The sequence below is a fragment of the Rutidosis leptorrhynchoides genome, chromosome 3 (genome assembly GCF_046630445.1).
Source record: "Rutidosis leptorrhynchoides isolate AG116_Rl617_1_P2 chromosome 3, CSIRO_AGI_Rlap_v1, whole genome shotgun sequence".
NCBI lineage: Eukaryota > Viridiplantae > Streptophyta > Magnoliopsida > Asterales > Asteraceae > Rutidosis > Rutidosis leptorrhynchoides.
In genome coordinates this window covers 358,206,706-358,350,884 of record NC_092335.1, presented here as the reverse complement: position 1 = coordinate 358,350,884, position 144,179 = coordinate 358,206,706, and positions in this window count along the sequence as shown.

Here is a 144,179-nt window from a genome sequence, read left to right as displayed (position 1 = left end):
CGATTGAGTGTATATGGTAATTTATAGGGACGTCCAATTGTAAATCTTTATATTAACATTAACAAACTATCATTTAGTTAAACAAATATAAAGCCCATTAATAGCCCATAGTCTAATTTCCACAAGTGTCGTTCTTTTGTCCAAACCCCAATTATGGTACAAAGCCCAATTACCCAATTTTAGTAATTAGCCCAACATCATGATTACTTCGGATTAAATAAGCATAATAATAACTTAGCTACGAGACATTAAATTAAAAAGGTTGAACATAACTTACAATGATTAAAAATAGCGTAGCGTTACACGGACAGAATTTCGACTTACACCCTTACAATATTCGCTAACATACCCTTATTATTAGGATTAAAATTAAAATTAAAATTAAAATATAAATATAAATATTTACGTATAGATATAGAGAGCATGGATATATATCTTTTTGCGTTCACCAAACTGCGAATTTATAGGAGATGTGGCCTGACTTTTCATGCCATGCGATCACATGGACTTTCTTCTTCCTAGCCATGCGATCGCATGGCCAGCTGGGAGAGCTCACATGTTGCTTGTTTCCTTGTGCCGACGTTTTATAAATATAATATAATATATATATATTAATTTTAAGAATTAATTATATATTATATTATATTCATATGCATAGTTGACTTGTAATTTTTAGTCCGTTGCATCGAGCGTTGAGAGTTGACTCTGGTCCCGGTTTCGGATTTTCGAACGTCCTTGCGTATAATTTAATATCTTGTACTTTGCGTTTTGAATCTTGTACTCTTGTAATTTTGAGACGTTTCTTATCAATAATTGGAACCTCTTTGATTGTTTTTTTTACTTTTGAGCTTTTTGGTCGTTTGCGTCTTCAATTCGTCGAATCTGTCTTTTGTCTTCACCTTTTATTATTTAAAGGAATATCACTTTTAAATAGAACAATTGCAACTAAAAGCTTGTCTTTCTTGAGGAATAATGCTATGAAATATATGTTCGTTTTTAGCATTATCAAATATTCCCACACTTGAGCGTTGCTTGTCCTCAAGCAATATCGTCTTGAAATACTAGAATCACTTCTTTATTCTTCACACTTTGTACATCAGTGATTTCTATACGGCGGTATAAACAATGGTAGTAACGATATGGTTTACAGTCCCACATGACTATAAAAATTTAGATCCATTAAGGAAATTGGATCTTTATGAAAACATTTGATCTTTTGAAAATTAAATCTAGTTTTTACCCTAGATAAGTTTTCCAGAATAACCCTTCACCGGTGTTTGCAAAATATTTTTGTGGGCTTGGTGGGTTTCAGATTTGAAAATTTTAGCTCAAAACTTGCGGTTTTGTGTCACCCACTTGCTAACCTTGTATTAGGAAAGCAACACGTCCAGTTTACTTGTCCCGTATATTACCTTTCGGTAAACTACCGTTCGGTTGTAAAGGAAAGCGTTGAACAAGAAACTGTTAAGGCAATGTCCCCTGACATGCTTTTAATTATGGTCTATAACATATCGGACGCAATTACTATCCTTTGTAGGAGCAATAGTAAAGCTCACCCTTATAATTTGTAGGTTTGGCACAAGGTCCTGTCTTTGACCACTATGCAAGCACCGTTCTTACGGTTGACACCCGATTTGGTTCAGGTGACCTAATGAATTCCAGGTGAATTCCTAGGATTTTACGTTCAATGAAAATGAACGCATTGAAAATGGGTTTTTAGAAAACAAATCGGTTTGTAATTTTATCAAAATATTTTCTCGTTCAAGCTCGAGTTTAGATATCATTGAATTCCATGAGTTTGAATTCTCAATCTTTAAGGTCAATCTCTAGGATTGAGTAATATCAGGCTTAAAAGCTGATTTTTAATCTTTAAGGAGATTATCCTTTCTGGGGATCTGATTCATTAGTCTTAACCAGCTAATTTGCATGGTGCCCCCCCATTGTACGAGATAAATCCTTCTCATGGTTAGGATAAATCTGACCACTTGGCGACCCTGTTTAATGCTGAGATCAGTGGATTTCCTGCTGATTTTAGTGATGACTTTTCTAGATTTTTCGTCAACCTACAGCTGGTCTGGACGACAACTTCTTGACCTAAATCAAGAAGCGCGTGTCTTTTTTGGAAGACTTTACTTCCTTTTAATGATGAAATTGATTCATCGTGTAGATCCATCTCTTCTTTTCTTTCATCGGGTAAAATAGTTTAGTTTAGTCCAAAGCAAAAGTATTTTCAGTTATTTGTTACAGAAATATGTGACATATGTTTAAGATAACTTGGTAATTTTTCCCACACTTGGCTTTTATTTTCCTTTTTATTGTCCTCTATTCCATTTTAAATGAATTTTAACATTTTGGTTTGTTTCTCAATTTATGTCCTTTCTGAGGTAACAATAATTTCGGTGTTAAAACCTAGTTTTATCGTTCATAAAGTTGTATAAACATGATTTTGAGTTCATTTAATTGAAAATTTTGAAATTTTTTTACTAGAATTGGCTAGTCAGTATATAAGACTAGGGATGTTCTTTATTATCAGGGAGCACTAGATTCTAATACAACTACTGCTTTACTAGTATATTTAATGGTAACCAAGTGTTTATGATAAAAATTTAAAAAATATGAAAGAATTTAACCCCTTCCCACACTTAAGATCTTGCAATGCCCTCATTTGCAAGAAATCAGTAACAATTTAAATTATTGAGGGTGATTTGTGTGAAAATGATTAAATTTTTACCAAAGTTTTCAAATATATTGGTGTTTGTTTGTGTGACGATCGCTCCAAATCCATATGGACGAACACGTCATACATTGATTTCATTGCGAGGTATTTGACCTCTATGTGATACGTTTTGTAACATTGCATTCGTTTGAAAAGGTATTTCATAAATGAATATATAAATTCCAGGTTTTTTTACATCTGATGATTCCTACGTATAGACAATCACCATTTAAATGGTTTACAATAATACATCTGTTGACAATACAGTCAAAATAAGATACATGGTAATGGTTTGATGAATGCAAGTTTCTTGTATATAGCATGTATGACTCCAAGCACATAACTTGTATCACGTATGAGCAAACAGCGGAAGACTTCTAGAAACCTGAGAATAAACATGCTTCAAGTGTCAACACAAAGGTTGGTGAGTTCATAGTTTTAATATTACACATAATCCGTATATCAATGTGGATTACAAAAGTTCAGTTGTTTTATTCAAAACGTTTATCATTATGTTTTAAATAAAAGGTGGATCACAAGATTTCAGTTGTTTCATCCGAAACGTTTATCAATCGGTTCTACAAAGTTGAGAACCCTGGTAACTAAACTTTAACGTTTATAATAAGTACCCCTCGTTTAACATGCAACCAACATGTACAATACACGCAATCCAACGTGTACTAACTTCAAATAGCATACGTCTGTTTTATAGTTCAGGCTAGAGTTTCTTTCTATACCTGGAACAGACGGGGATGTCAAGCCCTATGGATCCATATACTACTACTCGCGCCCACCAGTTCTTATAACTGGCAGTTACTAGTTACCAAAGCTAAGGGATTTTCGGTTCAAACTCAGTGTAGAATTTAGTATGTACTTGTATCCATTGTGTTTAAAATAAAGTGCATGTATTCTCAGCCCAAAAATATATATTGCAAAAGCAATTAAAAAGGGAGCAAATGAAACTCACGCATATAAATATTGTATATCGGTTAATAAAGCATTTGCATGTATTCTCAGCCCAAAAATGTAGAGAGTAAAAGGGATCTTATGAAACTCACGCATATAAATCTAGTATTTTCAGTATTTATAAACAGTCGCATGTATTCTCAGCCCAAAAATATATTGAGTAAAAGGGATCATATGAAACTCACGCATATAAATCTAGTATTTTCAGTATTTATAAACAGTCGCATGTATTCTCAGCCCAAAAATATATTGAGTAAAAGGGATCATATGAAACTCACTGTTTAATATTGATATACAATATTGCAGGAAAGCACGTAGACGCATCGGAGATGATAAACACGAGGTTTGATTCACAAAAAATACCCCCGAACATTACCCATAACCTCCTTGGCAATAACCCATAATTTTCTTAGCTCTAGCTTGCTCGAAAACTCATTTTGAAAATTACTTAGACAGCACTCCGTCGTAATATTTGATGTACATTATTATTTTTGTATCGCAAAAATAATAACACTAATAATAAAAAAAAATAATAAGATTAATAATAATCTTAATAATAATAATAATAATAATAATAATAATAATAATATAAATAATAAATAAAATAAATACGGAGTAATATGTATGTGTGTGTTTTTTTTTCTTTCTTTACTCGGCAGAAAATGTTGCAATTTATAGAACCTGGCCTGAAATCTGGAGTCATGCGACTCGCATGGAAATGGCCTTCTGGCCATGCGACTCGCATGAGGACCAGGGACAGCTCACATTGTTTTGGCTCCTAGCTTGTCGACATAATATAAAATAAATATAAATATATAAATAATTAATATAATTATTTATATATTATATTTTATTCTTGTGCATAGTAGACTAGATATTTTTGGTCCGTTGCGTCGGGCGTTTCTTCTTGACTCGGGTCCCGGTTCCGGATTTTCAGACGTCCTTGCGTACTATTTTATATCGTGTACTTTGCGTTCCGCAACTTGTACTCTTGTCATTTTTAGACGTTCTTCATCAATAATTTGAACCTTTTTAATTGTATCTTGTACATTTGAGCATTTTGGACCTTTCCGTCTTCAATTCTTCGTTTTCGCCTTTTGTCTTCGCACTTATTAAATATAAACGAATATTACTTGAATATGGAACAATTACAACTAAAATCCTGTCTTTCTTGGGGGATAATGCTATGAAATATATGTTCCTTTTTAGCCTTATCAATAGCCTTAAATTATCCCTTAATTATATCACTCAAAGTGTATCTTAAACTTTCGAGTGTTTTGGTCATTTACTTCTATAAATCATCGTCTCGCTATTTGTTAAAATACATTTTTATAATAGCGTTTTACTGTAGCAAAGTTACTGGCAAAGTCAAATTTTACTGTAGCAAAGTCAATTTCACTGTAGCAAATAGTGATTTTCGAAAACACTGTAGCATTTTGAGTAATGTGGCAATTTGAAAACACTGTAACAAATTAGTGTGTAACTGGTTCATCTTAAACGCTTTAGTTAACTTATCTAAATATCAATTGAATCAATAAACGAATATTACTATCGTTTATTATATATATGTATATATCTTTTTAATATACATAAATCAGTTTTTAAATAAACATTGGAAGTTATTTATAAATAAATTTTAATAATAAATATTTCAACTTATCATATACATTCAAATAGATATTTAAACCAATAAGTTTAATGTACGGTATCAAACAATTAATACATTGTTACCTTTTCATGTTATAGTATATATGTATCTATTTACATATAATTGTTCGCGAATCGTCAAAAACAACCGAAGGGTATTTAAATATATAAAAGTAATTCAAAAATTTTGAGATTCAGTTTTACAGACTTTGCTTATCGTGTCGGAAATGTTAATCATACAAAGATTAAGTTTAAATTTAGTCGAAATTTCTGGGTCATCACAGTACCTACCCGTTAAAGAAATTTCGTCCCGAAATTTGAGTGAGGTCGTCATGGCTAACAATAAAAATGTTTTCATGACGAATATGAGTTGATAAATAGAATTTTATTACCGTTGAGTAATATGGATAAAACAATCCAATTACTCAGAGCTTATAAGAGAAGTTATCGTAATTGAGTGAAATGGAGAATAGAGATGCGTCTTATCTCTTGATGTAGTAACGATTGATTTCCGGAATTTAAGGAATAGAAAATCTTCATTATCTAAATAAGATTTGATTCTTCGGGAATTAAGGAAATTATGATTTCCTTTGATTAAATGCGTAATCTACCTCGATTGCTATGTCTGATATTTCGCTATAAATTGACCTCTTCCGTTTCATTTATTTTCACCACTCCTACTTTCTTTCCCAATTAATACATTCAAAAGATTGTGAAAATGTTTAATCCAGTTCTGGTTCTTGACCTAATATTGACGTTTGCCACACTCATCCTTCTTTTCCAGCTCCCACCAGAAGAATCTGTTTATTTCTATTATGCTCTAGGGATAGTTGTATTTATCATTCTCCCGTGTCTTTATATTGCTATACGCATTGATATACACGGTTTGTAAATTTATGTGTTTTTATCTGGCTTTTATTTTCCATTATATTTCGGAGCTTCATGCTTTCGTTTTCTCTTCCCGACCTTAAGTCAAGCGGATACTGGTCCAGAATTCGTAGCTATACATTTCAGAATGAACATAGTTAATGTTCTAAGAAGGTAATCGTAATGGCACGATCTTGATTTGTCAAATTACCAGAATATCCGGAAAAGACCGAATCATCAAGAAAATATTTTCTTGATATGTTTAGAGGTTAAATAGAATAAAAGAGTTATGTAACATGGTTCATTATGAGGGTGGGATCTGTGAACCTTTATCACGTTCCATTAGAAACTCAGCATGACTTACTGTAATATAATCACGTTGATCAAGTGTCATTATATTATACTAACTCATGCTTCAGTTCCCAACACTACTTCAAAAACATCCATTTTTCAAAATTTTCAGAAATTAGAAACTAAAATAGTTTCTTTTATGATGTAACACATATAGCGTGAAGAGATAAATAATTTCGGATGATAATAGTTATGAAGATATCTTCAGAAATATCGAAGATATTTATAATGAAAGATATGATAATATCTTAGAATTTCTAATATCGAAGGATGATGAAGAATATTGTCCGTAGGGGTTTAGTATCAGGAGCAAGGTATTCGTTAATGACTTCAGCAGATACTGAATCATTTGTATTCTTTGAAGGCAGGTTTAGTCTTTGTGATTTATCCACAACCCTCCTTCATACTTTGCTCAATCCGTTTTCCAGTTTCAAACCTTCTCTTTTTCTCAGCTTTACCACCATATTATTCTTTATCATCAAACTTTTGACTGTTAAGGTCGTTTACAGTTTTTGCTGCTTCATCAGCATTGTTCCAATTTCAGAGAACTAGTTTCATAGTTTGGGGTGTTTTTCAAAAACTTCACATTCGAAGTATGTAATTCGAGGAGGTAGACGTTATATGTACACATATAACTGTTGGCGTAGACGTGCTGCAAGATTTCAAAATACTGATTGCAAATTCCCGATAGTTGGAATGGCAACTATTGTTACAAGATGTGGATGAGTACATGATAGGGTTTCAATGTATATATAGTGATTTCCGGAGAGTTTCAAATAGCAGAGTGACGGAGTCGCTGGTACATTTACTGCTAATATGGTGGAACATAAAAGGTTCCCCAGTAACAAAAACGTATATGCCAAAGTTATAAGTCTGAAAGGTCGTCGTTGACTAGTTGAATGGGTGATAATACTGGATACTTTTAAAAAGGAATTGCAAGGTTACTTTCAGTAATAATAATGCCGAAGGATTTATCACATATACGTGTTAAAGTTTTACTTAGGTTTCGAGAGCTTTCCAGATATATGATTATAAGTACAAATCTTTCTTCTCGTAGATATCGTGTAGTTGGTTTGTCTTCTCGTTTGTTCATTAGTTGAAGTGTTTCCAAGAATTTCGATGGGTTTGAACGCAAAATATAATCATATGATGTTCTAGTACTGTTCTGAATTCAAAGCATGGGTTTCGAAGCATGGTTTTGAAAGATGTAGGAATCTAAGAGTGATGTTTTTCGTTTAATCTTGACTTGGATTCTGATCTATCGAAATTAGAATATGAAATTGAATGAAAATGGTTATTCTGCGATGAACAGATACGTATATCTATAGGTTTGAGCAGTATAGTTAATGATTGCTGAATCAGAATTGAAGAATGTATAGTGTAACATATTAATGTGGAATTTATATATTTCTAGGGTATTACCTACCCATTAAAATATTCTCATCATTAACAGTTTGTACAAAAGGATTTTCAATTACAATCTTTATGAAAATATATGTATGTATATTTCCTTCAGATGTAATATAGATTTAATGAGTAATTAAACTCATTTGATTTTCGGTTGGAACTAGAAACGAATAATCTCTTCTATATTAAAGATTACATAATCGTCGCAGGATATTTCTCCAATGAAGTTATGAATTAATACTTCATCGTTTATGGTTATTAGTATTCTTCGGTGCCTACGGTGCGTATGAGGTTGATACTCGTGGGACAGATTGTGAGGTTAAGGTTTACGGTGCGGATGTTGTTGTTGGTGGTGCTGGTACTGTTATTGGTTATGCTGCTGGTTCTGGTGGTGCTACCGGTGCTGCCTGTGATGCCTGCAAATTGTGCATCATATTCTCCAAAGCCACAACTCGAGCGCGAAGCTCGTTAACTTCTTCTATTATTCCGGGATGATTGGCGGTTGGTACGAGAGGATGAATAAAGTTTAAAATTCTAGTTATCATATAATCGTTGTGAAATATCCTGGAAATTAGGGTAAAGATAGTGTTTCGAACGGGTTCGCCGGTAAGTGCCTCAGGTTCCTCACCAAGAGGTGAATTCGGTTGGTGGAAAGGATCGCCTTCCTCTTATCTCCATTTATTAAGTTGATTACGAACCCATCCCCAATTCATCCAGAATTGGTGATGACTGATTGGTTGATTCATTCCGGTTACACTGCTTTCGGAACTCAGGTGGAAATTCATATCGGAATCCGAAGAACTCGAATTACTTGTAGAATTCATCTTACACGGTTAGATAAATAATTTTCGATGTGAAATGATTTTCGGATATCGGATGATATTTTAATTACATAGAATACCTTTATATAGTACAAAGGATCCGTAAATTATGGAGAAACTTTCGGAAACTGTCAAGTAAAGGTAACAGTAACAGATACGCTAAGATATTCATTTTGTCTATACACTAGTCATGCAATCCATGCAATAAGGTGTGTCTAGACTACAAATGATAAGCAGGTAATTTTCCACACAAGGAATGATAAGCAGGTAATTTCTAACAAAAAAATTATAAGCAACAACTTTTATCATGCAGACATGGTCGAAGTCCAGACTCACTAATGTATCCTAACAATAACCGGTTAGACACACTAATGCAAATTCTGGTTCGCTAAGACCAACGCTCTGATACCAACTGTGACGATCGCTCCAAATCCATATGGACGAACACGTCATACATTGATTTCATTGCGAGGTATTTGACCTCTATGTGATATGTTTTGTAACATTGCATTCGTTTGAAAAGGTATTTCATAAATGAATATATAAATTCCAGGTTTTTTTACATCTGATGATTCCTACGTATAGACAATCACCATTTAAATGGTTTACAATAATACATCTGTTGACAATACAGTCAAAATAAGATACATGGTAATGGTTTGATGAATGCAAGTTTCTTGTATATAGCATGTATGACTCCAAGCACATAACTTGTATCACGTATGAGCAAACAGCGGAAGACTTCTAGAAACCTGAGAATAAACATGCTTCAAGTGTCAACACAAAGGTTGGTGAGTTCATAGTTTTAATATTACACATAATCCGTATATCAATGTGGATTACAAAAGTTCAGTTGTTTTATTCAAAACGTTTATCATTATGTTTTAAATAAAAGGTGGATCACAAGATTTCAGTTGTTTCATCCGAAACGTTTATCAATCGGTTCTACAAAGTTGAGAACCCTGGTAACTAAACTTTAACGTTTATAATAAGTACCCCTCGTTTAACATGCAACCAACATGTACAATACACGCAATCCAACGTGTACTAACTTCAAATAGCATACGTCTGTTTTATAGTTCAGGCTAGAGTTTCTTTCTATACCTGGAACAGACGGGGATGTCAAGCCCTATGGATCCATATACTACTACTCGCGTCCACCAGTTCTTATAACTGGCAGTTACTAGTTACCAAAGCTAAGGGATTTTCGGTTCAAACTCAGTGTAGAATTTAGTATGTACTTGTATCCATTGTGTTTAAAATAAAGTGCATGTATTCTCAGCCCAAAAATATAGATTTCAAAAGCAATTAAAAAGGGAGCAAATGAAACTCACGCATATAAATATTGTATATCGGTTAATAAAGCATTTGCATGTATTCTCAGCCCAAAAATGTAGAGAGTAAAAGGGATCTTATGAAACTCACGCATATAAATCTAGTATTTTCAGTATTTATAAACAGTCGCATGTATTCTCAGCCCAAAAATATATTGAGTAAAAGGGATCATATGAAACTCACGCATATAAATCTAGTATTTTCAGTATTTATAAACAGTCGCATGTATTCTCAGCCCAAAAATATATTGAGTAAAAGGGATCATATGAAACTCACTGTTTAATATTGATATACAATATTGCAGGAAAGCACGTAGACGCATCGGAGATGATAAACACGAGGTTTGATTCACAAAAAATACCCCCGAACATTACCCATAACCTCCTTGGCAATAACCCATAATTTCCTTAGCTCTAGCTTGCTCGAAAACTCATTTTGAAAATTATTTGGACAGCACTCCGTCGTAATATTTGATGTACATTATTATTTTTGTATCGCAAAAATAATAACACTAATAATAAAAAAAATAATAAGATTAATAATAATCTTAATAATAATAATAATAATAATAATAATAATAATAATAATAATAATATAAATAATAAATAAAATAAATACGGAGTAATATGTATGTGTGTGTTTTTTTTTTCTTTCTTTACTCGGCAGAAAATGTTGCAATTTATAGAACCTGGCCTGAAATCTGGAGTCATGCGACTCGCATGGAAATGGCCTTCTGGCCATGCGACTCGCATGAGGACCAGGGACAGCTCACATTGTTTTGGCTCCTAGCTTGTCGACATAATATAAAATAAATATAAATATATAAATAATTAATATAATTATTTATATATTATATTTTATTCTTGTGCATAGTAGACTAGATATTTTTGGTCCGTTGCATCGGGCGTTTCTTCTTGACTCGGGTCCCGGTTCTGGATTTTCAGACGTCGTTCGTGTACTTTGCGTTCCGCAACTTGTACTCTTGTCATTTTTAGACGTTCTTCATCAATAATTTGAACCTTTTTAATTGTATCTTGTACATTTGAGCATTTTGGGCCTTTCCGTCTTCAATTCTTCGTTTTCGCCTTTTGTCTTCGCACTTATTAAATATAAACGAATATTACTTGAATATGGAACAATTACAACTAAAATCCTGTCTTTCTTGGGGGATAATGCTATGAAATATATGTTCCTTTTTAGCCTTATCAATAGCCTTAAATTATCCCTTAATTATATCACTCAAAGTGTATCTTAAACTTTCGAGTGTTTTGGTCATTTACTTCTATAAATCATCGTCTCGCTATTTGTTAAAATACATTTTTATAATAGCGTTTTACTGTAGCAAAGTTACTGGCAAAGTCAAATTTTACTGTAGCAATTCACTGTAGCAAAGTCAATTTCACTGTAGCAAATAGTGATTTTCGAAAACACTGTAGCATTTTGAGTAATGTGGCAATTTGAAAACACTGTAACAAATTAGTGTTTAACTGGTTCATCTTAAACGCTTTAGTTAACTTATCTAAATATCAATTGAATCAATAAACGAATGTTACTATCGTTTATTATATATATGTATATATCTTTTTAATATACATAAATCAGTTTTTAAATACACATTGGAAGTTATTTATAAATAAATTTTAATAATAAATATTTCAACTTATCATATACATTCAAATAGATATTTAAACCAATAAGTTTAATGTACGGTATCAAACAATTAATACATTGTTACCTTTTCATGTTATAGTATATATGTATCTATTTACATATAATTGTTCGCGAATCGTCGAAAACAACCGAAGGGTATTTAAATATATAAAAGTAATTCAAAAATTTTGAGATTCAGTTTTACAGACTTTGCTTATCGTGTCGGAAATGTTAATCATACAAAGATTAAGTTTAAATTTAGTCGAAATTTCTGGGTCATCACAGTTTGCTGAATGATAAATGGTGCACATCATTTGTTCATTCCGTCTTGTTGTTATTTCACATATATTTTGCATCTTGTCGTCAAAATTAGTAGCTTTTGCTGAACTTAATGCCAGTCTTTGAAAATGCGCTGTTTTACCCTGTTTTGTACAATCGACAATATACATACATACAAATATAGTCATGCATGGCAATTTGAAATGGGACTCAATATCCCACTTTCAAATTCTAAATATGAAATATTAGTACACAATAATAATAAAAATAATAAAAATTACACAAATAAATCCAATAACATAAGTTTAAACATGAAAAAGTCAAAAGATAAAAACATAAAAATCATAAAAATAACCAAATGGAACTAAATCAGTCTGGATATGGGTTCCAGTTCATATCGTCAGGTGGGTTCCATTGTTGGTTATAGGTGTTTTGATAGGCTTGGTTATAGTCATACCGGTTAAAGGGTGGTCGGATATCGGGGCTATGTGGCGGAAAATGAGCAGGTCTAGTAGGTACATAGTTATTTGGTACCTGATATGATAGCTGGCTCATGATTTGGTGCTGATGAACTAACCAGCTATCGTGTTGGCGTCGCCTATAATCCTTGTATACTCGCTCGGAGTTCCACTGCTCATACATACTAAGTCTGGCCGCGTTCGTCATTGCTTCCTCATCTATACGAACGTGGACGTCAAGAATAGCATCTCGAAAGACATCCCTAATGTCTTCCGCCTCCTCCATTTCCTCGTCTGAGCCTCTCTCTACCTGAGGATGAGATCCCTCATAGGGTACTGCCTGGTTACGTCTACTTTTCAATACCTTAGCACCCACATAAACTTTCAAACCTAAGGGCTCAACCTGTTCTCTACAAAGCTGTAATGGACCCCCTTGGTTCCTATCAACACCTAAATACTCTCCAATGAGAGTCACAAAAATACCTCCTCCTATTATACTCCCGTCCTGCATTCCCTCTACCATTTTAGATAAATAAAAAGCAACACAGTAAGGGATATTGACAAAGCTTCTAGGATCCCGAATACACTTTAGGTAGAATAAATCATGTAAGGTAATTTTTTCTTTATTATGACCTCTCTGTGTAATCGAGTTAGCCAAAAATCTATGAATAATACGAAGCTCGGCTATGTCAATATGTGTATAGGAGTGTCCTCCTGCTCGTGTAAAAACATCAAAATGTGACATACGCCTCCAAATGGCGTCAGCATCAAAGTTACTATCTACCCTTTCACCATAATGAATCAAATTTGTACAATCGGGTAATAGCAACTCACCAGGAGTATATATCTGTAAGGCCCTGGCCATGTCCAACATGGACATTCTGTACATCCTACCGCCAAGGATAAACCTAAGAAATCTTCTATCATCTATTCTAACTATATTTGCATCAAGTGATACAGTACTCATCAACTCAACACACCATTCCTTATATACATGTCTACGAATGGTGAAAAGACGTTCCCAATCTGTAAAAGAAGAACTGCCATACCTTTGAACTAAAAGCTGTCTAACACGGTCAGCTAGATGGACCGTTTCCAAAGGGGCCCAATCGATTACCCTTGGCACCTCTACATTTTTTTGTTACCAATTTGAATTTGTTCCTTTGATATGTCTTGTAATCTCTCCATCTCCTATCAAATCTCAGATTAGGATGCAGAGTGCGCTCAGGAATCGTTGGGAATTCTACTGGCGGCCTCATTGGGAATACTATGAATTCATCAACAAACTGTACCGGATCATAATAAGGTATGTGCTGATCAGGCTGTTGTTGTTCCTGTTGTGGTTCTTGTTCGTGTTGCATTTCTGGTTCTGGTGCTGGTACTGGTGCTGGTCGTCTAGATGATGATGCTCCTGAACCTCCAGTATCGGCTTTCTGCAAAACACATTAAACACAAAATTTGTGCATCCAAATATGCATTAGTGTTAGAAAAATAACAACTTAAAACAATCACTATAACATGTTAAATCAAAATTAAACTTATACACATTTTCACAATTTTTCTCAATTCTACATTTTTCAAATAAGCACATATGAAAATGTATACAAAGTTCATAAGCTTTTAACTCAAATAACATGTCAAAATATTCATTACTAATAATTAAACAAGTCTCAAATGGCAATTACATCAAATTAATCAAGTTCATGAATTTTGAACTTAAAAAGTCCACTTTAATCTCCAAAAATCATGTTTAGGATCATTGTTTGGATCATTTAACTATCTAAACATGTTACACTACTCAATTTAGCAATAATTCATGACAAAAATTGGCCATAACCTGTTTATATCAAAAAGCCCCAAATTGCTCAAGAACACAAACCCTAGATTTCTAAAATTTTTGAATTTTTTGGCTTCAAATTATGTTAAATAGCATCAATCTAGGTTATACATGCATAAAATACTAACAATTTAACACTAATTACACTAGAAATTAACAAAATTGCATTAGGTAAAAAATTGGTAATTATCACAAAAACTAGGAATTTATAGAGTTTAGGGGTGTAATTTTTACCAATTTGCTGAAGAATGAGAATCTAGGCATGATTAGAGCAAGAAAAATGACGAATTACGGTGAATTTTGGTGAAATTTGGAGAGAATTTGAGTGTGTTTTCGGGTGTGTGTGTGTTTTTGTGGAGAAAGACAGACCAGTCGACTGTCTTGTATCAGGTCTGATTTTTGCCTCCATGCGATCGCATGGAGGTATAGTGAAAATCCCATGCGATCGCATGGGGGTCCGGGTACAGTGTTTTGAGCTTTTTTTTTTTTTTTTTTTTTAACTTTAACTTATAAAACAATTAAGTGATTAATTTTAAAATTTTGTTTCCCTTTTTCTTAGGACGAGGTCGTTTCGGATCGATGTCCTAGTCCGTCCTTCGACAAAATTTTAAAATTTGTCTTTTTCAAGCGATTGTTTTAAAAGCTTAGATTTTTGGGTTTTTTTTAATTTTTTTTGGCATACCTTACTTCAATAAGATTAAAAATAGTGATAATAAAAGTTCTCGTCCCTCCCTTGGGTAAAGTAATTTCGGTTTAAAGACCTAGTCTTCAACTTACGACGAATTTTAAAAATCGTATTTTTAACTTAATGAGATAAAGTATATTTTTGTTTTTAAATTCACACAACTTAAATATAAAATTCAAAATTAATATTAAAAATTCTCACCAAACTTAAAATTTGAAATGCATAAAATTAAAAATTCATATTTTAAAAATTAAAAATTCACACCAAACTTATATTAATTTTTACAATTTTAAATATATTGTTTTTACAAAGTTTCCAATATTAATTTAAGATTTATATATTAATTTTAAAAACATAGTAAAAATAAAATTAAAAATCTTTTTGGCTTTTTATCCCACTTTAATCAATCAAATATTATCAAAAATATGCGCCCCTCTTTTTGGTAAAGTAATTTCGGTTCCATGACCTAATTTAACTCATGACGAATTTTTGAAATATTTTGGGTTGATTGATTAAAGATATTTATACCTTAAGAATAAACGTTAAATTTCGCAGTGATGTAATAAATTTTTGAATGATATCAATAATTTCGGTCGCCAAACCTAATTTTATTCAATACCAATTTAATACTTTATAGCGAACAAATTAGCGTTTATTATCAAAAGGTTAAAAATAAAAATAATAAAAACTGTACAAACATACCTGTGAAATAGATTTCTTAGTTATATGATCTATCCCATTCATAAGATAGTCGGTTTAATTGGTTTTCCATGGCTACATAGGCGTAACCTCGAGCATTCAGTGTCTTTTCTTCTAAACATATGAACGGTCCGTCTCTGCATAAAGTAACAAATTCGGTATTTGAATAGGTTTGATTATTTGAACATTTACCTCCATGTGACCATTTTCCGCATTTGTGACATCGTTCTAGGTGTCGTGCTCTTCTTTTCGCTGCGGATTTTGATTTTCCTTTACCAAATTGTAACTTATTATCTTCGCATCTGGATTCTTTTCTAACTCCGTCCAATCTTTCTCTGATTACTGATACTATTTCACTCGAAAGTGTGTCATTATTACGTTTAGTGATCAAAGCGTGTAGCATTAGACCATGGTTTAGTTCACAGGCAGTCTTCATTTCCTAAAAAAATAAAAATTCAGAATGGGGGGAGAAGACTAGTTCTTTAGGGTCTGCTAGGGAAAGACCATTCGGGTTCCATTTTCAAGAACTACATGAAAACAGACAATCTAACTCTAACAGAAATACATATTATCCTTTAAAGACTTGATTCTCCCCACACTTAGTTAGCTGTGGTGTCAAATTTGTGATTAACTTCATCATCGAATTCCATTGGACTATCTATGTAGTGTTTAACTCTGTGATCATTAACTTTAAATTCAATCCCATTTGAATTTATTAATTCTATCGTTCCGTATGGGAAAACTCTTTTGACTATGAATGGTCCAGACCATCTTGATTTCAATTTTCCAGGAAATAGCTTGAATCGTGAATTGAAAAGAAGAACTCTGTCTCCTTCTTTAAATTCTTTTAAACTTCTGATTCTTTTATCATGCCATTTCTTCGTTCTTTCCTTATAGATTAACGAATTTTCGTATGCTTCATGTCTTAATTCTTCTAATTTGTTTAGTTGACTTAATCGTAGACGTCCAGCTTCATGTAAATCAAGATTACATGTCTTCAAAGCCCAAAATGCTTTGTGTTCAATTTCTACTGGAAGATGACATGCTTTTCCATAAACAAGTCTAAAAGGTGTGGTTCCAATTGGAGTTTTGTAGGCTGTTCTAAAAGCCCAGAGTGCATCCTCCAATTTAATGGACCATTCCTTCGGATTTGATCCTACGGTTTTCTCTAGAATACATTTTAAAGCTCGGTTGGTATTTTCAACTTGTCCACTTGTTTGTGGATGATATGCGGTGGAGATTTTATGAGTTACTCCATATATTTTAAGAACTTTCTCAAGTTGATTATTACAGAAATGAGTACCCCGATCACTTATTAAAGCTTTCGGTGTTCCAAACCTTGCAAAAAGACATTTTAAAAAGTTGACTACAACTCGTGCATCGTTAGTTGGGAGAGCTTGTGCTTCCGCCCATTTAGATACATAATCAATGGCTATGAGAATATAGAGATTATTATGAGATTTTGGAAATGGACCCATAAAGTCAATACTCCAAATGTCAAATACTTCACATACTTGGATAACATTTTGTGGCATTTCATCACGTTGACTTATTTTTTCGGCCCTTTGACAAGCATCACAGGATTTACAAAGAAGGTGTGCGTCTTTGTAAATTGTAGGCCAATAGAATCCAGCATCATAAACTTTTCTTGCTGTTAGTTGAGGCCCATAATGCCCTCCTGTTGGTCCTGTGTGACAATGGTTTAATATTTTACTAGCTTCATCTCCAAATACACATCGGCGTATTATTCCATCGGGACAACTTTTAAACAAATGTGGATCTTCCCAAAAATAGTGTTTTATATCACTGAAGAATTTCTATCGTTTTTGGTACGATAATCCTTTTTCAAGGAATCCACAAACTAAGTAGTTTGCATAGTCTGCAAACCATGAAATTTCTTTATAATCTATCTTCAATAGATATTCATCAGGAAAGTTGTCTTGTATGGCCGATTCATTTAGAACTTCTAACTCAGGATTTTCAAGACGAGAAAGATGATCAGCGGCGAGATTTTCTGCTCCTCTTTTATCTCGGATTTCAATATCAAACTCTTGTAAGAGTAAGATCCAACGGATTAATCTTGGTTTAGCATCTTGTTTTGAAAATAGGTATCTAAGAGCAGAATGGTCGGTATAGACCACCGTTTTTGCTAGAACGAGATATGATCGAAATTTGTCAAAAGTAAAGACAACAGCAAGGAGTTCTTTTTCAGTAGTTGTATAGTTCATTTGTGCTCCTTGTAACACCTTACTAGCATAATATATAGGTTGAAATCATTTTTCAATCCTTTGTCCTAAAACGGCTCCCATTGCAAAATCACTTGCATCGCACATTAGTTCAAATGGTAGATTGCAATTTGGTGTTATGATGATCGGCGCATTAGTGAGTTTCTCTTTAAGAATATTAAAAGATTTGATACACTCATCTGAAAAGATGAATGGAGCATCCTTTTCTAGGAGTTTATTCATAGGAGTGGCAATTTTAGAAAAATCTTTTATGAAACGTCGGTAAAAACCGGCATGCCCTAGAAAACTCCTAACTCCTCTAACATTGGTGGGATGTGGAAGTTTAGCAATTACATCTACTTTAGCTCTATCCACTTCAATTCCTTCTTTTGAAATTTTATGACCAAGAACAATGCTTTCTTTAACCATGAAATGGCATTTCTCCCAATTAAGAACTAGATTTGATTGTTCGCATCTAATGAGCATTCGTTCCAGATTAGCTAGACATGTTTCAAATGTATCACCGAAGACTGAAAAGTCATCCATGAAAACTTCCATGCATTCTTCTATCATGTCGTGAAAAATCGCCATCATACACCTTTGAAAGGTTGCAGGGGCGTTACAAAGTCCAAATGGCATGCGTTTGTAAGCAAAAGTACCATAAGGGCACGTGAATGTGGTTTTCTCTTGATCTTCGGGTGCTATTGGAATTTGAAAATATCCGGAAAATCCATCTAGGAAACAATAGTAACTATTTCCGGCTAATCTTTCCAACATTTGATCTATGAAAGGTGAGGGAAAGTGATCTTTTCTGGTGGCGTCATTTAATTTTCTATAATCAATACCTACACGCCATCCTGTTACAGTCCTAGTAGGAATAAGCTCATTTTTCTCATTTGTAATGACAGTCATGCCACCCTTCTTAGGCACGCATTGAACTGGGCTTACCCATGGACTATCAGAGATTGGATATATCAAACCTGCATCTAGTAGTTTAATAATCTCTTTCTTAACTACATCTTGCATATTAGGATTTAGTATTCGTTGGTGTTGCACATACGTTTTATGACCTTCTTCCATAAGGATTTTATGTGTGCAATACGAAGGACTTATTCCTTTAATATCATGAATCTTCCATGCAATGGCTGGTTTATGAGCTTTCAACACGGAAATGAGTTGTGATTTCTCATTTTCAGTAAGAGAAGACGATATTATTACAGGTAATTCAGATTCACCATGTAAATAAGCGTATTCCAAATGGTTTGGAAGTGGCTTTAACTCTAATTTCGGTGGTTCTTCTATCGATGATTTGTATCGATATCTGTCTTCTTCTTTTAGCATTTGAATTTCTTCTGTTGTTGGTTCATATCCATTAGATATAAGTGTAGCTAACATTTCAGCTTCATCAATTGGTTCATTACCTTCTCCTAAAGAACATTCTCCTGTTCCTTGTAATTCTAGAAATTCTTCTAATAATTCTGCATGTGCATCTATAGTTTGAATATAATAACATGTATCATCTGCAGATTGCGGTTGTTGCATTGCTCTATCAACTGAAAAGGTAACACTCTTGTCCTCTATACTTAGGGTCAGTTTCTTACCGAACACGTCTATCATTGCTTTAGCCGTGTTTAAGAATGGTCTTCCTAATATGAGAGGAACTTGAGAATCTTCTTTCATGTCCAGAACAACAAAATCTACTGGAAATACTAAAGTACCAACTTTAACTAGCATATTTTCCATTATCCCTCTAGGATATTTTATTGATCGATCAGCTAGTTGTATGCTTATTCTGGTTGGTTTCAATTCTCCAAGGTCTGGTTTAGCGTATAGTGAATATGGCATTAGATTTATACTAGCACCTAAATCTGCCAATGCTTCTATTGAACTAAGACTACCCAGAAAACATGGAATTGTGAAAATTCCTGGATCAGATAGTTTTTCTGGTATCTTATTCAACAGCACTGCTGAACAATTAGCATTCATAGTAACAGCCGAGAGTTCTTCCATTTTCTTTCTATTCGTGATCAGATCTTTCAAGAATTTAGCGTATCTAGGCATTCCTGAAATCACATCAATGAAAGGAAGATTTACATTTATCTGTTTAAACATATCCAAGAATTTGGATTGCTCGGCTTCAAGTTTCTCTTTCTTCATTTTACTCGGGTAAGGAAGTGGTGGTTGGTATGGTTTAACATAAGGTTTAGCCTTAACTGTGTTATCTTCATTAACCTTTTCAACTACCGGTTCTTTTTCCTTATCTTGATCAGGTTGTGGTTCTTGTGGAGTAGGAATAGCTTCATCAGAAGTTACAGGTATTTCAGGTGGTTTAAGTGTTGTACCACTTCTTGTGGTAATAGCTTTAGCTGTTTCATTTCGGGGGTTAGCATTTGTATCACTAGGTAAACTTCCCGGTTTTCTTTCACCTATTAACCTTGCTAGGTTACTTACTTCTTGTTCCAGATTTTGAATAGAAGCTTGTTGATTTCTAAATGCTTGAGCATTTTGTTCATTAGTTTGTTTCTGAGATGTGAAAAACTGCGTTTGAGTTTCAACTAGCTTCGTCATCATATCTTCTAAATTCGGCTTTTTATCATCGGTTTGTTGTGGTGGTTTGTTTTGAAAATTAGGTCTTTGCTGATTGTAAGTATTATTGGATACTTGTTGATTGCTAGGACCTTGTTGGTTGTTGTATGGAATATTTCTGTTATAATTCTGGTTTTGATTGTAAATCGGTCTTGGCGGTTGATAATTATTCTGATAATTATTTCCAGGCCTTTGGTTTATGTATGAAATATTCTCTCTTTGTCCCATTGTTAATTCAATACTGAGACAATATTTTGTCAAATGTGGTCCTTCACACTGCTCACAACTAATTCGTATTGAGTGAATATCTTTAGTCATCTTTTCCATTCGTCTCTCGACAGCATCTATCTTTGCGGAAATGGAATCTAAGTCATGGCTAGAATCGGCTCTAGCTGCTTTAGATGATCTAACGATATCTTTTTCTTGGTGCCACTCATGTGAGTGGGAAGCAGTGTTATCAATAATTTTGTAAGCATCAGTTTCGGTTTTCTTCATAATAGAACCACCAGCTGCTATATCTATGTCTTTCCTTGTAGTGATGTCGCATCCTTGGTAGAATATTTGTACTATTTGACAGGTGTCTAAACCATGTTGCGGACATCCTCTTAACAACTTTCCAAATTTAGTCCACGCCTCATATAGAGTTTCATTTGGCTTCTGTGTAAACGTAACAATTTCTGCTTGAAGTCTTACGGCTTTAGATGCCGGAAAGAATTGTTTAAGAAATTTTTCAACTAAAACGTCCCATGTATCAATCGCCCCTTCAGGTAACGATTCCAACCAATCTTTGGCTTCTCCCTTTAAAGTCCAGGGAAATAACATGAGATATATCTGTTCATCCTCCACTTCTCGGATTTTAAAGGTACGTAGATGACTAAAGGTACGTAGATGTTCATTTGGATCTTCCTTCGGCGCACCACTAAATTGGCATTGATTAGTCACCATGTGTAGAATTTGTCCTTTGATTTCATAATCTGGCGCATTAATGTCTGGATGAGTAATTGCGTGACCTTGGCCAGTGCGTTTAGCTCTCATTCGGTCTTCCATACTTAAAGGTTCCAGATTCTCCATAATTGAATTTGTTGAATCGGAATCACTAGAGGATTCTGATTTAATGGTTCATTCCTCAACAATCTCTGTTTGAATGATTGGTGGTTCCGGAGGAAAGTTTAGTGGTTCAGGATCTACGAATCGTCCCTGAATATTCTCCGGATTCTCAATTGTGAGGTCGGGTTCAAAAAATGGATTATCGAAAATTTGAACTAGAGTACTTGGTCGACTGGATGATGATTCTAAAGAAAAATCAACGGCAGTAATATTTGCTAAATGTCTTGATCTAGTTACAGGTGGTGAACGTACAAAAGGTGGTGAACGTCTTGCTCGGTGCATTCACTGAATATCCTATTAGTTTTTAAAAGGAAAGAAAAATTATAATAAGTTATCCAATCAATAGACTTTTCTGATTTTGCCCACGTTTCGAATAGCCAAAAGATGCAGCAGAGGGGCAGGATTCGTTTGGTCTCAATATAATTGAGGACTGTTTGGCTCCAATAACCCGGTCCACGTACAAATCCAACTATTACTACGAACCAGAAAATTTTGATGTCTATTAATTTAACCACTTAAAATAAATTTTCGTAATTTTAAGAAATTTAGATAAGAAGTAGATTAAAAATCTATGTCCTAAAAACTAGAATGGCGAGAAATAAGAAAGAAAAAGAGTTCGTCGGAAAAAGATCGAAAAAGAAAAATAAGAAAGAAAAATAAAAAGTGACGGAAAAATAAAAGAAACTTATAAAACTTAAAAAACACTTGACTAACCTAACCTTATTACTACAACTAACTTAAAATTATAATCGCAAATTGAAATTACTAATTGGAATGATAATTGATACATAGGTAAAAGGCGTCTAAAAATATTAAAGCTTACAAGTAAAACTATATCCCAAATGGCAATATCTTATAAGGGTACTAAAACTTAAAAAGGCGTCGCAAAATTCTAAAGCATCTAAATCTTAGTCTAAAGAAAAAGCACTTAAGGGATTTTACGGCAAAGCCTAAAAATCTAGAAGTAAAAATAACTATGGCAAAAACTATGAGTTAAAAATAAATACGAGCGAAAAATACAAAAATTACGCTAAAACTATTAAAAAGGGACAAAATATAAAAATATACAAAAAGTTGTAAAAAGTACAATTTTTATAAAAATATTATTTTTATATTATTTATTTATTAAAACTATTAATTTTATAAACTAATTAACTAAATAATACAAATTAAATAAATAAAACTAAAATAATTATTTAAAATACTAACCCTAATTAGGGTTTTAATTAAATAATAATAATAATAATAATTATTACACCGTAATTAATGCAGTTGACAGACTAATCAGACGTGTCAGGTGAGCTCATGCGATCGCATGAGTTCTATGTTACCCGGCCATGCGATCGCATGGGCTAGGGTTTCGGGCCAGTTACTGGGCTGCTACAGTACTGGACTCGAGTATTTATTTTTTCTGATTTGTGTTTTATTTTTCAGTTTTATATATTTATATAATATATTTATATAAATTAAATAAAACTTATATTTTTATAAAATAAAGATAAAGAAACTTTTATAGAACTTAAATATTTAACAAACTCTTAAAAATATTTATATTTTTATTTTTCTTTTTTTATATTTTAGAATATTTAAAACGTATTTTTACAAAAGCGTATTTTTTTTATAAAAGTAAACTTAAAAATAAATTTTTTTTTATATATATAGCGTTGCACTTTCGACTTTTAAGCAAGAAATTGAGTTCCCCGACAGCGGCGCCAAAAATACTTGATGTTTGAGCAGAGTGGTATAAAATACTATTAATTTTAGCAGGAAAATACTATTAAATACGATATAATTTTACACAAGATATTTATTTATTTAGAGAATGGATATACTTAAACTTTGCTACAACACTTATAGACAGTGTACCTAATCGTACAGTAGTGTAGTTTTTAGTAAGTCCGGTTCGTTCCACAGGGAAAATCTTTAAACAAAGCTTAACGCTATATTAGTTTACTTTTATAAAAATACAAATATATATATAAGTAATATTATTATTATAAAGGGGGGTTTTTACCGTTTAATGACCGGTTTGTCGATTTTAAAACTTTAGTCGCAGTTAAAACCAAATGTAAAATAATAAATAAATACAAGACTTAATTTAAAGCGTAAAGTAAATAAAGATAATGAAATTGCGAATAATAAAAGTGCGATAAAATAAACTTGCGATAATTAAAAAGTACGATAATTAAAAGTGCAATTAAATATAATAACAATAAATAAACGTGCTATAATTAGAAGTGCAATTAAATATAAAATAAAGGAAATTAAATATGAAATAAAAGAATTATGCGTATTTAAACTTCCATAATCATGATGTTTGACGTGTTGATTTTAGTTTTATGCCCATGGGTTAATTGTCCTTTGTCCTGGATTATTTAATATGTCCGTCTGGTTTTTGTCCATAACAGTCCATCAGTCATAAATAAAAAGTGCGAGTATCCTCGTCAAATTATCCTTATACCCGAAGTTAAATATTCCAACTAATTGGGGACTTAAACTATAACAAGATTTTAATACTTTGTTTAATAATTACACCAGGATGTCGACTGAGTGTAACCCAAGGTTTTAATATTTTGTTATCAATTATGCCAAGTGTCCTTTTACATAATTTCACCCCTGTTTTAATTATTCTAGTGGCTATTAATCCATTCCCGTGTCCGGTTAAATGAACGATTATTCGTACATATAAATACCCCGCCCATCGTGTCCGATTGAGTGTATATGGTAATTTATAGGGACGCCCAATTGTAAATCTTTATATTAACATTAACAAACTATCATTTAGTTAAACAAATATAAAGCCCATTAATAGCCCATAGTCTAATTTCCACAAGTGTCGTTCTTTTGTCCAAACCCCAATTATGGTACAAAGCCCAATTACCCAATTTTAGTAATTAGCCCAACATCATGATTACTTCGGATTAAATAAGCATAATAATAACTTAGTTACGAGACATTAAATTAAAAAGGTTGAACATAACTTGCAATGATTAAAAATAGCGTAGCTTTATACGGACAGAATTTCGACTTACACCCTTACAATATTCGCTAACATACCCTTATTATTAGGATTAAAATTAAAATTAAAATTAAAATTAAAATATAAATATAAATATTTACGTATAGATATAGAGAGGATGGATATATATCTTTTTGCGTTCACCAAACTGCGAATTTATAGGAGATGTGGCCTGACTTTTCATGCCATGCGATCGCATGGACTTTCTTCTTCCTGGCCATGCGATCGCATGCCCAGCTGGGAGAGCTCACATGTTGCTTGTTTCCTTGTGCCGACGTTTTATAAATATAATATAATATATATATTAATTTTAAGAATTAATTATATATTATATTATATTCATATGCATAGTTGACTTGTAATTTTTAGTCCGTTGCGTCGAGTGTTGAGAGTTGACTCTGGTCCCGGTTCCGGATTTTCGAACGTCCTTGCGTATAATTTAATATCTTGTACTTTGCGTTTTGAATCTTGTACTCTTGTAATTTTGAGACGTTTCTTATCAATAATTGGAACCTCTTTGATTGTTTTTTTTTTACTTTTGAGCTTTTTGGTCGTTTGCGTCTTCAATTCGTCGAATCTGTCTTTTGTCTTCACCTTTTATTATTTAAACGAATATCACTTTTAAATAGAACAATTGCAACTAAAAGCTTGTCTTTCTTGAGGAATAATGCTATGAAATATATGTTCGTTTTTAGCATTATCAAGTTCCATCTTCAAGTTCTAAGTGTTCTTCATAAATTCCATAAGTATAGTTTCATAAAAATCAAGAATACTTCCAAGTTTGCAAGTCTACTTCCAAGCTTTCTAATCCATTCCAAGTAATCATCTAAGATCAAGGAACCTTTGTTATTTATAGTAGGTTATCTTTCTAATTCAAGGTAATATTCATATTCAAACTTTGATTCAATTTCTACAACTATAACAATCTTATTTCGAGTGAAAATCTTACTTGAACTTGTTTTCGTGTCATGATTCTGCTTCAAGAACTTTCAAGCCATCCAAGGATCCTTTGAAGCTAGATCCTGTTTTCTCATTTCCAGTAGCTTTATCCAGAAAACTTGAGGTAGTAATGATGTTCATAACATCATTCGATTCATACATATAAAGCTATCTTATTCGAAGGTTTAAACTTGTAATCACTAGAACATAGTTTAGTTAATTCTAAACTTGTTCGCAAACAAAAGTTAATCCTTCTAACTTGACTTTTAAAATCAACTAAACACATGTTCTATATCTATATGATATGCTAACTTAATGATTTAAAACCGAAAAACACGAAAAACACCGTAAAACCGGATATACGCCGTTGTAGTAACACCGCGGGCTGTTTTGGGTTAGTTAATTAAAAACTATGATAAAATTTGATTTAAAAATTTTTCTTCTGGGAAAATGATTTTTCTTATGAACATGAAACTATATCCAAAAATCATGGTTAAACTCAAAGTGGAAGTATGTTTTTCAAAATGGTCATCTAGACGTCGTTCTTTCGACTAAAATGACTACCTTTACAAAAACGACTTGTAACCTGTAATTCCGACTATAAACTTATACCTTTTCCTGTATAGATTCATAAACTTAAGTTCAATATGAAACCATAGCAATTGGATTCTCTCAAAACGGATTTAAAATAAAGAATTTATGGGTAAAACAAGATTGGATATTTTTTTGATTATTTTAGCTACCGGAAATGTTTAACAAATCTATACAAATCATATCCTAGCTAACTTATATTGTATTATACATGTATTCTAATATATTATGTAATCTTGGGATACCATAGACACGTATGCAAATGTTTTGACATATCATATCGACCCATGTATATATATTATTTGGAACAACCATAGACACTCTATATGCAGTAATGTTGGAGTTAGCTATACAGGGTTGAGGTTGATTCCAAAAATATATATACTTTGAGTTGTGATCTAGCCTGAGACGTGTATACACTGGGTCGTGGATTGATTCAAGATAATATATATCGATTTATTTCTGTACATCTAACTGTGGACAACTAGTTGTAGGTTACTAATGAGGACAGCTGACTTAATACACTCAAATCTTTAAAACATAATAAAAATGGTTGTAATTATATTTTGATCATACTTTGATATATATGTACATATTTGTATAGGTTCGTGAATCGATCCGTGGCCAAGTCTTATTTCCGAGGAAGGAAATATCTGTGAAAGTGAGTTATAGTCTCACTTTTAAAATCTAATATTTTTGGGATGAGAATACATGCAGGTTTTATAAATGATTTACAAAATAGACACAAGTACATGAAACTACATTCTATGGTTGAATTATCAAAATCGAATATGCCCCTTTTTATTAAGTCTGGTAATCTAAGAATTAGGGAACAGACACCCTAATTGACGCGAATCCTAAAATAGATCTATTGGGCCTAACAAACCCCATCAAAGTACCGGATGCTTTAGTACTTCGAAATTTATATCATATCCGAAGGGTGTCCCGGAATGATGGGGATATTCTTATATATGCATCTTGTTAATGTCAGTTACCAGGTATTCACCAAATGAATGATTTTTATCTCTATGTATGGGATGTGTATTAAAATATGAAATCTTGTGGTCTATTGTTACGATTTGATATATATAGGTTAAACCTATAACTCACTAATATTTTTGTTGACGTTTAAAGCATGTTTATACTCAGGTGAATACTAAGAGCTTCCGCTATTGCATACTGAAATAAGGACAAGAATTGGAGTCCATGTTTGTATGATATTGTTTAAAAACTGTATTCAAGAAACATATGTCGATGTAATATATTTCTATTGTAAACCATTATGTAATGGTCGTGTGTAAACAGTATATTTTAGATTATCATTATTTGATAATCTACGTAATGTTTTTTTAAACCTTTATTGATAAAATAAAGGTTATGGTTATTTTAAAAATGAATGCAGTCTTTGAAAAACGTCTCATATAGAGGTCAAAACCTCGCAACGAAATCAATTAATATGGAACGTTTATAATCAATATGAACGGGACATTTCACTTTATGGTAGAAAGTGCAGGTCTCTGATTTGTTGGAGTGAAGTGAGGGATAGACAGATTACGGGTCCGGAGATAATACAAGAAACTACCAAGAAGATTATCCAAATTCAACAACGGTTGAAAACCGCCTAAAGTCGACAAAAGAGCTAAGTTGACATTAAAAGAAAAGATATAGAATTCGAAATTGGAGAGATGGTCATGCTTAAAGTTGCACCTTGTAAAGCCGTTGTTCGATTTGGTAAACGAGGGAAATTAAATCCAAGGTATATTGGACCATTCAAGATTATTGATCGTGTCGGACCAGTAGCTTACCGACTTGAGTTATCTAAACAACTAGCGGTTGTACATAACACTTTCCATGTCTCAAATTTGAAGAAATGTTTTACTAAAGAAGAACTCACTATTCCGTTAGATGAAATCCAAATCAACGAAAAACTTCAATTCATCGAAGAACCCATCGAAATAATGGATCGTGAGGTTAAAAGACTTAAGAAAAACAAGATACCAATTGTTAAGGTTCGATGGAATGCTCGTAGAGGACCCGAGTTCACCTGGGAATGAAAAGATCAGATGAAGAAGAAGTACCCGCACTTATTTCCAGAAAATACGTCAACACCTCCAACTGCTTAAAATTTCGGGACGAAATTTATTTAACGGGTAGGTACTGTAGTGACTCGAACTTTTCCATGTTTATATATATTAAATGAAATTGATATTTAAATGATTAAGTGTTTCCAACATGTTAAGCAATCAAACTTGTTAAGACTTGATTGATTGAAATAGGTTTTATATAGACAATTGACCACCCAAGTTGACCGGTGATTCACGAACGTTAAAACTTGTAAAAACTATATGATGTCATATATATGGATATATATATATATACTTAACATGATATTATGATAAGTAAACATATCATTAAGTATATTAACAATGAACTACATATGTAAAAACAAGACTACTAACTTAAGGATTTCGAAACGAGGCATATATGTAACGATTATCATTGTAACGACATTTAAATGTATATATATCATATTAAGATATATTAATACATCATAATAACATGATAATATAATAATTTAACATCTCATTAGATATAATAAACAATGGGTTAACAACATTTAACAAGATCGTTAACCTAAAGGTTTCAAAACAACACTTACATGTAACGACTAACGATGACTTAACGACTCAGTTAAAATGTATATACATGTAGTGTTTTAATATGTATTCATACTGAAAGGACCCGTTCATATACATTATAAACGATTCACAATAGTTGATTACTTCGCGAGGTATTTGACCTCTATATGATACATTTTACAAACATTGCATTCGTTTTTAAAAGACAAACTTTCTTTACAATGAAAGTTGACGACATGCACACCATTTCATAATACATCCAACTATAATTGGCTTAATAATAATCTTGATGAACTCAATGACTCGAATGCAACGTCTTTCAAAATATGCCATGAATGACTCCAAGTAATATCCTTAAAATGAGCTAATGCACAGCGGAAGATTTCTTTAATACCTGAGAATAAACATGCTTTAAAGTGTCAACCAAAAGGTTGGTGAGTTCATAGGTTTATCATAACAATCATTTTAATATATTAATAGACCACAAGATTTCCATTTATAAATATATGTACACTCGCAAGTGTATAAAAGTATTCTATAAGTTGTAGGCACCCGGTAACAAGCCTTAACATTCATGTTTTACCCTCTGAAGTACACCAGATCAGGTGTGTTTAAAATAACCTCGAAGTACTAAAGCATCCCATAGTCAGGATGGGGTTTGTCAGACCCAATAGATCTATCTTTAGGATTCGCGCCTACCGTACATAGACAATTAGTTTAATGTTACCAAGCTAAGGGTATATTTCTGGTTTAAACCCACATAGAATTAGTTTCAGTACTTGTGCCTATTTCGTAAAACATTTATAAAACAGCGCATGTATTCTCAGCCCAAAAATATATATTGCAAAAGCAATTAAAAAGGGAGCAAATGAAACTCACCATACTGTATTTCGTAGTAAAAATACATATAACGTCATTTAACAAGTGCAAGGTTGGCCTCGGATTCACGAACGTATCAATATTGAGATTCAATATTGCAGGAAAGTACGTAGACGCAACGGAGATGATAAACACTAGATTGACCTCACGAGCATACCCATGAACCATACCCATCACCTCCATAGCTATAACCCATAATTTCCTTAGCTTCGACTTATTCAAAAAACTATTTTGAAATCACTCGGACATCACTCCGTCGTAATATTTTATGTATACTAATAATATCTTGAAATAATATAGAGCAAATATATATATATATATATATATATATATATATATGTAAATCGATTGAGAGAGTTTAGAGAAATATATTTTCAAGTTTCTATGAAATAATGAAACCTATTGAATTCTATTTATAATAAATTTTTGAATTATTAAAGTGAATTATTAAAGTATGAATTATTAAAGTGAATTATTAAAGTATGAATTATTAAAGTGAATTATTAAAGTATGAATTATTAAAGTGAATTATTAAAGTATGAATTATTAAAGTGAATTATTAAAGTATGAATTATTAAAGTGAATTATTAAAGTATGAATTATTAAAGTGAATTATTAAAGTATGAATTATTAAAGTGAATTATTAAAGTATGAATTATTAAAGTAAATTATTAAAGTTAAAGTAAAGTAAAAGTAAAGTAAAGGTAAAGTTAAAGTATAGTAAAAATATAAAAACTATGTATGTATAATACGTGTATAAATATATATAATATTAATTTAAATCGTTATATATATATTTAATGAAATAAAATATAAATATCGTTATATTTATTATACTAGTTAAGTAATGAGTTTTCAAAAGTGATTCTAGATATTTATAAAAGTTATATACGTTTTAATAATAAAGTTCTTTTTAAACTGAAAACGTTTTTGTACGTTTGAAAATAGATTAATAGAATATTATGGAAACCAATTCTCCAATAGCTTTTGTCTAACTTTCGTAAATGACACTTTTTATTTTTATTTATAAATAGCTTTACAAATTATTTCGAATATCGTTAAGCGGAATAGATTTCTCAAATCATAGTGGACCTCTCAACAGAGACTTGTAATCATAATTCAATGTTTCTGATAATTCAATCATTTAATATATATATATATATATTTTTTTTAATTTCGTCGATAATCATATTGAAACAAATACATTCATATAAAGCATTATACTTTTAAATACTTTGTTGACATTTTCAATTTATAACATATACACATATACATACATATTCATATATGTTCATTTAATGGTTCGTGAATCATTGGAATTTGGTCGAGGTTTAAATGAATGTATAAACATATTTTAAAATCCTTGAGATTTAACTTAACAAACATTGCTTATCGTGTCAGAATAATATAAAGATAAAGTTTAAATTTAGTCGGAAATTTCCGGGTCGTCACAGTACCTACCCGTTAAAGAAATTTCGTCCCCGAAATTTGATAGAGGTCGTTTTGGCTAACAATGAGAATGTTATTATGACGATTATGAAGTTTTATCATGTCTAAGAAGTATGGATAAAATAATTCGATTACTCAAAGCGTATGAGGGAAGTTATCGTAAATGAAGGAAATAAGATTATAGTGATTCGTCATATCTTTTGACGTCATCACAATTGATCTCCGAATTTAAAGAAAATCTTTATAATCTATGTTGGATTTGATGCTTCGGTGATTAAGGAGATTATGATTCTCTTCGAATTAATACGATAATCCATCTTGATTTCTCTGTCGGGTGTTTCACTATAAATCCACCTCCTTCGTTTCCTTACAACTCACACCTTCTATTCTTTCTCCCTCAACTCATATTTTAAAGTATTTGTCAATATGCTTCATCCAGTACTGATTCTCGATATACTCCTCACTTTCATATCTGTCGTTCTTCTTTTTCATCTGCCTCCGGAAGAATCTATTTATTACTACTATACTCTCGGTTTTATAGTGTTTTTAGTTCTTCCGTGTCTTTATATTACTATATGCATCGATATATACGGTTTATAATTTTTGGGTGGTTGTTGGGTTTTTTTATCTTCCCTTATATTTCAAAGCCCCTGCTTTTGTCTTCTATAATCATTGACATCCAAGTTAATGCTCCCTTCTATTTGCTGCGATTTATACTCCAATTTCTATTTTGGAGTTTTGTCCTTTCGTTTCTTCTTCTTGCGATTAAGCAACGTTTGTAATGGTCCAGTATTCGCAGATATGAATTTCAGAATGAACATAGTTAATGTTCTAAGAAGGAAATGGTAATGGCACGATCTTGATTTGTTAATTTACCAGAATACCCTGAAAAGACCGAATCATCAAGAAAATATATTCTTGATATTTTTAGAGATTAAATAGAATACAAGACTCGTGTAACATGGAACATGATGACGGCATGGTCTGTGAATCGTCATGTCCCATTAGAAACTCAGCATGACTTACTGTAATATAATCACGTTGATCAAGTGTCATTATATTATGCTAACTCATGCTTCAGTTCCCAACACTACTTCAAAACATTCATAATTTAAACTCGAAAGTTTATAGAATATAGAAACTAATAGTTTCTTATATGATGTAACACTGATAGCGCAAAGAGATAAATGACTTCAGATAAGATTAGTTGTGAAAATATCTTCAGAAATATCGCTGATATTTATAATGAAAGATATGATAATATCTTAGAATTTCTAATATTGATGGATGATGATGAAGATTTGTCTGTAAAGGTTTAGAATAAAGAGTAAGGTATTCGTTAATGACTTTAGCAGGCACTGAATCATTTGGATTCTTTGAAGGCAGATTTAGTCTTTGTGATTTGTCCACAGCCTCCTTCATAGTCTGTTCAATCCGTTTTCCAGTTCCAAACCTTCTCTTTTTCTCAGCTTTACCACCTTACTATTCTTTGTCATCAAACTTTTTACTGTTAAGATCGTTTACAGTTTTTGATGCTTCGTCAGCATTTCAAGAACTAGTTTGCAGTTCAGAATATTTTTCAGAACTTCACATTCAAAGTATGTAAGTCCAGGAGATAGACGTTTTACGTACACATATAACTGTTGGCGTAGACATGCTGCGAGATTTCAAAATACTGGTTACTGTTTTTCGATGATTCGTATGACAATTCTCGTTACAAGATGCGAATGAGTAAATGATGTGATTTCAATAAATATAATGATTTTTCAAAAAGTCAAAGATAATTGAAGTTGTTGGTAAGTTTATTACTAAGGTGGCGAGATATGAAAGGTCCCCAGTAATGATGATGAAAGGGCAACGTATCTATCGAGATTATAATAAGACTAGTCCGACTGAAAAGTCGAAGTTGACTTGCTGGAGCTGTGACAAAACTGTCTACTTTGAAAAGGAATTGAAAAGTCATTTTAGCTAATAAATGCCAAAGGGTCTGACACGGATACGCGTCGAACTATGACTTTGGCTTCGAGAGCTTTTTAGGTACATAAATGTGGGTAATATGTGGTTGGATCATCATCTCGATTGTTCATTGTTTGAAGTGTCTTCGAAAACTTCGGAGAGTTTGAACACAGTTTGTAATCGTTAATATACATATGATGTTCTAACACGGTTTTGAAGTCAAAGTATAGCTTTGAAAGATGTAGGAATCTAAGAGTGATGTCTTCTGTTAAATCATGACTTGGATTTTGATTTGTCAAAATCAGAATGCGTAATCAAATTTGGGTGAGAATGGTTGTTTTGATTTCTATACAAGAATGTATATTGTTGTGAGATTTTGGGAGTATAGTTGATGATTTGCTTAATCAGATTCGAAAAGTGTAATATATTAATTGTGAATTTATATATCTCTCGGGTATTACCTACCCGTTAAAAAAAATTTCACAATTAATATTTTGTACAACAGAATTTTATTACAGTCTTTATGAAAATATATATGTGCATATTTTCTTCAGATGTAATATAGATTTAATGAGTTAATATTAAATTAAACTCATTTGATTTACGGTTGAAACTAGAACTGAATAATCCCTAAAGACTTTAGAAATTACATAACTTTTACGGAGTATTTATTCAATAAAATTGAAATTATGAATTAATACTTCGTTATTTGTTGGTGTTTGTAACCCTTGCACCATATTCTCTAAAGCCACTACTCGAGCGCGAAGCTCGTTGACTTCTTCTATTACATCGGGGTGATTGTCGGTTCGGACGAGCGGATAAATAAAATCTAGAATTTGATGTAGTATATAATCGTGACGAGATACTCTGAAAATGAGAGATAAAATGGTGTTTCGGACCGGTTCGCCGGTAAGTGCTTCAGGTTCATCGCCAAGAGGGCAATGTGGTGGATGGAAGGGATCACCTTCTTCTTGTCTCAAATTATTGAGGAGGCTACGAACCTATCCCCAATTCATTCATAATAGATGATGGCTAATTGGTTGATCCATTCCGGTCACACTGCTTTCGGAGCTTGAGTAGGATTCCATATCGGAATTCGAGGGACTTGAACTAATGACGAATTCCATTTCGTTCGATTGAATAAAGAATTTTTTTGATATGAAATGATTTTTCGGCTATCGGGTGGTATTCTAATTACATAGAATATCTATATATATAGCACAAAAGATTTCGTAATTTAAATTACGGGATATGTCAGGCAAAGTTTACAGTAACAGATACGCTAAGATATGGATTAGCAGATATGCTAAGATATGAATTTTGTCTATACACTATTCATGCAATCAATGCAGTAAGACGTGTCTAGACTAAGAATGATAAGCAGGCAATTTCCGACAAAAATGATGAGCAAAACTTTTGAAATGCAGACACGGTCTAAGTCCAGACTCACTAATGCATCCTAACGACTATCAGTTAGACACACTAATGCAGACCTGAATCGCTAAGACCACCGCTCTGATACCAACTGAAAGGACCCGTTCATATACATTATAAACGATTCACAATAGTTGATTACTTCGCGAGGTATTTGACCTCTATATGATACATTTTACAAACATTGCATTCGTTTTTAAAAGACAAACTTTCTTTACAACGAAAGTTGACGGCATGCACACCATTTCATAATACATCCAACTATAATTGGCTTAATAATAATCTTGATGAACTCAATGACTCGAATGCAACGTCTTTCAAAATATGCCATGAATGACTCCAAGTAATATCCTTAAAATGAGCTAATGCACAGCGGAAGATTTCTTTAATACCTGAGAATAAACATGCTTTAAAGTGTCAACCAAAAGGTTGGTGAGTTCATAGGTTTATCATAACAATCATTTTAATATATTAATAGACCACAAGATTTCCATTTATAAATATATGTACACTCGCAAGTGTATAAAAGTATTCTATAAGTTGTAGGCACCCGGTAACAAGCCTTAACATTCATGTTTTACCCTCTGAAGTACACCAGATCAGGTGTGTTTAAAATAACCTCGAAGTACTAAAGCATCCCATAGTCAGGATGGGGTTTGTCAGACCCAATAGATCTATCTTTAGGATTCGCGCCTACCGTACATAGACAAGTAGTTTAATGTTACCAAGCTAAGGGTATATTTCTGGTTTAAACCCACATAGAATTAGTTTCAGTACTTGTGCCTATTTCGTAAAACATTTATAAAACAGCGCATGTATTCTCAGCCCAAAAATATATATTGCAAAAGCAATTAAAAAGGGAGCAAATGAAACTCACCATACTGTATTTCGTAGTAAAAATACATATAACGTCATTTAACAAGTGCAAGGTTGGCCTCGGATTCACGAACGTATCAATATTGAGATTCAATATTGCAGGAAAGTACGTAGACGCAACGGAGATGATAAACACTAGATTGACCTCACGAGCATACCCATGAACCATACCCATCACCTCCATAGCTATAACCCATAATTTCCTTAGCTTCGACTTATTCAAAAAACTATTTTGAAATCACTCGGACATCACTCCGTCGTAATATTTTATGTATACTAATAATATCTTGAAATAATATAGAGCAAATATATATATATATATATATATATATATATATATATATATATATATATATATATATATATATATATATGTAAATCGATTGAGAGAGTTTAGAGAAATATATTTTCAAGTTTCTATGAAATAATGAAACCTATTGAATTCTATTTATAATAAATTTTTGAATTATTAAAGTGAATTATTAAAGTATGAATTATTAAAGTGAATTATTAAAGTATGAATTATTAAAGTGAATTATTAAAGTATGAATTATTAAAGTGAATTATTAAAGTATGAATTATTAAAGTGAATTATTAAAGTATGAATTATTAAAGTGAATTATTAAAGTATGAATTATTAAAGTAAATTATTAAAGTATGAATTATTAAAGTAAATTATTAAAGTTAAAGTAAAGTAAAAGTAAAGTAAAGGTAAAGTTAAAGTATAGTAAAAATATAAAAACTATGTATGTATAATACGTGTATAAATATATATAATATTAATTTAAATCGTTATATATATATTTAATGAAATAAAATATAAATATCGTTATATTTATTATACTAGTTAAGTAATGAGTTTTCAAAAGTGATTCTAGATATTTATAAAAGTTATATACGTTTTAATAATAAAGTTCTTTTTAAACTGAAAACGTTTTTGTACGTTTGAAAATAGATTAATAGAATATTATGGAAACCAATTCTCCAATAGCTTTTGTCTAACTTTCGTAAATGACACTTTTTATTTTTATTTATAAATAGCTTTACAAATTATTTCGAATATCGTTAAGCGGAATAGATTTCTCAAATCATAGTGGACCTCTCAACAGAGACTTGTAATCATAATTCAATGTTTCTGATAATTCAATCATTTAATATATATATATATATATTTTTTTTAATTTCGTCGATAATCATATTGAAACAAATACATTCATATAAAGCATTATACTTTTAAATACTTTGTTGACATTTTCAATTTATAACATATACACATATACATACATATTCATATATGTTCATTTAATGGTTCGTGAATCATTGGAATTTGGTCGAGGTTTAAATGAATGTATAAACATATTTTAAAATCCTTGAGATTTAACTTAACAAACATTGCTTATCGTGTCAGAATAATATAAAGATAAAGTTTAAATTTAGTCGGAAATTTCCGGGTCGTCACACATACACTTTTGAAAGACTTAAAGACACTTATCAAAGTACTTCTACTTAACAAAAATGCTTACAATTACATCCTCATTCATTTTCATCAACAATTCTACTCGTATGCACTCGTATTTGTACTCGTACAATACACAGCTTCTAAATGTATTTACTATTGGTATATACACTCCAATGATCAGCTCTTAGCAGCCCATGTGAGTCACCTAACCATGTGGGAATCATCATTTAACATCTAGCATGAAATATCTCACAAAGTAACAAACTAATGGAGCCTATATGATGTACCATAATTCGCGTGAGAATGGGTGTACACAAACACTTTCATTTTGCAACTTACATGCATCAAACTACTCTCTCTCAAGTGTTCTTCCTTTGTTCTAAGTGTTCTTCATCATCTTCAACAAAATCTGGCTCAATCTAGTTCATAAATCCATACATAAACCAAGTTATAAAACAACTACTCAAGAATACACCAACAACACTTTCAAGTTTGCTAGCTTACTTCCAATCTTGCAAATCCACTTTGAGTGATCATACAACCTCAAGAAATCTTTCTTATTTACAGTAAGATACCTTTCTAATATAATGTAATACTCATATTCAAACTTTGATTCAATTTCTATAACTTTTACAATCTTATTTCGAGTGGAAATCTTACTTGAACTTGTTTTCATGTCATGATTTTGCTTCAAGAACTTTCAAGCCATCCAAGGATCCTCTGAAGCTAGATCTATTTTTCTCATTTCTAATAGGTTTATCCACAAAACTTGAGGTAGTAATGATGTTCATAACATCATTCGATTCATATATATAAAACTACCTTATTCGAAGGTTTAAACTTGAAATCACTACAACATAGTTTAGTTAATTCTAAAATTGTTCGCAAACAAAAGTTAATCCTTCTAACTTGACTTATAAAATCAACTAAACACATGTTATATATCTATATGAGATGCTAACTTAATGATTTAAAACCTGAAAAACATGAAAAACACCGTAAAACTGGACATACGCCGTCGTAGTAACACCGCAGGCTGTTTTGGGTTAGTTAATTAAAAACTATGATAAACTTTGATTTAAAAGTTGTGCTTCTGAGAAAATGATTTTTCTTATAAACATGAAACTATATCCAAAAATCATGGTCAAACTCAAAGTGAAAGTTTGTTTTCCAAAATGGTCATCTAGACGTCGTTCTTTCGACTGAAATGACTACCTTTACAAAAATGACTTGTAACCTGTATTTATGACTATAAACTTATATTTTTTCTGTTTAGATTCATAAATTTAAGTTCAATATGAAACCATAGCAACTTGAATCACTCAAAACGGATTTAAAACGAAGAAGTTATGGGTAAAACAAGATTGGATAATTTTGCTTGTTGTAGCTACGTGAAAATTGGTAATAAATCTATATTAATCATATCCTAGCTAACTTATATTGTATTATTCATGTATTCTAATATATTATGTAATCTTGAGATACCATAGACACGTATGCAAATGTTTTGACATATCATATCGATCCATGTATATATATTATTTGGAACAACCATAGACACTCTATATGCAGTAATGTTGGAGTTAGCTATACAGGGTTGAGATTGATTCCAAAAATATATATACTTTGAGTTGTGATCTAGCCTGAGACATGTATACACTGGGTCGTGGATTGATTCAAGATATATATATCAATTTATTTCTGTACATCTAACTGTGGACAACTAGTTGTAGGTTACTAACGAGGACAACTTACTTAATAAACTTAAAACATTAAAACGTATTAAAAATGATGTAAATATATTTTGAACATACTTTGATATATATGTACATATTTGTTATAGGTTCGTGAATCAACCAGTGGCCAAGTCTTACTTCCCGACGAAGTAAAAATCTGTGAAAGTGAGTTATAGTCCCAGTTTTAAAATCTAATATTTTGGGATGAGAATACATGCAATTTTATAAATGTTTTATGAAATAGACACAAGTAAATGAAACTACATTATATGGGTGAATGATCGAAGCCGAATATGCCCCTTTTTAGCTTGGTAGCCTAAGAATTTGGGAACAGACCCCCAAATTGACGTGAATCCTAAAGATAGATCTATCGGGCCCAACAAGCCCCATTCTGGAATTTGGAATGCTTTAGTACTTCGAAATTATCATGTCCGATGGGTGTCCCGGAATGATGGGGATATTCTATATGCATCTTGTTAATGTCGGTTACCAGGTGTTCACCATATGAATGATTTTTATCTCTATGTATGGGATGTATATTGAAATATGAAATCTTGTGGTCTATTATTACGATTTGATAAATATATAGGTTAAACCTATAACTCACCAACATTTTTGTTGACGTTTAAAGCATGTTTATTCTCAGGTGATTATTAAGAGCTTCCGCTGTTGCATGCTAATATATGGACAAGATTTGGTGTCAGCTTGCTTGTATAATATTGTTTAAAACTGCATTCGAGATTTACTTTATTGTAACATATTAATATTGTAAACCAATATGTATTGGTAGTGTGTAAGTGTGATATTTTTAGATTATCATTTTTGGATAATCTAGGTGGTGTCTTTTTAACCTTGTCGATAAAATAAAGGTTATGGTTTGTTTTAAAAACGAATGCAGTCTTTGAAAAACGTCTCATATAGAGGTCAAAACCTCGCAACGAAATCAATTAATATGGAACGTTTATAATCAATATGAACGGAACATTTCAACTTGCATATACCATTTAACTACCATTAACATCTTTAACATTAAACATACTTTCAACATATATTATACATTAACACTTCTATAAGGAATTTTCACACACTTAATCAACATCTTTAACAGACACTATGTCAAATTATACATTTGACAATAATCAAAAGCTGAAATGTTCGTGAATTTGTTAAAAGGCCAAGTCTTATCACCATCTATTCGGAAATCATCACAAATGAGTTATAGTCCCATTTTTACTATTTAAATTATTTTAGAATGAGAATACATGCAAAATTTATAAATGTTTTACAAAATAAGCACAAGTTCATGGAACTACATTCTACGATTAAATTGTTATACCGGATATCTGTACTTATTATTATTATGCTTGGTAACCAAAGAATTAGTGAAAAACACTAATTGACGCGAATCCTAAAGGTAGATCTACGGGCACCAACCACCCCCATTTTCGAATATTGGAAATGCTTTAGTACTTCTAAGGGTTCTTGTCATACATTTGAATAGTGGAAAGTATGATGCCAAATATCTTAAGCGCTCTATGTTAAGGTCAGTTACCATTCGACTCATTGTATGAATAATTTTTGCAGTTGTAATGATCCTGCGCATTTAATTAAATAAAATCGTGTGGCTTATTAAATGTTATGATTATTATATAGAAATTAAACCTATGACTCACCAACATTTTTGTTGATGTTTTAAGCATGTTTATTCTCAGGTGAATATTAAAAACGCTTCCGCTGTCGTATGCCAACCCAAGGTCAAGATTTGGAGTCGTCATAATTGTTTATATTATTTAAACTTGCATTCGGAGCATTTGTTGTAATATATTTGATAATATTGTAATGGGTTGTGCAAAAACTTATTTATTTGAGGAGATTGTCTTTGATAGACAATCTAAATTATGTCATTAAGACCTTTATTCAATAATAAAGGTTATGGTTGTTTTTAAAAACGAATGCAAGATTTGAAAAATGTCTCATATAGAGGTCAAAACCTCGCAAAGAAACCAATTAATATGAAACGTTTATAATTAATATGAACGGGGCATTTCAGGTGGGGTCCGAGCGTTGGTCTTAGAGAATCAGAAAATTTTTCATTAGTATGTCTAACTAATTTTTGATGCATTAGTGAGTCTGGACTTCGACCGTAATTATTTTAAAAATGATTGCTTAATATAATTGTTGGAAACATAAGATTATTAACATATAAATATTATAAGATATATCATTCTCTTAACGTGCCTGCTATTATGTGATAGATGATTTCATCCGATCATATAAGCATCTCTAGTGATTCAGATTTCATTTACTTATCAAGTTATTTGGAGGCTGAGTCAAAGCTTACGACTTATGAACCAACAGAAAAGTTAACTTTTGGTGCTACCATTAAAGTGGAAAATTGTTGGGAAAATTGGGAAGATTCACAATTGCCAGTAGAGGTTCCAGAAGAGGATCCAGAAGAAGATCTCGAAGAGGAACCCGAAGAAGAGGATCCTGAAAAAGTTGTGGAAATTACCGAACCACAACGTGATTTGGGAAAATCTTTGGCTGTTATACCCGATCCCAAACCCGATGAACCTATTATGACCCAAAATGTTTGTGATCATCCACCTGAACCACCTAAGAGACCAGTTTATAAAATGACTGCTCGTATAATGACTGTTGGTTTTGCTCCCAAACAATTAGCCGAAAGAACCAATTGGGAGGAATTGGAAAAAGAACTATCCAAACGAAAATCCAAACATTTGGCCGAGAAAGAAACTACGTCAACATCTAAGAAATCTCACCGTTCTTGAACTATCGGCAGCTATCCTGTATTCCATGCATTGTATAATTTGTATTATATTGTGTGTTTAAGTTTGTAAGAAAATCCGCAATGTAATTTTCCTTATGATTGTATAATAATAAGAATAAGCATGGAAGGTTTATTATTATTATTACAACTTATTATTACGTAGTAACGTAATAACTTACCATAGTTTTTCATATTAGAATTTTAGTAGTTAATTTGTTTGTTAGCTGCTAAGTATGAACATTATTATAGTTATAAAATGCTAATATGAAAAAAGGCTTTTATAATAATAAGTTCATATTAAGCTACAAAATACTTTTTGGCTACTTCTAAAATTCTATATGATTAACTCAGTCGGCTATTTTTGAAGAAAATGGCTCCTCCAGCTACTAGACAACAACAATTGAACACAGAAGAACTTCAAGCTTTCGCTGCAAATATGGCTGCAGTGGTGAATGCAATGAACAGCAATAACTAATCGGGTTCCAGCAGTGGAGGAAACAATGGCAACCGGGTAGGATGTTCCTACAAAGCTTTTATGGCCTGCAAACCCAATGAGTTTGAAGGAACTGAAGGACCCGTTGGACTAAAGCGGTAGACAGAGAAGGTTGAAGCCGTGTTCGCAATCAGCAACTGCGCAGAAGAGGATAAAGTTAAGTATGCCACACATGGTGGAATACCTGCATGGATTACGTAGGACAGAATACCGCCTATGCACTTCCATGGTCCACTTTCAAGCACATGATGACGGAAGAGTACCGTCCTAGAACCGAAATCAACAAGCTCAAGGCAGAGCTTAAAGCACTGACAACCCAAGGGTTAGATGTCACTACCTACGAGCGACGTTTCAATGAACTGGCTTTAATGTGTCCTGGAGCATTTGAGGACGAAGAAGCAAAAATTGAAGCATTCATAAAAGGGTTGCCGGAATGAATCCAAGAGCATGTAGGTGCTAACGACCCTGCAACAATGCAGAAAGCGAGCCGTATAGCCCATAAATTGATAGGCCAAATTACAGGAAGGATAAAGAAAGAAGCGGCCGAGGAGGCCATAATGAAACAGGGAAAAAGAAAGTGGGAGGAAAGCAGTGATCAGGGTCACCAGTAAAACAACAACAATCAAAACAACAACTACAACAACAATCGCAACCACCCCAACAACAACAATAATCGCAACAACAACCGCAACAATAACCGCAACAACCATCCCAATAATAATAACAACAACAACAATCCCAATTACAACAATAACAACAACAAACGACTCAACAATAATAACCCCAACAACAACAACAACAACAACAACAACAACAACAACAACAACAACAACAACAACAACAACAACAACAACAACAACAACAACAACAACAACAACAACAACAATAACAACAACAACAACGACAACAAAAGGCAAAGAACTATATGCCCCAGGTGTGATACGTTTCATCCGAAATGGTTTTATAGAGAATTATGTACCAAGTGTAATAGGAATGGCCATATTGTGGCAAAGTGTGAAGTCTACGGACCAAACAGAAACAAAGGAGTAAATAATGTCGGAACAAATAATAACGGCGTTGTTTGCTATGGATGTGGAAAACCAGGCCATACCATAAACCAGTACAGGAATGGAAATAGGCAAGGCCATGGGAGAGCCTTCAACATTAATGGGGAGAAAGCACAGGAAGACCCGGAGCTTGTTACGGGTACGTTTCTTATCAACAATACACCTGCTTATGTTTTATTTGATTCGGGTGCCGATAGAAGTTATATGAGTAGAGAATTTTGTGCCAAATTAAATTGCCCGTTAACGCCTTTGGATAAAAAGTGTATAGTTGAAGTAGCAAACGGTAAACTAATTAAGGTTGATAAAATTTGCCCAAATCAAAAAATTAGGTTAGTTAGCGAAACGTTTGCAATTGATTTAATACCGGTGGAATTGGGAAGCGTCGACGTAATTATTGGAATGGACTGGATGTCCAAGGTGAAAGCCGAAGTTGTTTGTCATGAGAAGGTGATTCGCATTTCGAGAGAAAACGGGTTACCCTTAATGGTGTACGGAGAAAATGGCAATGCCAAATTAAATCTTATTAGTAGTTTGAAGACACGCAAACTAATAAGAAAAGGTTGCTATGCCGTACTAGCACACGTCGAGAAGGTTGAAAAAGAAGAAAAGAAAATCGATGACGTTCCCGTTGCAAGAGAATTTCCTGAGGTGTTTTCGGACGAATTATCGGGACTACCTCCACACCGATCTGTTGAATTCCAAATAGATCTTGTACCAGAAGCCGCACCAATAGCTCGTGCTCCATATAGACTTGCGCCCACTGAAATGAAAGAATTACAAAGTCAGCTATAAGAATTATTAGAACGTGGTTTTATCCGACCGAGTACGTCACCATGGGGAGCTCCAATTTTGTTCATTAAAAAGAAAGATGGGTCTTTTTGCATGTGTATCGATTACCGTGAGCTGAAAAAAGTAACCTTCAAAAACCGATACCCTTTACCCCGAATCGACGATCTATTTGATCAACTCCAAGGTTCGAGCGTATACTACAAAATCGACTTAAGGTCGGGTTATCATTAACTGAGGATTAAAGAAGCCGATATACTGAAAACAGCCTTCAGAACTCGTTATGGCCACTACGAATTCATGGTTATGCCATTCGGTTTAACCAATGCACCCACAGTTTTTATGGACCTCATGCACCGAGTATTTAGTCCATATTTAGATAAGTTTGTTATTGTCTTTATTGATGACATCCTTATCTATTCGAAGAATAACCAAGAACACGAACAACACTTGAGACTTGTGTTAGAGCTGTTAAGAAAAGAACAACTTTATGCTAAGTTCTCTAAATGTGCTTTTTGGTTAAATGAAGTACAATTTCTTGGCCACGTAGTCAGTAGTAATGGAATCAAAGTTGATCCCGCCAAGATTGAAGCCATCAAAAATTGGGAGACCCCGAAAACTCCAACGCAAATACGTCAATTTTTGGGTTTAGCTGGTTATTATAGGAGATTTATTCAAGATTTCTCCTGAGTAGCCAAACCTTTAACCGCATTGACACATAAGGGGAAGAAGTATGAATGGACTTCCGAACAAGAGGGTGCCTTCCAATTGTTGAAAAAGAAGTTGACTACGACACCTATTTTATCGTTACCTGACGGAATGGAAGATTTTGTTATCTACTGTGACGCATCAAGAATGGGTTTTGGGTGTGTTCTTATGCAACGGAAGAAGGTGATTGCATATGCTTCTCGACAATTCAAAATTCATGAACAAAACTACACCACACACGATCTGGAATTGGGTGTCGTTGTTTTTGCATTAAAGATGTGGAGACATTATCTATATGGGGTCAAGTTCATCATATACACTGACCACAAAAGTCTCCAACATATTTTAAATCAAAAGCAACTAAATATGAGGCAGCGTAGGTGGGTTGAGCTGCTAAATGATTATGATTGTGAAATCCGTTACCACCCGGGGAAAGCAAATATGGTAGCCGATGCCTTGAGTCGAAAGGAAAGAGAACCTATTCGAGTAAAAGCTGTGAACATGATTATTCATACTAATCTTACTACTCGAATAAAAGAGGCACAACAGGAGGTTTTGAAGGAAGGAATTTTTGGAAAGGAAATACCCAAAGGATTAGAAAAATAGCTTAATATTTGGGAAAACGGAACCAGGTATTTAGCTGAAAGAATTTGGGTACCAAGGAATGGGGATTTGTGGAAAGTGGTACTAGATGAAGCATATAAAACCAGATATTCAATACATCTCGGAGCGGGGAAAATGTACCAAGACCTGAAGAGAAACTTTTGGTGGCCATGAATGAAGGCCGATATAGCCATATATGTAGGAGCATGTTTGACTTGTTCTAAAGTCAAAGCTGAGCATCAAAAACCATCGGGTCTACTCCAACAACCTGAAATCCCAGAATGGAAATGGGAAAACATTACCATGGATTTCATTGCTAAGTTACCGAGAACCGCAGGTGGTTATGATATGATTTGGGTAATAGTCGATCATCTTACTAAGTCAGCACACTTTCTGCCAATAAAAGAAGAGGATGGTATAGAGAAATTAGCACGATTATATCTGAAAGAAGTTGTTTCTAGACATGGTATACCAATCTCTATTATCTCTGATAGTGATAGCAGATTTACTTCTAGATTCTGGCAGGCATTACATGAAGCGTTGGGAACTCGTCTAGATTTAAGTACTGCCTATCATCTACAAACTGATGGGCAGAGTGAAAGGACGATTCAGACACTTGAAGACATGCTACGAGCATGTGTTATTGATTTTGGAAGCATTTGGGATCGACATCTACCATTAGCTGAGTTTTCCTACAACAACAGCTATCATTCTAGTATTGAGGCGGCACCATTCGAGGCACTTTATGGGAGGAAGTGCAGGTCTCCAATTTGTTGGAGTGATGTGGGGGAAAAACAGATTACAGGTCCGGAAATTATCCAAGAAACTACCGACAAGGTCATTCAGATTCAGCAATGATTGAAAACAGCCCAGAGTCGACAAAAGAGCTACGCGGATGTTAGAAGGAAACCTTTAGAGTTTGAGGAGGGTGATATGGTTATGCTTAAGGTATCACCTTGGAAAGGTGTTATTCGTTTTGGAAAGCGAGGGAAATTGAGCCCAAGATACATTGGGCCATTCAAGATCGAAAAACGCATTGGGCCGGTGGCCTATCGACTTGAACTACCTCCACAATTAGAAAAGATTCACAACACCTTTCATGTTTCGAACCTGAAGAAAAGTGTAACATCCCGCGTTTTTTCTTTAAATTTATTTTTAACACTATCTTTTTTTTTAAAAAAAAAAATAATATCTTTCGTTATTTAAATTCGTAGTTTCTGTTGACTAACGTTCATAATATTCCCGTTATTTAATATAACATCACTCGTTTACTCGAGCGTTTTTAAAATATTCGTTTGGTTAATTCCCGCACCCGCTTTGAAACTTGAGGGACCGAACTTGCCAAGGGATCAAACTAGTCGACTAGGTCAACTAGTCAATCCCACCACCACCACTCATTATCCACCACTTTCTTTTTCCATTTTCTTAACACTTTCACCATTTTCTCTCAAATCCTCTCAACAAATATCATCATCCAAATCCGAATCAAGAAGCAAACATCAAAACAAATTACATATTCGTGATCCTCTCTTCATCCTCTACGTTTTGGTACCAATTTCATCTCGTTTGGGTAACATTTCTAAAACTCTAGATTTCTCTAAATTCGTGTTTTTGACTTGAAATGGTGTTAGTTAGTGTCTATGGCTCGTGTATAACATGAATATATTTTTTGTTTGCTCGATTCGTTGTTTTGAGTAACTAGTTTGAACATTTGAAATGGGTGTGCTTAATCTTTGATGTTGGATGAGTTAATGTTGTTAAATTGTTAAAGTTCATGTTTTAATTGTGTTACTAGTATCACTAGCTTCGTTTTGATGCGTAGGTTGAGTAAGAAAACTTCAAGAACATGATTAATGAGTTTGTGAAGTTTGGTTAGGGGTTGATAGCTTTAAAACGAAATTTTGATGCATTGAATGCTTGTTAATGTTATTGATAAGTGTTTAGTTGTAATGTATATTTCATTACCTTCAAAACGGCATATCATATGTGTGAATTGGATTCCCGAATCTTAAAATGCATTTTGTGAACTTGAAACTTTAAAAATAAACCTTTAATGATCACTTGACGAGATTTAGGTTATTGCAATTGATGTTTTTCTTGATGAAAAGTGGTTAGTCGTATTCCTTGTCAAAAGAGCTTTCCAACGATATAATATACATATTCTAAGTGTTTACGGTTTGTGTTTTGTGCTAAATTGAATTTTGGATCAAGACTTGAACAATTAAAACAGCCCAGGTACCAGGCCACGCCTAATGTCGCGGCGCAGCCCTCCTCTGTCGCGGCGCGGAATTTGCCGTGTTTGGGTTCTGACCTACATGGTCAAAATTTAGAAAATGTTTGCTATGCTACGCACCTCCGATTCACATGTAACTTGTTCTAACATGCTTATATATGATTAAAAACCTTAGAAAAATAGTTCGGGACTCGACCCGAACGTGTTGACTTTTTCATTGACTTTGACTTGACCGAGTTTGACTTTTAGTCAAACTTAACCAAACACTTATGCAATCATTCAAATCTTATTTTATACTTGATTCTTGCATGAAACTTGACAACGTGATTCACATGCTATATTTAATCGAGTCGTAACGAGCCATAGGACTAATCGAACACATTTCGCCCGACCTTGTGTCGTAACCGGTTAATTGATACAACTTACTTGTTTAGGTCAAGACTAAGCAACTTTCATGCACACATTTACCTTGTGAAGTACATTTATACTCGTGCACTCGAGGTGAGATCATAGTCCTATCTTTCAACAACTTTTATACTTTTAAATTATGGGATGAGAAATATACACAGTTTTATACTACATACTTTTATACTTTGAACACAAGTACAAGGAAACAAACATTCCACAGCGAGTTAGAACAAAAATTCTCAATTCGATTATCATTAGGTACACTTGCAGGGTGTAAGCGAGAACTTATATTGTGTGGCCATACGGGTTTGACAAACCCTCATTACGGACGGTTCGCTACCGTCTACGGATGAAATATATTTTCGAGAAACAGTGTATGTTCTAACACTATTGTGATGGGGTTCTATGGAAGGAAACTTTAAGTCTTGATAATTAGGTGCTCGCGAACAAACTTTTGGAATGCAAACGATTTAGATAATCAACGTTATGGAAATACAAAATCTTGTGGTTCAAAAACAACGTTTATAAACACCTATGATTTCACCAACGTTTTTCATTGACAGTTTTCTATATGTTTCTTAGGTTCACACTTGGCTATTTGATACATGCTTCCGCGTACACTCATACTTGCTTGGGGTCAAGCATACATACATGCATACGCTAGTGATAGCACCTTTAGATTCAAACATGTTGTTTACATACTTACGCTATTTATAGCAACTGTGATTTTAAACTAATTATGTCGCAAGTTATTTCATTTATACTTTACTACTTTTGTAAACTTAAACTTTTTGTCGATCCGTTTGGTAAACTAAACTTTGTAAGTCTTGTACGTTTCAAATGAAGGCGACATAATTTTGGTCAAACGTGTCTCATTTAGGGACTACGACCACGTAACGGGACCTAAGTTAACGGCGCCATCAATGACGATTTTGTCGGGTCGTTACAGATGGTATCAGAGCGTTGGTTGTAGGGAACTAGGACATGCATTAGTGTGTCTGACAGAGTCATTAGAACGCATTAGTGAATCTAGACTACAACCGGATAGTTAATCATTGCATTCTGACTTGCATTTGCTATAGATAGCATTTACTTGACTACTTGTGCATTATACTTGAATCATTCTTAGGCAAACTTCTTACTGGTACCAAACTTTCGTCATACGAATCCGTATTCTGCCACTTTCTGGTAACACACGTAAATTCAAGATTCATACGCGTAAGGATGACGACGACTTCATTAGTCATACTTGCTTGGGAACTCTGTCTCCCAGATTGTTATTCGCCACCGTTTCAACTTACTATCGGTGTCACACCGGTGTTCCTTACTATCTACCATATCGTGTCACTACCATCACTACTCCAGGTGAGTATCGTCATCAATACTTAACACTACGGTTGTGTACTATTCGTAATTCGTTACACTTCTCGCACTGAAATACATTATCGTTTGACTTAAACCGCATTGACGTGAACCATCATTTATACACTTCCCTCGGGAAACGCACCTTCAGAGTTGCACTAATTCTTTCGATTAAATACGAGTCACATTGGTGATGTCGCTAAGCTTTGTTCATTTTAAAACTTCACGATTACACGAACCTGAATCTATGGAGGGATGTGGGGATGGAGGTATGAGTTAGCGTAATATAACGACACTCGATCAACGTGGTTATATTATTGTAAGTCATACCAAAGTTCTAATGACACGTGATGGTGGTTGGACTCGATCAACCTAATCACCACCATGTGCCATGTACATGACTTCATTTTTCTTGTTGGATATCCAAAAACTCCGAGAATATTGATAACAACCATACCCGGGACACATCGTCGATTATTGTCGAACCATATTTATGCTTCCGAATGAATGAAAAATTCTTTCAACTTCAAACGTATGTTACACGTGTATACTGTAGTGACCCGAACTTTTCCATGTTTATATATATATTAAATGAAATTATTATTTACATGATTAAGTGTTTTCAACATGTTAAGCAATCAAACTTGTTAAGACTTGATTAATTGAAATATGTTACATATAGACAATTGACCACCCAAGTTGACCGGTGATTCACGAACGTTAAAACTTGTAAAAACTATATGATGACATATATATGGATATATATATAGTTAACATGATACTATGATAAGTAAACATATCATTAAGTATATTAACAATGAACTACATATGTAAAAACAAGACTACTAACTTAATGATTTTTAAACGAGACATATATGTAACGATTATCGTTGTAAAGACATTTAATGTATATATATATATCATATTAAGAGATATTCATACATGATAATATCATGATAATATAATAATTTAAAATCTCATTTTATATTATAAACATTGGGTTAACAACATTTAACAAGATCGTTAACCTAAAGGTTTCAAAACAACACTTACATGTAACGACTAACGATGAGTTAACGACTCAGTTAAAATGTATATACATGTAGTGTTTTAATATGTATTTATACACTTTTGAAAGACTTCAATACACTTATCAAAATACTTCTACTTAACAAAAATGCTTACAATTACATCCTCGTTCAGTTTCATCAACAATTCTACTCGTATGTACTATTGGTATATACACTCCAATGATCAGCTCTTAGCAGCCCATGTGAGTCACCTAACACATGTGGGAACCATCATTTGGCAACTAGCATGAAATATCTCATAAAATTACAAAAATATGAGTAATCATTCATGACTTATTTACATGAAAACAAAATTACATATCCTTTATATCTAATCCATACCCCAACGACCAAAAACACCTACAAACACTTTCATTCTTCAATTTTATTCATCTAATTGATCTCTCTCAAGTTCTATCTTCAAGTTCTAAGTGTCCTTCATAAATTCTACAAGTTCTAGTTACATAAAATCAAGAATACTTTCAAGTTTGCTAGATCACTTCCAATCTTGTAAGGTGATCATCCAACCTCAAGAAATCATTGTTTCTTACAGTAGTTTATCATTCTAATACAAGGTAATAATCATATTCAAACTTTGGTTCAATTTCTATAACTATAACAATCTTATTTCAAGTGATGATCTTACTTGAACTTGTTTTCGTGTCATGATTCTGCTTCAAGAACTTCGAGCCATCCAAGGATCCGTTGAAGCTAGATCCATTTTTCTATTTTCTAGTAGGTTTATCCAAGGAACTTAAGGTAGTAATGATGTTCATAACATCATTCGATTCATACATATAAAGCTATCTTATTCGAAGGTTTAAACTTGTAATCACTAGAACATAGTTTAGTTAATTCTAAACTTGTTCGCAAACAAAAGTTAATCCTTCTAACTTGACTTTTAAAATCAACTAAACACATGTTCTATATCTATATGATATGCTAACTTAATGATTTAAAACCTGAAAACACGAAAAACACCGTAAAACCGGATTTACGCCGTCGTAGTAACACCGCGGGCTGTTTTGGGTTAGTTAATTAAAAACTATGATAAACTTTGATTTAAAAGTTGTTATTCTGAGAAAATGATTTTTATTATGAACATGAAACTATATCCAAAAATTATGGTTAAACTCAAAGTGGAAGTATGTTTTCTAAAATGGTCATCTAGACGTCGTTCTTTCGACTAAAATGACTACCTTTACAAAAATGACTTGTAACTTATTTTTCCGACTATAAACCTATACTTTTTATGTTTAGATTCATAAAATAGAGTTCAATATGAAACCATAGCAATTTGATTCACTCAAAACGGATTTAAAATGAAGAAGTTATGGGTAAAACAAGATTGGATAATTTTTCTCATTTTAGCTACGTGAAAATTGGTAACAAATCTATTCCAACCATAACTTAATCAACTTGTATTGTATATTATGTAATCTTGAGATACCATAGACATGTATACAATGTTTCGACCTATCATGTCGACACATCTATATATATTTCGGAACAACCATAGACTCTCTATATGTGAATGTTGGAGTTAGCTATACAGGGTTGAGGTTGATTCCAAAATATTTATAGTTTGAGTTGTGATCAATACTGAGATACGTATACACTGGGTCGTGGATTGATTCAAGATAATATTTATCTATTTATTTCTGTACATCTAACTGTGGACAACTAGTTGTAGGTTACTAACGAGGACAGCTGACTTAATGAACTTAAAACATCAAAATATATTAAAAGTGTTGTAAATATATTTTGAACATACTTTGATATATATGTACATATTTGTTATAGGTTCGTGAATCGACCAGTGGCCAAGTCTTACTTCCCGACGAAGTAAAAATATGTGAAAGTGAGTTATAGTCCCACTTTTAAAATCTAATATTTTTGGGATGAGAATACATGCAGGTTTTATAAATGATTTACAAAATAGACACAAGTACGTGAAACTACATTCTATGGTTGAATTATCGAAATCGAATATGCCCCTTTTTATTAAGTCTGGTAATCTAAGAATTAGGGAACAGACACCCTAATTGACGCGAATCCTAAAGATAGATCTATTGGGCCTAACAAACCCCATCCAAAGTATCAGATGCTTTAGTACTTCGAAATTTATATCATATCCGAAGGGTGTCCCGGAATGATGGGGATATTCTTATATATGCATCTTGTTAATGTCGGTTACCAGGTGTTCACCATATGAATGATTTTTATCTCTATGTATAGGTTGTGTATTGAAATATGAAATCTTGTGGTCTATTGTTACGATTTGATATATATAGGTTAAACCTATAACTCACCAACATTTTTGTTGACGTTTTAAGCATGTTTATTCTCAGGTGATTATTAAGAGCTTCCGCTGTCGCATACTTAAATAAGGACGAGATTTGGAGTCCATGCTTGTATGATATTGTGTAAAAACTGCATTCAAAAAAACTTATTTTGTTGTAACATATTTGTATTGTAAACCATTATGTAATGGTCGTGTGTAAACAGGATATTTTAGATTATCAGTATTTGATAATCTACGTAAAGTTTTTTTTTAAAAACCTTTATCTGAAATAAAGGTTATGGTTTGTTTTAAAAATGAATGCAGTCTTTGAAAAACGTCTCATATAGAGGTCAAAACCTCGCAACGAAATCAATTAATATGGAACGTTTTTAATCAATAAGAACGGGACATTTCAGTTGGTATCCGAGCGTTGGTCTTAGAGAACCAAAATTTTGCATTAGTGTGTCTTATCGAGTTTGTTAGGATGCATTAGTGAGTCTGGACTTCGACCGTGTTTTCTTTAAAAATGATTGCTTAACATTTTTGTTGGAAACTATATATTTTTAACATATGAATATTATGTGATATATTAATCTCTTAACGTGTTTGATATTATGTGATAGATGTGTACCTCTAGAACAAGTCCCATTGACTCACCTAATAATAATGAAGAGTCAAATGTAAATTGGAATGATTCGTGGACTGATTCACAAGTTCCCGAAGAGGAACCGGAAGAGGAGTCGGAACCGGAAGAAGAATCGGAACCGGAAGAAGAAATAGAACCGGTGGGGGAAATAATAAAATGGTTAAGTAAAAGAGAATCCTCAACCAACCGACCAAGGTTAATTATGGTCAATGGTGTTTCCGCCAAGGAAGCAAAATATTGGGAGGATTACCAATTCTCCGATGAATCGGATTCCGACGAGAATTTCGATGATGTTATAGAAATTACCCCAACTGAATTTAAAAAGGCAAAAGAAAATAATAAGGGAAAGGGCATAAAAATAGAGAAATCTAATTTCAACCCCGATGAACTTTATATGTATCGTCAACCCCCGAAGTCCTTAAGTTGTAACAATGACCCGGGAACCTCTAAACCACCAGGTTTTTCTAAACCAATGTGGACAACGACGGCTCGTATTAGGGGAACATCATATATCCCTAGAAACTTGGCAAAACGAACCAAAACCGAACAAGAAGAAACGAGCGAGTCGGAATAAGATAGTTGTATTCGTGTGGTGTAATATATGTAATATAGTGTGCTTATACTTTATGATATATGTAAAAAAATTGCTTGTATTAATAAGTATTTTTTTTATGAATCTAACTCTTGTCTATTTTACAGTATAAAAACACAAAATGGATAGACAACCCAATATTTTAAGAGACCTACCCGGAGACATGATTGATGAAATCTTGTCTAGAGTCGGTCAGAATTCTTCGGCACAACTATTTAAGGCGAGATCAGTTTGTAAGACATTCGAAGAACGTTCCAAGAATGCCTTGGTTTATAAAAGGCTTTCGTTCGAAAGATGGGGGATATCACATTGGGAAATCCATAAGTTACGATGTGTTTACTTTGACGCATATATTGCGGGGAACCCAAATGCTATTTTACGCAATGGGTTAAGAAATTATTTTGACTCAATATATCCGAATATTGGACTTCGTGATTTAGAAAAAGCGGCTAACATGCAACATAAAGAAGCATGTTATGCTTACGGATTAGTAATGTTCGCTTCTCACCAAAGTGAGAACAAGAACATCGGGCTACAACTATTAAACAAAACGTTCCCACAAGTGACGGAGTCAGTAATTGGGGTAAGAAATGAGGTTTTTAGATTGTTACGGGACTGTTGGACATTACGTAACCCTCGTCCCTTTGACGACGTTACAACACGCTGTCTTATCAACGGCCATAACGGTTATTTTCCACAAGACCAAGGATGGGAAGTAGTCCTAGTAAAACCAGAATGCATGACTTGTTTCTGGACGTATGAATTACGTGTCTTTATTGCCTTTGCTGAACGACTTGTGTACTAACTAGAATTATCTTCACAACTATCTTGTATCAAGGTTATTGTGTGCTATATTTCATGCTTTATGTAAAATAAGCGGTATTGTAAGTTTGTAAAATATTGTGTAAAAGTTTGAACGCGAAATATTATTATAATCAGTTTTTCATATAGAATTGTAGTAGTTGAATTGTATATTAGCTACTAAGTATGAACTTAACGGGTAGGTACTACCCGAATTTAAACTTATAAAATGCTAATATGAAGAAAAAGCTTTTATAAATGAGTTCATATTATGCTACGAAATACTATTAACTACTCTTAATATTCTGTATGATTAACTTGTTCCATTTGACTATTTTGAAGGAAATGGCACCGACTACTCGACACACCGTGAATATGAATGAAGAGGAATTCCGTACTTTTCTAGCTTCAAACATAGCCGCAGTACAGGCTGCGCTACATACCAACAATAACCTTGGATCTAGCAGTACAGGAAATCGTGTAGGATGCACCTACAAAGAATTCACTGCCTGCAAACCTTTGGAATTTGATGGAACCGAAGGACCGATCGGATTGAAACGGTGGACCGAGAAGGTCGAATCGGTGTTTGCCATAAGTAAGTGTACTGAAGAGGACAAAGTGAAGTACGCTACGCATACCTTCACAGGTTCTGCGTTAACATGGTGGAATACCTATCTAGAACAAGTGGGACAAGACGATGCGTACGCACTACCGTGGTCAGCATTCAAGCACTTGATGAACGAGAAGTACCGTCCCAGAACCGAGGTCAATAAGCTCAAGACAGAACTTAGAGGGTTACGAACCCAAGGATTTGATATTACCACGTACGAAAGACGATTCACAGAATTGTGCCTATTGTGTCCGGGAGCATTCGAAGATGAGGAAGAGAAGATCGACGCGTTTGTGAAAGGATTACCAGAAAGAATCCAAGAAGATATAAGTTCACACGAGCCCGCCTCCATACAACAGGCATGTAGAATGGCTCACAAACTAGTGAACCAGATTGAAGAAAGAATTAAAGAACAGACTGCTGAAGAGGCCAATGTGAAGCAAGTCAAAAGAAAGTGGGAGGAAAACGGTGACAAGAATCACCAATACAACAACAACAGCAATTACAACAATAATCGCCACAATTATCCCAACAATCGCAACATCAATCGCAGCTACAACAAACGACCCAACAACAACAACAACAACAGCAACTACAACAGCAACTACAACAGCAACTACAACAATCATCCCAACAACAATAATAACCGCAACAACAACAACAATCAGAAGCAGCTATGCCAAAGGTGTGAAAAGTATCACTCGGGGTTCTGCACCAAATTTTGCAACAAGTGTAAAAGAAATGGTCATAGCGCGGCGAAGTGTGAGGTCTACGGACCAGGGATTAATAGAACGAAAGGAACAAATGGTGTCGGAATGAGTAATGGCGGAGCAAGTAGTGTCGGAGCAAGTTATGCCAATGTAGTTTGTTATAAATGTGGAAAACCGGGCCACATTATTAGAAATTGCCCGAACCAGGAGAACACGAATGGACAAGGCTGCGGAAGAGTTTTCAATATTAATGCGGCAGAGGCACAGGAAGACCCGGAGCTTGTTACGGGTACGTTTCTTATTGACAATAAATCTGCTTACGTTTTATTTGATTCGGGTGCGGATAGAAGCTATATGAGTAGAGATTTTTGTGCTAAATTAAGTTGTCCATTGACGCCTTTGGATAGTAAATTTTTACTCGAATTAGCAAATGGTAAATTAATTTCAGCAGATAATATATGTCGGAATCGAGAAATTAAACTGGTTAGCGAAACATTTAAGATTGATTTGATACCAGTAGAGTTAGGGAGTTTTGATGTGATAATCGGTATGGACTGGTTGAAAGAAGTGAAAGCAGAGATCGTTTGTTACAAAAATGCAATTCGCATTATACGAGAAAAAGGAAAACCCTTAATGGTGTACGGAGAAAAGGGCAACACGAAGCTACATCTTATTAGTAATTTGAAGGCACAAAAACTAATAAGAAAAGGTTGCTATGCTGTTCTAGCACACGTCGAGAAAGTACAAACTGAAGAAAAGAGCATCAATGATGTTCCCATTGCAAAAGAATTTCCCGATGTATTTTCGAAAGAATTACCGGGATTACCCCCACATCGATCCGTTGAATTTCAAATAGATCTTGTACCAGGAGCTGCACCAATAGCTCGTGCTCCTTACAGACTCGCACCCAGCGAGATGAAAGAACTGCAAAGCCAATTACAAGAACTTTTAGAGCGTGGTTTCATTCGACCAAGCACATCACCGTGGGGAGCTCCTGTTTTGTTTGTCAAGAAGAAAGATGGTACATTCAGGTTGTGTATCGACTACCGAGAGTTGAACAAACTTACCATCAAGAACCGCTACCCACTACCGAGAATCGACGACTTATTTGATCAACTACAAGGCTCGTCTGTTTATTCAAAGATTGACTTACGTTCCGGGTATCATCAAATGCGGGTGAAAGAAGATGATATTCCAAAGACTGCTTTCAGAACACGTTACGGTCATTACGAGTTTATGGTCATGCCGTTTGGTTTAACTAATGCACCAGCTGTGTTCATGGACCTTATGAACCGAGTGTGTGGACCATACCTTGACAAGTTTGTCATTGTTTTCATTGATGACATACTTATTTACTCAAAGAATGACCAAGAACACGGTGAACATTTGAGAAAGGTGTTAGAAGTATTGAGGAAGGAAGAATTGTACGCTAAGTTTTCAAAGTGTGCATTTCGGTTGGAAGAAGTTCAATTCCTCGGTCACATAGTGAAAAAAGAAGGTATTAAGGTGGATCCGGCAAAGATAGAAACTGTTGAAAAGTGGGAAACCCCGAAAACTCCGAAACACATACGCCAGTTTTTAGGGCTAGCTGGTTACTACAGAAGGTTCATCCAAGACTTTTCTAGAATAGCAAAACCCTTGACTGCATTAACGCATAAAGGGAAGAAATTTGAATGGAATGATGAACAAGAGAAAGCGTTTCAGTTATTGAAGAAAAAGCTAACTACGGCACCTATATTGTCATTGCCTGAAGGGAATGATGATTTTGTGATTTATTGTGACGCATCAAAGCAAGGTCTCGGTTGTGTATTAATGCAACGAACGAAGGTGATTGCTTATGCGTCTAGACAATTGAAGATTCACGAACAAAATTATACGACGCATGATTTGAAATTAGGCGCGGTTGTTTTTGCATTAAAGACTTGGAGGCACTACTTATATGGGGTCAAAATTATTATATATACCGACCACAAAAGTCTTCAACACATATTTAATCAGAAACAACTGAAAATGAGGCAGCGTAGGTGGATTGAATTATTGAATGATTACGACTTTGAGATTCGTTACCACCCGGGGAAGGCAAATGTGGTAGCCGATGCCTTGAGTAGGAAGGACAGAGAACCCATTCGAGTAAAATCTATGAATATAATGATTCATAATAACCTTACTACTCAAATAAAGGAGGCGCAACAAGGAGTTTTAAAATAGGGAAATTTAAAGGATGAAATACCCAAAGGATCGGAGAAGCATCTTAATATTCGGGAAGACGGAACCCGGTATAGGGCTGAAAGGATTTGGGTACCAAAATTTGGAGATATGAGAGAAATGGTACTTAGAGAAGCTCATAAAACCAGATACTCAATACATCCTGGAACGGGGAAGATGTACAAGGATCTCAAGAAACATTTTTGGTGGCCGGGTATGAAAGCCGATGTTGCTAAATACGTAGGAGAATGTTTGACGTGTTCTAAGGTCAAAGCTGAGCATCAGAAACCATCAGGTCTACTTCAACAACCCGAAATCCCGGAATGGAAATGGGAAAACATTACCATGGATTTCATCACTAAATTGCCAAGGACTGCAAGTGGTTTTGATACTATTTGGGTAATAGTTGATCGTCTCACCAAATCAGCACACTTCCTGCCAATAAGAGAAGATGACAAGATGGAGAAGTTAGCACCACTGTATTTGAAGGAAGTCGTCTCCAGACATGGAATACCAATCTCTGTTATCTCTGATAGGGATGGCAGATTTATTTCAAGATTCTGGCAGACATTACAGCAAGCATTAGGAACTCGTCTAGACATGAGTACTGCCTATCATCCACAAACTGATGGGCAGAGCGAAAGGACGATACAAACGCTTGAAGACATGCTACGAGCATGTGTTATTGATTTCGGAAACAGTTGGGATCGACATCTACCGTTAGCAGAATTTTCCTACAACAACAGCTACCATTCAAGCATTGAGATGGCGCCGTTTGAAGCACTTTATGGTAGAAAGTTCAGGTCTCCGATTTGTTGGAGTGAAGTGGGGGATAGACAGATTACGGGTCCGGAGATTATACAAGAAACTACGGAGAAGATCATCCAAATTCAACAACGGTTGAAAACCGCCCAAAGTCGACAAAAGAGCTACGCTGACATTAAAAGAAAAGATATAGAATTTGAAATTGGAGAGATGGTCATGCTTAAAGTTGCACCTTGGAAAGGCGTTGTTCGATTTGGTAAACGAGGGAAATTAAATCCAAGGTATATTGGACCATTCAAGATTATTGATCGTGTCGGACCAGTAGCTTACCGACTTGAGTTACCTCAACAACTCGCGGCTGTACATAACACTTTCCACGTCTCGAATTTGAAGAAACGTTTTGCTAAAGAAGATCTCACTATTCCGTTATATGAAATCCAAATCAACGAAAAACTTCAATTTATCGAAGAACCCATCGAAATAATGGATCGTGAGGTTAAAAGACTTAAGCAAAATAAGATACCAATTGTTAAGGTTCGATGGAATGCTCGTAGAGGACCCGAGTTCACCTGGGAATGAGAAGATCAGATGAAGAAGAAATACCCGCATTTATTTCCAGAAGATACGTCAACACCTCCAACTGCTTAAAATTTCGGGACGAAATTTATTTAACGGGTAGGTACTGTAGTGACCCGAACTTTTCCATGTTTATATATATATTAAATGAAATTATTATTTACATGATTAAGTGTTTTCAACATGTTAAGCAATCAAACTTGTTAAGACTTGATTAATTGAAATATGTTTCATATAGACAATTGACCACCCAAGTTGACCGGTGATTCACGAACGTTAAAACTTGTAAAAACTATATGATGACATATATATGGATATATATATAGTTAACATGATACTATGATAAGTAAACATATCATTAAGTATATTAACAATGAACTACATATGTAAAAACAAGACTACTAACTTAATGATTTTTAAACGAGACATATATGTAACGATTATCGTTGTAAAGACATTTAATGTATATATATATATATATCATATTAAGAGATATTCATACATGATAATATCATGATAATATAATAATTTAAAATCTCATTTTATATTATAAACATTGGGTTAACAACATTTAACAAGATCGTTAACCTAAAGGTTTCAAAACAACACTTACATGTAACGACTAACGATGACTTAACGACTCAGTTAAAATGTATATACATGTAGTGTTTTAATATGTATTTATACACTTTTGAAAGACTTCAATACACTTATCAAAATACTTCTACTTAACAAAAATGCTTACAATTACATCCTCGTTCAGTTTCATCAACAATTCTACTCGTATGCACCCGTATTCGTACTCGTACAATACACAGCTTTTAGATGTATGTACTATTGGTATATACACTCCAATGATCAGCTCTTAGCAGCCCATGTGAGTCACCTAACACATGTGGGAACCATCATTTGGCAACTAGCATGAAATATCTCATAAAATTACAAAAATATGAGTAATCATTCATGACTTATTTACATGAAAACAAAATTACATATCCTTTATATCTAATCCATACACCAACGACCAAAAACACCTACAAACACTTTCATTCTTCAATTTTGTTCATCTAATTGATCTCTCTCAAGTTCTATCTTCAAGTTCTAAGTGTTCTTCATAAATTCTACAAGTTCTAGTTACATAAAATCAAGAATACTTTCAAGTTTGCTAGATCACTTCCAATCTTGTAAGGTGATCATCCAACCTCAAGAAATCTTTGTTTCTTATAGTAGGTTATCATTCTAATACAATGTAATAATCATATTCAAACTTTGGTTCAATTTCTATAACTATAACAATCTTATTTCAAGTGATGATCTTACTTGAACTTGTTTTCGTGTCATGATTCTGCTTCAAGAACTTCGAGCCATCCAAGGATCCGTTGAAGCTAGATCCATTTTTCTATTTTCCAGTAGGTTTATCCAAGGAACTTAAGGTAGTAATGATGTTCATAACATCATTCGATTCATACATATAAAGCTATCTTATTCGAAGGTTTAAACTTGTAATCACTAGAACATAGTTTAGTTAATTCTAAACTTGTTCGCAAACAAAAGTTAATCCTTCTAACTTGACTTTTAAAATCAACTAAACACATGTTCTATATCTATATGATATGCTATCTTAATGATTTAAAACCTGGAAACACGAAAAACACCGTAAAACCGGATTTACGCCGTCGTAGTAACTCCGCGGGCTGTTTTGGGTTAGTTAATTAAAAACTATGATAAACTTTGATTTAAAAGTTGTTATTCTGAGAAAATAATTTTTATTATGAACATGAAACTATATCCAAAAATTATGGTTAAACTCAAAGTGGAAGTATGTTTTCTAAAATGGTCATCTAGACGTCGTTCTTTCGACTGAAATGACTACCTTTACAAAAACGACTTGTAACTTATTTTTCCGACTATAAACCTATACTTTTTCTGTTTAGATTCATAAAATAGAGTTCAATATGAAACCATAGCAATTTGATTCACTCAAAACGGATTTAAAATGAAGAAGTTATGGGTAAAACAAGATTGGATAATTTTTCTCATTTTAGCTACGTGAAAATTGGTAACAAATCTATTCCAACCATAACTTAATCAACTTGTATTGTATATTATGTAATCTTGAGATACCATAGACACGTATACAATGTTTCGACCTATCATGTCGACACATCTATATATATTTCGGAACAACCATAGACACTCTATATGTGAATGTTGGAGTTAGCTATACAGGGTTGAGGTTGATTCCAAAATATTTATAGTTTGAGTTGTGATCAATACTGAGATACGTATACACTGGGTCGTGGATTGATTCAAGATAATATTTATCGATTTATTTCTATACATCTAACTGTGGACAACTAGTTGTAGGTTACTAACGAGGACAGCTGACTTAATGAACTTAAAACATCAAAATATATTAAAAGTGTTGTAAATATATTTTGAACATACTTTGATATATATGTACATATTTGTTATAGGTTCGTGAATCGACCAGTGGCCAAGTCTTACTTCCCGACGAAGTAAAAATCTGTGAAAGTGAGTTATAGTCCCACTTTTAAAATCTAATATTTTTGGGATGAGAATACATGCAGGTTTTATAAATGATTTACAAAATAGACACAAGTACGTGAAACTACATTCTATGGTTGAATTATCGAAATCGAATATGCCCCTTTTTATTAAGTCTGGTAATCTAAGAATTAGGGAACAGACACCCTAATTGACGCGAATCCTAAAGATAGATCTATTGGGCCTAACAAACCCCATCCAAAGTATCGGATGCTTTAGTACTTCGAAATTTATATCATATCCGAAGGGTGTCCCGGAATGATGGGGATATTCTTATATATGCATCTTGTTAATGTCGGTTACCAGGTGTTCACCATATGAATGATTTTTATCTCTATGTATGGGATGTGTATTGAAATATGAAATCTTGTGGTCTATTGTTACGATTTGATATATATAGGTTAAACCTATAACTCACCAACATTTTTGTTGATGTTTTAAGCATGTTTATTCTCAGGTGATTATTAAGAGCTTCCGCTGTCGCATACTTAAATAAGGATGAGATTTGGAGTCCATGCTTGTATGATATTGTGTAAAAACTGCATTCAAAAAAACTTATTTTGTTGTAACATATTTGTATTGTAAACCATTATGTAATGGTCGTGTGTAAACAGGATATTTTAGATTATCAGTATTTGATAATCTACGTAAAGTTTTTTTTTAAAACCTTTATCTGAAATAAAGGTTATGGTTTGTTTTAAAAATGAATGCAGTCTTTGAAAAACGTCTCATATAGAGGTCAAAACCTCGCAACGAAATCAATTAATATGGAACGTTTTTAATCAATAAGAACGGGACATTTCATATACTATCTCATTTTCGCACAGTTTTATCGACGAACTACAATATACTTGTTATGCTCACATCGAGGCGGAAATTTCTCTCGCATCACACTCATACTTCCGATTCAAGAAATTTTCTATCTAAATTCTCAATGGAGGGAGATACTCTTCACGTTATACTAGTATTCGCCACGAGGGGGAATGTTCCTAACGAACGTTTTTCGGAAACCGATAAATTTTCCGCGGCGCGAAATTCTTGAGAAACAGAAACTCGTTCCAATAAACGTTTTCAAGTCCTAACAAACTTGTTCAAATATACCTTACAGAAATGTACCTCATTTCGGATCGAGGTGCTCGTTTCACTTCTAGATTTCGGGGTGCCTTACAAAAAGCCTCGGGACCACGTTTAAACATGAGTACAACACATCAACCACAACCTGACGAACCGAGCAAACATACAATTCAAACTTTCGAAACCGTAATACGAATTTTCGTTATCAACTTCAAATTTACTTGAGAAAAGTAGTTGCCTTTAGCCGAATTCTCTTACTACAATAATTTTCATTCGAGTATTAACATCACACTTTTCGAGGACCCGTATAGCCTTAAATGTCAATTTCTTAAATTGTTGAACCGAAGTAGGTGACAAGCGAACCACCGGACCCGAACTCATTCATGAAACAACTGGAAAATTATTCAATTCCAAGAAAGGCTCAAGACGACCCGTAGTCGCCAAAAGAGCCATACAAGTGTTAAACGTAAACCTCTCGAATTCCAAGTGGGAAATCGCGTAACGTTAAAAGTCGCACCTTGAAAAGGTGTAGTCCGTTTCGAAAACGTAGAAAGCTAAATCCGCGATATTTTTAGTCTTTTTGAAATCTTGGGGCGTGTTGTGCCCGTTGCTTACCGCTTCAAACTTTCGACTCAAACAAGTACCGTTCATCCTACATTCTGTGTATCAAACTTAAAGGCGTGTCTTGCGAAATAAGAACTTGTTATCCTCTTCGATGAACTTACTATCAACGATAAACTTCACTTCCTAAGAGGACCGGTTGAAACTATAAATCGTGAAACCAAACTTTAAACCAACATAAAATCCCGACTGTCGAAGTTCATTGAAATGCCCAAGGGAGTACCTTCACTTATTCGTAGAATCGGCAACACAACATCTCGAGGAAGAACCAATAACTACTACTTCCAACTAAATTTCAGGACGAAATTTCTTTTAAGGTGTAAGTAATGTAACATCCCGCGTTTTTCCATTAAATTTATTTTTAACACTATCTTTTTTTTTTAAATAATATCTTTCGTTATTTAAATTCGTAGTTTCCGTTGACTAACGTTCATAATATTCCCGTTATTTAATTATAACACCACTCGTTTACTCGAGCTTTTTTAAAATATTCGTTTAGTTAATTCCCGCACCCGCTTTGAAACTTGAGGGACCGAACTTGCCAAGGGATCAAACTAGTTGACTAGGTCAACTAGTCAATCCCACCACCACCACTCATTATCCACCACTTTCTTTTTCCATTTTCTTAACACTTTCACCATTTTTTCTCAAATCCTCTCAACAAAGATCATCATTCAAATCCGAATCAAGAAGCAAACATCAAAACAAATTACATATTCGTGATCCTCTCTTCATCCTCTACGTTTTGGTACCAATTTCATCTCGTTTGGGTAACATTTCTAAAACTATAGATTTCTCTAAATTCGTGTTTTTGACTTGAAATGGTGTTAGTTAGTGTCTATGGCTCGTGTATAACATGAATATATGTTTTGTTTACTCGATTCGTCTTTTTGAGTAACTAGTTTGAACATTTGAAATGGGTGTGCTTAATCTTTGATTTTGGATGAGTTAATGTTGTTAAATTGTTAAAGTTCATGTTTTAATTGTGTTACTAGTATCACTAGCTTCGTTTTGATGCGTAGGTTGAGTAAGAAAACTTCAAGAACATGATTAATGAGTTTGTGAAGTTTGGTTAGGGTTTGATAGCTTTAAAACGAACTTTTGATGCATTGAATGCTTGTTAATGTTATTGATAAGTGTTTAGTTGTAATGTATGTTTCATTACCTTCAAAACGGCATATCATATGTATGAATTGGAATCCCGAATCTTAAAATGCATTTTGTGAACTTGAAACTTTAAAAATAAACCTTTAATGATCACTTGACGAGATTTCGGTTATTGCAATTGATGTTTTGCTTGATGAAAAGTGGTTAGTCGTATTCCTTGTCAAAAGAGATTTCCAACGATATAAGATACGTATTCTAAGTGTTTACGGTTTGTGTTTTGTGCTAAATTGAATTTTGGATCAAGACATGAACAATTAAAACAGCCCAGGTACCAGGCCACGCCTAATGTCGCGGCGCGGCCCTCCTTTGTCGCGGTGCGGCATTTGCCGTGTTTGGTTTCTGACCTACATGGTCAAAATTTAGAAAATGTTTGCTACGCTACGCACCTCCGATTCACATGTAACTTGTTCTAACATGCTTATATATGATTAAAAACCTTAGAAAAATAGTTCGGGACTCGACCAGAACGTGTTGACTTTTTCGTTGACTTTGACTTGACCAAGTTTGACTTTTAGTCAAACTTAACCAAACACTTATGCAATCGTTCAAATCTTATTTTATACTTGATTCTTGCATGAAACTTGACAACGTGATTCACATGCTATATTTAATCGAGTCGTAACGAGCCATAGGACTAATCGAACACATTTCGCCCGACCTTGCCGGTTAATTGATACAACTTACTTGTTTAGGTCAAGACTAAGCAACTTTCATGCACACGTTTACCTTGTGAAGTACATTTATACTCGTGCACTCAAGGTGAGATCATAGTCCCATCTTTCAACAACTTTTATACTTTTAAATTATGGGATGAGAAACATACACAGTTTTATACTACATACTTTTATACTTTGAACACAAGTACAAGGAAACAAACATTCCACTGCGAGTTAGAACAAAAATCCTCAATTCGATTATCATTAGTTACACTTGCAGGGTGTCAGCGAGAACTTATATTGTGTGGCAATACAAGTTTGACAAACCCTCATTACGGACGGTTCACTACCGTCTACGGATGAAATATATTTTCGAGAAACAGTGTATGTTCTAACACTATTGTGATGGGGTTCTATGGAAGGAAATGTTAAGTCTTGATAATTGGGTGCTCGCGAACAAACTTTTGGAATGCAAACGATTTGGATAATCAACGTTATGGAAATACAAAATCTTGTGGTTCAAAAACAACGTTTATAAACACCTATGATTTCACCAACATTTTTCGTTGACAGTTTTCTATATGTTTCTCAGGTTCAAACTTGGCTATTTGATACATGCTTCCGCGTACACTCATACTTGCTTGGGGTCAAGCATACATACATGCATACGCTAGTGATAGCACCTTTAGATTCAAACATGTTGTTTACATACTTACGCTATTTATAGCAACTGTGATTTTAAACTAATTATGTCGCAAGTTATTTCATTTATACTTTACTACTTTTGTAAACTTAAACTTGTTATCGATCCGTTTGGTAAACTAAACTTTGTAAGTCTTGTACGTTTCAAATGAAGGCGACATAATTTTGGTCAAACGTGTCTCATTTAGGGACTACGACCACGTAACGGGACCTAAGTTAACGGCGCCGTCAATGACGATTTTGTCGGGTCGTTACAAAATGCCTAGCTACCGAAGATCTAATTATCCCTTTAGACGAAATTAAGATTGCCGAGAAACTAAATTTCGTCGAAGAACCCGTCGAAATTATGGATCGTGAGGTCAAACGACTCAAACAAAGTAAGATACCAATCGTTAAGGTTCGGTGGAATACTCGTAGAGGACCTGAATTCACTTGAGAACGAGAAGACCAAATGAAGCTGAAGTACCCACATTTGTTTTTCGATATCGCACGTTAACTAGGTACTATTCTAAATTTCGGGACGAAATTTAATGTAACGGGTGTGTAATGAAACGACCCGGATTTTTCCGCTAATATATTGAAGATTAATATTTACATAATTAAATGTTTCCAACATGTTAAGCAATCAAACTTGTCAAGATATATATATTTGGAATGGATTTTATGCAAATGTTTGACCACCCAGTCTGTCTGACGATTCACGAACATCATAATTTGAAATAATTAGATAATGATGTATATATGGATATATATATTTATGATTTGTTAAAATAATATTTAAGTATCTCATCTCATTATATATAATAACAATTGGTTATATACATAAAATGAGATTACTAACTTAAAGACTTCAAGACTATATACATATATATAACGATTAACGTTGTAATAATTTCTAAATTAAAATGTATGTATATGTATTGTATTAATATGTATTAATACACTTTTGAAAGACTTAATAATATATATCAATATATTTATACTCAATAAAGATAGCTATACTCATTTTCTCATTTAATTTTATCAAGAATCCTATTCGTATTCATACGGTATTTATACCCGTATAATATCCAGCTTCTATACGTATTTACTATGGGTATATACATACCAAATCATTGATCTTAGCAGCCCTCAATCAGTTGTGAGACATGTATAAACATGATGTAGACTTGTGGGAACCATGGCTTGGAAACTAGTATGACTAAATGCATAAAATTACAAACCATAGAGCCATGTTGTTGTCCCCATTTTGATGCCAACATGTAGGATAAATAACCATCAATTTCATTCCAATTAACTACATCATTTTAATCTCTAAACACATACTCAAACACTCTCTCAAACCTCCATTCAATTCAGCAAGTATTGGTCTCATAATCCAAGTTATAATCATCATAACAAAGCTTGATCAAGAACACTTCAAGAATTCCAAGCCATCAAGGGTATCTTTGAACTCAAGATATTCTCCTTATTTCTCCAGCAACTTTACTCATTTGATTTGAGGTAGTAACCTTATTCATAATCTTATTCGATTCGTATTCATATAGCTATCTTATTTTGAGTTATAACTAATAACAACAAGAACATAGTTTCGATTATTTCTAAACTTGTTTGCAAATAAATTTAATCCTTCTAACTTGACTTTTAAAACACTTCAACACATGTATTATGACAGTATGTCAAGCTAACATAAGGATATAAAACTTGTAAACACGAAGAACACTTTAAAATCGAATATACGCCGTCTTAGTCGAACGGGGGCTGTTTTGGGTTTAATTTTAAAAACCTATCTTAAACTTTGAATTAAAAGATTTTCTTTGGTGAAAAATCTTATTTTATATGGATATGAAATATATCCAAAATCCATGGTTAAACTCAAAGTGGAAGTATGTTTTTCAAAAGGGACATCAAGATGTCGTTCTTACGACGGATATGACTATCTTCTCTTATTTGACACCTAAGCTGTATTTTCGACTATAAACCTATACTTTTTCTGTTAAGATTAATAATTTTGAGTTCGATACGAAACCATGGCAACTCAAATCACTCAAAACGGATTTGTAACGAAGAAATTATGGGTAAAACAAAATTGGATATTTTTCTTAATTTTTAGCTACGGACATGATTTATAAAAATGGATGCTAACCTTATCCTAGCTAACTTACCTTGTATCCTACATGTATTTATACATGTCTTGTTCCCGAACTTATGGAAATACAATTTATAATAGTCGTGATTAAGTTCTACGACAATATATTATAGTCTTAATAAAGATCGTAAGGCAACATATATATATATATATATATATATATATATATATATATATATATATATGACTTGATCACCGTGGACGCGTATACAAAGTTTTGACATATCATTTTGACTTCTTCTATATATATTATTCGAATGAACTATTAGACACCATTGGCAGTAATCTCGAGTTAGCTGTGGGTCAATGTGGATTCCAAAATATTATATACTTTGAGTTGTGATCCAGCATGAGACATGTATACAATGGGTCGCGGATTGCTTCAGACAATATACATATTATGTGTCTTATTATATTAAGACAATATATTATAGTGTTAGTGAATTCTAACACAATATACGCATTTATATTTATATATATATTTATACTGTTGGACTATTGGACTACGAACGTTGGACTACTACAATGGACAATTAAAATTATCACAAGTATCATAAGTATGGAATATTAATTATATATATATATATATATATATATATATATATATATATATATATATATATATATATATATATATATATATATATATATATATATATATATCTTGACACAAGAATATTATTATTAGGTTTGTGAATTTGTCAAAAGGCCAAGTCTTATCACCATCTATTCGGAAATCATCACAAGTGAGTTATAGTCCCATTTTTACTATTAAAATTATTTTGGGATGAGAATACATGCAAAATTTATAAATGTTTTACAAAATAAGCACAAGTTCATGGAACTACATTCTACGATTGAATTGTTATACCGGATATCTTTACTTATTATTATTATGCTTGGTAACCTAAGAATTAGTGAAAAACACTAATTGACGCGAATCCTAAAGGTAGATCTACGGGCACCAACCACCCCTATTTTCGAATAGTGGAAATGCTTTAGTACTTCGAAGGGTTCTTGTCATACATTTGAATAGTGGAATGTTTGATGCCAGATATCTTAAGCGCTCTATGTTAAGGTCGGTTACCAGGCGACTCATTGTATGAATGAATTTTTCCAGTTGTAATGATTCTGCGCATTTAATTAAATGAAATCTTGTGACTTATTAAATGTTATGATTATTATATAGAAATTAAATCTATGACTCACCAACATTTTTGTTGACGTTTTAAGCATGTTTATTCTCAGGTGAATATTAAAAACGCTTCCGCTGTCGTATGCCAACCCAAGGTCAAGATTTGGAGTCGTCATAATTGTTTATATTGTTTAAACTTGCATTCGGAGTATTTGTTGTAATATATTTGATCATATTGTAATGGGTTGTTGTTGTTGATGATTATATTTGATCATATTGTTGTTGTTGTTGTTGTTGTATTGTAATGGGTTGTGTAAAAACTTATTTATTTGAGGAGATTGTCTTTGATAGACAATCTAAATTATGTCTTTAAGACATTTATTCAATAATAAAGGTTATGGTTGTTTTTAAAAACGAATGCAAGATTTGAAAAACGTCTCATATCGAGGTCAAAACCTCGTAAAGAAACCAATTAATATGAAACGTTTATAATTAATATGAACGGGGCATTTCAATCTCAAAACAGAGTCATCCTTATTGCATCGCCAATTAAATTTGCCACCATGGTGCACTGCATCATATGGTTAGTTCAATCAAAAAGCGATACCTGGATCTAACCTAATAAATCAAAAGTCACTTATTAAATCAATGTTTACCAAGAAACTAATATTCATTAAACAAACTACGATCAGATCACTCATAATCATATTTGGTAATTCAATATGGATACAATAATCCAAAGTAATTGAAAAATAAATAATCCAAAGTAATTGAAATAAAAATCTGATTTCCTTCGATTAGAGCTTTGACGTTGTTAATAAAAATCTGATTACCTTCGATTAGGGTTTTTTTTCATTGTTGCAGTATAATCCCTGTTTTTTTCCTATTGATACCGTCCCTTTTTAATTAGATGGGTAATTTAGTCATCAAATAAATAATCAAGGTGATTATGAGGTCATAATCATTTTTAAAAATTTTGGATGGTGTCGATTATGAATGTTAATAACAATGGAAGGCTAGGATTAGTGGTTTGAATTTTAGATGATATATTTTTAGTTTTGTTATTATAATATAAAGAGATTATTATTTTTATTATTATTATTATTTATAAGAAAAAAATAGGTAAAAAGTAAAGGATAAAACTCTAAAGTGTAGAAAAAGTAAATGATGATTTGATAAAGTGTAGTACAATATTTTTTCCATAGACAATTAATATTGAACGGATCGAATATTATTATTTATTATTTTAATTATTAAAATATTAATTATTATTAAGTGCTACCAGTGACTAAAATTTCTAGATCCGCCACTGAATTATTTTTAGTGCTTAATTTCGAAGTATTAAATGTGTTATTGTTGGAGCTTTTGGTTTGGTGGAGTAAATTTGTTAATTGGTATCGATTATAGTATGTAACATAGAATATTGCAAGTAATGCTCTGTTTCACTAATAATTAGACGTTGGTTTTTAATTGATCTTCACTTCTTATACAACTTAAACGATTTCGATGATGAAGTTTTCTACTATTTTGGTCTTTCTTTAAACAGGAGATTATTTAATTTTTTGTTAGTGTTTCTTTTAGAATTGTTAATGTTAATTGATTTAATTTTAAAATATTTATAATAAAGAAATCTAAATTTCAATTAAATATATATAATTTTAATCATAAAATATCACCACGGCTCTTCAACTGAATTTTTTTTTTTAAATTTGTCAACACCAATTATTATAAAACAAATTAGCTACATCAAATTTTGTTTGAGATTTAATCACCTCACATATGTTATATGTTAGTGGTTTACTTGGATTTAAAAATTTTGTCAAAACTACGGGCTCTTAAACTCAAAAGAATATTTAAAATTTGTCAACATTACGGACTTTAAAAAAATTCTTATAGACCTAAGTTTTAAACGCGAGCTTTTAAACTCAAAAGAATATTTAAAATTTGTTAACATTACGAGCTTTTAAAAAATTCATATAGAGTTAAGTTTTAAACACTGGCTCTTAAACATACATTATAGGCTTAAGTTTTAAACATGCTTTTAATAATTTTCATTTGTATGATATCTTTGAACTATAATGTTGCACTATCTCGGGTTACTAATCGGCAAGGAATAAAGATATTAATCTTAGACAAAGATAACAAATATCCAACATGTGATGCCCCGTACAAAATTAACGTGTACGGATCATCAACAACAGGATCATTACAAGATCAAACACTATATGCTGTGTTAAAATAAGTTTGCATTCATAAAAAAGGGTAACGTCTTTACCGACGTCAAATGTTTTACAAACGATAGTGTGCTTCTACGAATAGAAAGCAATAACATAAGTACGAGACTCAAAGGTCATTACAAATTCATTGTTCAAAAGTAACATAGTTCGTGAATGCAAAGTAAAAGTTTCATGCAGAGACATCTCTAAACAAAAGCAGCGGGAGTCTATACAGCAAGTCTAACAGCGAGACTAATACAGCGGAAGCATCAAACTTCTAAGCACCTGAGAAATAACATGCTTAAAAGTCAACACGAATGTTGGTGAACTATAGTTTAATTGTAACAATAATGTAATGTAGGCCACGAGATTTCGTATTCAAAACAGTATGAAAAGTATATGCTTAACCGTGGGCACTTGGTAACTAACTTAACGTAAATATCACCCCCTAAAAGTACACTTGGCGAGTGCGTAAGTCTACGAAGTATTAAACACCCGTTAAATGCTAGCGCGACTAGCCCGAGTGGGGTTGTCAAACCCTATGGATCCATATCTAAGATTCGCGTTCACCGGTTCAAAAACCAATGACTAAACGTTACCGAGCTAAGGGGAAAGTTTATGCTGTTGTATAACCCACACATATAAAAGTTTAAGTACTCGTGCCTAGTAAGTAAAACATAAAAAGCGCATGTATTCTCAGCCCCAAAAATAGTTGAAGTAAAAAGAGATGCTATAACTCACAGTGAATAAGTGGTAAAAGTCGATACGAGATAATTAAGCAAGTAGTTGGTCCAAAAGGTCCTCAACCTAAGTTAAAAGTTACTAAGTCAGTAAATCGTTCCCAAAGGTTTGAAAGTACGTAAATTAAGTCTTAAGTATCATCATCATTCATCATCAATCAAAAGAGTAAAGTAGGTTTTAATCAAGAATAGAGATCGAAACAAAGGCTGACTTCGTTCAGCTGCTACGACCTCTATACAAATTGAAAAGACGCGTAGTTAGTGGCCATGGCTCCGTATGTGAGTCCTCCAATCACTGAACAATTTTCAGAATCAAACTCGTCTTCGTTTGAATGTGGCGATGGTTTAAGTGCGAGTAGGTCAGAAATTTCAGCACAACGTTACAAAGACGTAGTGACTTTCAGAAGGCTATAAATCCTAAACCGTATATCGGATTAAGACGAGTCTTAAACGAAAAGTCATTTACTCGAACCGAAATATCTGGAAATCAACTTTTCTAGCAGCCCAGGTGTCACACCCCCAAAATAGACCAGGGGTAATTGTGACCAATCATATCATAACACAGTTGTATAAACCAGAACAACTCTATATGAGACTTTTTAAATAAAATCTTTGTTAATAAAACAGCGGAAGCAGTAATAAATGTTTACATTATTATTAAAATATAAAATAAATGTTTATGAAATAAAATATAATATGCGATGTGGACTCCATGCAAGCATCAAATCTATCATCACAAAGTTGCAAACAGCTAGCTCAATCATCACCTGAGACAAAACATGCTTAAAGTGTCAACCAAAAAGGTTGAGTGAAATTCACAGGTTTATAAATAATATCCAAAGTTTTAGACCACAAGATTTAGTTTAAAGTTGATCAGTATAGTTATATCAATCTAAAAGTGTTGCTGCAGTTTGTAATATCGCTACTAAACAAGTTTACCCTATGACAACTTGTACTGTCAGTGTCGTGAAATCATTATTATGTAACCAAAGACCAGCGGTCAAATAGTTAGAGACGTTACTCTCAATAGGCCTGCTCACAATAATTAAATTTGCATTTATACGTAGAAATTAACGATATTACGGTAGGGATTTAGCATGAATCAAAGCAAGACAGCATATTTAACAGTTGAGTACTTGTGTCTAAGCGTAAAATAGTTTAAAAGCAAACATGTGCCTCACCCCAAAAGTTATAAAAACAGTTATGAAACAGTAAAAAGTGGGGCTATGAAGTTCACCTTAGTAGCAAGTAAGTTATTCCACGCAAAGAAGAATGAACGGAGTAAGTGATCGGAGATCTTAACCTAGAGATATAATCTTTGATTAGTTAATGTCTAACAGACATAAAGTTTGTTTATTAATATAGCAACTATATTAACAGTGACGGTTTTCGAGAAAAGTTCCTAATTTTCAAAAGTTTCTATTTTTGGAAACCTACTATTTATGGAAAGCTTCCACTTATAGTAAGCTTCTAGTTTAAGAATGTTCGGGTTATAATCCTCAACAAATACGTTGTACAATCTCGCCCAAACTTCATTGCTAACATGCAAGTCACTCGAATGATCTATTGTTACCGAGCGGCCCAGGATCTCTTGACCAGAATTTAAGTCTTGGCATTCGAGATCCACAAGCGTCCCATAATGGTAACAAGGATCATCCTAGGCCACAAGTAGCGGTGAGGTTTGTATAAAGTGCACGTTATCTTTTAATTATAACCTTCACGTTATAGGTATATACACACAACGAATTATTAATGTACTTAATAATTATATATGTGATAATATAACCTAAGTATTATTTAATATTTAGTTATACCTTAGTATGTCTTATATATATTAAATATAATTATCTTTAAATAAATACCTAAATTACTTCAAAGATAATAGTGTTTTATTAATCAAACATTATCCAAAAATGTCTAAATACTTAATTAAATATCTAAAAATTATATACATAATTTTTATAGTCTTAGTTAATCATATAAATCAGTAAAAAATTTAAGGAAATATTTTTATTATATTTTGTATTTATTTTTGTTTTTACCCTTAATTTATTCACAAAACAAGTTTAATTCTACATAATTAATAAATAAACCCAAACAATTATTTTTATAATTTTTATAAGTTTCTATCAGTCTAATAACCTGTAGAAAAAAATATTTTTATTATTTTATATTTATTCTTAATTTACCTTCGAATTACATATTAATAGAGTTTAATTATATAATAATTACCAATTCAACCCAAGTAATTATTTTTATAATTTTTTTAGATGTATATAAGTTTTATAAACTCAAAAAAAATTATATATATTTTATTTTTGGTTAAAAAATTATTACGAATTTTACATTTTGTTTACGTTTAAATACTACATAATTCGTATTTAATTATAAATAATATTCCATAAATTATCAAAATTATTTTTATACATCATAATACTTATAATACTAATTATAACATATAAACATAATTTATATATATTAATTTTGAATTTATAAATAATATACAAAAAATAAAAGCAATTCGATAAAAAAAATATAGAAAATACCTCAAGTAGTTTCTCAAGTTTGTGAGAGAGTTTTTCTAAAGATTTGATACAAGTTTTTATGAAATAAAAGTGGGTATTTATAGGAAAAAAATGGTTGGTGAAATAAAAAAAATATAAATAAAATAAAGGTGCCAATTTTGACAAAAAAAGAAAATATATTAAAAATGTTTTTAATATGTTTTGTCTTTGAAAATATTTAGTCAAAATTCATGGGCTCATTATTTAATTTATATAAAAAAATCTTATTTCTTTTTTTTATAAGCTAAAAATATAAATAATGATTAAAATAACTTATTATTTAATTTATAATTATGTTACATATAGTTTTATATATAATACACATTAATATTAATATTAACTAAAGTTATTTTATATAATTAGTATAAACTTTAGTTAACAAAATGTGTCGACAAAAAATAAATATTTAATCAACGTCGAATTTAATCATATATTAAGTATGGATAACAACCCTAGGGGAAAATTAGTCAATTCAAGTATGGAAATGTGAGGTTTGTTATACCAGGTGACTGATCAGATCCAGAAAACAGTAAGCAAGGTGCTCCGGTGGGATTGTTGGTGCTTGATGCTCATCATGGTTCTCATCCTTGATGCTTATAGCTTCAAGTGTACAACTCGTTGATGTGTTTGCATCACTTTTGATCAAGGTTCTACCATCAACACACAATAATCAAGACTAAGAATTAAAACACAACTCATGTGAGAGCTTGAGCAAGGTGATGAACCAAAGTTGCATCACTTTTCTTAGTTTCAACACAAATACAAGTCTTATAAAGCTATAAACTTTGAATCAAACTAAATAATCAAGACCTTAAGCTAGAGAGCTTAGATCTTAACTAGATATTAAAGATCATAGACTAAAAAGTCTAGATCTCATGTTCTTGGTGAAACCCTAAGTCAAAACACTTAGACTTTCAACTTTACACAACAATAAGCTATGAAACTTAGATTTTGTAAAGTAAAGTGAACACAAATAAATGAATTCTTGTTTTAACAAGTTAGATGACCATAAGTTATATATCTTAGATCAATCTTACATGTGTGAAAGTTGTAAACTAGTAAGCTTAAACTTTCTTGTTCTTGAACCTTCAAAGTTAGACTTTGGTTACAAGATTTATGAGATCAAAGTTTAACAAGTAATCTTTGACCATGTAACTTAAACAAATCGAATTCTATAACATAAAAGATAGATTTAAAGTCAAAAATAAACAAGTTCAAGTAAGGATCCTTTATATAAAGAGATATCAAGTCATAAACTTGAATCTTCATAAAATGAACTTTAAAGTTCCAATACTTGAACATGAAGAAGATCATAAAGTAATTTGATCTTAAAAGTTGTTACAAGTTCATGTAGAACCAAAAGCTATAAAGCTTTGATCCTTGTTCTTGCTTCTCTATCATAAAAGAGTTCAAAGATTGCAAGATAACATGAGGATTGAAGTTATAAAAACCAAAATCCAAAAATAACAATGACGATGATGATGCTACGGTTTTGAGAAGAAAAAGAAGAGAAAAAGAATCAAAACCTTCAAGTTTCTTCAAGAAAAGATGAGAGAAAAGTAGAGAGAAATTTGAGAGAATAAGTGTGTGTGTTTTTGAAATGAGAATGAGATGTTTAAAATGAAGTGGTGGTGTTGGTGGTGACCCTTAGCCCGACGGTTAGTATGGGGGGTGGGGGGACCATTTGCTTGCTATTGGATGGTGGTACATGGTGGTAGTTGTACATGTTGGGTGGCATGGAACAAAAGGCTAAAAAGTGTAAGTATATGGTACCATGCATGCTTAATCTTGTCTAATTAACTAATTAGGTTTTGTCTTATGCTTAATGGGCTAAATTAGTCCATTAACTAGTCCATTAAGTGAGCTCATCAAGTAAGTAGGGTGTGCCTTGGAAGTCCACTAAGATAAAGTCCATTAAGGTGACTAGTAAGCCTTAGTAAACACTAAGTTTAATTAAGGGACCATAAAATCAAGTAATTGCCATTAATAAATAACAATTACGTTTACGCAGTCATAATATTCCAATTATGACAAAAGTTTAACGTGTACCAAGTACGTATCTCGTTTTAATCCTTAAGTGACACTAACGGTCGTAAATGCAATCAAGGATCACGTTAAGTAATTAAGTACTTAAAAGCATGTTGCAAGGCATTAACGAAAGTAATTAACATAATTAATGATCTCAGAATATAATCTATCACAGTTCGCACAAATATGCAGTTTCGTAAAAGCAACAAGTAAAAACATAAGTCGAAAAAGGTCGGGTCGTTACATTACCCACCTGTTAAAGAAAATTTCGTCCTGAAATTTAAGCTAAGGTAGATGGTGGAGTCGGAAAAAGGTGAGGATACTTCTGCATCATTTGATCCTCTCATTTCCAGGTAAACTCAGGTCCTTGTTTTGCATTCCATCGGACTCGGACGATCAGAATCTTGTTACGTTTCAAGGTCTTGACCACACAGTCCATAATTTCAACGGGTTTTTCCACGAAGTGGAGTTTATCATCAATCATAAGTTCTTCTAGTGGTATGACAAGTTCTGGTTCAGCAAGACATTTCTTCAGATTTGACACGTGAAAAGTAGGATGAACGGAGCTCAATTGTGTCGAAAGATCCAAACGGTAAGTAACGGGTCCAATACGCTTGAAGATTTCAAAAGGACCAATGTATCGCAGATTTAACTTTTCACGCTTTCCGAAACGGATTACACCTCTCCAAGGTGCGACTTTCAACATTACGCGATCACCCACTTTGAATTCGAAATCCTTTCGTTTAAGGTCAGCATAACTCTTTTGATGATCACGGGCCGTCTTGAGCCTCGCTTGAATTTGGACAATCTTATCGGTTGTTTCATGGACTAGCTCGGGTCCGGTGATTTGCTTTTCACCCACTTCAGCCCAACAAATAGGAGAACGGCACATGCGGCCATACAACGCTTCGAAAGGTGCGGGATTAATACTCGAATGATAGCTGTTGTTGTAAGAAAATTCGGCTAGCGACAAATGCTTTTCCCAAGCTTTTACGAAATCGATAACACAAGCACGCAACATGTCCCCCAAAGTTTGAATCGTTCGCTCGCTTTGTCCGTCGGTTTGCGGGTGATACGCAGTGCTCATGTCGAGACAAGTCCTCAAGTCTACTTGCAAAGAACGCCAAAATATAGAAGCGAAACGGGTATCGCGATCTGAGATAATCGATAAGGGCACACCATGACGAGATACAATTTCCTTTATGTATAGTTGAGCGAGTTTTTCCATCGTATCAGTTTCTTTCATGGTTAGGAATTGTGCAGATTTGGTAAGACGGTTGAAATGCCATGTTCATATTAATTATAAACGTTTCATATTAATTGGTTTCTTTGCGAGATTTTGACCTCTATATGAGACATTTTTCAAATCTTGCATTCGTTTTTAAAAACAACCATAACCTTTATTATTGAATAAAGGTCTTAATGACATAATTTAGATTGTCTATCAAAGACAATCTTTGCAAATAAAAAAGTTTTTACACAACCCATTACAATATGATAAAATATATTACAACAAATACTCCGAATGCAAGTTTAAACAATATAAACAATTATGCCGACTCCAAATCTTGACCTTGAGTTGGCATACGATAGCAGAAGCGTTTTTAATATTCACCTGAGAATAAACATGCTTAAAACGTCAACAAAAATGTTGGTGAGTCATAGGTTTTATTTCTATATAATAATCATAACATTTAATAAGCCACAAGATTTCATTTAATTAAATGCGCAGGATCATTACAACTGCAAAAATCATTCATACGATGAGTCGCATGGTAACCGACCTTAACATAGAGCGCTTAAGATATCTGGCATTATACATTCCACTATTCAAATGTATGACAAGAACCCTTCGAAGTACTAAAGCATTTTCACTATTCGAAAATGGGGGTGGTTGGTGCCCGTAGATCGACCTTTAGGATTCGCGTCAATTAGTGTTTTTCACTAATTCTTAGGTTACCAAGCATAATAATAATAAGTACAGATATCCGGTATAACAAAACAGTCGCCGAATGTAGTTTCATGAACTTGTGCTTATTTTGTAAAACATTTATAAATTTGCATGTATTCTCTTCCCAAAATAATTTAGATAGTAAAAATAGGACTATAACTCACTTGTGATGATTTCCAAATAGATGGTGATAAGACTTGGCCTTTTGATAAATTCACGAACCTAATAATAATATTCTTGTGTCAAGATATATATATATATATATATATATATATAATTAATATTCCATACTTATGATACTTGTGATAATTTTAATTGTTCATTGTTAGTAGTCTAACGTTCATAGTCCAATAGTATAAATATATATATAAATATAAATGTGTATATTGTGTTAGAATTCACTAACACTATAATATATTGTCTTAATATAATAAGACACATAATATGTATATTGTCTGAAGCAATCCGCGACCCATTGTATACATGTCTCAGGCTCGATCACAACTCAAAGTATATAATATTTTGGAATCCACTTCGACCCACAGCTAACTCGAAATTACTGCCAATGGTGTCTTATAGTTCGTTCCAATAATATATATAGAAGAAATCAAAATGATATGTCAAAACGCTGTATACGAATCCACGGTGATCAAGTCATATATATATATATATATATATATATATATATATATATATATATATATATATATATATATATATATATATATGGTGCCTTACGATCTTTATTAAGACTATAATATATTGTCGTAGAACTTAATCACGGCTATTATAAATTGTATTTCCATAAGTTCAGGAACAAGACATGTATAAATACATGTAGGATACAAGGTAAGTTAGCTAGGATAAGGTTAGCATCCATTTTTATTAATCAAAACCGTAGCTAAAAACAAGCAAAAATATCCAATTTTGTTTTACCCATAATTTCTTCATTACAAGTCCGTTTTGAGTGATTCGAGTTGCCATGGTTTCGTATCGAACTCAAAATTATTAATCTTAATAGAAAAAGTATAGTTTTATAGTTAAAAATACAGCTTAGGTGTCAAATAAGAGAAGATAGTCATATCCGTCGTAAGAACGACATCTTGATGACCCTTTTGAAAAACATACTTCCACTTAGAGTTTAACCATGGATATTGGATATATTTCATATCCATATAAAATAAGATTTTTCACCAAAGGAAATCTTTTAATTCAAAGTTTAAGATAGGTTTTTAAAATTAAACCCAAAACAGCCCCCGATGATCTATGACGGCGTATGTTAAAAGTCATGGTGCATGCATATAGTTAAGAGACTTTATCAAAATTTGGAATATAGCATAATAATGCAAACTAGAAGTTAAATATTGGTTCTCACAAGTCTCCATCATGTTTATCCTTGTCTTGTGACTCATAGGGCTGCTAAGGAGGCTATAATTGGTATTTCATATTGGTATATACTCATAGTATCTAAGTATGGAAGCTGGGTATGATACGGGTGTAAATACCGAATGAATACGAATAGAATTCTTGATGGAATTGAATGAGATTATGAGTATAGCTATCTTTGTTGAGTATAAGTATGTTAATATATACGTTTAAGTCCTTCAAAAGTGTATTAATACATATTAATACAATACATATACATACATTTTAATTTAGAAGTTATTACAACGTTAATCGTTATATATATATATATATATATATATATATATATATATATATATATATATATATATATATATATATATATATATATAATCTTGAAGTCTTTAAGTTAGTAATCCCATTTTATGTATATAACCAATTGTTATTATATGTTATGAGATACTTAAATATCATTTTCTCAAATCATAAGTATATATATATATATATATATATATATATATATATATATATATCATTATATAATTATTTCGAGTTATGACGTTCGTGAATCGTCAGACAAACTAGGTGGCCAAACATTTGTATAAAATTCATTTCAAATAACCAAATCTTAATGAGTTTGATTGCTTAACATGTTGGAAACATTAATTATGTAAATATTAATCTTCTATATATTAGCGGAAAAATCCGGGTCGTTACATTACGCACCCATTAAATTAAATTTCGTCCCGAAATTTAGAATTGTACCTAGTTAACGTGCGATATCGGGAAACAAATGTGGGTACTTCAGCTTCATTTGGTCTTCTCGTTCCCAAGTAAATTCAGGTCCTCTACGAGCAATCCATCAAACCTTAACGATTGGTATCTTACCTTGTTTGAGTCGTTTGACCTCACGATCCATAATTTCGACGGGTTCTTCGACGAAATTTAGTTTCTCGTCAATCTTAATTTCATCTAAAAGGATAATGAGATCTTCGGTAGCTAGGCATTTCTTCAGGTTCGAAACATGAAAGGTGTTGTGAATCTTTTCTAATTGTGGAGGTAGCTCAAGTCGATAGGCCACCGGCCCAATGCGTTTTTCAATCTTGAATGGCCCAATGTATCTTGGGCTCAATTTCCCCCGCTTTCCAAAATGAATAACACCTTTCCAAGGTGATACCTTAAGCATAACCATATCACCCTCCTCAAACTCTAAAGGTTTTCTCCTAACATCTGCATAGCTCTTTTGTCGACTCCGGGCTGTTTTCAATCGTTGCTGAATCTGAATGATTTTATCGGTGGTTTCTTGGATAATTTCTGGACCTGTAATCTGTTTATCCCCCATATCACTCTAACAAATCAGAGACCTGCACTTCCTACCATAAAGTGCCTCGAATGGTGCCGCCTCAATACTAGAATGATAGCTGTTGTTGTAGGAAAACTCAGCTAATGGTAGATGTCGATCCCAACTGTTTCCAAAATCAATAACACATGCTCGTAGCATGTCTTCGAGTGTCTGAATCGTCCTTTCACTCTGCCCATCAGTTTGTGGATGATAGGCAGTACTTAAATCTAGACGAGTTCCCAACGCTTCGTGTAATGCCTGCCAGAATCTGGAAGTAAATCTGCTATCACGATCAGAGATAATAGAGATTGGTATACCATGTATAGAAACAACTTCTTTCAGATATAATCGTGCTAATTTCTCTATACCATCCTCTTCTTTTATTGGCAGAAAGTGTGCCGACTTAGTAAGACGATCGACTATTACCCAAATCATATCATAACCACCTGCGGTTCTCGGTAACTTAGCAATGAAATCCATGGTAATGTTTTCCCATTTCCATTCTGGGATTTCAGGTTGTTGGAGTAGACCCGATGGTTTCTGATGTTCAGCTTTGACTTTAGAACTAGTCAAACATGCTCCTACATATGTGGCTATATCGGCCTTCATTCCTGGCCACCAAAAGTTTCTCTTGAGGTCTTGGTACATTTTTCCCGCTTCGGGATGTATTGAATATCTGGTTTTATGTGCTTCATCTAGTACCACTTTCCTCACATCCCCATTCTTTGGTACCTAAATTCTTTCAGCTAAATACCTGGTTCTGTCTTCCCGAATATTAAGCTGTTTTTCTAATCCTTTGGGTATTTCCTTTCCAAAAATTCCTTCCTTCAAAACCTCCTGTTGTGCCTCTTTTATTCGAGTAGTAAGATTAGTATGAATAATCATGTTCATAGCTTTTACTCGAATAGGTTCTCTTTCCTTTCGACTCAAGGCATCGGCTACCACATTCGCTTTCCACGGGTGGTAACGGATTTCACAATCATAATCATTTAACAGCTCAACCCACCTACGCTACCTCATATTTAGTTGCTTTTGATTTAAAATATGTTGGAGACTTTTGTGGTCGGTTTATACAATAAACTTGACCCCATATAGATAATGTCTCCACATCTTTAATGCAAAAACAACGGCGCTCAATTCCAGATCATGTGTGGTGTAGTTTTGTTCATGAATTTTGAGTTGTCGAGAAGCATATGCAATCACCTTCTTCCGTTGCATAAGAACACACCCAAAACCCATTCTTGATGCGTCGCAGTAGATAACAAAATCTTCCATTCCGTCAGGTAACGATAAAATAGGTGCCGTAGTCAACTTCTTTTTCAACAATTGGAAGGCACCCTCTTGTTCGGAAGTCCATTCATACTTTTTCCCCTTGTGTGTCAAGGCAGTTAAAGGTTTGGCTACTCGGGAGAAATCTTGAATAAATCTCCTATAATAACCGGCTAAACCCAAAAATTGACGTATTTGTGTTGGAGTTTTCGGGGTTTCCTAATTTTTGATGGCTTCGATCTTGGCGGGATCAACTTTGATTCCATTACTACTAACTACGTGGCCAAGAAATTGTACTTCATTTAACCAAAAAGCGCACTTAGAGAATTTTGCATAAAGTTGTTCTTTTTTAACAACTCTAATACAAGTCTCAAGTGTTGTTCGTGTTCTTAGTTATTCTTCGAATAGATAAGAATGTCATCAATAAAGACAATAACAAACTTATCTAAATATGGACTACATACTCGGTGCATGAGATCCATGAAAACTGCGGGTGCATTGGTTAGACCGAATGGCATAACCATGAATTCGTAATGGCCATAACGAGTTCTGAAGGCTGTTTTTGGTATATCAGCTTCTTTAATCCTCAGTTGATGATAACCCGATCTTAAGTCGATTTTGGAGTATACGCTCGAACCTTGGAGTTAATCAAATAGGTCGTCGATTCGGGGTAAAGGGTATCGGTTTTTGATGGTTACTTTGTTCAGCTCACGGTAATCGATACACATGCAAAAAGACCCATCTTTCTTTTTAACGAACAAAATTGGAGCTTCCCATGGTGACGTACTCGGTCGGATAAAACCACGTTCTAATAATTCTTGTAGCTGACTTTGTAATTCTTTCATTTCAGTGGACGCAAGTCTATATGGAGCACGAGCTATTGGTGATGCGCCTGGTACAAGATCTATTTGAAATTCAACGGATCGGTGTGGAGGTAGTCCCGGTAATTCGTCCGGAAACACCTCAGGAAATTCTCTTGCAACAGGAACGTCATCGATTTTCTTTTCTTCTTTTACAACCTTCTCGACGTGTGCTAGTATGGCATAGCAACCTTTTCTTATTAGTTTGCGTGCCTTCAAACTACTAATAAGATTTAATTTGGCATTACCCTTTTCTCCGTACACCATTAAGGGTAACCCGTTTTCTCTCGGAATGCGAATCACCTTCTCATGATAAACAACTTCGGCTTTCACCTTGCACATCCAGTCCATTCCAATAATTACGTCGAAGCTTCCCAATTCCACCGGTATTAAATCAATTGCAAACGTTTCGCTAACTAAACTAATTTTTCGATTTCGGCAAATTTTATCATACTTAATTAGTTTACCGTTTGCTACTTCAACTATAAACTTTTTATCCAAAGGCGTTAACGGGCAATTTAATTTGGCACAAAATTCTCTACTGATATAACTTCTATCGGCACCCGAATCAAATAAAACATAAGCAGGTGTATTGTTGATAAGAAACGTACCCGTAACAAGCTCCGAGTCTTTCTGTGCTTTCTCCCCATTAATGTTGAAGGCTCTCCCACGGCCTTGCCAATTTCCATTCCTGCACTGGTTTATGGTATGGCCCGGTTTTCCACATCCATAGCAAACAACGCCGTTATTATTTGTTCCGGCATTATTTGCTCCTTTGTTTCTATTTGGTCCGTAGACTTCACACTTTTCCGCAATATGACCATTCCTATTACACTTGGTACATAATTCTCTACAAAACCATTCTGGATGAAACGTATCACACCTGGGGCATATAGTTCTTTGCCTTTTGTTGTCATTGTTGTTGTTGTTGTTGTTGTTGTTGTTGTTAGGGTTATTGTTGTTGAGTCGTTTGTTGTTGTTATTGTTGTGATTGGGATTGTTGTTGTTGTTATTATTATTGGGATGGTTGTTGCGGTTGTTGTTGCGATTATTGTTGTTGTTGGGGTGGTTACGATTGTTGTTGTAGTTGTTGTTTTGATTGTTGTTATTGTACTGGTGACTCTGATCACTGCTTTCCTCCCACTTTCTTTTTCCCTGTTTCATTATGGCCTCCTCGGCCGCTTCTTTCTTTATCCTTCCTGTAATTTGGCCTATATACGGCTTGCTTTCTGCATTGTTGCAGGGTCGTTAGCACCTATATGCTCTTGGATTCGTTCCGGAAACCCTTTTATGAATGCTTCATTTTTTGCTTCTTCATCCTCAAATGCTCCAGGACACATTAAAGCCAGTTCATTGAAACGTCGCTCATAGGTAGTGACATCTAACCATTGGTTTGTCAGTGCTTTAAACTCTGCCTTGAGCTTGTTGATTTCAGTTCTGGGACGGTACTCTTCCGTCATCATGTGCTTGAAAGCGGACCATGGAAGTGCGTAGGCGGTATTCTGTCCTACGTAATCCATGTAGGTATTCCACCATGTCAAAGCAGTACCCCTGAAAGTATGTGTGGCAACTTAACTTTATCCTCTTCTGCGCAGTTGCTGATTGCGAACACGGCTTCAACTTTCTCTGTCCACCACTTTAGTCCAACGGGTCCTTCAGTTCCTTCAAACTCAGTGGGTTTGCAGGCCATAAAAGCTTTGTAGGAACATCCTACCCGGTTGCCATTGTTTCCTCCGCTGCTGGAACCCGATTGGTTATTGTTGTTCATTGCATTCACCACTGGAGCCATATTTGCAGCGAAAGCTTGAAGTTCTTCCGTGTTCAATTGTTGTTGTCTAGTAGCTGGAGGAGCCATTTCCTTCAAAAATAGCCGACTGAGTTAATCATATAGAATTTTAGAAGTAGCCAAAAAGTATTTTGTAGTTTAATATGAACTTATTATTATAAAAGCCTTTTCTTCATATTAGCATTTTATAACTATAATAATGTTCATACTTAGCAGCTAACACACAAATTAACTACTAAAATTCTAATATGAAAAACTATGGTAAGTTATTACGTTACTACGTAATAATAAGTTGTAATAATAATAATAAACCTTCCATGCTTATTCTTATTATTATACAATCATAAGGAAAATTACATTGCGGATTTTCTTACAAACTTAAACACACAATATAATACATATTATACAATGCATGGAATACAGAATAGCAGCCGATGGTTCAAGAACGGCGAGATTTCTTAGATATTGACGTTGTTTCTTTCTCGGCCAAACGTTTGGATTTTCGTTTAGATAGTTCTTTTTCCAATTCCTCCCAATTGGTTCTTTCGGCTAATTGTTTGGGAGCAAAACCAACAGTCGTTATACGAGCGGTCATTTTATAAACTGGTCTCTTAGGTGGTTCAGGTGGATGATCACAAACATTTTGGGTCATAATAGGTTCATCGGGTTTGGGATCGGGGATAACAGCCGAAGATTTTCCCAAATCACGTTGTGGTTCGGTAATTTCCACAACTTCTTCAGGATCCTCTTCTTCGGGTTCCTCTTCGGGATCTTCTTCTGGATCCTCTTCTGGAACCTCTACTGGCAATTGTGAATCTTCCCAATTTTCCCAACAATTTTCCATAATAATGGTAGCACCAAAAGTTAACTTTTCCGTTGGTTCATAAGTCGTATGCTTTGACTCAGCCTCCGAATCACTTGATAAGTAAATGAAATCTGAATCACTAGAGATGCTTATATGATCGGATGAAGTCATATATCACATAATAGCAGACACGTTAAGAGAATGATATATCTTATAATATTTATATGTTAATAATCTTATGTTTCCAACAATTATATTTAGCAATCATTTTTAATATAATTATGGTCGAAGTCCAGACTCACTAATGCATCAAAAATCAGTTAGACATACTAATGAAAAATTTTCTGATTCTCTAAGACCAACGCTTGGATACCAACTGAAATGCCCCATTCATAACGTTTCATATTAATTGGTTTCTTTGCGAGGTTTTGACCTCTATATGAGACGTTTTTCAAATCTTGCATTCGTTTTTAAAAACAACCATAACCTTTATTATTGAATAAAGGTCTTAATGACATAATTTAGATTGTCTATCAAAGACAATCTCCTCAAATAAATAAGTTTTTACACAACCCATTACAATATGATAAAATATATTACAACAAATACTCCGAATGCAAGTTTAAACAATATAAACAATTATGCCGACTCCAAATCTTGACCTTGGGTTGGCATACAACAGCGGAAGCGTTTTTAATATTCACCTGAGAATAAACATGCTTAAAACGTCAACAAAAATGTTGGTGAGTCATAGGTTTAATTTCTATATAATAATCATAACATTTAATAAGCCGCAAGATTTCATTTAATTAAATGCGCATGATCATTACAACTGCAAAAATCATTCATACGATGAGTCGCCTGGTAACCGACCTTAACATAGAGTGCTTAAGATATCTGGCATCATACATTCCACTATTCAAATGTATAACAAGAACCCTTCGAAGTACTAAAGCATTTCCACTATTGGAAAATGGGGGTGGTTGGTGCCCGTAGATCTACCTTTAGGATTCGCGTCAATTAGTGTTTTTCACTAATTCTTAAGTTACCAAGCATAATAATAATAAGTACAGATATCCGGTATAACAAAACAGTCGCAGAATGTAGTTTCATGAACTTGTGCTTATTTTGTAAAACATTTATAAATTTGCATGTATTCTCATCCTAAAATAATTTAGATAGTAAAAATGGGACTATAACTCACTTGTGATGATTTCCGAATAGATTGTGATAAGACTTGGCCTTTTGACAAATTCACGAACCTAATAATAATATTCTTGTGTTAAGATATATATATATATATATATATATATATATATATATATATATATATATATATATATATATATATATATATATATATATATATATAATTAATATTCCATACTTATGATACTTGTGATAATTTTAATTGTCCATTGTTAGTAGTCCAACGTTCATAGTCCAATAGTCCAATAGTCCAACAGTATAAATATATATATATATAAATATAAATGCGTATATTGTGTTAGGATTCACTAACACTATAATATATTGTATTAATATAACAAGACACATAATATGTATATTGTCTGAAGCAATCCGCGACCCATTGTATACATGTCTCAGGCTCGATCACAACTCAAAGTATATAATATTTTGGAATCCACTTCGACCCACAGCTAACTCGAAATTACTGCCAATGGTGTCTTATAGTTCGTTCCAATAATATATATAGAAGAAATCAAAATGATATGTCAAAACGCTGTATACGGATCCACGGTGATCAAGTCATATATATATATATGGTGCCTTACGATCTTTATTAAGACTATAATATATTGTCGTAGAACTTAATCACGACTATTATAAATTATATTTCCATAAGTTCAAGAACAAGACATGTATAAATACATGTAGGATACAAGGTAAGTTAGCTAGGATAAGGTTAGCATCCATTTTTATTAATCAAAACCGTAGCTAAAAACAAGCAAAAATATCCAATTTTGTTTTACCCATAATTTCTTCATTACAAGTCCGTTTTGAGTGATTCGAGTTGCCATGGTTTCGTATCGAACTCAAAATTATTAATCTTAATATAAAAAGTATAGGTTTATAGTTGAAAATACAGCTTAGGTGTCAAATAAGAGAAGATAGTCATATCCGTCGTAAGAACGACATCTTGATGACCCTTTTGAAAAACATACTTCCACTTAGAGTTTAACCATGGATTTTGGATATATTTCATATCCATATAAAATAAGATTTTTCACCAAAGGAAATCTTTTAATTCAAAGTTTAAGATAGGTTTTTAAAATTAAACCCAAAACAGCCCCCGATGATCTATGATGGCGTATGTTCAGTTTTAAGGTGTTCTTCCTGTTTACAAGGACTGCATTCAAAGACTGCATTCATTTTGATTTCGTTGCGAGGTTTTGACCTCTATATGAGACTTTTTTTTTCAAAGACTGCATTCATTTTTAAAACAAACCATAACCTTTATTTCATAAATAAAGGTTTAAAAAGCTTTACGTAGATTATCAAATAATGATAATCTAAAATATCCTGTTTACACATGTGACAGCCCGTCCTTATCCCCCTGGACGAAGTCATCAACATTTGGTCCCATTGCGATGATCGACTCCAAGTAATGTCCTTAAAATGAGCAAATGCACAGCGGAAGACTTAATTCGTACCTGAGAATAAACATGCTTAAAAGTGTCAACCAAAAGGTTGGTGAGTTCATAGGTTTATCGTAACAATTATTTCAATATGTTAATAGACCACAAGATTTCATAATCATAAACATAATACACTCGCAAGTGTATGTAAAGCATTCTAAGTGGTTGAGCACTTGGTAACCATACTTAACTATTAATCAACGTCGCATATTCCCTTTATTATGAAATCTCACTACACCGTACCAAGTATAGCCTACAAAATGAAGTACTGTGCAACCGTTGAATACTGGTCGTCCAGTTCGGTTGGGGTTGTCAGGCCCGATAGATCTATCAACAGGATTCGCGTTTACAATACCACATGTAAATAGTAGTTACCAAGCTACAGGGAAGTATGCCAGTGGTACAACTCAACGTAGAATATATTTTTAAGTACTTGTGTCTATTTCGTAAACATTTATAAAAGCAGCGCATGTATTCTCAGCCCAAAAATATATATTGCAAAAGCAATTAAAAAGATCCTATATACGTTTATATATGTTTATATAAGTATAAACATATATAAAAGGGTTGGCCTTGGATTCACGATCCTATATCAAATATATATATATATATATATATATATATACATTAACACACATATTCGTAATCGAACAAGTTATATATTATTATATATATTATTTCAATTGGTTATATTTTTATATCTGTATATACTTTTATATATGTTTTATATAAGTATTTTATTAGTAATTTTTATTGTAAATAATAATAATAATAATAATAATAATAATAATAATAATAATAATAATAATAATAATAATAATAATCATAATAATAATCATAATAATAGCAATAATAGTACAAATAATAAAAATACTACCTTTAAAGAAAAGTGTCCTAAAAAGAAATAGTAGCCCATGCCCGGGCTCGAACCTCCGACCTCCTGCTTAGTCACAAGCCTCCCTAACCATTTGATCTATCACGTTTTTCTGTTATAATGTCTAATCTTAAATTTATATAACCACTTTCTGTTTTGTTTAACCTTTTTCACAAAGCCAAATCATACAAGCCCAAACCACTAACAAAATAAGCCCACTAGGTCTATGAATACACCCATTTATTGGCTCATGCTATACTGGTATTAAAACAGAATCGATATGCTATACTGGTATTAAAACAAAATCGATATGCAGCCTCTTTTGTTGAGGTTTCTTGTCGTCAAGGAATTAGGAAAACAGAAACAACCATCGCTTCATTATCGGTTATCTCTATCATCATTCTAATCCTAAACTATCATCGTGTATCCTCATAACTCCTGTAATATCATCCTAAACGTTATCACTATCATCAACTTCATCCTACGTTTTCCTTGTTATCACCATGATTATATTTATAACCATATCATCTTAATCGAATTCGTCTAATATCATCATCAAATCATAGTCATTATCATCATTCGGTGTTATCATCATCATCATCACCTTTCAACTTAATTTATCATCATTTAATTATATCATCGTCTGTATCAATCACATCATTCCTATCCCTTGTCATCTCCTGTTCGCATTTTAACTAAAAGAAGATTGGAAGTAAAGCTCAATTATGTAGCGGCCTTAATAGAAATAAGAATAATACTAGTGATATCTTGGCCCAACATCAAGTTGGATCTTGTCATCCCAATAGCTATCACAGCCCACGTACCCATGTAAAAGGATTGATTCGTCCGGAAGATAAACAACCAAAAAGAAACGATACCTAGCTAGCTGTAACTTTCTCTTTTGTAATCCACTACTTAATAATATATTGTAAGTGGGAGGTTATATGATTAAAGGTGGTCGGCAGTTTTCCGAAATAAAACAGAAACACAAGTTAATAATCGACACCATTACTCACTTGGTCCCTACAATTTGACATCTTAATGATTTCTTAATTTCCACTTGCAAGTTGACAGCACAAGGTGGATTCCATTTCTTTTTTTTTAAAGGCTCATGATTCAAATAGCATACCCACACTTCTCTTGTTTTTAAATTCTTCGAAGAAAGGAAACAGAAAGAAAAAAAATGGAAGCAGGTACACGATTTCACGGCTATTCAGTTGTAGCTACAAAGAAGTAGGAAGTACTAACATCCTTCAATGATTGCTTGATCAGTGAACGCAAACAGCATCGAAAATAGTAGTAGCAGGTGAGTTATCAATTTAGTTGTGATTTTATGTTGATTATGGTGGTGGTTTGGGTGTGTTTAGGCTGAAAGAAAAACACGTACGAGTTGCAGTTATTAGTTGTATTGAGTGAGGATGATTAGTGGGGTGCGGTATTCATGTTGTGAAAGGAAAAAAAAATAAGAATGGTGGGTTGGAAGCTGATTCATGATGGGTCTTAGGAGAGAGAGAGATGATGAGGTAGAGAGAGAGTGACGAGTTAGGGTGGCTGTGATGGTGATTTAAATGGTGGTTAGTGTCAAGGTGATTCAACGGACAAGAATTCGAGCAAGTGTGCGTTCTTTGGTGGTAATAAGAAAACAAGTTGGGATCATGTAGAAGGATGATGGTGATAAATGGGTTAAGTCTTACAATAAAAACAAGTTATATTATCTTTGTGAGAAAGGAACATACATGCTTCTATATGTATATATTAGTGGGTTTGAGGTTGATCAGGAACAGAAAACACAAGTCAAGTGGTGGATGGTTAATATATAATATTATAATTATAATCAATTAAACGTGTGGAGCACAGTAATATATCATAATTTCCATATTTAAACAGTAAAGCTATATTGTAGTTATGTGCCGACAATTAGATATTTTTAATTTGCGGAGTGCTATATCGTGTCCATTGCTAAACAGTTGACGTATGAAAGAGTTCCTAAAAATCCCAAATTTTTAGATTAACCATATTAAATTATTTCACTCATTAACTGTTTGAAACCTGATCAAAAAGGTTCGAAAATTATTTATTTTCTGTTTCGATTTATATGTACGGAGTACTAATATTTAAACTTAAAAAAAATACTTTTAACAAATCTAAAATCTTCGTAATCGATTTACAGTTCAACTTTTATTTTAATCCTTCATAAACTTATATTAAATCTATATGAATGCTAACGAAATGTCAACCGAGTATTACTGACGTTTACTAATAAACTCGAAATCATTCATTTTCCATATACTATATGTATATATAAATATATTTTAATATCAGGTTTTATTATATAACTAGATATATATATTTTCAAATAAATATATTTACAATTAACATTCATGTATATATACATATATATATATGTATCTATTTACAAATAGTTGTTCGTGAATCGTCGAGAACAGTCGAAGGTCAAATGAATATATGAAACAGTTCAAGATTTTTGAGACTCAACCTAACAGCCTTTGCTTATCATGTTGAAAATACAAGATCGTATCGAGAGTTTGGTTTAAAATTAGTCAAAATTTTCCGGGTCGTGACAGTACCTACCCGTTAAAGAAATTTCGTCCCGAAATTTGAGTAAGATGGTCATGGTTAACAATAAAATGTTTTCATGACGAACATGGGTTGATAAAATAGAGTTTTATCATTATGGATTATATGGATAAAACAATTCGATTATTCAAAAAGTGCGAATGAAGCTATCACAAAAGAGTAAAATGAGTAAATGTAGGTTTGACTTAACCGGTGGTGTAGTCATGATTGATTTCCGGAATTCAAGGGATTTGAAGAAAATCTTTGAAATCCGAATAAGATATGATTTCTTCAGGATTAAGGAAATTAAGATCCTCTTTTCTTAAATGCGATATTCTGTTCGATTTCTCTGTTGGATAGTTCACTATAAATGATCTTCTTTCATCCCATTACTTTCACAACTCTCATCTTATATACATCAATTCATGTTTTCAAAACATTTGTCAAATTATCAGAAGTCATCGGAAAAGATAAAATTATCAAGAAAATATGTTCTTGATTTATATAGATATTTGGTAGAATGTAAGAGTCGTGTAAAATGACATATGATGACGTTAAGATCTGTGAATCATCACGTTCCGTTAGAAACTCAACATGACTTACTATAATATAATTACGTTGGCCTGACGTCATTATATTATACTAACTCCTGCTTCAATTCCCAACACTTCTCTAGGAAATCATTCATAATTTAACTTGAATTTTAAAGAATATAGAAACTAAAACAGTTTCTTTTAGGATGTAACACAGATAGCACGAATAGATAAATAATTTCGGACAAGAGTATTTATGAATATATATTCAGAAATATCGAAGATATTTATGACGATATTTTTTAATTTCTAAGATTGAAGGTTGATGAAGAAAATCCTTCCGCATGGATTTAGAATAAGTAGGAGCAAGATATTCGTTTAAAGGTTTCAGCAGATACTGAATCATCTGGATTCGTTAAGTACAGGCTTAGTCTTTGTGACTTGTTCACAATCTCCTTCATGGTTTTCTTAATCCGTTTTCCAGTACCAATTTTCTATTGAGTGTTTCCAACACTCTATTCTTTATCATCAAACTTTTGACCATTAAGACCATCTACAATTTTTGCTTCTTCATCAGCATTTTCAGAACTCAAAGATATGATTCGTAAGCTAGAGTGCTTTTCAGGAATTTAGATATTCCGAATTGAAATTCATCGGTCCAGAAGATATACGTTATATATAGATATATGACTGTAGGAACGCTGCGAAATTCGAAAATTAATGATTAAGGTTTCCCGGTATTTAGTATGGCAACTATCGCTACAAAATGTTGATGAGTACATGATAAGACTTCAATAGATAAATATAGTGATTTGTCGGAGAGATTTAAGCCAAGGAGTAACGAGACTGCTGCTACGTCTGCTGGTAATATGATGGAATATAAAAGGTTTCTCGGTAACAATAACAGTGGCAAACGTATATATCAAAGTTATAATAAGGTTGATGCAAACGAAAAGTCGAGGTTGTCTTGCTGGAGCTGTGACAAAATTGGCTACTTTGAAAAGGGATTGCAAAGTGATTTTCGGTAGTAACATCGCCAAAGGAGCTAGCGCACATACGTGTTAAACCTTTACTCAGGTTCCAAGAGTTTTTCAGGTGCATAACTATATGCATAGATCTTTTCTTCCGTAGATGAAGTGCAGTTGGTTCATCTTCTCGATTGATATGTTTTCAAGAATCATGAAAGGTTTGAACGCAAATTTGAATCGTCAAGATACAAATGAGGTTTAAGATGAAATCAAGTGGCAAACTTGAAGAATTATTTAGTTTCATATATTATAATCAATATTTTAATTCATTTTAATTGTCCAAAGTTAGTAGTCCAATAGTCCAATAGTCCAATAGTTCATATATAGTTTAATATATAACATTCGAATTAATTTATACGTATCGTGACCCGTGTACCGGTCTCAGTATTGATCACAACTCAAACTATATATATATATATTTTGGAATCAACCTCAACACTGTATAGCTAACTCCGTCATTTGCATATAGAGTGTCTATGGTTGTTCCAAGATAAATATATAGATGGGTCAATATGATATGTCGAAACCTTGTATACGTGTCCCGTTATTTAAAGTGCGAAAAATAAATACAGAAATTAAATGACGATAAATAAAGTGCGTAAAGTAAATAACAGAAATTAAATGACGATAAGTAAAATTGCGAGAATGTAAATTGCGATAAATAAATTGCGATAAATAAAATGTAATCAGTTAGCTAGGAACAATTAGCTAGGAACAGTTAGCGTGGATTCTTAACAAAATTTCTCATAGTTAATTTGTTTGTTTCTAACAAATTTTATTTTGTCAAATGTTTTCTTCATTATGCCACTTGTTGGATTCTGATAGGTCAAAATCCAAATATGAAATTGAATGAAAAAGGTTATTCTGCGGTGAGCGAATACGTATATCGGTGGTTGTAAATAGGATAGTGAATGACTATTGAATCATATTCGAAGGATGTACAGTGTAACTTATTAATGTGAAATCTAAATATTTATCGGGTATTACCTACCCATTAAAATATTTTCAATATTAACATTTTGTACGAAAGAATTTTTAATTACAATCTTTATGAAAATATACTTACATATATATTTTCTTCAGATTTAATCATGGATTTAATGAATTAATATGATATTAATCTCATTTGCTTTTTGGTTTGAGCTAGAATAGCTAATCTCTAAGACTTTCGAGATTACATAATCGCCATGTTCTGTGAAGATAAATGATATAGAACGATTCTTAGAACGAAAATTAATCGATGTAGAACAAAGTGTAAAACGAAGATTATGCTCGAGGTACAGAATGAGATGTTGAGGCATGGATTGTTGATGGTACTGGTGCTGTTACTGATGGTATTGTTGGTGCTGGTGATGTTGTTGAAGCTGGTAACTTTTGCACCATATTCTCCCAATTAATTACTCGAGCGCGAAATTCGTTGACTTCTTCTATTATTCCGGGATGATTGTCGGTCGAAACGAGCTGATGAATAAGGTTCAGAATTGTGGATAGAATATAATCATGTCGAACTACTCTGGAACTGAGGCTGAAAATGGTGTTACGAACAGGTTCGCCGGTAAGTGCTTCAGGTTCTTCATCAAAAGGTGAATTCGATTGGTGAAAAGGGATCGCCTTCTGCACGTCTCCATTGATTAAGTCGACAACGAACCCATCAGATGAATTGGGAATGGATGATTGGTTGATTTATACTGGTGACACTACTTTCAGAGTTTAGGTGAAACTCCATATTAGAATAGTTGTCGGAATAACTATCGAAATAGCTATCGGAATTTGAGGGACTCGAACTAGTTGAGGGATTCATCTCGTACGATCAGATGAAGGATTTTTGATAAGAAATAGATTATAGGATGTAGATTAGTACCCTGCAATAAATAAATTTACATATGCATATATAATACTAAAATCCAATAAGTTACGTAGAAATCTACGAAAGCTGTCAGGCAAAGTCTACAGTAACAGATACGCTAAGATATGAATTTGGTCTATACACTATCGATGCAATAGTGGTAGTAAGATGTGTCTAAACTTAAGGATGATAAGCAAGTAATTTCCGACAAGAAATGATAAGCAAAACTTATAATATGCGGCTAAGGTCGAAGTCCAGACTCGCTAATGCATCCTAACAATTATCAGTTAGACATACTAATGCAAGACCTGGTTCGCTAGGACCAATGCTCTGATACCAACTGTGACAGCCCGTCCTTATCCCCCTGGACGAAGTCATCAACATTTGGTCCCATTGCGATGATCGACTCCAAGTAATGTCCTTAAAATGAGCAAATGCACAGCGGAAGACTTAATTCGTACCTGAGAATAAACATGCTTAAAAGTGTCAACCAAAAGGTTGGTGAGTTCATAGGTTTATCGTAACAATTATTTCAATATGTTAATAGACCACAAGATTTCATAATCATAAACATAATACACTCGCAAGTGTATGTAAAGCATTCTAAGTGGTTGAGCACTTGGTAACCATACTTAACTATTAATCAACATCGCATATTCCCTTTATTATGAAATCTCACTACACCGTACCAAGTATAGCCTACAAAACGAAGTACTGTGCAACTGTTGAATACTGGTCATCCAGTCCGGTTGGGGTTGTCAGGCCCGATAGATCTATCAACATGATTCGCGTTTACAATACCACATGTAAATAGTAGTTACCAAGCTACATGGAAGTATGCCAGTGGTACAACTCAATGTAGAATATATTTTTAAGTACTTGTGTCTATTTCGTAAACATTTATAAAAGCAGCGCATGTATTCTCAGCCCAAAAATATATATTGCAAAAGCAATTAAAAAGGGAACAAATGAAACTCACCATAATGTATTTTGTAGTAAAAATACATATAACGGCATTGAACAAAAATAGGGTTGGCCTTGGATTCACGATCCTATATCAAATATATATATATATATACATTAACACACATATTCCTAATCGAACAAGTTATATATTATTATATATATTATTTCAATTGGTTATATTTTTATATCTGTATATACTTTTATATATGTTTTATATAAGTATTTTATTAATAATTTTTATTGTAAATAATAATAATAATAATAATAATAATAATAATAATAATAATAATAATAATAATAATAATAATAATAATCATAATCATAATAATAATCATAATAATAGCAATAATAGTACAAATAATAAAAATACTACCTTTAAAGAAAAGTGTCCTAAAAAGAAATAGTAGCCCATGCCCGGGCTCGAACCTCCGACCTCCTGCTTAGTCAGAAGCCTCCCTAACCATTTGATCTATCACGTTTTTCTGTTATAATGTCTAATCTTAAATTTATATAACCAGTTTCTGTTTTTGTTTAACCTTTTTCACAAAGCCAAATCATACAAGCCCAAACCACTAACAAAATAAGCCCACTAGGTCTATGAATACACCCATTTATTGGCTCATGCTATACTGGTATTAAAACAGAATCGATATGCAGCCTCTTTTGTTGAGGTTTCTTGTCGTCAAGGAATTAGGAAAACAGAAACAACCATCGCTTCATTATCAGTTATCTCTATCATCATTCTAATCCTAAACTATCATCGTGTATCCTCATAACTCCCGTAATATCATCCTAAACGTCATCACTATCATCAACTTCATCCTACGTTTTCCTTGTTATCACCATGATTATATTTATAACCATATCATCTTAATCGAATTCGTCTAATATCATCATCAAATCATAATCATTATCATCATTCGGTGTTATCATCATCATCACCTTTCAACTTAATTTATCATCATTTAATTATATCATCGTCTGTATCAATCACATCATTCTTATCCCTTGTCATCTCATGTTCGCGTTTTAACTAAAAGAAGATTGGAAGTAAAGCTCAATTATGTAGCGGCCTTAATAGAAATAAGAATAATACTAGTGATATCTTGGCCCAACATCAAGTTGGATCTTTTCATCCCAATAGCTATCACAGCCCACGTACCCATGTAAAAAGATTGATTCATCCGGAAGATAAACAACCAAAAAGAAATGATACCTGGCTAGCTGTAACTTTCTCTTTTGTAATCCACTACTTAATAATATATTGTAAGTGGGAGGTTATATGATTAAAGGTTGTCGGCAGTTTTCTGAAATAAAACAGAAACACAAGTTAATAATCGACACCATTACTCATTTAGTCCCTATAATTTGACGTCTTAATGATTTCTTAATTTCCACTTGCAAGTTGACAGCACAAGGTGGATTCCATTTCTTCTTTTTTTTTTTAAAGGCTCATGATTCAAATAGCAGACCCACACTTCTCTTGTTTTTAAATTCTTCGAAGAAAGGAAACAGAAAGAAAAAAAAATGGAAGCAGGTACACGATTTCACGGCTATTCAGTTGTAGCTACAAAGAAGTAGGAAGTACTAACATCCTTCAATGATTGCTTGATCAGTGAACGCAAACAGCATCGAAAATAGTAGTAGCAGGTGAGTTATCATTTTAGTTGTGATTTTATGTTGATTATGGTGGTGGTTTGGGTGGGTTTAGGCTAAAACAAAAACACGTACGAGTTGCAGTTATTAGTTGTAGACAGTGAGGATGATTAGTGGGGTGCGGTATTCATGTTGTGAAAGAAAAAAAATATAAGAATGGTGGGTTGGAAGGTGATTCATGATGGGTCTTAGGAGAGAGAGAGAGATGATGAGGTAGAGAGAGAGTGACGAGTTAGGGTGGCTGTGATGGTGATTTAAATGGTGGTTAGTGTCAAGGTGATTCAACGGACAAGAATTCGAGCAAGTGTGCGTTCTTTGGTGGTAATAAGAAAACAAGTTGGGATCATGTAGAAGGATGATGGTGATAAATGGGTTAAGTCTTACAATAAAAACAAGTTATATTATCTTTGTGAGAAAGGAACGTACATGCTTCTATATGTATATATTAGTGGGTTTGAGGTTGATCAGGAACAGAAAACACAAGTCAAGTGGTGGATGGTTAATATATAATATTATAATTATAATCAATTAAATGTGTGGAGCACAGTAATATATCATAATTTCCATATTTAAACAGTAAAGCTATATTGTAGTTATGTGCCGACAATTAGATATTTTTAATTTGCGGAGTGCTATATCGTGTCCATTGCTAAACAGTTGACGTATGAAAGAGTTCCTAAAAATCCCAAATTTTTAGATTAACCATATTAAATTATTTCACTCATTACCTGTTTGAAACCTGATCAAAAAGGTTCGAAAATTATTTATTTTCTGTTCCGATTTATATGTACGGAGTACTAATATTTAAACTTAAAAAAAATACTTTTAACAAATCTAAAATCTTCGTAATCGATTTACAGTTCAACTTTTATTTTAATCCTTCATAAACTTATATTAAATCTATATGAACGCTAACGAAATGTCAACCGAGTATTACTGACGTTTACTAATTAAACTCGAAAGCATTCATTTTCCATATACTATATGTATATATAAATATATTTTAATATCAGGTTTTATTATATAACTAGATATATATATTTTCAAATAAATATATTTACAATTAACATTCATGTATATATACATATATATATGTATCTATTTACAAATAGTTGTTCGTGAATCGTCGAGAACAGTCGAAGGTCAAATGAATATATGAAACAGTTCAAGATTTTTGAGACTCAACCTAACAGACTTTGCTTATCATGTTGAAAATACAGGATCGTATCGAGAGTTTGGTTTAAAATTAGTCGAAATTTTCCGGGTCGTGACAACATACGACCATTACATAATGGTTTACAATACAAATATGTTACATCGAAATCAGTTTCTTGAATGCAGTTTTTACACAATATCTTACAAACATGGACTCCAAATCTTGTCCTTATTTTAGTATGCAACAGCGGAAGCTCTTAGTATTCACCTGAGAATAAACATGCTTTAAACGTCAACAAAAATATTGGTGAGTTATAGGTTTAACCTATATATATCAAATCATAACAATAGACCACAACATTTCATATTTCAATTCACATCCCATACATAGAGATAAAAATCATTCATATGGTGAACACCTGGTAACCGACATTAACAAGATGCATATATAAGAATATCCCCATCATTCCGGGACACCCTTCGGATATGATATAAATTTCGAAGTACTAAAGCATCCGGTACTTTGGATGGGGTTTGTTAGGCCTAATAGATCTATCTTTAGGATTCACGTCAATTAGGGTGTCTGTTCCCTAATTCTTAGATTACCAGACTTAATAAAAAGGGGCATATTCGATTTCGATAATTCAACCATAGAATGTAGTTTCACGTACTTGTGTCTATTTTGTAAATCATTTATAAAACCTGCATGTATTCTCATCCCAAAAATATTAGATTTTAAAAGTGGGACTATAACTCACTTTCACAGATTTTTACTTCGTCGGGAAGTAAGACTTGGCCACTGGTTGATTCACGAACCTATAACAATATATACATATATATCAAAGTATGTTCAAAATATATTTACAATACTTTTAATACATTTTGATGTTTTAAGTTTATTAAGTCAGCTGTCCTCGTTAGTAACTTACAACTAGTTGTCCACAGTTAGATGTACAGAAATAAATCGATAAATATTATCTTGAATCAATCCACGACCCAGTGTATACGTATCTCAGTATTGATCACAACTCAAACTATATATATATTTTGGAATCAACCTCAGCCCTGTATAGCTAACTCCAACATTCACATAGAGTGTCTATGGTTGTTCCGCAGTATATATATAGATGGGTCGACATGATAGGTCGAAACATTGTATACTTGTCTATGGTATCTCAAGATTACATAATATACAATATAAGTTTATTAGGTTATGGTTGGAATAGATTTATTACTAATTTTCACGTAGGTAAAATGAGTAGTTTTTATCAATCTTGTTTTACTCGCCATTTATTCGTTTCTAATCCGTTTTGAGTGATTCTAGTGTCCACGGTTTCGTATTGAACTTAACTTTATGAATCCAAATAGAAAAAGTATAAGTTTATAGTCGGAAATACAAGTTACAAGTCGTTTTTGAAAGAGGTAGTCATTTCCGTCGAAAGAACGATATCTTGATGACCATTTTGAAAAACATACTTTCACTTTGAGTTTAACCATGATTTTTGGATATAATTTCATGTTCATAAGAAAAATCATTTTTCCAGAAGTATAGCTTTTAAATCAAAGTTCTTCTTAGCTTTTAATTATCCCAACCAAAACAGCCCCCGATTTTACTACGACGGCGTATATCTAGTTTTATGGTGTTTATCGTGTTTTCGGGTTTTAAATCATTAAGTTAGCATATCATATAGATATATAACATGTGTTTAGTTGATTTTAAAAGTCTAGTTAGAAGGATTAACTTTATTTGCGAACAAGTTTAAAATTAATTAAACTATGTTCTAGTGATTACAAGTTTATAACGTTGAATAAGACAGCTTTTTATGTATGAATGGAATGATGTTATGAATATAATTACTACCTCAAGTTCCTTGGATAAACCTACTGGAAATGAGAAAAATGGATCTAGCTTCAAAGGATCCTTGGATGGCTTGAAAGTTCTTGAAGCAGAATCATGACACGAAAACAATTTCAAGTAAGATTTCCACTCGAAATAAGATTGTTATAGTTATAGAAATTGAATTAAAGTTTGAATATGATTATTACCTTGTATTAGAAAGATAACCTACTGTAAGTAACAAAGGTTTCTTGATCTTGGATGATTACTTGGAATGGATTTAGAAAACTTGGAAGTAAACTTGCAATCTTGGAAGTATTCTTGATTTTATGAAACTAGAACTTTTGGAATTTATGAAGAACAATTAGAACTTGAAGATAGAACTTGAGAGAGATCAATTAGATGAAGAAAATTGAAGAATGAAAGTGTTTTTAGGTGTTTTTGGTAGTTGGTGTATGGATTAGATATAAAGGATATGTAATTTTGTTTTCATGTAAATAAGTCATGAATGATTACTCATATTTTTGTAATTTTATGAGATATTTCATGCTAGTTGCCAAATGATGGTTCCCACATGTGTTAGGTGACTCACATGGGCTGTTAAGAGCTGATCATTGGAGTGTATATACCAATAGTACATATATCTAAAAGCTGTGTATTGTACGAGTACGAATACGGGTGCATACGAGTAGATTTGTTGATGAAACTGAACGAGGATGTAATTGTAAGCATTTTTGTTAAGTATAAGTATTTTGATAAGTGTCTTGAAGTCTTTCCAAAGTGTATGAATACATATTAAAACACTACATGTATATACATTTTAACTGAGTCGTTAAGTCATCGTTAGTCGTTACATGTAAATGTTGTTTTGAAACCTTTAGGTTAACGATCTTGTTAAATATTGTTAACCCAATGTTTATAATATCAAATGAGATTTTAAATTATTATATTATCATGATATTATGATGTACGAATATCTCTTAATATGATCTATATACATTAAATGTCGTTACAACGATAATCGTTACATATATGTCTCGTTTAAAAATCATTAAGTTAGTAGTCTTATTTTTACATATGTAGTTGATTGTTAATACACTTAATGATATATTTACTTATTATTTAACATAATTAACCAAGTGTATCAATATCTTAATATGATTCATATGTACCTAGTTAGACGTTATAACGATAATCGTTATATATATCATTTTCGAGTTTCTTAATTTAATAGTCTCATTTTTATGTATATAACTCATTGTTAAAATACCTAATGAGATACATACTTATAATAAAATCATGTTAACTATATATATAACCATATATATGTCATCGTATAGTTTTTACAAGTTTTAACGTTCGTGAATCACCGGTCAACTTGGGTGGTCATTTGTCTATATGAAACCTATTCCAATTAATCAAGTCTTAATAAGTTTGATTGCTTAACATGTTGGAAACACTTAATCATGTAAATATCAATTTTATTTAATATATATAAACGTGGAAAAGTTCGGGTCACTACAAAAGATATCCTTGATGGCTTGTAATCCTTGGAGTAGAATCATAGAATGAACAAAAGTTCGAATAAGATTTCTATCTTGAAATAAGATAGTTATAAGTATATGAATTTAACCAAATCTTATATATAATTCTTACCTTGATAAAGAGGAGTAGATGAGTTAACAAAGTGTTCTCGAAGCTAGTTTATGATCAAAGTGAATGAAGATTTTCTAGTACTTGAAGTACGTGTGTTTAAAGAGTGTTTAAAGAGTAAGAAATGGAGAGAATACTTGGAGTTCTTGTGTGTGAGTATTATGAGAGTGAAGGTAAGTTAATTACCTGATATTAATATGTAAAAAGAGTGTTAAAAGTCATGGTTCATGCATATGGTTAAGAGACTTTATCAAAATTTGGAATATAGCATAATAATGCAAACTAGAAGTTAAATGTTAGTTCTCACAAGTCTCCATCATGTTTATCCTTGTATTATGACTTATAGGGCTGCTAAGGAGGCTATAATTGGTATTTCATATTGGTATATACTCAGAGTATTTAAGTATGGAAGCTGGGTATGATACGGGTGTAAATACCGAATGAATACGAATAGAATTCTTGATGGAATTGAATGAGATTATGAGTATAGCTATCTTTGTTGAGTATAAGTATGTTAATATATATGTTTAAGTCCTTCAAAAGTGTATTAATACATATTAATACAATACATATACATACATTTTAATTTAGAAGTTATTACAACGTTAATCGTTATATATATATGTATATAATCTTGAAGTCTTTAAGTTAGTAATACCATTTTATGTATATAACCAATTGTTATTATATGTAATGAGATACTTAAATATCATTTTATCAAATCATAAGTATATATATATCCATATATACATCATTATATAATTATTTCGAGTTATGACGTTCATGAATCGTCAAACAAACTGGGTGGCCAAACATTTGTATAAAATTCATTTCAAATAACCAAATCTTAATGAGTTTGATTGCTTAACATGTTGGAAACATTAATTATGTAAATATTAATCTTCTATATATTAGCGGAAAAATCCGGGTCGTTACAACGGTCAATAATAACCCAGATGGTATCGTATCCGCCCACCGTCTTTGGTAGTTTCGTAATGAAGTCCATTGTTATCCTTTCCCACTTCCATTGCAGGATTTCTGGTTGCTGAAGTAATCCAGATGGCCTTTGATGTTCGACCTTAACTTTCGAACAAGTCAAACACTTCCCAACATAAGTAGCAACATCCTTCTTGAGATTAGGCCACCAATACCGCTCCTTGAGATCGTGGTACATCTTACCGGCTCCTGGATGAATCAAATATCTTGACTTGTGAGCTTCGTCTAGAATGAGGCTTCGTAAATTCCCATAACTAGGCACCCAGATTCTTCCGGTAAAGTACCGAAGTCCAGTCCCCTTGACCTCAAATTGAGAAACGAGGATGTTCAAATGTTCTTGAGAAATATTCTCCTCTTTGAGAGCCTCATCTTGGGCTACTCGGATCTGGCTATTGAGATTCGGATGGATGGTGATGTTCAAGGCTCGGACACGAAGAGGTACCATTCTTTCCTTTCAGCTCAAAGTATCGGCTACAACATTTGCCTTGCCAGGATGGTAACGAAGTTCACAATCGTAGTCGTTCAGCATCTCAATCCATTGTCGTTGTCTCATGTTCAGTTGTTTCTGATCAAAGATGTGTTGGAGGCTCTTATGGTCAGTGAAGATGGTACTCTTTATTCCAGAAAGATAGTGTCTTCAGTTGACGTGAGGCATAAGCAATAACTTTCGTTTGTTGCATTAGTACACACCCAAAACCATTTTTCGAGGCATCGCAATAAACAACAAAATCATCACTACCTTCGGGAAGGGATAAGATAGGTGTGGTGGTCAACTTCTGCTTCAAGGTTTGAAATGCTGACTCTTGTTCGGTTGTCCAAACGAATTTCTTCCCTTTGTGAGTCAGTGCGGTTAATGGGCGTGCAATTAGAGAGATACCTTCAATGAACCTTCGGTAATAACTGGCGAGGCTTAGAAATTGGCGGATATGAGTTTGAGTAGTGGGGGTTTCCCACTTGCTGATAGCTTCAATATTTGCGGGATCAACTTTGATATTATGATCGCTCACAATATGACCCAGAAATTGGACTTCCTTCAACCAAAACTCACACTTGGAGAATTTGGCATAAAGTTGCTCTTATCTCTAGGGTTCCAGTACGAGTCGGAGATGTTGCTCATGTTCTGCTTCACTTTTGGAGTAGATGAGAATATCATCTATGAAGACGATAACAAACTTGTCCATGTATGGTTTGCATACGCGATTCATGATATCCATGAACATGGCAGGTGCGTTGGTTAAACCGAATGGCATCACGAGAAACTCATAATGACCATAACAGGTTCTGAACGTAGTCTTCATCACATCGCTCTCCTTCACCCTCAACTGGTGATAACCTGATCGCAAATCGATCTTAGAGTAAACGCTTGATCCTTGCAGCTGATCGAAAAGATCATCAATTCTGGGAAGGGGATACCGATTCTTGATCGTCAACTTGTTGAGTTCTCGGTAATCAATACACATGCAGAAAGATCCATCCTTCTTCTTTACAAACAAAACAGGAGCGCCCCAAGGCGAAGAGCTTGGTTGGATAAATCTACGGTCTAACAATTCTTGTAGTTGACTCTGCAATTCTTGCATTTCGGAAGGTGCAAGTCGATAAGGTACGCGAGCTACAGGTGCAGCTCCTGGTACTAGATCAATCTGGAATTCTACTGATTGCGGCGGCAGTAATCCAGGTAACTCTTCTGGAAAGACGTCGGAAAATTCGTTCACAATCCGCACATCATCAACGCTCTTCTCCTTGGTTTCTAACTTCTTCACATGTGCCAGAATAGAAAAACGCCCTTTCCTTATGACTTTCTGTGCCTTCATGCAACTAATAAGGTTCAACTTTGGGCTACCTTTCTCTCCGTGTACAATCAATGGCACACCGTCTTCACGAGGTATACGGATAATCTTCTCCCCACAAAAACTTCTGCTCTTACTCTGGACAACCAGTCTATACCAACTATCACATTGAAACTTCCCAACTTGATGGGTATCTAATCAATCTCAAAGTCCACACCGGCTAGGTTTATTATACCTCCTCGTCCAATTTGGTCAGCTTTCTCAAGTTTCCCATTGGCTACTTCAACAAGAATACTCTCGTCTAAAGGTACTAACAACCAGTCTATCTTAGAACAAAAATATCTACATACATAACTTCTATCGGCACCGGTATCAAATAAGACAGAAGCAAATAGGTTATTGATAGTGAATGTACCTGTGACCAAGTCAGGATCCTGACGGGCATCCCTGGCGTTCATGTTGAAAACCCTTCCACGTGCTGGCGCGCCATCCTTCTTCTTGTTCGGACATTCGTTCTTAAAGTGACCTTGCTGACCGCACTCAAAACACTTTCTTGGTCCAGTAGGGTTTATTTTCACAGCTGGGGTGATGATCTTGCAATCTTAGCCAATGTGCCCAGTCCTTTTACACTTTTCACATACCATGTTGTAATACCCAGTATGATGCTTATAGCATCTCTTGCACTGCGAGAGACTACCCTTGTAGTTAGGGTTCGAGCTAGGGTTCGGGTTGGGGTTCCTCCAGTCGTTGTTTCCCTTGAAACTCTCATGCCTCTTAGCTGGGTTCTGATCAAAGACCTTTCCTTTGTTGCCTTCCCACTTACGCTTCTCATTACTAGCTCTTGATTCTGATTTCGCTTTCTCTGGTTCCTTGCGAGTGATCTGGTTCATCAGGGTGTGCACCATGCGCATAGCTTCCGGGACATCTGCCGGTTTCGAAGAGGTGACATTTCCCTGAATGGTCTTGGGAAGTAACCATTCGTTTAAATTTAGGAGTAACCATCGTGGGGCACATCAAAGATAACCCCAAGTACTTGCGGTTATAGCCATCAAGATCAGTCCCTACAACTTTCAGTTCCCAAAACTCCACTTCCATCTTCTGAATTTTGGTCCTGGGGTAGTACTCCTCGATCATAACACTTTTAAACTCCTCCCATGGTGTAGCATAAGCCTCGTCAATTCCCTTAGCCTGAGCAAGTGTGTTCCACCAGGTTAAAGCGCTGTCCGACAACGTTCAGGAGGCGTACTTAGTTTTGTTCACTTCTGAGCAGTTACTCACATGGAATACAGCTTCCAACTTCTCAAACCACCTCGTTAATCCAACCTGCCCCTCAGTACCACTGAAATTGTGGGGCTTGCAGCTTTGAAATTCCTTATAGGTGCACCCGTTCTGAATGTTCTGGTTAGCCGGTGGAGCTTGGGGGTTGACATTCACCATTGATGCGGCTACACGAGAAATTATCATTTCCTCAATCTGTGCCGCTGTGGGTGTTTCCCTTGGAACTCTTCCATTTTCCATTGATCTTCTAAACAAAATTTCGACTTAAGTCAAAATCCAGCATTCAATAATTAATAATATTATGGCATATGGTAACCGATATGGAATCAACACAACACATAGTAATTAAGTAACGCAAACTAGATACAGATACCATAAAATCATCATACATTATTGTAAATAGAACACCGTGCAAAAAATTAAACAACATTAAGTTATATTCATTAATAAGAAAGTTGCATACATCTGCATAAGGTTCGCACAATACATGAGTAAAACATGAAACTACCAACGGGATTACAGAATGAAATCTAATACAATAGCCCTATGGTGATGGTGGGTAAATGATGTCCATCAGGTGGGTCATCTGGTCCTCGAGCTCAGTCACCCGAGCACGATGTGATGTCCTCCAGATAGGGTTTGGAAGAAAATGTCACTAATATCAAATAAACCAACATATTATAATACGAGAACAATACTAAATGATAAAAACAAACTTTATTGAGTACGCAGTAGAAAATGAAATGTCGTTACAATAATGGAAATTACAATAAAGTAATTGTTTCAAATTCAAGAATAATAAATGTGATATCTCTTGATCCTAAGTCCAAGTAGCATCACATAAGCAGTAAGTAATTAAGCTTGATCAATTGGCACCTGGGACAAACATGCTAAAGTGTCAACCAAAAAGGTTGAGTGAAATCATAGGTTTAACAAAAGTAGTTATTGTTGTTTTTAGACCACACGATTTGGTTTTCAAAAGTAGATCACACAGATCTTTAGTTGTCAAGAAGATCACAAAGATCTTAAAAGTTGATCTCGCAGGGATCAAAAAGTTATGCCAGTTCGTGATATTTAGACTAAACGTTCAAAGTTTTCCCCAATGACAAGTTGTGTCTATACTTGTCGGTTTAATTTCATTATTAAGTAATAGAATGACTTGGTCAAATGTATCGGGGATGTTACTCCCGATAGGCCTACCCCCGATAATTAAGAATGCGTTCAACGAGCAATTAAAAATATCACTGTAGGGACTTAGTACTACATAGCCGGGTATAGCATAGTTTAACAGTTGGTACTTGTGTCTAAATTGTAAATAGTAATAGTAGCATGTGTCTTACCCCAAAAAGTTAAATAAATTGCATGCAATAAAGAGTGGGGCTATGAGTTCACCTTAGTAAGAAGATGAGAGATTGTTATTCCTCGGAATAGAAGAGTTGGGTGAACGTGAGCAGAAAGTCAACCTAATGACATTTTAAGAGTAGTTAAATGTTTTTGCCCAAGTTTAAGTTTAAGTTTGCAAGTGTTTAAGTATAGTTTGTTTTACTATGTTTCCATTCTTAGTATGTTTCCACTTTTACTAAGTTTCTACTTTTAGTAAGTTAGTGTTGAACACTAGTGAGTTGTCCTTAATAAGTCTACCACCTATTAAGTGTGAAAAATAACTAAGTGTATGATTACTATAGTCGGGTTGATATTGTGGATCGTACCCGAACATCTATGCTACCGCCGAGTCAACAAGATGATCTATTATTACCGGTTGGCCCAGGATTTCTTGACCAAAATCTAAGTTTGGCATTCGTAATCTATAAGCGTCCCTTAAGTGGTACCAAGGATCACCCTAGGCCTTAAGTAGCGTTGACGTTCAAGTGACTTCACGTTATCGTGGATGACTATTGTAACATAAGTATTATAATATAAGTAGTATATTATAAGTGTTAGTAATAGTAATAGTGTATACATATTATATAGTAGTAATAGTAGTATTAGGGTTTCATTAATTAATTAGGTTTAATTAATTAAAGTATTTAATGATTTGGGTTTTGTAATAAATGTTTAGATTTAGGGTTTAGTGTAGTAATGATTAGGTAATGATTAGGGTTTTAATTAATTTAAGTATTATTAGGGTTTTTGGGTTTTAATTAATGTATTAGGGTTTAGTAAATTAGGGTTTAATAACTAGGTTTAGGTTTAGGGCTTTAATTAATGTAGTATAGTTTAAGTATAATTAGGGTTTAATGTATATATGTATATATTTCGTGTATATATATATATATATATATATATAAATATTTTTTTTACATGTATATATATATGCATCGATTTATGTATATGTATATATATTTATATTTTGTTTCCATAATTAAACACAAACAAATCTTTTATCTAATCACCTAGGTTTTAAAGATCAAATACTTCTATCCCCGTTTTTTTCTTTTTTTTCGTTCGACTATACATATACATACATATATTTTTTTTCTTTCATGTATATATAGATCTATGTGTGTTCATGTATATATTGTATATGTTTATGAATTAACAAGTTTGTAACATGAATAAGAATTAAAAGAAAGATCAAAGATTATGTAAATAAGTTTTAGGGTTTATGTTATACCTTGAAGATTCGAAGATGATTAACAAAAGAAAAGAAGAACAATTGAAGATTGAAGATCAAAACCTTGAAGATTTGAAGAACACCTTGAAGATTCTTGAAGAACTTTGAAGAACACGAAGAACAACTTGAAGATTGCTTGAAAACCCTTGAAGATTTTCGATGGTGGTGGGGGATTTTCGTTTTTTGAGCTAAAAATTAGAGAGAGGGGAGAGATTTGAGAGAGAGATTTGTAATTGTGATTTGGTGCATGTTTAGCTCTAGCCTAGGTCTCTATTTATAGGAGAGTTAGGAGGATTCTAGAATTAGGGTTTAATTAAGAATTACTTTGGGAACAAGTTAGGTTAATGAGGAGGTGATTAGGGTTAGGTTTTACTTAGGGAACAAGTCAAACTTGATGAGGAAGTAATGGGAGTTCATGGGAGCCAATTTTAGGGAGGGTATTTGTTGGTCCCTTAATAACAACAGGAGTATTGTAGAGGGGGGGTGAATACAATTCTTTTCTTAATTAACTAGTCAGTTAATCACGTTTAGTATTCTGTAGTAAATAAGATAGAGTCACAGGTAATTTTCAACTGTTATTCTTTATTGATTAAATCAGAAAGAATCACAACTATCCTTGGCGGAAATGATAGTTGGTTGATACAGATTACCTAGATTATAGCTAAGAGACAAACTAAAGCTATTACACGGTTTGGACTCTAACAAATAAACCCACACCACTACTTTTTACAATAGTGGATACAACAATATATATAGTAGTTCTATTAACTGTGTAATTAGTCTATTGTCCACTAGTACATTGGATGCCTTGTACTTGTGGGGACAATTGTGTCAGAAGGCGTGCTTTCCTTCTTTCCTCTTAGGTAGCTATTTGCTGGAACACACCCATTCGGTTTGGCACTACCATTTGATTTAAACAAATGGAATGTTGTGTTCCCTAGGTATGATTAAAGTATAACACATGTCTGCACATGCGTTCCACTTCTGCATTCCCACGTGGTCTTATAAGGTCACTTGTCAGCCGCCGACTCCTGTCCTTTTCTGTTCAACTTTGTCTTTGACTTCTGTTGAATAGTGCGTTGATGTAGACCACTCTGGGAAACTACCATGCTTGTAATGGAGCATGGCTGTCTTGTGTTGTATGCTGATATCCAGACTTACTGGTCCTTCATATGCTGAGTCACTCGATATTCTTGATTTGCTGGGTGCACATCCTGTGCTGATTCGAAGAATACATTTCTACCTTGTGCTGATAGACTAGGCAGCATACTAAACACTCGACACAGCTATACTAGCTGACTATACATAAACAAACGTGTGCTGGCTGCACATAACACTTTAGTGCAAATAAATATTGTTTTGTCATAATTAAATCCTTAATTATTTTGGGGACTCAACAATCTCCCCCTATTTGATGATGACAAAACCTATGACTTGAAGAGAAAACACTAAAGCCAGCACTTAGGGACCTAGAGAGAGTAGACAGTAAATTCGTCCCTTTAAGTTTGTTTTGGGATCTTTTGATGAGTTATCTATATCTTATAATTTGATATGATTTTGAAGATTAACTCACTTTACTTACATTACAACAGATATATACAATAATTACAAGATAATTCAAAAAATAAAAAGTAAATTACAAAGATACAAGTTAAGCACATAGGAGACTATCTATCTTTATCCCTTTCTCTTTCTCTTTCTTCATCAGATAGCTCCTCTTGTTTGATCTTCCAGGCTTCAGGGAACAGGAGAGGTAATTCAGCAGGGTCAAAAACAGGGATGGAAGGAGGTAGAACAATTCGGCTACTCCCAGTTGGTCCTTCACCAGTAGGTTGCTTCCTTTTAGGCTTTTGAGCAAGAAATTCATCAACATCAACTACTGGTGCATTCCCAAACTTAGTTGCCTTCTTGAACAGCTGTTGGAGTTCAGTCTTAAGAGCACTCTTGATAGCACTCTCACCTTTACCAATGAAATACTCCAAGATTTCTATCCATTCACTGAATCCAAGAGTTCTCAAGTCATCAAAACTAATCCTTTCTTGAACATTGTTCTCCCTGACAACATTAAAAGCCCTTTTTGTCCCCCTGTTTACCTTGATAATTCTGCAGGGATTAGATCTTCTATTCATCACATTACCATACCTGCTCTTATAGTAAGTATCAGGAAACTCAATATTGTGATCAGGTACTACAGGAGCAGTGGTAGGTACTTTCTCAGCAGTTTCTATCTTATCAAAAACCTTATCCTGTTCTTTGACGATGGCTCTGGCTAGTTTGAGGGACTCAGCCTGTTGCTTTCTGTCAGCAGCCAATCTGTCTTCAATATCCTGAAGCCTTGAACGTTCAGCAAGTTCAGCATCAGCAGCTTCTCTGGCTTCCCTTTCAGCAGCTAAACCCATCAGATAATCATCATAAGAGATGTTCAGGGATCTTACTGCTTCAACCATCTTTCTACCCTCTTCAGTACTAAGGGCAGCACAATACTCCCTTATATCCATACCCAGCTGGAGAGCATCTTCAAAATGAATTCTTTCATCAGTAGTGGAGAGCCTGAGACCACTGTTATTCAAGTACACCCTAATGTCAACGCCAAAGTTAAGTGCAGCAATATAGTGTGGCTGATCAAGAGGGTGATGCAGCAGCCTGACTTGATGAATTCTTTCATTAAGTTCAATTTGTCTTTGTTCAAGCAACTCTGGAATAGTGATCTGAAGTCTGTAGGCATCTCTTTCATCTGGGTTCATTTTTCTGATGTTCGGCTCACCATGGGTTACTGAGTCATCTTCCCAAGTGATATGTTTGTCATGAACCCTTGGGGAAGATGGAGGATACATAGATGATTCATAGCTGCCAGATGAACTAACTGGATGCTGATTGACCCGGTTATCCTGTGTTCTGTCAAAGTAAACTTGAATCTGGGGAGGAAGAGGAGATAGAACAAATGTTTGCCCGTCTCTTCCCCAGACTGTGAAGTGAGCAGGATCAACCGTTTCATCACCTACTTGTTTAGCACCCAGCTCAACCGACTTTGCTGGGTCTTCAACACTTGTACTACCCAGCAGCACACTTCTGGCTGGGTCTTCTATCACAGCACTCCTTGCTGTGTCTTCAATGCCAGCTGACTGATTAGTATCAGCTGGCTCAACCATATCAGTACCTTCATCAGCTGCCTCGAATAGGGGTCCTTTCCTCAGGGGCTGATTGTCCCTAGGAGCAGATTTCACCCTGTATTTGTCAATAGGCCTGGGTTCAGCTGATGGTTCTTGTGTCGATACTGGTTGAATAGGAGGCAGGTAAGGAACAATAGCAAGATGCTCCCCCTGTCTAATAACATCATCATCACTAAGGATGATTGTTTCTGCTGGCTGTTTTTGTTGTGTAGCTGGCTGAGCAGCAGATGCTGGTTGAGGAGTAGAGCTGGGTTCTAACATAGCATCAACCCATTTCATGAAAATATCAGCTCTAACTCCACCAGTTGACCCAGTAGAATCAAGGTAATCCTTCATCTCAGCAGGAGTCATGTTCCTGATTCTTTCTGCTCTCTGTGCATACAGCTTTGCCCTCTGTTTGTCGAATTTGACCATGAACTTGGCATTTCTTTTTCTTGCCTCTTTTCTGTGTTTATCAAAGGCAGTCAGGTCATCATCGACTTCCAATGCTTTTGGACTCAGCCATCTTCTGTGCATAATCTTACGACGTTTAAGATCAGCAAAGGCCTCAAACTTGGCATTGAAGGCATCATCTAGTTCCTGCTGTCGCTTTTGATGTCTCTCTAACTTCCTCTTCATTTTACGTTCAATAGATTGAGACAGCACAAAAGCTTCAGCTACAGCCATATCAGAAACATCACTGGGCTTACTGCCAGAACCAATATCATCCACTGGTGTGGCAGACACACTGGGTTGAGTACCACCAGTTGCCTGTGCACCACCAGCTTCAGTATGAGCGTTGCTGGGCTTAGGGCCAGTGTCTTGACCATCACCATCACCATCTCCATCTCTCCTGGGTTGTTTAGGAGCCTTTTCATGTTCATGCTCCCCCTCAGACTGTTTTCTCTTTTTAGATTTCTTTTGAGACTTTTTCTCCCCCTTTTTGTCATCAGCACGGGCAGTAATAGAAGGGGAGACAGTAGCATCAAGATCACTGTCTGACTGAGGAGCAGAGAAGGCAAAATTGTTCCACTCAGCAACCTCTGGAGTAAGATGGGCACCAGGATCCACACCAAATTGTCGTAGCAGAAGATTGGAGGATCTAACTTCATTCCTTGCTACACCCATAGCCATTTGTTCAACGATGGCCCGAACATCACCTTGCAAAGCAGCCAGTCGTTGCATGTTTTCAACCATCTGAACATAGGCAGCAGCAGGAATCATGTTAGCCATTTGAGCTTCCTGCGATTCCAATCTCTCGTGTAACACCCTGTTCTCCTCATTTAAGAAAGTATTTCTGCGGTTAGCAGCATCCAAATCAGCTTGGAGTCGGGTGATATTTTCACAGTATTCATTGTGAGAGATAATTCGCCTTTGAAGCTCCTCTTCATCTTCATGGTGCTTTGTGATTGCTTCGACTGCCACATCAGCAAAAGCACACACCTGCTGGAGTTTAAGATCAATAGGAGTTGTAACAGCCTCTCCAGCAGATCTGACAGCAGCAGAGACACTATCAACAATAGCTCTGCGAATAGTTTCCTCCAAATTTGGTGTGATCCCTTGCAGTGTCTTATAGACAGCAAAGGTGGAAATATCAGCAACCTCATCTGCATTGAACTTTAAGTATGCAGAGGTTGAAGGTTGGTCAGCACAAGCTAACAGAGGAGTATCACCGTGGGGTGGTGGAGATGGAAGGTCAGGAGCTGACTCATCATCATGATCACCATCGTTTTTACCTTCGCCCGAAGGCTTAGAACCACTGATATCCTTGTCAGCATTACTATCAGCATTGTCATCAGTAAGATCCACTGGTTTGTCTTTGGAACCAGTCACGTTATCATGAGTGACTGGTTCGCCCTTACCAGTACCTTCATCAGCATCCTCATCAGAAGAAGATGAGGAGGAAGAAGCTGAGGAAGAAGAAGGTACTGGCGAATCAGGGACATTTTGCATAACACACTTACCAGTAGCAGGATCGATGACAAACTTGAGAGGCCTCCATGTACCAGGAAATGGCGAAGCAGCTGGAGCCATACCAAAAACATGATAGTAAGGCTGTTCATTGATTTGCTCCAGCAGGGCTATCCTCTCATAAATTTCTTCTCTAGCTGGTCTATCAAGCTGAGATAATAGCTCAACCATCTCTTCACGAGGTAATCTGCTGGCTGAGACTATCGCAGATTCGGGATCAAGGGTCAGCTGATCGACCAGCATAGCAATCTTGGGAGAAATTGAAGCTCCCTTGAAAATGAAGTTAGGAACAACTTCATCTGGATCTGGTACCTGCACAACATATGGCTTTGTTTCCTCAGTAACAGAAGCCTTAGTCGAATCAGTCGTTGTGTCAGCAGAGGTACCAGCATCCTTAACATCAGCAACCTCAGCGGTTGGTTCAGTAGCAACCAAAATCGGACCAATAGGATGACGAACTGCCGATTCTGTAAGAACTTGACGTTCCATAGAAGAAGAATCAGAAGAATCAGCAGGCTCATCAGACATTAATGCAGGGTCCACTCTTGGCTGGGTGACAGGTTCATCAAGAAGAACATCCTTGACAATATTGTCAATAACCTTCTCAAGAACAGGAGGTTCTTCCATGATAACATCTTCCACACCAGCAGCAGCAGAATCAACAGTACTAGCATCAGCACCACCAGTAACAGAATCAGTGGCACCAACACCAGTAGCAGAGGCAGCAATATCACCAGTAGGAATAACAACATCTTTATTTTGCTCCCCCTCTGCCTGTTCATCTACCCTGCTAAGAACTGAAACAATAGAACAAGTTATGTTAACAACTGTAGAACCAAATAAATTTGACTCAACAATTGCATCTGTTTTTGGTCTCTGGGGACAGACTTGTGATTTGGTCAGCCCTTCGAATGAGACAGAAGAAGGTGTCTGTAAGTACAGCGGTGACTCTGCTGACTCATTGGCAACACATGTTGACCCAGATAGTGTAAGAGATCTGGCTGGTAATGATGTAGGAGTGTGACTCTTATCAGTATCCGAGTAACATACAGGCTGTGCAGTCACCTGAGCTGGTTCAACACGATGAAGACCCAGCTCAAGCCTGCTTTGGGGGTCAGTTATGTTCTCTGCTGGTTGTACTGTCAGCAGAGAGTATTGCAATAAGTTCATTTCAGAAAAATGTGGAAGTGCCTGGTTAGACGAGTATGGGTTGCTACTCTTCTTGACACCAGTTTTAAAACCAGTCAGCTTGGGAGCCAGGGTTATACCGTTAACTCCCTCAACATTTTTCAAGTCAGCAGTTAAAAAATTTTCAATTAAGTTAGATTGTTCTGCTGTTTGGTCTAGAAACGCACCAGGTTCCATAGCTACATCCTTTGCAGGAGCAGCAGCTGAGACTGGTGCAATCTCCCCTGTGGTTCACTTGGAGCCAGCTTTAGCACGCTTAGGTTTGCCCGTTACCAAGAAATAGATGAGCAACGGATTCCAACACTAGAAATGGGTAGTCAGTATATAAGACTAGGGCTGTTCTTTATGATTAGAGAGCACTAGATTTAATACAACTACTGCTTTACCAGTATATGAGACGGTGGCTGTACTAGTTGAGGTAGCTGGCTGCTTCCTTCGCGTTGCTGGATTTCGCTGAGGACCCTCCCCCTCAGCTGGTGCAGAACCAGAGGCAGTCGATTGGGTGGCTCCACGACAAGCAGCAAGATACTCGTTCATTGCTGGTGTCAACTCAGCATATGGAGCAGCAGGTACATCCTTTGGCATACCCCCTTGTTTTACTGGGACCTCAAATGATTGATCAGCAATTTGCTGATAAGCTTCACCCAGTTCACTTTCAAATACCAGGCTTAAGAATCGTGGAAATGGAATCAAGTTGGTTCTTACTCTAGCATTCACCATTTCCCTTAGCCTCAAATAAATTTCAAGGGCGTAATCGATGTTCCTGTTGAACAACAACCCATGACCAAGCTTGAGCTCAAAATCTGAGCATTGGTCAAAGCTTCCTGACTTTTGACTCATGCACTGAGTCATCAACCCAAAGAAGTAGTACCACAGAGGTGGCATATGCTTTCTCAACGGTGTATGTGCCACTGGTCCAGCAAACCCAATGGTCTCCAACACCTCCCTTCTTAATTCGTCACTAGTAGGTGAAGCAACAAATGGTCCACCGGGCAATTGAAGAGCACGTCTAATAGCTTCGACGGTGACAGAGCAATTTAGGGTTTCAGTCACCATGCCACGAATACATGGAACGTTGCCGGGAGTGGTGGCAACAGTGGCAGTATACCAAAATCGTGCCAAACAGGCAGCATAGAATCGGGAAGGTACACCGGTGATGGCTCTTGCCAGAGGTGATTGACGGATGTATTCGATGAGGGCCTCATACCCTTTGTTAACCTTCGATTTGGGAATAGAGAGGGCATGTGCAGCATTGCCTCTAGATAGGCGAATCAGTGAGTGATCAGGTGCATTGGGAGCCCTAATCAGGTTGGGGTGGAGATTGAACAGTGGTCCTTGAACGACGTGTTCTTGAACCACCGGTTCCTCCGGTGCCGGTGCCGGTTGTGGGGCAGGTTGTGGTTGTTGTTGTGGTTCGACTGTTTGAGGTTGTTGTTGCTGTTGTTCCTCTTGCTGGCTTGCAGCACGTGGTGATTGCTGTTGTTGTTCTGCCATTGATGAGTATAGGATGAAGATTTGAAGATTGAAAAGATTTTGAGAGTAAAAGTGTGTGTATTTTGAAAAATGAATAACCGAAGGTTATTTTGTAAGATGAAACACACTTTTATCCGTTGTGAGTGGGTGAAAAAGTGCAGGAGAGAGAAAATTACTGTCATCTGCAGGCGCGTGGGCAGATGTGACAGACTGGCACGTTTTCAAAGGGAGACAGACGGTTGACATGACATTTATACGGCTTAAACACTCATTACTCCCATACAGCATTAAATGCATCAGATTTTATTTCAAACAAATTGATTTAAAACCTCAAAAATAAATTTTTTTTTTTTTTTGTATTAAATACAAAATACTTTTGTTACATTTAATATGTCATGAATTTAATTTAAATCATTGGAAGTAAATGAGTTTCCAGTTTTACAGAATCATTAAATTTGGAGAGCTATTTATTATTTCATTTAAAACATTTAAGTAACCAAAATATAAAAGACCTTGCTGTGCTGGTTGTTTGACAGGTAGGCAGTAAGTAAATAAATATGACTTACTGGTTTGCCCTACACGTTGTAGAACCAGCACACCAACAAAAGTTGTCCTTTATTTAGAGCTCAAGCATACCCAGCTCAGAGATGAGATAGTTAAAACGTTTCTCATCTAATGGCTTTGTAAATAGGTCTGCTAATTGCTGGTCTGTAGAAATAAAATGTAACTCAACATCACCCTTTTGAACATGATCCCTTATGAAATGATACCGAACATCGATGTGCTTAGTCCTTGAGTGCATCACAGGATTGTTGGTGATAGCAATTGCACTGGTGTTGTCACAGTAGATTGGAGTTTTTGTAACATGAACACCATAGTCCTTTAGCTGGCTTTGCATCCACAGTACTTGAGCAGTACAACTACCAGCAGAGACATATTCTGCTTCAGCAGTGGATGTGGACACAGTATTTTGCTTTTTGCTTGTCCAGCTGACTAGCCTACTACCCAGTAACTGGCACCCACCAGTAGTACTTTTCCTGTCTATTTTACACCCTGCAAAGTCAGCATCTGAATACCCAATTAGTTCAAAATCCTGGTCTTTGGGATACCAAAGACCACGTTTAGCAGTACCTTTTAGGTATCTGAATATTCTTTTTACTGCCAGCAAGTGTGACTCTTTAGGATCAGCTTGATATCTGGCACAGAGACATGTGGCGAACATAATATCTGGTCTGCTGGCTGTGAGATAAAGTAGGGATCCAATCATACCTCTATATTCAGTGATATTGACTGGTTCACCATTTGGATCAGCATCTATTTTAATGGATGCTGCCATTGGAGTCCCTATGTCTTTTAAACAGGTCAGACCAAATTTCTTTAACATATCTTTGATATATTTATCTTGACTTATGAATATTCCATCATCAAGTTGTTTGATCTGCAATCCTAAAAAGTATTGCAGATCTCTTTGTAAACTCATTTCATATGCCTTTGACATACGTTTTGAAAAATCTTGACAATGTTTTTCATTTTTAGAACCATAAATAATATCATCCACATATATCTGTACCAACAAGAGATCACCATCTATCTCTTTTGAGAATAGAGTGGTATCAATTGTTCCAACTTTAAAACCTATACCAGTGAGATACACATGAAGTGTCTCATACCATGCTCTTGGAGCCTGTTTAAGGCCATAAAGAGCTTTGTCTAACTTGTAGACATGGTCTGGATATTTACTGCTTACAAAACCAGGAGGCTGTTTGACATAAACTTCTTCTTGCAGCTTCCCATTCAGAAATGCAGATTTAACATCCATCTGAAATACTCTAAAGTTCATCCTAGCAGCATATGCTAAGAACAATCTGATAGCTTCCATCCTAGCCACTGGTGCATAAGTTTCCCCATAATCCAATCCTTCTTCCTGTCTAAACCCTTGAGCAACCAATCTTGCTTTGTTTCTGATAACGACACCATCTTCATCCATCTTGTTTTTAAATACCCACTTAGTACCAATGATCTTCTTTGTCTTATCCTCAGGTTCAGGTACCAATGTCCACACTTTGTTCCTATCAAACTGAGTAATTTCTTCTTGCATTGAACCAACCCAGCTAGGATCTTGAAGTGCTTCCTCAGGACACGTGGGCTCAATGGTAGACACAAAATTAACATGCATACAAAAGTTACTGGTAGCATGCCTCCGTGTTTTAACACCACTCGCAAGATTACCAATAATCTGCTCAATCGGATGCTCCCTTGTCCATTTGGTGTTATGAACAGGTGAGCTGGTTGTAGAACACACAGCATCTTGATCATCAGCTGGTTCAGATGAGTGAGCAGCAACAGAAGGTTGCTGATCAATATCAGTAGAATCAGTACCAGCTTGTGATCTCTCAGAACCAGCAGACCTAGGCTCAAGTTGCAGCACTTCAGTAGAGCCAGTAGGTCCACTTGGTTTAGACACAGATGGAACAGAATGTTCCATTTCATCATCAGAGAACCCAGCAGCATGGATTGGTGAGGGTTGTGCTGCTGGCTCTTCATCATCAAGAGCTTGCTGAGTAGGCTCTTCAAACAGTAACACTTCATCTTCACGATCAGTAGATGAAGCAGAGGCAGTTTCATCGAATGTAACATTAATGGATTCTTCAAAACAACCTCTTCTTTTGTTGTAGACCCTATATGCCTTTGACATGTTGGAATATCCAAGGAATATACCTTCATCAGCTTTAGCATCGAATTTTCCCAGCTGATCCCTATTATTTAGAATGTAACAGGGAGTGCCAAATACATGAAGAAATGAAATTGAGGGTCTTCTTCCTTTGAGAACTTCATAAGCAGTTTTCTGATGTCTTTTCACAATAAGAGATCTATTCTGGGTAAAACAGGCAGTATTCACAGCTTCTGCCCAGTAGGAATTCTTCAACCCAGACTCAGCCAACATAGATCTTGCTGCTTCAATGAGAGTTCTGTTTCTTCTTTCTGCAACACCATTTTGCTGAGGTGTTCTCACAGCAGAGAAATTTTGGGAAAGACCTTTGTCAGCACAAAATTCTTCTAATGTAGCATTTCTGAATTCTGTACCATGATCACTTCTTAGTTGCTTCACCAGTTGCCCATTCAAAAGCTCCATTCTTTTGATAAAATTGATGATTTCATTAGCAGCTTCACTCTTTTGCCTTAGAAAGAACACCCAAGTGTATCTCGAGTATTCATCAACAATAACCAGTGTATACTTCTTCCCACTACAGCTGGCCACATTCACTGGACCAAATAGATCCATATGAAGTAAGTGAAATGGTTTCTCAACAGATGAGATTTGCTTTGATTTGAACGAGGCATGGTGATGTTTCCCCTTTTCACAACCAGGACACAATCTGTCCTTCACATAAGACATTGTGGGTAGCCCAGACACCAAACTTCTACTAGATAATTTGTGAATATCTTTGAAGTTGAGATGTGAGAGTCTCTTGTGCCATAACCACTTCAGGTTGTCTGCTGCCTTCGAATAGAAACAAGTATCAGTTGTTGTGACTGCTGTGTTCATGTCAATTTGATACATGTTTTCATGACGTTTTGCAGTCAGCAGTGGCTTCCCTGTCTTATCAAAAATAGTACCAATTTTCTTTCTGAATTGGACTATCTTATTCTTGCTTGTCAGTTGGCTTATGCTGAGTAAGTTATGTTTAAGCCCAACTACATATGCAACATTCGAGAACGTGACATTCCCATTTGTCAAAGTACCAAAACCCTTTGTGTAACCCAACGAATTATCTCCATACGAAACAACTGGACCATCCTTTTCCTGATAGTCCATCAGCAGGGACTTACTTCCGGTCATATGTCTCGAACAACCACTGTCGAGATACCAGATTTGCTTGTTTTGAATGCCCTGCACAATAACTTAGAGATTAGTTCTTTTTGGGAACCCATCCAAGGATGGGTTCTGAAGGAGTCACCTTTGATGACTTCTTCTTTTCTACTGGCTTGCTAGAAGGAGCAGCAGATGGGGTTTGGGTTTGAGTACACTGGTTAGCCAGGTGAGCTTTGCTGCCAGATTTGTAGCATTTTCTCACTTTTGGCTTTTGTGGCTGGTCATGCACAGATCTAATAAGGGCAGTAGGATCGGGTCGACTTTTAATTACTGCCTCAATTAGCTGGTCAAGCTTGGCTGTCATTATCTCAGTGATAGACAGCTCATCAGTCGAGTCAGTTTTTGCTTTTCCCTTATGGGCAGCTTTCCTTTTGGAACCAGTACCATGACCATGGTGAACTGTCTTTCCTTTATCATTTGACAAGTTAGCGTGGGAAGTTGCTGGCTTGTCTTCTGATGCTGATGAACCAGTAGGTATCTTAACTGCTGCCTTAGATTTGCCAGTATTTCGTTTCACTGGCTTGTCTGCAGCTACTGGGTGACCAGTAGATTGGTCATCAGCTGGCTTAGCACTGGTAGAACTCGAACACGAAGGGGAATCAGTTGGTTTAACTTTTCTCAAATTGTTTTCAGTGATTTCCCTTTTAATACGTCTTTCTTTCGGAGTCATGTAGTGAATGCTTGAGGGGTCAGTAGTCTCATCAATTGAGTTACTGGCTTCTCTTGCTCTAACTTCATCCTCCAAAATTTCTTTCATGGCAGGTGGTGGGGACACAGTAGGTCTAACAAATTTGTTTGTCACAACCTTTTTACCTTCAACTATCTTGGCAAAAGTATTTGGCAAGACAGCTTCAGGATCAGTTTCAAGAATCGGATCCATGAAAGTAACTTCTGCAATAGCAGCAGCAGCAGCATAGTCACCAGCAAAGAAGGCTTGAACTTGGGCAGGCACCTGCTCGTTAACACATTTAGCTGTGCGTTGAGCAGATGTGCACCATGAAGCAACAACTCTTTTGAGATTGTCCAGCTGGGTCTTGACTTCTGCTGCCTCAACGTGAAGAGTTTCTAAAGCAAAGTTTTGTTTTTCAAGTTTGGAAATTGTATCTTTTAAGATCTTAATTTCATCATTTTTGCCTTTGAGTTTTTCATTTAAAGATTTGTTATTAGATTTCAAACTCTCTTCACGTTTGCAGCTTCTGCATAAATCAATTCTTAGGTAGTCAAACATTTCAGCTTTTTCATCATCAGTATAAGTTCGAAAATTATCAACCTTATACATCATTTCAGTTTTCCATTGAGGAGAATCTCTGTTTTGATCAGCTTCCCTCATATCAGCCAAAAACGTACTACCACCATCATCCTCATCAGACTCCTCGACCTCTTTGGCCATCAAACACAGCTTTTTACCAGTAGCATAACCAGCACCATCATCATCAGTATCACTATCAGAAGATGAGGACGTGCTGGCTTCATCCCAGTCATGATGTTCAGCAACTAGAACCTTTTCTGGCTGTTTACCCTTCTTGTCAGTCTTTGCACTTTCCTTCATCTGAGCTTTCATAGCTTTGTACTTGTTTTTGTACTTATCAGCTTTTGAGAAAGAGTTAGCATGTGACGTGGAAGGTTTCTTGGACATGCATTCAGCAGCAAAATGTCCAACCTTCCCATAATTAAAGCACTCAGATTTAGGACCCTTGACTGACTTGCTGTTGTACCTGGCATTTGGCTTTTTGCTCCATTTGTATGACTTGCTGGTTCTACTACGATTGAACCTTTTGAACTGCCTAGCCAGCAGAGCCATACCTTCAGCAAACCCTTCTACATCACTTTCATCTGTACTGCTTTCTTCAGACCCAGTACCACTTTCCTCAACACTATCAGCTGACTCTTGTTCTGCCAGTAACTTTTGAACCAGTAAAGCTTTTTGAGCTTTCTTCCATTTAGCAGCAGCAATAAGAGCAGCATCATCATTTTTAGATGATTTTGAAGTGGTGGGGGCAGACCTAAAGTTTTCTTTCATGTTAAGCTCAAACTTGGCTTCTGCCTTCTCATGATTCCAAAGGGAACTGTAGAGAGAAGACAGGTTAAAGTTCTTTAGGGTCTGTGTGGTTCTTAATGGGTCAGTAACAGGTTTCCATTTACATGGCAGTGCATCAATGAATTTGTTCACTTGTTCAAATTCAGTGTAGGTTACATTTAAAGTGGTCAGGTCTGCTATCAAAGAGTTAAACCTAATGAAGGTTTGCTTAAGGGTTTCATTCTTATAGGCAAAGAACATTTCATATTCTCTTTTAAGAGCAATCATCCTGTTCTGCCTAACTTCTCCCATACCCTCATAGGTGACATCTAGGTAGTCAAGCATAAGCTTAGCATTTTCTTTTCCCTTGATCAGTTTGAACAGTGGGTTAGGCAAAGTTATGGCTAACAGGGTTCTGATTTTAGGGTCAAGACCAACTCGACGTTTATCCTCATCATCCCATCTAGAGGGAGTGAGAATAACCTCTCTGCCAGGGATGGCAGGAGTGTCAGCTGTTGCTGGTGCACTACCAACTGTCTCAGTGGGAACAAAAGGGCCATCTTTGGCAATTCCAGGCATGAGTGAATCCACAGACTCGAGATGGAGCATGAACCTTGCCTTCCAGGTTTCATACTCATCTTCATCAAACTTAGGTGGTCTGTTAGACGAGCCATTCTCAAGGTAAGCTGAGTTTGAATACGAAGCCATAAGAGAATTCAGATCCAAGATATTAATTATCAAGACTGAAGCTCTGATACCAGTTGTTGGTCCCTTAATAACAACAGGAGTATTGTAGAGGGGGGGTGAATACAATTCTTTTCTTAATTAACTAGTCAGTTAATCACGTTTAGTATTCTGTAGTAAATAAGATAGAGTCACAGGTAATTTTCAACTGTTATTCTTTATTGATTAAATCAGAAAGAATCACAACTATCCTTGGCGGAAATGATAGTTGGTTGATACAGATTACCTAGATTATAGCTAAGAGACAAACTAAAGCTATTACACGGTTTGGACTCTAACAAATAAACCCACACCACTACTTTTTACAATAGTGGATACAACAATATATATAGTAGTTCTATTAACTGTGTAATTAGTCTATTGTCCACTAGTACATTGGATGCCTTGTACTTGTGGGGACAATTGTGTCAGAAGGCGTGCTTTCCTTCTTTCCTCTTAGGTAGCTATTTGCTGGAACACACCCATTCGGTTTGGCACTACCATTTGATTTAAACAAATGGAATGTTGTGTTCCCTAGGTATGATTAAAGTATAACACATGTCTGCACATGCGTTCCACTTCTGCATTCCCACGTGGTCTTATAAGGTCACTTGTCAGCCGCCGACTCCTGTCCTTTTCTGTTCAACTTTGTCTTTGACTTCTGTTGAATAGTGCGTTGATGTAGACCACTCTGGGAAACTACCATGCTTGTAATGGAGCATGGCTGTCTTGTGTTGTATGCTGATATCCAGACTTACTGGTCCTTCATATGCTGAGTCACTCGATATTCTTGATTTGCTGGGTGCACATCCTGTGCTGATTCGAAGAATACATTTCTACCTTGTGCTGATAGACTAGGCAGCATACTAAACACTCGACACAGCTATACTAGCTGACTATACATAAACAAACGTGTGCTGGCTGCACATAACACTTTAGTGCAAATAAATATTGTTTTGTCATAATTAAATCCTTAATTATTTTGGGGACTCAACAGTATTTTATGCAATTCACTATTTTTTTTCTGCTAGGGTATTTTCAAGAGGAGTTTTGGGATTTTTCACTTTAGTCCTTGTTCTTTAATTTAGCTTAAATAGCTCCTTAATTATCCAAGTTTAATTATTTTAAGTACACAAGTTTTAAAGTTATTTATTTGTTCACGAAAGTTAATAAGCTCATTATTTTTATCTTTTTATTAACTTGTTAATTATTACATAAAGTTAATTATTATAATTTATAATTCTTAATACTTAACAATCGTTAATTAAGGTTTAATTGTTAAGTTTAATTATATTGTTGGGCATTTAATATGGAAAAATATAGAATGGAAAAATGAGGGTCGTTATATTACCTCCCCGTTATTGAAAACTTCGTCCAGAAGTTTTAGGTAGATTCCTCGTTTGCATCAGTAGTTGAGAAGAGATGGGAGTATTTTCGTATCATTTGGTCTTTGCGTTCCCATGTATGTTAGGGGCTCCTACGCGAATCCCAACGGATTTTAACAATAGAGTTTGATTTTCACGTTCCCTGGTACAATCGGGCCCTTACGTGAATTCCAATGAGTGCTAACAATAAGTATATTGTTTTGTTTACACGTTTGATCTCATGATCCTTAACCTTAATAGGTCGTTTGCAAAGTGCATTAAATGCGAATATTTTCGAAGGAATAACAAGAGTGTCGTTTGGCTAGTTTTCCTTTAAAAGGAAAGATAATGCTATACCAGCATTAAATGTGTCGTTGAGCTCATTAAAGTCTTGAGTGTTTATGCCGCAATAGTAGGGCATATAAAATAGAGTAGAGTACGTAAAGATTTTAGTTACATAGTTTGATGTATGGCTGGTGTTTGTAAGAGATAGTACCAGTTTCAAGTTTCAAAAGGTAACCATAATACCTTTAGTTTTCAAGAGATGTCTAATAGACAAATGATAGGTTAGTTGAGGATTCATTGACCTCGGGATAATATGAGCGATTAAATGAAAGGCATCGTTTAGTATACATAAAACTTGTCTTTAGAAATAGTTTCAGGATGTGGCTTTTAGTTTTATTGTTTCAGTTTTATGTCGAACCATAAATCTAGATTTGACTAGAATAACATCTAGTTGCAATCCAAGAAGGAAGAAATGTGTAGAGTGTCTTCATAAATGTTTAGGGTAACTCCTTTAGAGTAAGAAAAGTGTTTTCGCACAAATGGCGAGTCAGTTTATTATTTACTTACGAGTTTAAATGCGGATTCAAATAAATGTGAATCATTGTTTATAAGATATTGTTTCTATCATGAAGGAACCTTTGCTTCCTTGTTCAAATGATCGTAGTATTGATGTTTACGAGGGTGTTGTGGTTTAGTCGTGAAATACCGGAAGTAGAAATTTCTTAACGATTAGCATAGCAAGGAAGAGATGATGTACGTAAAGAGGTAAGTCTCGTTCTTGCACGGAGAATGAGAATAGAGGTGATCCAAACACATTGGAGAGCAATATGAAAAATAATAAGCCAAAGTAATTTTTGAAAAGTTGTGACGTTTGATGTGTCAACATAAACAAAGTGAATCTATTAGTAAGACTTGAGTTATGTACAACACGTATTATTTTACGTGAGATAATTGGAACATTACGAAAAAGAGTTGATTCAAAAAATGTTTAATTTGATAAAACAAAGGTAAATTGATAAAAATGCGAAAGTGTTTATATAATTAGTGAAAGTAATTTTAGAGGAGGTGACAAAATGATGTTCATAGTAACACTTAGGGTTACGTAAAATTTGTAAAGTAATTTCGATTTAATCAAAGTGGAAATTTGTAGAAGCGAAAATATAATTTGATATGTACTATCAAAGTACGTAAAGTTAAATTTATGTATAAGATTTTATAAATTTCATAAGTGAAAAATCATTTTTATAAATTCCGAGATAGTTTGAAAATAAAGACTCGTGTAAGAAATCTTTGGAAAACGGGGTACTTGTATTTAAGAGTTTATTTGTTTGAGAAAAATTGATTGAAGATTTTAAAAATTCCGGAGGATAATTGTGTAATAATTGTTTCAAGGTAGTGAAAACTAAAGAATTGACTTTTATCAGGGCATGAGTCCTTGGACTCAAAATGTTAACATTAAAGTTAGAAGGATAATAATGTGATTATCATCAAATGAGTAAATCCCTCGGATTTGGAGTTATGTATGAAAGAACTTCAAATAATATTTGCAACTTTGAATCATTCGAATGATAGTGAGAGTTCGAGAACTCGACATGAATAATCTGGCAGTCGCATAGACAAGTATAAATAAATGTTAAAATTGTGACTTTCAACTATGTAATGATCATTTGAATTAAGCTTTAGTTGGTCTGAGAGGAGGATATGTTAAAGTATGATTGAATCATTTCAATTGTTACAGCAGTTTTTCAGATGTGATGAGTTTAGCTCAAGCCACAACTTGAGATAGTGTATTTTACCTTTGATTTTAGAGTTGACAATGATCGATTATTGTTTGAGTATGACACCATTACTTGCATGGTGCCAAGTAGTCTACTATAGGTAGATGTACGAGTACAGAAGTTTCTTGACTATGATAGTCAAAACGATACACGTATGGAGGTTCCATTCTTCAAAAGACTATGCATAAGAGACATTTATCATCTCTACATAGATAATGTAATATTGAACATGGTGTTTGTGATATCGACGTTTGAGGGTTCAAATGACATGGGTTCTTGAAAGTCATATGAAAATTTACACCAAAAGTGTAATAATAGAGAGGATTTGGATATAACATGTGATGATTAAGTATCAATGATCAGGAGATATCCATTTAGGATAAAGGAATGTAAAACTTCAAGATGTGATTGTTTACAACCTTTATGGTAAATGAAAGTTTGTTAAATGAGTATGAGATTGATATATAGTTTGATTAGAATGAGTTCTTCGTATCTACTAATATCAAGATGATCATTTTTCTCCTTTCATGCCCTTGCATTTGGGTTTTTGAACAGATAGCTTGAGAGTTTTCTTTGATTCACTTTCTATTCCATATGTCATGATATCGGAATATTTCTATGAATTACTGTAATATAATCACGTTGGACACCGTCATTATATTTCACTAATTCATATTTCCATTCCAAGGTCACTCCATAAGGTCAGGATATGTGATCAATGATGATTTCTAATATAGTGTGTTACGGATAGCAGTAATCTTAGCTGGATCGACAACATGTCGGTTTTAAGCCAAAACTTGCACTTGGAAAAGTTTGCGTAGAGTTGTTCTTTTTCTTAAGAGTTCAAGAATGTATTTGCAAATGTTACTCATGTCCTTTCTCACTCTTGGAGCAGATCAAAATGTCATCCATGAAAACAGTTACAAACTTGTCGAGTCATGGTTGGCTAGTTTTAAGTTGCAGTCTTTATAGACTTGGTCAACTTTTATATCTTTGAAAGTTATGGAAGTTGTGAAAGTTATGAAATGGACGTGGTCAAACGAGAAAGTTATGTAACGTCGTGGTAAGAGTTGGTGCGGTTGGACGAACCATGATTCTTCACTACATAAGGGTGTATGAGAAATCTGATAGGTCATAAGTTTGAAAAATTTTAAGCGAGATAAAGATGAATATGATATAAACGAAACACTTTATATTATTAAGAACGAGGCATTAAATAAGCCTTTATTACACGTGTTGGAAATGAGAATAATTTAAGGCATAGCCTTTACATAGATAGGAAAATGGAAAATAGGAAAACAAAGAACAAGATACGCTTCATTTCTTCTCTTTCTCAGCCATCACTTTATCCATGTTATTCTTCACAAGTTTCTCTAGCCTTTCGGTTTGAGAGTCGAAGGACTCTTTGATGATTTCCTTCAAGATTTTGTTTTCTTTTTCTAGGTTGTTTAGACGCACTTCTATCCGAGTAACATGGCGTCTGCTATACTCTCTATTCTTCTCACAACTACTCTGAAGGTTGATGATATCACGCTTCACCATTACGTGCTCCATGTTGTTACAAAATAATGGACCGGTTTCACCAGTAGTAGCGGGTTCGGGTTGCTTTCTCTTTAGAGTTGAGTTTTTAGATGATTCTTCAATAGGCTCTTCTTCCGGCTCATAATTTGAGAAGTCACTGTCGTAGTTAGGGAGATCTTGAAGAGCATCCCATTCGGGAGTACTCATTGGTTCATATACCAGTGAGTGATAAGAGCCAGAGTCGGCATAATTAGCAGGGCTTTCAGATCCTTGAGTCGGGTGAAAATATGGAGAAGTAGGTAGAGTATCCGGGCTATAATTTGGTAAGGGAGGACTACCAATGCCATAAGGTGGACTTTGGACTGGTCTTTCAGTGTAAGACCTTTCAGCTCCTTTTTCGGTTGGCTTGAAAAGATTCATTTTGTTCGCTTGATGAGAGTTAGACATCCTAACATTAGGAAGGAGATTTCGATCAGTTTTAAGATAAGATTGTAAAGCATATGTTTTAAGATTACAAGGCAATCCTAAATGCTTTAAAGTCTAAGGCAGGAAAGATTATAGTTTCCTAGATTGCTAAGGCACCCTAGCTAACAAGTAAGGCACACATAAAGATGCAATCCTGGTTCTCTATAACAGCCTGGTTATGCTCTGATACCACTCTGTGACGTCCTCCAGATAGGGTCTGGAAGAAAACGTCACTAATATCAAATAAACCAACATATTATAATACGAGAACAATACTAAATGATAAAAACAAACTTTATTGAGTACGCAGCGGAAAATGAAATGTCGTTACAATGGAAATTACAATAAAGTAATTGTTTCAAATGCAAGAATAATAAATGCGATATTTCTTGATCCTAAGTCCAAGTAGCATCACATAAGCAGTAAGTAATTAAGCTTGATCAATCGGCACCTGAGACACACATGCTAAAGTGTCAACCAAAAAGGTTGAGTGAAATCATAGGTTTAACAAAAGTAGTTATTGTTGTTTTTAGATCACAAGATTTTGTTTTCAAAACTAGATCACACAGATCTTTAGTTGTCAAGAAGATCACAAAGATCTTAAAAGTTGATCTCGCAGGGATCAAAAAGTTATGCCAGTTCGTGATATTTAGACTAAACGTTTAAAGTTTGCCCCAACGACAAGTTGTGTCTATACTTGTCGGTTTAATTTCATTATTAAGTAATACAATGACTTGGTCAAATGTATCGGGGACGTTACTCCCGATAGGCCTACCTCCAATAATTAAGAATGCGTTCAACGAGCAATTAAAAATATCACTGTAGGGACTTAGTCGGACATAGCCGGGTATAGCATAGTCTAACAGTTGGTACTTGTGTCTAAATTGTAAATAGTAAAAGTAGCATGTGTCTCACCCAAAAAGTTAAATAAATTGCATGCAATAAAGAGTGGGGCTATGAGTTCACCTTAGTAAGCAACTGAGAGATTGTTATTCCTCGGAATAGAAGAGTTGGGTGAACGTAAGCAGAAAGTCAACCTAATGACATTTTAAGAGTAGTTAAATGTTTTTGCCCAAGTTTAAGTTTAAGTATGCAAGTGTTTAAGTATAGTTTGTGTTACTATGTTTCCATTCTTAGTATGTTTCCACTTTTAGTAAGTTTCTATTTTTAGTAAGTTAGTGTTGAACACTAGTGAGTTGTCCTTAATAAGTCTACCACCTATTAAGTGTGAAAAATAACTAAGTGTATGATTACTATAGTTGGGTTGATATTGTGGATCGTACCCGAACATCTATGCTACCGCCGAGTCATCAAGATGATCTATTGTTACCGGTTGACCCATGATTTCTTGACCAAAATATAAGTTTGGCATCCGTAATCCACAAGCGTCCCTTAAGTGGTACCAAGGATCACCCTCAGCCTTAAGTAGCGTTGACGTTCAAGTGACTTCACGTTATCGTGGATGACTATTGTAACATAAGTATTATAATATAAGTAGTATATTATAAATGTTAGTAATAGTAATAGTGTATAAATATTATAGAGTAGTAATAGTAGTATTAGGATTTCATTAATTAATTAGGTTTAATGAATTAAAGTATTTAATGATTAGGGTTTTGTAATAAATGTTTAGGTTTAGGGTTTAGTGTAGTAATGATTAGGTAATGATTAGGGTTTTAATTAATTAAAGTAGTATTAGGGTTTTAGGGTTTTAATTAATGTATTAGGGTTTAGTAAATTAGGGTTTAATAATTAGGTTTAGGTTTAGGGTTTTAGTTAATGTAGTATAGTTTAAGTGTAATTAGGGTTTAATATATATATATATATATATATATATATATATATATATATATATATATATATATATATATATATATATATATATATATATATATATATTTCATGTATATGTATATATATATAAAAATATTTTTTTTACATGTATATATATGTATTGATTTATGTATATGTATATATATTTATATTTTGTTTCCATAATTAAACACAAACAAATCTTTTATCTAATCACCTAGGTTTTAAAGATCAAATACTGATATCCCTTTTTTTTCTTTTTTTTGTCGACTATACATATACATACATATATTTTATTTTTTTTCTTTCATTTATATATAGATCTATGTGTGTTCATGTATATATTGTATATGTTTATGAATTAACAAGTTTGTAACATGAATAAGAATTAAAACAAAGATCAAAGATTATGTAAATAAGTTTTAGGGTTTATGTTATACCTTGAAGATTCGAAGATGATTAACAAAAGAAAAGAAGAACACTTGAAGATTGAAGATCAAAACGTTGAAGATTTGAAGAACACCTTGAAGATTCTTGAAGAACTTTGAAGAACGCGAAGAACAACTTGAAGATTGCTTGAAAACCCTTGAAGATTTTCGATGGTGGTGGGGGATTTTCGGTTTTTGAGCCAAAAATTTGAGAGAGATGAGAGATTTGAGAGAGAGATTTGTAATTGTGATTTGGTGCATGTTTAGCTCTAGCCTAGGTCTCTATTTATAGGAGAGTTAGGAGGATTTTGGAATTAGGGTTTAATTAGGAATTACTTTGGGAACAAGTTAGGTTAATGAGGAGGTGATTAGGGTTAGGTTTTACTTAGGGAACAAGTCAAATTTGATGAGGAAGTAACATGAGTTCATGGGAGCCGATTTTAGGGAGGGTATTTTAGGCAATTCACTATTTTTTTATATTTTCGGCTAGGGTATTTTCAAGAGGAGTTTTGGGATTTTTCACTTTAGTCCTCGTTCTTTAATTTAGCTTAAATAGTTCCTTAATTATTCAAGTTTAATTATTTTAAGTACACAAGTTTTAAAGTTATTTATTTGTTCACGAAAGTTAATAAGCTCATTATTTTTATCTTTTTATTAACTTGTTAATTATTACATAAAGTTAATTAGTATAATTTTTAATTTTTAATACTTAACAATCGTTAATTAAGGTTTAATTGTTAAGTTTAATTATATTGTTGGGCATTTAATATGAAAAAATATAGAATGGAAAAATGACTGGATCCTCGTCTCCATCTGAGATGTCCATAAGGTCCAGCACGAGTCCACTGGAAGGTAAATCACCAGAGTTGTAGCGACCCGACCAAATCATGTTTGACGGCGCCGACTACTTCGGTCCCGTTGCGTGGTCATAAGTCTTTATTATGACGTTTGACCAAAATATGTCGCATTCATTTCATAAGTAAAAGGATGTTTCCAGTTTACAAATGTAGTTCAAAAGACTAGTTACATTACAAAGTTTAACGAACGAATGAAACCTATGCGACACAATTTAAAGTAGTCAAAAGACGCTCCAACTATGCATGTATACTCGACATCCAAGCAAGTATCAAAAAGAGTGCGGAAGCATGTATCAAGTAGCTTTCAAGGACCTGAGAAAACATATAGAAAACTGTCAACGAAAACGTTGGTGAAATCATAGGTGTTTTAGTAAACGTTGCATTTGAACCTCACAAGATTTAATATAATATGATTATCTAAATCATTTGCATTCCAAAGTTGTTATTTATTTCACGGGCACCCAATTATCAAACTTAACTGTTTTGCACCCTTTGCGTAGTGTTAGAACATACACTAGACCCAAAATTATATTTCATCCGCTAACGGTAGCGAACCGTCCGAATGAGGCTCGTCAAGCCCATGTGATCACATAATATAAGTTCACGTTTACACCCTGCAAGTGTAACTAATGATAATTGAATTGAGGCTTTTTGTTCAAACCCGTACGTGGAATGTTCGTTTTTGTACTTGTGTTTAGCATGTAAAAGTATGATACGTATATGTTTCTCATCCCATAGTTTAAAGCGTAAAAGTTGTTTGAAAGATGGGACTATGATCTCACCTTGAGTGCACGTATGAAAAGTACTTCACAAAGTAACGTGTGCGAAGGATAATGCTAGTCTTGACCTAAACAAATAGGTCGTATCAATAACGGTAAACACGATAGGTCAAAGATGTTCAATTAGTTCTATGGCTCGTTACGACTCGATTATGTAGCATGTGAATCAAATTGTCAAGTTTCATGAAAGATACAAGTATAGAAACAAGTTAGGAAGGTTGCATAATCATTTGGTTAAGTTTGACAAAAAGTCAAACTCTGGTCGGTCAAAGTCAACGAAAAAGTCAACACATTCGGGTCGGGTCCCGAACTATTTTTTGAGGTTTTTATTCATATATAAACATGTTAGAACAAGTCCCATGTGAATCGGAGGTCCATAGGGTGCCAAACATTTTTCATAATTTGACCAAGGAGGTCAGAACCTGACCACGGCTTAGGCCGCGCCGCGACCCAGGATTGTCGCGCCGCGACAATACACGGGAGCTGGTACCTGGTCAGTCTCAAATGTCCAAGTCTCAATTCCAAACACTTTCAAGCATAACTCGCAAACCGCTAATACTTAGAACTCGTATCTTATATCGTTAGAAAGGTAATTTAACAAAGAACACAACTAATTACATTTCACCAACCAAAAACGTTATTTGTAACAATCGGCTTTCCAAAGTAAATGATCAATTAATGCACACATTAAATACTCAAATTTGATAAGTGCACATTTATGATTTGGGCATTTAATGCATACATACAACATGCCGTTTTGTAGGTAATCGAGCATACAATACAACTAACTACTTACTAACAATAGTTCATGGCATTCAATGCATCAAATATTCATTTCAAGCTTATCAAACCCTAACCCGAATTCACCAAAATCACTAATCAAGTTTATGGAGTTTTTTCAAGCAACTTACACATCAAATTGAAGTTAGTGATACTAGGAACACATTTAACACATGCATTTATAACATTTAACAACATTCAAGCAACCAAATTACCCAATCAAACACACCAAAGTTCATATTCAAGCTAGTTACTTCAAATAACGAAATCAAACATATAAATCATATAATCGTGTTAGACTTGAGCCATAGACACTAATTAACAACTTTATAAGTTAAGAACATCAAGAACACAAAATCTAGTGATTTTAGAAAGTTACCCAAACGTGATGAAATCGGTATAGAATCGAAGAGGAAGATGAGAGGATTCCGAATATGCAATTTGTTTAGATGGATGCTTGCTTTATTTGATTTGGATGATGAATCCTTGAAGTGGTGTTTGAGAGATTTGGTGAAAGTATTAGAGAAAAAGGAAAAAGAAAAGGAAAATAAATGAAAGGATGAGGGTGAAGAGTTGACTAGTTGACCTAGTCACCCCTTTGCTCTCTTGGCAACAATGGTCCCTCTAGTTTCATTCGGGTGCATTAATTACCTAAACGAGATATTTAAAACGCGTATCAACGGGAGATGTTATAAACATATAACGGACTTTAAATAATTAAACGGAAAAGTAAACGGAAAAAGGCGGGATGTTACAAGAGTCGTCGGAGGGTAGCGGTGACGGGATCTGTGAGTCAGCAACAATGGTAGGCGATGCAGCGGACGAATCTGAGTCAGTCTCCAAATTAATGATAATGGGCGGTATGTCCGACATCTGAATAAGGAAAAATAACTTTTTTCATGTCAGTAAGACATATAGCAAGCACGTAATTAGGCACTACAGTATCCTTGCAGTACATATCATGACAATATTAACAAAATCCTACAAAAGTATCATGCAATCGAAAGCAGATAGTAGCATGCAGTAGTGAGAATAAGCAGTAGCATACAGCAAGTACTCATAGTAGTAAGGTAAGTAGTAGCATGCAGTAAGTTCAGCAGAAACAGGTAAACAAGCAAGTTGTAGATTAGTCCTATTAGCGAATCCTACTTGGCTCGGTCAAGACTCACTAATGCAACCTAATTCCCTATAACCAAAGCTCTGATACCAAATGTGATGCCCCGTACAAAATTAACGTGTAGGGATCATCAACAACAGGATCATTACAAGGTCAAACACTATATGCTGTTTTAAAATAAGTTTGCATTCATAAAAAGAGGTAACGTCTTTATCAACGTCAAATGTTTTACAAACGATAATGTGCTTCTACGAATAGAAAGTGTAACAACCTTGAAGCGGGCCTAGCTGTTACATTACTATTTTGCCCTCAGGTTGTGTGGTGTTATTATATGCTTTTATTCTAATTTTATATTTTGTATTATTTAATGTTGTGGATAGGACCACTTTGTGACAAGGGTCACAGAACAGGTTTGTTTATTTAATTTGGACTTCGTTTTTGTTACCAAATGAGATACGAAAGAATTCAGATAACTGATAAATACCCGTGTGTTATGATGTATGGGTTTTTAACCCTTAAGTGTGTAGGTGGGGATAATTATCTTCATTTTTCTAGATTCTTCCCCAAATATTACTCCCGTACGTTCATCTCCATCTCACCAAACCCTAATCATCAAAACTTGTTCTTGGGCTCAAATTGATCTTAGAATTGTGTTCTTTGTTATCTACTGATTCTAACAAGGTAAGAATCACAAGCCTTCATGCTTTAATCTTTAAGAAAATGGAGTTTTGTGTTAGTTTTTACAAAGTGTGTAATTTGGGTCAAAATGGTTAGATTTGATGTTGTTTGAGTCCAAATCTTATGGATTTATGTTTCTACATGTTTAGTATCTTTGATTTGGTCAGTTTTGAGGTCGTAATCGAGCTCTAGAGCAAGAATTGATCGATTTTGGGTGAAACCCGTCACTTTGTTCTTCAGCTTCTGCAGATAAACACAGTCGGCCGACTGTCTCTTGACAATCGAGCGACTGACTCGACCATCGATCGACTGACTCGACCATCGGCTGAGTGTGTCTGTGAGAAACCATCGACCGAGTGTCTAGACAGTCGACCGAGTGAGTGTTGACAGTCGGCCGACTGTCTCTGACAGTCGACCGATTGTATTTGGCAGTGTAATATTTTACTAAGTGTTGTTTTTTTAGCCGTTATGCTGCCCGTTTGTATATTGATGATCATAATATTATAACTAACTTGTGAGTATTGTTTTCAAGTGATACAGACGAGGAGAAGACTCGGTGACATTAGACTACCGAGTGATGTTGGTATCGGTGAGTGGGACTAACTGGAGAATATAGTATAGAGAAGCAAGTTATATTATGATTGCCATGCTTGTTAGATATACTTATTATTGTGGTTAGTTAGTACGTTGTGATGACTGCATGTTAGTTGATGCTTGTCTGCTGGAGCCCAGTGCGTCCATATTTTGTGGTAGCCTCGGTAGGAGAGATCAACCTGCGGGTTGGGTTCCTCATGTGGTAGCCTAGACAATCGAGGTGTATATATATGTGAATGACGCGTTCGTCGTGTGTGGATTATATATATACACATGGTGGTGGAGGAACTTCTGGTAAGCCCTAGTCCGATCAGCTGGTGGTTAATGGTTTGGCCGAGCTGCCAGAGTCTCTGTAGATGGCACTTGGGTGATGTTTATATGTTAGACTATGTGACATGATTAGTATGACGGTTCCTGTATACTATTGCCTGTAGTTAGTTGCATTCACTTACGTTCGTGCTAATCCCCCACATATTCCCTGCAGGTTATGGATTTGTTGTATGCTAGTTATCAGGGCGAAGATGGGATGTTGGAAGATATGTTTGACAAAGCTGAAAACTCTGATGTTGCGTTTTTTCTATTAAAGTTGTATTTGCGTTTTAATAAAACACCCGGTTGTTTATTTATTAACGTGTTATCATTAAGTGGATTATATATATATATATATATATATATATATATATATATATATATATATATATATATATATATATATACACACACACACACACACACACACACATTTTTAACTTATGTATTAGTTAAATTGGTCTTCCGCTGTATTATTAAAAAAAAAAGTTGGGGTGTTATAGAAAGCAATAACATAAGTACGAGACTCAAAGGTCATTACAAATTCATTGTTCAAAAGTAACATAGTTCGTTAATGCAAAGTAAAAATTTCATGCAGATACATCTCTAAACAAAAGCAGCGGGAGTCTACACAGCAAGTCTAACAGCGAGACTAATACAGTGGAAGCATCAAACGTCTATATGATATGTTTTGATAAAATATTGCATTCATTAAAATAAGTGACTTTCTATACATAGAAAGTTATAAGTATGTGGGCGAGTGCTTAGGTATAAGAAAATCCCTAAAATACATAAGTTTTTATCATACAGGTTGACATCACAGTCCAATTACTTGTTACACAACGCAGTTTTATTTTGAATGCAATAAACTTTATACAAAGCATGAGAGACTCCATGCAGGAAACAAGCACATCACAGTGGAAGCAGTCTAAGGACCTGAGAATAAAACATGCTAAAAAGTCAACACGAATTTTGGTGAGATATAGGTTTAATTGCTCGAGTCATAAATATATATAAAGATAGATCACAAGATTTCATCAAAAGTTTATCAATAGATTCTACGTAACAGAGCACCCTGGTAACTAAACTTAACGCTATAATGATAACTACCCTATTCGTTTTAATACACGAAAACCAACGTGTCATAAACTCAAATAACATACGTCCGTTAAAAGGCTAGCGCTCTAGCTCGGACGGGAATGTCAAGCCCTATGGATCCATATACAATTATTCGTGCCCACCAGTCCATATCCTATGTACTGGCAGCTACTAGTTACCAAAGCTAATGGATTTTCGGTTTAACTCAGTGTAGAATTTAGTATGTACTTGTGTCTTATTGCGTTCAAAATAAATTGCATGTATTCTCAGCCCAAAAATATTTAAAGTATTTAAAAAGGGAGACTATAAACTCACGGTTCAATATTGAGATTCAATATTGTAGGCAAATTGCATAAACGTAATGATGGTAGACGACTGTATGGTTGGCCTTGGATTCAAGAACAATACCCCGAACAATACCCAATATTTCCTTAGTTTAAAACGGTTTGAAACCCGAATTAAAATACCCTCGTATATACTTTATTATTATTAAACTTAAATTAAAATTATAATTTTAATTATAAATATAAACACAGAAAAAGAAAAGAAAAGAAATATTGTGTGTATAACTTCATCGAGCAAACTGCCTTTTATAGGCATATTTCCTGAATTTGGTCCCCATGAGATCGCATGGGTTTTCAGTGCTTTCGCCATGCGATCGCATGGCTGGGTTGGACAACTCAAAATGTTTTTGTTTTCTAGTTTGTCGACATAATATTTACTATAGCAAATAGTGTTTTTGGTCCCCATGCGATCGCATGGGCTTTTGGTGTATCTGCCATGCGATCGCATGGCTAGTCTGGCATTTTGTTTGCTAGTTTGTCGACATATTATTCACTGTAGCAAATAGTATTTTACTGTTACAAATAGTGTTTAATGTAGCAAATAGTGTTTTACTGTAGCAAATAGTGTTTTGTTGTAGCAAATAGTGTTTTACTGTAGCAAAGTTGGTTTCACTGTAGTAAATAGTGTTTTACTGTAGCAAAGTCATTTTCACTATAGAAAATAGTGTTTACTTGTACATCTTTGATTTATTTGCGTTTCTTCTTATAAATTTTTAAAAAAAAAACTTACGTTATAAAAATAAAGTTTTAAGATTCAGCATAATAGGTTCACTTATCGTGTCGGAAACATTTTATTCTGTAATTAATTTATTAATATGAAATTTTCTGGGTCTTTACAGTACCTCCCCGTTAAAGAAAATTTCGTCCCGAAATTTTGAGTAGTACCTGTTTTATAAGAGATATCAGTGAACAAATGTGGATATTTTTACTTCATTTGATCTTCACGTTCCCAAGTAAACTCGGCTCCTCGTCTAGCATTCCAACGTACTCTAACTATCGGTATTTTGCTTTGTTTTAATTGTTTGACTTCACGGTCCATGATTTCAATAGGTTCTTCAATAAAATGGAGTTTATCATTGATTCGTATTTCGTCAAGAGGAATTACGATATCCTCTTCAGCTAAACATTTCTTCAAATTTGACACGTGAAATGTGTCGTGAACACTACTAAGTTCTTGCGGTAGCTTTAATCGATAAGCAACTGCTCCAATTCTTTCGGTGATTTTAAAGGGTCCTACGTACCTAGGACTTAGCTTTCCTCGTTTACCAAATCGTACAACGCCTTTCCAGGGTGACACTTTCAACATGACTTTATCGCTCACTTGAAATTCCAGCGGTTTTCTTCTTACATCAGCATAACTCTTTTGGCGACTCATGGCCGTTTTCAATCGCTGTTGTATTTGAATGATCTTTTCGGTGGTTTCGTGAATAATTTCTGGTCCGGTAAGTTGTCTTTCTCCTACTTCACTCCAACAGATAGGAGATCTGCACTTTCTATCGTAAAGTGCTTCAAATGACGCTGCGTTGATGCTCGTATGATAGCTGTTATTGTATGAAAATTCTGCCAACGGTAAGTGTCGATCCCAACTGGTTTCAAAGTCAATCACGCATGCCCGTAACATGTCTTCCAATGTTTATATTGTTCTTTCACTTTGACCATCTGTCTGTGGGTGATAAGCGGTGCTCATATCTAATCGAGTTCCCAATGCTTTTTGTAATGACTGCCAAAAATGTGATGTCAATCGGGTGTCGCAATCAGATATGATGGAGATAGGTACATCATGCCTAGAAACTACTTCCTTCAAATATAAGCGTGCTAATTTCTCCATACTGTCTGTCTCCTTTATTGGTAGAAAGTGGGCTGATTTTGTTAGACGATCAACTATCACCCAAATAGTATCATGACTACTTGCAGTCCTTGGCAATTTCGTAATGAAATCCATGGTTATTCTTTCCCATTTCCACTGCAGAATTTTTGGTTGTTGCTGTAATCCTGACGGCTTTTGGTGCTCAGCTTTAACCTTTGCACACGTCAAACATTTGCTTACATAAGTAGCAATTTCTGTCTTCATATTAGGCCACCAATAGAACTTCTTGAGATCGTGGTACATTTTCCCGTTTCCTGGGTGAATTGAGTACCTCGTTTTATGTGTTTCATCCAGTACTAGTTTCCTTAGGTTACCATGTTTTGGTACCCATATCCTACCAGCAAAATACAGGGTTCCATCGGCTTTTACTTCAAGTTGTTTTTCTAATCCTTTGCTTATTTCGCCTTTTTCATTTTCTTCTTTTAAAGCTTCTAACTTTGCTGCTTGAATTTGCTTTGTGAGATTAGTACGAATTGTAATGTTCAAAGCTCGAACCCTAAGAGGTTTTACTCTTTCTTTTTGACTTAGGGCATCAGCTACAACATTAGCCTTTCCGGGATGGTAACGTATTTCACAATCGCAATCGTTTAACAACTCTACCCAGCGACGTTGTCTCATATTGAGTTGTTTTTGATCAAAAATATGCTGAAGACTCTTATGGTCGGTGTACACTGTACACTTGGTGCCATATAGATAGTGTCTCCATATTTTGAGTGCAAAAACTACTGCTCCAAGTTCCAAATCGTGCGTCGTATAGTTCTTTTCATGAATTTTTAGTTGTCGTGAGGCATATGCGATAAATTTTGTGTGTTGCATTAATACACATCCTAAACGTTGGCGCGAAGCGTCACAATAGATCACGAAATCATCATTTCCTTCTGGTAATGACAAAATAGGTGCAGAAGTTAACTTCTTCTTTAATAACTAGAATGAGGATTTCTGTTCTGTGGACCAATCATACTTCTTTCCCTTTTAAGTTAATGTAGTTAAGGGTTTGGCGATTTTAGAAAAATCTTGAATGAATCTTCGGTAGTAACCAGCAAGACCTAAGAATTGGCAGATTTGTGTTGGAGTCTTCGGTGTTTCCCATTTACTAATGGCTTCGATCTTGGCAGGGTCAACTTTAATTCCATGTTTACAGACAACATGGCCTAAAAACTGTACTTCTTGTAACCAGAAATCACATTTTGAAAATTTTGCGTACAATTCTTCTTTCTTGAGTACCTCTAGTACCAGTCTTAAGTGTTGCTCATGTTCTTCCTTGTTCTTCGAGTAAATTAATATGTCGTTGATAAATACAATGACAAATTTGTCTAAATACGGTCTACAGATGCGATTTATTAGATCCATGAATACTGCTGGATCATTAGTCAATCCGAAAGGCATGACTAGAAACTCATAGTGACCATAACGGGTTCTGAACGCGGTTTTAGGAACATCTTCTTCCTTCACTCTCAGCTGATGATAACCAGAGCGTAGATCAATCTTAGAATAAACACTTGATCCTTGCAATTGTTCAAACAAATCATCAATCCTCCGTAATGGGTACCGATTCTTGATCGTTAATTTGTTTAATTCTCGATAATCTATGCACATTCTCATAGATCCATCATTCTTCTTGACGAACAGAATAGGAGCACCCCAATGTAAAAAACTGGGATGAATAAATCCACGGTCTGTTAATTCTTGAAACTGGTTTTGTAATTCTTGCATTTCTGAAGGTGCAAGTCTATATGGGGATCGGGCTACAGGTGCAGCTCCTGGTACGAGATCAATATGGAATTCTACACATCTGTGTGGAGGTAGCCCCGGTAATTCTTCTGGAAATACTCCGGGATATTCTCTTACAACCGACATGTCATCAATGCTTCTTTCTTCAGTATCGATCTTCTTTACGTGTGCCACAATAGCATAACAACCTTTTCTTATAAGTTTCTGGGCCTTCATACAGCTGATAAGGTTCAGATTCAAGTTGCTCTTCTCCCCATAAATCATTAATGACGTTTCATCCTTTCGAGGGATGCGGATCACTTTCTCAGCGCAAACAACTTCCACTCTTGTTTTGGACACCCAGTCCATGACAACGATTACGTCAAAACTTCCTAACTCTACGAATATCAAATCGATTTTGAAGGTTTCACCCGCGAGATTTATTTCGCAACCATGGCAAATTTTATCGGCTTTTATCAGTTTACCATTAGCTAATTCAATAGTATATTTATCGTCTAGAGGCAATGATACACATTTTAGTTTAGAACTAAAGTCTTTAAACATATAACTTCTATCAGCACCCGTATCAAACATAATAGAAGCTAGGTGACTATTAACGGTAAACGTACCCGTGACAAGATCAGGATCCTCACGTGCTTCACTGGCACTAACATTAAATGCCCTCCCATGTGTGGGTTCTTTGTTCTTCTCCTTATCAGGGCATTGATTTATAAAGTAACCAGGCTTCCCGCATCCAAAACATTTCTTGACATCGGTCGGTTTTATCTTTACTTCAGAAATGGTGGAATAACAATCTTTCGCCACATGTCCTTTCTTGTTGCACTTATCACAGACCACTTGGCAATAACCTGCATGATGTGTGTAACATCTTTTGTAGAACGAATGGGGTCCCTTATAGTTTGGACTTGCATTTGTCCCATCTTGTTTACCTTTAAAAGTTTCTCGCTTCTTCAGGTGAGTACTTTTGCCCTTATAGTCTTCCCATTTCCTCTTTCCTTCAGTTGTCTTGACTTCAGTAATTGGTGCCTTAATCGAACTCTCCGTGATCTGGTCCATGAGTTGGTGTGCCATTGTCATGGCTTCCTGCATCGTATTCGATTTGGACGATGTAACATTTCCTTTGATATTGATCGATAAACCGTCAATATACATTTCTATCTATCGTTTCCCGTTTGGCACCAATTCGGGACACAACAAGGCTAGTTCCATGAAACACTTTTCATAGTTATTGAGATTCATTCCGAAAACCTTCAGATTACGTAACTCAAATTCCATTTTTCTGATCTCGTTTCGAGGACAGTACTCCTCGATTAGCATCTTTTTCAGTTTTTCCCAAGAGATATCATATGCTGTATCTACTCCTTCTGCTTTAGCATAATTGTTCCACCAAGTAAGTGCATCGTCTTGCAATGTGCACGAAGCATACTTTGACTTGTCTCCATCCGCACAATTACTGATTTTGAAAACGAACTCCATCTTTTCGAACCATCGGGTTAGACCGACTGGTCCCTCAGTCCCACTAAACGTCTGTGGTTTGCATCCTTGAAAAGTTTTTAATGAGCATCCGTTTCGTGAGTTTGTGTTCACGGTTGCTACTTTGGCTGTTGTTTCAGTTGCTGCTTTTGCTGCCTCGGCTACAGAAATTCTTTCATTCACACGTTTCTCGACTAGTTCCTCAAACTCAGCATTCGACATTTGAGACATGTTTCTTCAATAAACATATAAGATAATTTAATCACGTAGAATAATTAACGTAGCGAGTAATTAATGGTACATCGTGGCATATTAATAATATGAACCAATTATTATAAAAGCTTTTTCTTCTTATTAGCGTTTTATAATTATTTCTTAGGGTATTACCTACCCGTTAAAGTTCATACTTAATATCTTAATACAACAATTAACTACTACCGTTTAAATAATATTCTATTATGAAAAACTAATGCATTATCGTACAACGATACAATATCACTTATTCATATAAGTTTATTTTACATAAAACATATGTAAGATAAAGTAAAGCACACTAATTAATATTATACACTGCGTGAAGTGATGTCGTAGCGGAAATGGTTTTTTTTTAAAGCGACGAGGCTTCTTGTTATCAGGTACTGGAATATCGCTTATTCTAGCGGTAGGTTTATATTTTTGTTGGGGTTCTGAGGTACTTGATACCTCAATAGAGTTGGTAAGAGA